The sequence below is a fragment of the Acomys russatus genome, chromosome X, assembly GCF_903995435.1.
Source record: "Acomys russatus chromosome X, mAcoRus1.1, whole genome shotgun sequence".
NCBI lineage: Eukaryota > Metazoa > Chordata > Mammalia > Rodentia > Muridae > Acomys > Acomys russatus.
This window is the reverse complement of record NC_067169.1, coordinates 76,426,280-76,565,901: the sequence shown is the minus strand read 5'-3', so window position 1 is coordinate 76,565,901 and position 139,622 is coordinate 76,426,280. Positions and strand designations below refer to the sequence as shown.

Sequence of the window (139,622 nt, the reverse complement as noted above, 5' to 3'; positions counted from 1 at the left end):
GGAATATGTTTTCAGTTTCATCTTTAACATTTTTCTAAAACATTTTTACGAATTTTCAAGTGAAATAATTTAGTATAAAAATGTCTAAACTCTTTGGTTAAATGTATTTCTTGAAATGTTTTCTTATTGATTTTTATCCTGATTTTAGTCATTTCTATTTCCTTTTTAGATTATTTTTCATTTGTATAGGAACAACTAATTCTTATGTGTTGATTTTATATTCTGCAACTTTGTCTTCTTTGCATGCTTTGATAGTTTTATAGAAAACTGAGCATTTACGAGAAGCCAGCCGTCTTCCATTATTAGTTATTTTGGTTTTATGTTATAATATTTACAGTGTTGATATATCGGGTCATCTTTCTGCAGCAGTAATATTACTTTTTTTCTTTCCAATTCAAATTCTGTTTGTTTCATCATATCTACTTGCCCTGGCAATGCTGAATTTCTTTTATTTAGGAATGCCTCCATTTCTCCCTTATTTTGGAAGAACAGTTTTTTCCAGATGCAGAATTCTCTGCAGACTTTGTATTAGTCTTCTAAATATGTTATTTGAGTCTTTATGAAGCCCATGGTTTTATAGAGAAATCCACTGAATATATTTACTTTTTTTGAAATAAGTTTTACTGTATATCTCTGGCTGGTCTGGAGCTTGCCATGTAGAGTAGGTTGACTTTAAAGTTGTCCTCAGTATGGAGCTACATGTATGCACCCCCCATCCAGGCTTCCACAGATAATCTTATTGAGAGTCTCTTGTATGTGATGGAATTAGTTTTCTTGCTGCTTTCAAGATTCACACTTTGTCTTAGTCCTTTGGTAGATTATAATGTGTTACGGTATCTACCTCTTTCAGTTTACCTTATGTCACTGAAATTCTTGTATTTGTAAGTGAATATCTACCATCATATTTGGGATCTTTTAAGCCATTATTGAATTCAATAATTCTTCTGTCTCATTGTCTTTTCATCTTCTGAGATTTCACTGATGTGTCAACTTGATGGTAATCCCTAAATCTATTAATCTCTGTTTTTCTTAATTCTTTTTTTCCCCCAGATTCAAGGGTTTTGTCTTCAAGTTAAAATCTCTTCCTTCTTCCTGTTTGAGTCTACTGTTGAACCCTTACAGTGAGTTCTCCAATAAAGGTACTAGAATTTCTGTTGCATCCATATTTTAAATTTCTCAATTTTGCTTCCTTTAGATGATTTAAATGTTTTAGTATAGCCATCTATGTCTAATCTTTTGCCTTGGATGCTTGTACCTTGGTGGTGTATTTTTAGTTTTCATAAGCAGTAATAACTTTACCTAGCCAGATATTCAAACTACTGTTTTTTTTCTCCCATATGAGCACTGTAACAGGGAAAACAAAGGCCAGTAGCTAAGGCAGACTCTAAGCAGGTTAGAATACTATGAATAAAGACTACTTTCCTTTCTCCAGAATTCCAGGGAGGAAACTGACAGTTGGTCTGTTGCTTTCCTTAGGTATTCCAAGAGAAAGTGGTGGGACAAAGCAAGTAAATATGTTCTAATTCTCCTATAATCTAGCATGTAGGTTTCTAAAAATTCATTTGACATTTGTATGGCTCTCAAACACCTTTGACTGTTCTCTTGACTTCCTGCCAAGTTATTTGAGCTAGTCTCCAATATTTTGGCAGTTTCTATGGAGGTAAGGGCCTGAGGCTTCCAAATCTATCATCTTGTAAATGCTACTAAAATGGTAACTTATGCAAGGTTATACTGAAGTTTATAGCGTACAGAAGACATTTGATTCTATTTCATTTTTTCTTGGTATTGTGATTTCACATTTTTGGTGTGTTTTAGAGTTATTTTAGATTCAATAAAAATTGCAAAGATGGTACACAGAGTTCCCATATCTGCCTACTCCTGCCCATCTTCTCCATACCATCATAGATTAGTCTGTGTATTTGTTAAACTTAACAAACTATTATTGACACATAATCACAGCTAAACTCTGTACTTTGTTCAAATTTCCTTATTTTTTTATCTAACATATTACTTTTAACTAGGATCAAATCCATGATGTGACATTCTACTTTATTATTGTTATCTTCTGCTCTTCTTTACTTAAATTTTCTTTCAGCTCTTCTTGACTGACTGTACGGGCTTTCCTTGTTTTGATGATGTCAACAGTATTGACAGAAAAGTGCCACACTAGCATAGAATACTGTGGTACACTGTAAAGAGCATATTCTTATTTTGAAACTACAAGATGTAATTGTATACCTTGCCACAGCTATTCCTCTAATAAGCTCTGACAGAGGATGGTTCAAGCCCAGTCTGGGCTACATAGTGAGACCCCCAACTCAAAAACAAATCTTTCAGAACACAAAAGATTCTGTTATGTTGTATTTGAGCCAGTGGCAACCCATTTGGAGGAGTGTCTGAATACACTCATGGTTAATAGAGCAAAAATTAGAGGAAGATGGGAAGGTTCATAATCTTTTTGACTCCTGAATAATAATGGTCAATGATCAGAGACAATTTAAAAGCACAAAGAAAAAGTCAGATATCATAGGATCAAATCCCACTTTGTAGCTGTGTAGTTATGAATCTCATGTTCTTCATCTACAATAGAGGTATAATAACCTGAGGGGTTTGATGTGATGAAACTTAAGTTGAATAGAATACATGTTTGAATAAGTGTATATGCAATTATTGATAGTAGTTTCAATTCTTGTTTAAGCTAGCTACTATACTATAATGTTACTGGCATTGTATGTACTCATTTGTTTTGTTTAATCTTTTCTTTCTCCCTTTCTCTTTTGTTGCTTAGCTGGCTTTTATTACTTTCATTTCCCTAAGTATAGCTTTGATATGATCTGACAATTTTTTCCTTTTGTAGTTATCACTGAGAGGCTGACAGTGACATCATTACTTTATTCTGGAGAAGTACAGGCTGAGGGGCAAAGAGAGGACTCTTCATTGCAGGTTAGATTCTAGAAGTATATTCATTCTCCCTATACTCTCATTTAGATTTAGTACTACTTGAGTCCTTAGTAGTCCTGTTGCTCTAGGCCATAAGCAAATTGTTTTTTTTATTGTAATGTATTCAAATCTGTATTAGGCAGCATTCTCTTGAAGAACAGAAATGTGTGTGTGTGTGTGTGTGTGTGTGTGTGTGTGTGTGTGTGTGTAAAGGGGAAAAGGTAATTTAAAGTTGTTATAGGTTATTTTATAAAACTGTGTTTCTCCTTTTTTCTGTTTTAAATAAATAGAAAACTTTATTTTTTTTAAGCTGACTATTTTTCTTTTTTAAAAAAATTTTATTAATTTATTCATATTACATCTCAATGTTTATCCCATCCCTTGTATCCTCCCATTCTTCCCTCCCTCCCATTTTCCCCTTACTCCTTTCCCCTATGACTGTGACTGAGGGGGATTTCCTCCCCCTGTATATGCTCATAGGGTATCAAATCTCTTTTTGGCAACCTGCCATCCTTCCTCTGAGTGCCACCAGGTCTCCCCCTCCAGGGGACATGGTCAAATATGAGGCACCAGAGTTCGTGTGAAAGTCATACCCCACTCTCCACTCAACTGTGGAGAATGTTCTGTCCATTGGCTAGATCTGGGTAGGTGTTTAACGTTTACTGCCTGTATGTGTTTCTCTTTTAACCTGGTTATCACACAAATAATTGAGACTTTTATATTTGTTTATAAGGCTTTAAAACACAATCTTGAGCAGTTTAAGTCGATTCTTAACCCTCTATGTTATCCTGACTCCATCTTTGTCAAAATCCCCAAGTTACTTGCTTTTTAGTTCTTTCTTTGCTCCAGCTGAATCTTCATCCTCCTGCCCCTCTGCCTGTGGCTGAATTCCCTGGCTGAATCTCCCACTTTCTCTTCTAACTCCTCCTCCCCTGGCAGGCAAGAAGTCCAGCCCTGTTCCCTACCCTGCTCAGCAACTGGCTGTATGCTGCTTTATTGGCATACAAGGGAACACTTGGGGAGCAGAATTTATGCAACATTGAGACAGGAGATTCCCAGAACAAGGATTGCAACCCGATATGGGGGTGGGGCACAGAAATCAACATTTGAATTATGCAATAACTATATGCCCATATCAACAATTAAATTGGGTAAGGGATGGCTGGGCAAGGGAAAGAAGGGACTAAGGGGAAGGATAACTAATGCTAAAGGAACTTTGAAAAATCCATATTGGAACCTGCTATTGTAGAAGCATCCTAAAACATATGCATATACATACAGAAAAAGAGTTTAAATGTTGTTAGTTTAGAGGAAAATACTTCAACTAGATACCACATGCTTCCAAAGAAAAACTCCATTTACAAGGAATGAGTTGCCTTTTGAGTTGTTAGATAATGGAGTCCCATAGAGCTCTAAACAGTACGGGCTACTGCCATTGCTCTTGATCATCCACCAGAACTTTCTGGTAAGACTCTATTGCTAAAGATGCCACACAATTGAGACATAGAACATAGAGAAATCTCCCTGTTAGTCAACTGGAAGCTTTATCGCTACTGGCTTTAAAACAGGAAATGAATAAATCACTCAAAGAAATGCAGGGAAATACAAATGGGAGGGAATTGCCCGCAGCTGTCCTCTGATGTATGCTCCTCAGGACCCACTGGACTTCTTAGGAACCTGGGTGTGGTTCACCAGGGGAAGTCCTGCCGCCCACCTACTGGCTTTCTTGCTACAATGTTAATAAATTCCAGCTGTCCAGACACTGCGGTCAGACATTGTGGTCCTTGAGTGTAGCCATTTTGAAGAACCTGCAAGCTCAGACGTTTGCTTGTTCTACTTGGGGAGACCAATTCACTTTAGAGAGGCAGCTGGGGCTGTTTCAGTGGATCCCAGGCGTCAGGGAGCCCCGAGGTTGGAGCCTAACACCACTATACCTGGAAGGTATCCACCCATGGGACCGTGGGAGTATGTGGGTGGCCAGGCTTTGAGACTGTGCTCTGGAGGAACCTGGAGACGTTTCCAAGGATTAGCTGGGTGACCTGAGGTTGGACCTGCTGTTTCTCTCACTGTGGGCTTCCTTCTCACCGCTGAAGTTTTGGGGTCCATAGCCACAACCTGGGGTTGCTCTGTAATCAGTGCTGTCCCGCTGATCTGATTCCATGTTCGGATTGGCGCTGCCACCTTGGATCCCCCCCCCCCAAATTTTTTAAGTATAAGTGTATACAGCTGTTAATTTTGCTCTTAGCACTGCCTTTATGCAGCTCATCAATTTTGATACATCTTTGTTTTGTCTCAAAATACTGCACAAATATGTGTGAGTGTGTATATGTATAGAAGAGGGACCAGAAACAGAGAACAAGGGGATATAGATAAAAGAGGTAGAGAAGAGGCAGAGAGGAACAGACAGGAAATAGGGATGGAGAAAAACTTAATTTAAGGAAATGAGGCATGAAAGAAGGGAAATTATTACTGATTTTACAGTGAGAAAAAACTATAGGGAAATATTATGAACAAATGTACCCTAGAAAACTAGGGATCCTACATGAAATAGACAAATTCCTAGAAAAGCATGCACTACCAAACCCTACTTTGAACGAAAAGAGAATCTGAGTAGATTTGTAATATTAAAGAGATTGCATTGGTAGTCACCATCCTTTCACAAGGTTCACATGGTTTCCCTGATGAGTTCTGTCAGACACTTAAAGTACTAACATCGATAACATTCCTTTTGATATTAGGAGAAGGAATGCTTCCCAACACATTGTATGAGGCAGTATTACACTAATATCAACACAGAGATATGCAAAAAAAACCAACAACAACAACAACAAAAAAAAACAATGCTGGGCAGTGGTGGCACACACCTTTAATCCCAGCACTGAGGAGGCCAGGCCTGGTCTACAGAGTTCCAAGACAGCTAGAGATACCCTTGTTTGACCCTCCTACCACACAAAGAAAATAAAACTACAGGCTCTTTATGAAGATAGACACAACATTCTACAGCTAAGTACTACCAAATGGAATCTGGTAAATGATTGTATACATAAAAAATGGTGTTATTCTTAGGAATTTGGTTCTATGTTTCACCTACTCTAATGTAATATATTACTAGAAAATTTAGAAGACACATATGATTACTTTACTAGGAAAAGGTATTTCAAAAACACCAGAAACACTATGGTAACAACAACAAACCAGGTACAAGAAAGGAATTTCCTTAATCTGATAAAGAACATGTATGCAAACTCCACGTACAGCAGTGAGCAAGGGAAATCTGTCTGCAAGCAGGAAGAAATAAGGATGTCTGTTTTATGATTTCTATTCAACATTGTGCTGGAAGGTCAAGCCAGGTCAATTAGGCTAGACAAAGAAACAAAAACACCCAGATTGGAAGGAAATCAACACAGCTATCTCTACTTACAGATTTACCCCAATCCCTATTAAAATGCCACATGCCTTCCTAGTCACCCATTTTGACAAAACAACTCTAAATCATATGGAAATTTAAATGAAATAGCCAAAACTACTTTTATAGTAAGACAACAACTCTGTTGTCCTTGTTCCTGATTTAGTTACTCACTAGCAACCTGGAGTAATAAGGCAGTGTGGCACTGAAATGAAGGCAGTCACACAGTGGGGATAGATATATGTCATTCGGAAGAGTGCTTTCCTAACAGTGATGATGACACCCTGAGTTCTGGCCCAACCTCAACAGTTAGGAGGAACAGAAGTTCAAAGTCAACTTCAGTTTTATAGCAAATTCTAGCCAGCTGAAGATACATGAGATCCTGTGTGTGTGTGTGTGTGTGTGTGTGTGTGTGTGTGTGTGAGTGTGAGAGAGAGAGAGACAGACAGAGAGAGACAGAGAGAGAGAGAGACAGAGGGAGAGAGACAGAGACACAGAGACACAGAGACACAGACATACAGAGATAGACAGATACAGAAAGCAGAAACAGACAGAGGTAAATAGATGAGTGAAGTAGAATTGAATATCCAGAAATAAATCCATACACCCATATATCTCTGGCCATTTTATTTTCAACAAAATTGTTAACATAGTTTGTTAAGACAATTCAACGTTAAATATATCAGTCTTGTTAGGAAACCTTTCTGAGATAATTGGTACACCACCTCATTCATACTCAAAATGCAACAAAAGCTTGCATTTAAGAGCTGGTTCTATTAAATTATAAGTTGAAAATACAATTACACACCTCTGTGTATTTGAACCAACCCATGCAAATATAGATGTTTCACCAAAAAGAAAAAAAGCCTCCTGCTTCAAATGACACTGTCAATAAAGTAAAAAAAAAAAAAAAAAAAACCACCCACAGAATGGGAAAAATGCTTGGATTATCTAGTATTTACGGATATAGTATCAAGAAGGAATAATGCTCTCATACATAGAAACAAAAAGATAAATAACTTTATTTGGAGAGGGTCTCCTGTAGATGAGGATGACTGTGACGTCACTATTAGCTCACCCTCCTGCTTTCATCCCATTACAGGTGTGCACCACTACACTCAGCTAAATGAGCCAACTTAAAAGTAAAGGAATTAAGTAAATACTCCTCAAAGAAAAATATGCAGATTGTAAATGACCACTTGACAAGATGCTTAACACCATCAGTTTTTAGAGAAAATCAAAACCATAATGAGATACTATGTGACACACTCCAGGATGACTGCAATAACAATTTTAAAATGATGGTCAGCTGCAAGTGTAAGGGTTGTTAGGATAGGGAGAGACTGCAACCTTCATACATTGTTGCTGGGGATATAAAATGGTGTGGCATTCTTGTAAAATGAAACCATAAAATATTAAACATAAATGTGGTAGAGTAATCTCACTCAAAGCTATATATTCAAAAAATTGAAAGCATGTATTCACATAAACTTGTATGTAAATGTTTATCATAACCTTCATAATAACCCAATAAGATAACCAAAATAACCCCAAAGAGGAAATGACTTAACTGTTTATCAACTGATGATTGAGGAAATGTGATATATCTATACAAAGGAATATTACTTAGATATTAAAAGCAGTGGAGTCCTAATATACAGCATAGATAAATTTATCAACAATATGCTACAAGAAAAAGCCAGCCCTGAGTGTTCATATACCCCGTGTTACCATTTATATGAGACATTCACCACAGACAAATGCTCAGAAAGAGAAAAGATTGCTGGCTGTATAATGCTTGAAGAAAGAATGGGGCAGAAAAAGGAATGATTGCCAGATGGTATGGATTTTCTTTAAGATGTGACAAATTTGTTCTAAAATTGGTTGTGGTGACGACCACATAATTATATTAACCTACCAGTTCACAATGATACACTATAATGTTGGGTGTCTGTAATATATGAATTGTCTCTCAATAAATATATTCCTCTGATTGGAAATACAGGACCACATGGCTTTACAGATGAATTCTAGTAATTATTTAAAGAAGTCTGACTTTCATACAAACTCTGGTGCCTCATTTCTGACCACGTCCCCTTGATGGGGAGGCCTGGTGGGACTCAGAGGAAGGATAACAGGTCATCAAGAAGAGACTCGATACCTTATGAGCATATACAGGGGGAGGAGGGACCCCTCAGTCACAGACATAGGGTAGGGGAGTGGGGGGGGGAAGCAGGAGGGAAGGAGGAATGGGAGGATACAAGGGATGGGCTAACAACTGAGATGTAATATGAATACATTAATAAAAAAATATAAAAAAGAAGGATTGATATCAACTTTACATAAACCCTTGCTAAAAATGAGGAAAAATTTTCTCTTCATTTTATGAGACTAGTATTATTCTAACATCAAAATCATCAAAGAATATGATAAAAATAAGTTATACGAAAATTTTTAATAAAAACATTTTAAAAATCATCAAATACCTTACAAAACAAAGGACCAACATTCATTAGAATATAGATGAAAAATCCTTAACAAAATAATAGTTTCTTTCTCTTCTTAGCTTGTTGACAGTTGTAAAAACCATCTAATAATTGCATAAGTATTAAATTGTCAAATATGTTTCGTGTGAATTGACAGCATGAGAGTGTTTCCATTACTCTGTCAATATAATGGATTACAATGGTTGATTTTCAAATATTGAACTGATCCTTCACACTTAGAAGAAATTTAGCCTATGTAAAATATTGTATGCAGCACTGAATTCAAGTTGTTAGTCTTTCACTGACTGTTGTTTCATATAATTACATGAGACACTGGTACGATTTCTATTTATGTATGTGGTATAATCATAAGATGTAGTATTATTTGGCTATAAAAAGAAGATCTGACACAGAATACAACATATATGGACATAAAAGCATGATGCTAATAAAAGAAACCAGCCAAGAAAATGCATTATATAATTTCAACCATGAAATGGCCTGAAAAGTGAAATTGAATATAGATATGGGACAAATTACTGGTTGTTAGGTGTTGAGAAGATGGTAGTGATAAGAAAGTGAGAACTACATGACACAAGGCTTCTGTTTGAAGTGATGAAAATGCCCCCAAATTGACTGCAGTGTTGGTTGCGCACACACACCATATATATACACACACTGACTTATAACGTTTAAAAGATTAATTGTATGATATTTGAATTACAGAAGAAAACAGCCAGATGTGGTGACACACCTGTAATCCTAACACTTGAGAATGGAGACAGAACTATTAAGTTCACGTGTCTTTGGGTACATAGAAAATCTTAGGTCATTATAGAATATGAAAGACCTGGTACAGGAAGGGGGTCATGGAGGGTGAAGGAGAGGGTAGAAGGGAAAGGAGGCAGGGAGGGAGAGAGGGAGGAAAAAACAGAGAGGGAGGAGGGAGAGAGAGAGAGAGTTCTCTATAGGCATGGAATCAGTAACATGGCAGAATAGGAGACTCCAGGCCCTAGTTTTCCCACGGAGACATTGACTTAATAACAATCAATGGCCCAGTTGCCCTGTGAGAAAGCTGTAAAATAGGTTAAGAGGTTGCTGCCAATGGAAAGACAGATGCATCGAAAGTTGGTAGGAAAGTTTGTAATATTCACCAGAGCCCACCTCTTAGAATAGGAGGTGCACTTGGGAAGGAACTCTCAGTCGCTTAGTTCTATATAAATAGGCAAAGAGACTAGAATATGTATCCAATATTCAAGTTTTCGAAGGAGCTGCCTAAGACAGTGCTTTCTGTCTTGACTAACGTTGAGTGCTAATAAGAGTTCAGTGTCAAGTTGGAGGCTCCTACAGATGGTCACACTATGCTGTACAGTACCACGGATAGTCGCTAGGTGGCACTCCAGTACTGTGTGTTACTAGAGCACAAGGACCGATGTAATACTACAGCCAGACAGGAGGGTCAAATTGTGGGCAGAGAACCTCATAGATTACAAGCCGGAGACCAGGAAACAAACAAACAAATAAACACATGAGAAGGATTGAGAAGTCTTTAATTTCTAGTTAGCTGTCCTGGAGAAAGTGTTTCCCCCGCACGAAACCAGACTGGAAAGATTAGGGGTGGAACTTACTTATTTTTGAATGCCAAAAACCTTAGAAAAATAACAAGACATGCAAAGAAATAGAGCGTGAGCCACCATGAGAACAAGTCAAATCTCTGAAAGTGGAATGTAAAGAAACAAAGAAGCACGAACTTCCAGGTAAACGATTCAAAATTATCGTCATAAACTAAATGGAAAAACTCACTAGAGGCTTCCATCACCAGTCTGCTCTGGGAATAAATAGAGTCAGTGAAGTTGAAGATAGGACATTCTAAATTGTCTAGGCTGAAGAGAAAAGGAGAAGAAAATAAGGAAAAAAGTGAGCCTGAGGGACTAATCATACACCACATGTAAACACATATGCATTCTGTAAGAACCAGAGAGAGAAGAAAAGGAGATGGGAATGGAGAGGCCCTTTGAAGATCTAATAGCTGAAAACCTCTTAAATCTGAACACACACACACACACACACACACACACACACACACACACAGAAATTTAGGTATATCAAGCAATTTCAATTTGCACGTCTACACTGAGACACCATAATCACACCATCAAAACTCATAGAGAATCTTGAAAGCAGCAAGAGAAAAAGGACTCATTATATAGAACTGAGTTCCTATTAGAGCATTAGCAGTTTTTTTCTCGACACTCTTTGCTGTATAGAAGGTAGTAGAAAGATAAGAGGAAAACAGCTGACTAAAACTACTGTATCTGGGGCTACAGATATATCTCAGTACAGAACATTCTCAGTATGTCCCAAGCCCTATACCCAGTACTACAGAAAACAGGGCATGGAGTGCATCTCTGTAATTCTAGCACTCAGCTAAATGGAAACAGGAGGACTAGAAATTCAAGGTCATCCTTAGCAGCACAGAGATTTGAGGCCATTTGGGGTAATGAGACACTGTGTCTCAACAAATAAAATAAAAAATATAGTATCTTGGGAAACTATACTTCAGAAATGAAGGAGAAAATTAAACCCTTTCTAGGTAAACAAAAGTAGAAAGATTTCATAACAGAAGGACGCAGAAGAAAATGCTTCAAGGAGTAAAGTTGATCTCATCACTTCTCAGTAGCACCTAAAGGAGACCAAGCTTCCAACACAGATGATTCTTTTGGGAAAGGGATAATCCATGATCAAACCATGATAAATGATATCTTCTAGGCATCCCAAATAGCAGTGAGATTATAACACCAAGAGGTGACTAATAACTCCAAGGAAACAGCCTTTTTTAAGACACAATAAGGCCGATGCTCATATGAACTCACAGAAACTGCCACAGTTGCTGTGAGCTCCTATGTGCAACTGCCTTGCTGTGTCCAAAAGACTCTGCTTTCTTACACTTAGCCACCACCTCTGGCTCTTATACTCTTCTGTGCCTTCTTCCACGATGATCCCTGAGGCATTGGAGGAGTGGTTTCAGTATAGATGTTTCATTTAAGGCTGGACTTTCTGCAGCTATTCCATGTATTTTATTTTTTAAATTTGAGTTCTTGTACTTGTAACTCCAGAATCTTGTTTTCTGTTTTAAAAACATGGTAACCAGGGCTTCATTGGTTTATTCACCCATGATTACTTTAAAAATTTATAATGGCCACTTCAAACTCTTATGTTGGTAAACACATCATCTGGTCACTCTTTAAGGCTGTTTCTTTTTTAAAAAATTAATTTATTCAGATTACGACTAAATTGTTATCCCATCCCTTGTATCCTCCCATTCCTCCCTCCCTCTCGCTTTAACCCTATTCCCCTCCCCTAGGTCTATGACTGTGACTGAGGAGGACCGCCTCCCCCTGTATATGCTCATAGGGTATCAAGTCTCTTCTTAGTATCCTGCTGTCCTTCCTCTGAGTGCCACCAGGCCTCCCCTTCCAGGGGACGTGGTCAAGTATAGGGCACCAGAGTTCCCATGCCTATAAATTAAAGCACATTCCCAACTTAAATTTTTTTATTTAGTAGAATAGAGGTTTTTAAATGTATGTTCAGATGATTTTTATTTTAAGACAGGGTTTCTCTGTGTAGCCTTGGCTGTCCTGGATTCTCTTTGTAGACCAGGCTGGCCTCAAACTCACAGAGATCCCCCTGCCTCTGTCTCCCAGAGTGCTTGGATTGTAGGCATTAGCCACTGTGCCAGATTTCAGATGATTTTCTTAATTTCATTATTATCTGCTATATTAATCTGCTGTATTAATTTGGGTCTTCTCTCTCTTTTGGTTAATTTGGATTAAGGGTTTAAAAATAATTTTTATCTTTCAAAGAACAAGCTCTCAGTTTTGTTGATTGTTATTACTTTACAGTTGTTTGTTATATTTCATTAATGTATACTTTGATTTCGATCATCTCTTCCCATCTACTATCTTGGTGTTTGGTTTTCCCAAGGCCTTAAGATGTATCATTATTTTATCACTTTGAGATCTCTTAAATTTTTGGGTGTAAGGATTTAGCACTATAAACTATCCTCTTTATTGAATCCCACATATTTGGGCATATTGTGTTTTTATTTTTATTCGACTCTAGGAATTGATATCTAGCCTTTTCTATTGTTGTCAGATGGAATACAGGTTGTGGTTTCAATTTTCCTCTATCTGTTGATACTTGTGTCCTAATAGGAGATCAGTTTTGGAGAAAGCTCCATGGGCCGCTGAGAAGAATGTGTATTTTTAGTTTTTCTGTGGAATATTCTGTGGATGTCTGTTGGGTTCATTTGACTTATGATGTTGTTTAACTCCAATGATTCTCTGTTTAGTTTTTGTCATGATGACCTGTCTGTTGATGAGATTGGCCTACTGAATTCTCCTACTAGCACTGTATTGGAATTAAACTGTGGTTTTAGATCTAGTAGTATTTCTTCTATGAAATTGGGTAACCTATGCTTTGTAAATATTTTGTTTAGACTTGTGATGTTCTCTTTGTGGTTTATTTCTTCAATAAGTATGATGAAGTGACCCTCTTCATTTCTTTTGACCAATTTTGTCAGATACTAGAATAGATATTCCTGCCTGCTTTTTGGTTACATTTGTGTTGGATATATTTTTTCCATCCTTTTACCTTAAAGTGGTACATATGTTTGGTAGCTAGGTATGTTTCTTGCAGGCAGCAGAAATACAGATTCTGTTTGCTAATGCAATCTGCTAGTAAGTGTCTCTTTATTGGATAATTGAGTCTATTACTATTAATAGTTATAATTGAAAATATCTATTAATTTCTGTCATTTGAGAGTATTTTCTTAAATCTTTTTCAATTGTCTTGGCATTGTGTGTTTATTTCATGTGTCTTCTTGAGTGTGTTTATTCTTGTGTTTATATTAAAGTTTTTCTTTCAGTATCCTACGTAGAGCTGGCTTACTGATCATAAATTTCTGTAGTCTGTTTTTAACATGAAAAAAACATTTTTTAATTTCTCCTTCAATTTTAATGGATAACTTTGCTAGGTATAATATTCTGAATTGACAGTTATGGTCTTTCAGAACTTGCAATACATCTATCTAGGCCTTTCTGGCTTTAAACATTTCTGTAAAAAAAATCAGGCTTTCCCCCTTCAGTTAGGCCTGTGTTATAAATTACTTGCTCTTTTTGTCCTGCAACTTCCAATGCCTTTTTAAAAATTAAAAACCAGCTTTTCATGCAATGTATTTTGATCATATTTTTCATCACCCAAGTTCTCCATCCTCTTCTCTTTTCCACCCACTCAACATGTATCGTATATATATATATATATATATATATATATATATATATATATATATATATATATATATTTACTTTTACTGAGTGATTCAATTTCTATGTTTTGTCTTCAGCCCTGACACTGTTTCCACATTCAATTAGTGAGGTTTCCAATTGAGGTGTTTATTTGGCTTATTGAGGTTTTCATTTCCAGTTTCATTTCAGTTTGGCTTTTTTTCAGCAATGCTCTCTTTGTTAAATTCAATTTTCTGCTCGTGGATTGACTTCCTTACTTCATCCATGGTTTTGTGTTTGCTTTCTTGGAGGATAGTCATATCTTCTTCTTTAAGTCATTTGAACACATAATTGTAATCATTCTTCATCTGGAAGTTCTCCCGGGTCATTTTCACTAGGGGATATTACTACGAAATTACTAATATTTGAAGGAGATATGTCCTGTTTTTTCTTCTTGCTTTTGTTTCTGTGCTGAGATTTGCACATCTGGAGTTAGTGTGTTAGCTTTTCTCCCTTCTTCCTTTGTTGTTTAAGTCACCTTTCTTGCTTCAGTGGAGGCTTGTATAATGTTTACAAGTGGACTAACTCATTCAGTCTATGGTTGAGATGGCATTTTCCTCAGTGGCTCTTGTGTTGAGAGCTGTAACCTCTATCTATCCCAAGTCTTTTCTGATTATCAGTTATTGCCTGGTGATTGCAGTGCCTGGAGAAAGTTTCCCCTGGTTGTGTGGGCTGTTTTCTTGCCCATGTGGGGAGCAGCTGAAGGGTTCCTGGTAGAAAGCCAGGAAGGCTTTGCTTGGGGGAGGGGTGTTTACAAACCATGAGGGACTGAGAGAAAAGATATGGGGTCCAGGAAAGGTAGGGGTTGGGGATTTGTGGATTCCTGAGTAGAAGAGACGATGAAAGGAGGAGACATAAGGCCACTCCCTGGGTTGTCAGGTTTTCTGCCTTGTAGGGAAGCAGGAGGGTCCTGGAAGAAGAAGCACAGGGCACCAGAAGCCAGCAGGTGGGACTTTGGGAGATCCCCAGGAGAAATAGGCAGGGAGGAAGAAGCTTAGGAACCTAGAGGGGCAGAGAGTGAAGCTTTGAGGAATCTAGACTACAGAGGAAAAGAGAGAAGAGATTTGGCAGCAAGGCTCTAGGGACTCCCAGAAAGGCTAGGAGAAGGAGGCCTAAGTTACCTATCTGGGTCTTTTCTTTCCTCATCATAGAGAGTTGCAGCTGGAGGGTCTCTGGCAAGTGGTTGGAGTTCCCCATATGGGGCTCTTGACAATGTTGGGCAGCTGGAGGATTCCTGACAGGCAGCTGGTAGGCTTTGGGAAATCACAGTTTAGGTAATAGATTGTAGTAAGTGTAGATACTGGTTTCCCCTCCGTGTGTGTGATTTGTTTTGTTGTTTTCTTATTTATTATGTACTCACTTGGCTGGACAATGTTAGTAGAATGTTTTTTTTTCCCCATGCGCTATGAAGCCTTTGTTGCTGCTGTTTATGATTAGCCTGGAGTATGCTCACTGTCTATAGAATGAGAATGTCTTCAACAGGGTTGTCTTTGGTCTTTCTCATCTGTCTGTTCAACTGTCTATCTCACTTGCTATCACACCCAGATGTTAGGCTCCTTTAATTGCTGGCTAATTGCTCTATTGTTTTAGAGAATACCCTGTGGTTTAAATTGTTTCACAGCTGAATCCAATTAAATCTGAACCTCTTACAGGGATAATTTTGAGGCTCCTATTTGAGGTTTGGTTTGATGCCAGGAGGGTCTTATCTTAGCTTTATAATTTCCCTGGTTCTCTCTTGGAAATTAGTTGGCCTACAATTTAGCTTGGTGCTCTTGTAGAGGTTTTAGCTTGCTACAAATATAACCATTGCTTCTGAGAGTACCCTTAGGATTGAATTTCCCCACAAAAAGGTTTCAAATACTGTTAATTCCTACCGGAGAACTTCGGAGTTCTGTGTTTCTACAAGCTGCCCTTTGCCCTGCAAAAAGATCTCTGGGAGTTTCTCTGACTAGTGGATATGTCTAGTAGCAAGCCTCCATCTCTCCTAACACAGAGCGTTCATTTTTCAAATGACCAAGAGGAAGGCAATTTTAATCTCTAAACATTTGGTCTAACTGTTAAAGTATCTCTGCTCTGGGATCTGGCAGCAGGTGGAAAGCAGGGAGCTGCAACTTAAAAAAAAATAGTATTCACTAAGTGTTTTGTTTCTTCAACATCCAGGGCATGGGAAATGCTGGTGACCTGAATTTCCTAATAAGATACAGTAACCTTGATTTTAAGCTCAGGAGAGACCTTCCTCTGGTCCCTACTCTCTTGGAGTAGATCTTCCCTCACACCAACTGAGGAATGGGCATTGAAGAAATGGATCCTGGCTAAGCCAGCCTAGCTTCTTGCTGTGCTAGGTTTTAATGAGTTTTCTTGAAAACATTTTTTTTCCATCTATTGTTTTCTATTAAAGACATCTTCCAGGGAGCCTAATAGGTGGCTTTAAGTGTATTTTCACCAGCTTGTCCTGTACTTCCCTCTTCTATATGTTGCTGTGTCAAACAGTTTTAATGAATTAATGGATCAGGTAGCATTCAGTTCATGAAACAAACAAGGGCTGTTTGTTAATCTTTGTCTGATGATTAGGTGTTCAAACTCGAACAGTGTTCTGTAGTCAACCAGTAGCCATTTTCTAATAAAGAATAGTTGTCAAAAGATGAAAATATAATCTTTCTCATAAGCCACAGTGATTGTTAGAGTGAATTTCTGCTTTTCTTTTAGGGCTTACCAGTGGTCTGTACTGTTCGCTTTTTCTCCTTAGCATGGCATTTTGTGTGGTATTGGCTCTTCTGAGGTATAGGATCCAAGTGTCACACCGGTTTGTCCTACTGAAGCTTGCTACAAAGATATTGTTTTTAGTGTGGGGTTCCTTCAGAAGTAAAGCCTTACAATTTTCCTGGCAAATAGGCCAAATAGCATTTAGATACTTGTCCTCAAATCACGTGTTAAGGGGCTTTCCTCCTAGGGTAGTGTTGTTGTGAGGTGGTGAGGCCTTTAAAATGTGGGGACTAAGCTCATCCTCTTCTACTTCACTCAGTCCTGATGTGACTAGATGTGTTAGGGTGGGTTGATAGGGGTGGGGCTCCCCTTTTCTGAGGAGAAGGGGAGGGGAGAGGGGGATGGGGTGGGAGGATGGGACCAGAAGGAGATGAAAAGCTGACTAACATGCAGCATAATCAACTATGGTAAATGTTACTGCCAACATCCAAAGACTCTCACTAAGTAGTGTGACTAATTATGTAAATGATACAAGTATGGGGCTTCAGACATGAGCCGGGCCATTGGACCCTTGTACACTTTAGTTTGTTAAGCTCCCTAGCTTTGTCTATTCTCTCACATGCATGCCTTACTAAGATATTTAGGGTGTTTGTTATTTTTTCTATACTGGATTCACTTAACATAATATTATCAGTGTAATAAAATCATGAAGCATTCTTTGCGATATAGAGAAAATAAAGTATTTGCTAGATTCTGACAATGAACAGAGAACTGGCAAGCAGTGAACATATACTGTTATCCTTTTGTCTCCAACCTATGAATTAAAACTGTTTCTGATTTTGTTCATTGATGAAAATGAAAAAAAAGGAATAAATTTTCTGGTTTAATTGTTTCATATAACATATATACCCAGTTATATTTGTATCAATTATTAAGTCTATAATAATTTCTTCAATTTCCCATAATCCATTTGGCTCACAGTAGTCAAGTAGGTGGGGCTTGGTATACATTGCCTCTATACCTATCTCTTAAATCTTAAATTTTAATGACATTAATTTGTACAGTTTCACAAGAAATATGATGTTTCTTTGGGTTAACTATCATGAGGCCAATTTCAACAGCTTCCCCTTAGATTTTACTACTGTAATACTAAGAGTAGTCCATGGGTCAACAAATTAATTTTGGAACTTTGCCTGTTAATAAATGTATCTGTTCCTCTTATAAATTGTGAATATTGGAAAATATCCATTAGATGTGTCCTCAGTTCTACTGTGAGACATAGTCAAGGAAAGGTCCTATTGTATAAACCCCTTAGGACCCCTATTCTCAGTCAAGGGCCTTGGTGTCTCTATTTGATTTATGAATGTGAACTGTCCTAGAGGCCATCCATTATCTGTAGAGTGAGTAGAGGAAGCGCAGTTTATTTGTAGCATACCTATAAATGTTATTCTTATATATGCAGTAAGTAGAGTAAGAGAACAAATGCAATGATGTGTTTGTACAGCTAGCTAGCTAGGGGCATTGAGCTAGGGGATTTATTCCAGGAATTGGCTCACAAGGCTATGGAAGCTAAATAATCACATTATGATAGTCTATTTGTAATCTGAATACTATGGAAAACTTGGCAGTATGGTTCAGTCCCAGTCTAAAGGCCTAAGAAGTTGGAAGAGATACCAGTACAAGAGGCATAGGGGTTGAAGGACTGGTGTGAGGTCAGACTGTGCAGGGATACACAAAGGAAGGCCTGGGAAACCTATCAATCCCCTCTGTCTGAAATAGGGTCCTAGACAGTTCAAACTTGTCTCAAACTTGTTATGTAGCTAAGAATGAACTTGAACTTCTAATCCTTTTAACTCTACCTCCAAATTACTGGGATTACAGGTGTGTACCACCAAACTGTTTTAATGCAATGCTAGGAATTGAAGCCAGTCTCTTGTGCACACTAGGAAATCAGTATACCAATTGAAGTATATTCCTAACCTTGTTTCATTTCTTATTAGGGTGAAGCATGGTAAAATTTTGTGGGACATTTGGAGGGCGAAGCAGGAGCCATCCATTTATCATTTCACACATCAAATTGTTTATTTTCTGACTCACCTTGTTGGTGTAATGTACCATCTGGCCTGCAACCCCTCCATCAGTGCATCCAACTTCTGGCCCAGATATGTTTTCTTTTCCTGTTACTTTGTTTTAAATATAATTTTTAATGTTTAACTTAATTATTCTTTTTAGCTGACACAAGAAAGTTGGACATGTTAATGTGTGTGCTAGTTAATGTTTGCCAACTTGAGACAAGCTAGAGTCACCCGGGAAGAGGGGACATCAATTAAGGAATTACTTCCATCAGGTTGGCCTGTGGATGCGTATATAGAACATTTTCTTTTCCTTTCTTTATTCCTTTTTTTCTTGAGACAGGGTTTCTCTGTGTAGCCCTGGCTGTCCTAAAGGCGTGTGCCATCACACCCAGCCAGAACATTTTCTTTTCTTCATTCATTCATTTGTTCGTTCTTTATTTCTTTCTTGTTCAGTTGGACAAATTTCTAAATTAAAATATAATTACACTATTCCTTTGGGGGCATTTTATTGATTGATATTGATGTGGGAGGGTCTAGGTCACTGTGGATAGTGCCACCCCTGGGAAAGTATCTTGGCTTGTCTAAGAAGGCAATCTGAGCAAACTAAGGAGAAGAAGTCAGTAAGCAACATTCCTCCATGGCCTCTGCTTCGGTTCTGACACCAGCTTTCTGTCTTAGATTCCTTCCTCCAACTTCCCTCAGTAATAGACTCTAAGTTGTGTGATGAACAAAACTCCTTTCATTCACAAGTTGGTTTTGGTCAACCTTTTACAATAGCAATAGAGAAAACTAGCTAGAACAGAAAAAAGCGGGAGGAAGGCAAAATAACAATAGGGATATCTCAAAAGTAATTCAGTGTTTAAGTATACATATATAATCTTAATGAACTTTTCCCATTTGGGTTGACATCGCTCCTTCCAAATCAAACACCATTGAACAAAACAAACACCAGCTCCAGTCACGAGACACCCTCTTTTGAGTTGTTGACCAGGGTTCTTCAAGGGATTCCTAGATCATGTGCCTATTGCTATTGCCTTTTGTTGTCCCCTTAGAGGTGGAAGGCAAGTCCCTATTGCTGAAGACACCACACACTTCAGAAACAAGGCTCAGAGACTCCTGAGCTAGGAATGATCTGAATGTCCCCTCACTGAGGATTAGCCTTCATGGTACCAAAAGCACTATGTAATCTTCCAAAGGAGGAAGGTAATCAACAGTCCTACCAAGCTATGACATCTATGAACAAGAGTGCATTTAGTAGCATGCATACCTTGATGGTAACCAACGAGCTTTCTAATTGGACTTAAGACAAGAGGGGTATCATACCTGGTACTGGAAACCTAGCTAACTACTGACTGCTAGTGATATCATGGTTATTGGAGGAGAATCTATAATCACATCAGAATAGCTAAGAATTGGAAACAGCCTAATTATCAGCTAATAAGTCAAGATAGAACATATATTTTGGCATATCACAAGGCAATTTGTAGAGAAATGTTAATTCAGAACATGGCTGTTCTGGCAATAGATCACATCGAAAGACCTTCTAGGTTTATGTGATCTGGCTGGCAAGTGATCATATCCAAAGATTTTCTAGGTCTGTTTGATCCAACTAGAATACAAACATGCCTTTAATCCAGAAGATGGAGGCAAACAGATCTCAGTTCAAGGCAGGCCTGGTATAGAAAAGCCTAAATCCAGGTGTGTAATACATGTCTTTAATCCCAAATGAAGGTAGAGTTAGTTTGTAGAAGGAAGCATCCATGTTTGAAAGTGATGTCTAATTGAGTGGCATAAGAGGTGATGAATCATATAAGATTTGACAGAATAAGAATATGCCCAACTCTCATGATAAGAGAGAGGAAAGGGAAGCTACTTAAGAGGCAGTTTTTCAGAGAGAGGAGGCAGTTTTTTTTAACCAGGACAGTGATAGAAAGATGTGTTGCAGAGAGAGAATGCAGGTGAAGACAGAACGAGCCAGAAAATGAGAAGAAACCAAAATACTAGGGCAGATCGCCGAGTTAGCTTGAGGCCAAGCAGAGTAATTCTGAGCCCAAAGTGAAGTCAGATTAAATAAGTCAGTTGGGAGAGGAGTTTGAGCTAGAACAGCTGACTTGAATCAGCCAGCCCAGAGTCAGAAAGAACAAGTAAGGGTGAGCTCATTAAGCAGTAAGTCTCAGAGGCTGAAAACATTCTAGGCCTAGATTAGATTGATGGAGACTAGAAGGTTCCAGGACTAGACCTAGGACAGCAAAAGGAGGTAGTGAGCCTCCAAGACAACAATTGAGTCAGGAGAATAAAAGTTGCTTTTACAGGAATTATATTATAATATCAAAATATAATTTATATTTCTGTATTTATGCATATATAAATAAATATGCATATATATATATATAAATTCTAGTATGGGGAGGAAAAGGACTCTTGATGTCCCAACCCTAGCTAAAGTGCTGTTGGCAGTTGATAAGTGCTAGAGGAAAATCATGTCTCAGGAAAATCACAGAAGAGTGATTTTCTGAAAGAGTGTCGAAGAACCAGAGGTCCAGGATGTCTACTGTGAGATAGTGTCATATGGACATGTCAGGGAAACTGTATCCATGGACTCTCAAAAATGACTGCTTTAAACAAGACTTGCAAAATGGCTGCATAGCTCAACGAATGTGCCAATGTGAACGGGGGGAAATTTCACAAGGCCCCAACCCTAGATGAAGACTTTAATCCATGCATGGCTGATAAGAGAGGGAAGAAGTTTTCTTCAGGGAAGCACCCAGGCTAGGATTTCTAATTCTAAGTGTTTGGCCCTAAATACATGTGCATATGAGTAACACTAAAGGACTCAGTAGGTAGAAGAACTTGTGAATTTAAGAAGGGTGACAGGGGAAGAGTTGGAAGGGAGAAAGGAAGGGGTGGAGATTGTGTAACTACAGTACTCATGTGTGAAATTATAAAAAAAAAACTAACAAAGAAAAAATTATGATAGGACATGAAGTAGGGATAGAGCTGTGATTGAGGGTCTTGGGGGAGTAGGATAGGGAACTCAGGGGTGGACATGATTGAGATACTTTGTGTACATGTATGAACATTTCAAAGAATAAATAAAAATTCTAACCAAAATAATTTTAAAGTATTATACATACCATACTTAAAAAAACATACTTTTACACAATGCACAGTAATGGTTTTACTGTAAGTAGGCATTTTGTCCAAGGCTTTCTTGTTTCTTTTGGCAGAGAATGATATTTAGCAATCAAAGTCTAGGTGGTAATTGTGATTGTAATACCAGGAAGCCATTTTTTTCAAGGCCTTCCCAGCACAGAGAGCTAGGACTAGATATATGTATAAGAGTGTGGTTAATTTCTATGTAAATGCACATCTGTACATTAAAACACACTTATTTCTATGCATTACATTCAAATAATGCAATTTCTCTTTGGTTCATCCATGTGATTCTGGTCTAATACCACAAGACTATTTCCTCCTTATTATATCAGTAGCTAGTTCCCTTTTCTGTCACTGAGAGTCCTGTATTCAATTAGCATTAACAATCTCATTATGCTTTTTGTATGTAATTAATAAACATATTGTCTAATACCACTTCACCTATGGAAATACCATTCCAATTTTTTTTGTTTTGGCACATAATGTCAAACCACTTATGCACATGGATGTTCTTGATGACACTCCCCATTCTAGGCTATACTTTGTGGAGATTCCCATTCAGTCCTACTCAGTCTCTGATGATGCTTATGTCTTATCTCCTCCCTACCTCCACTGTGTGGAAAGCTTTGTAACTACACATGGCTTCTGATACTTCCTGCCAGGCCATCACCATGCAGAGATGGCCTCCTAACCTTTCCTTGCTCAGACCCCACAAATGCCAGGCTGCCCTTCTTCTGTGGATTGTTTCTAACACTTGTTGGGCTCTGAAATTTATGCTAGAGAGACTTTCTCTGAGGATCCCCCCACTCTGCTAGGGTGCAAGCATTCTGTCTTGGGGTGTATGAAAGTCATTGTCCTATAGCTGGAGTCATTGCACCCCATACCATAAGTCCTTTTCCCCTTCGCTAGCTCTTTCCTCAGTTTCCTCAGACTTTGACACTCTTTTGTTCCCAATTCTCCCACCATCAGTTCACTCCATCTCTACTCTGCTTAGACTCTGACACCTAGCTAGCTGTGGGTTACTCTTTTGCCTCATGGACACATCCTTCCTCTTGCTCAGAACCTAATACCGGGCATGCTTCTGCTAACCCTTTTAAATCTACTCGGGCTCCTATGCTTTATGTTGGGCTGAATCTGTATGGGAATGCCTTCCTCACATTACACGTCTCTGACTTTATGCTCTAAGTTATTCTCCAGCATGGGATGGTCTTAACTTTACCTTAGGCCTGACAGTCTGTGCTTAAGGTACATATTATGGATGGATACCCTCCTTACTTATTTCATCTGGAAAACCCTTTTACTGCACATACATGTGTTCCACATTATCTTTGGACGCTAATATTACACGCTGAATTACACCTCTTTGAGGGGATTCTTGTCCCTCAGCCTTGGTTGTGAGTCCCCTTGCAGAACTGATTTCTATTATAGATAGCTCTTTTAACACTACTTCATTTCCTGTTATCCATTATCGATCAATCCTCTTCATGAACTCCCTCTTTTCCCTGTTTGGATTTTTGTTATTCCACACTGGCCTGGACTGTTTTATACTCACATGGGTACCATCCATACTCTGTGTAAGCTTCATTACCCTATGCCATATCTTTTTTCCCCCAACATAACATGTTTATTTGTGATCCTGCTGTAGATTGGGGCCATGTTGATGTCTGTGGCCCATGTTACCACTGTATCTTTCTTACTTGATCTAGGCTATAATGCCCTGATCTCCAGGTACTGACCCCTTTTTCTTTTATCAAATGACTTTTAGACTAGCTTTTTTCAGAAATTGCAGTAAGACACTGATGGGTTTTAAAAATGCTTTAGTAAATGTATCCTTTGTGTGTTCCTAGGATGTATTGTTAGAGTGGTAGCTAAGCAGTTTATACATATATCCACTCAATTATATCAATTTCCAGGTACCTTTGGACTTACTCCATAGGATTCTAGAGAAGTTCAGATATATTGACTTCAGTAATTGCAGGCCATCATTGAGTAGAGGTTTTGATTAGCCAGAACATTCAATTCCAAATTATGAATGAGTTCACCCATGTCAATGAGTTTATGGTTACCAGCCCTTATTATCGAGCTTGGGCAATACCCCTATATAATACTTCTGTATGTGCTTCCTATGCTCTTGTCAATAAGACTAATGACATCTTATGATTCTTCTGAGGATATAGGCTCTCTTCTCTGCTCAGGCTTTGTTCTTCTTCAGCTGATGCTTCGGTGGATCTAACTTCCACTGTGGACTTGGGCAGATAGGAATATAGATCATTAGGAGGTTTAATGATAATTAATCTCATAACTAACCACAGGATTGTTTACTAAGAAGATTTTGTGTAGAAGAGAACTGATTATCTGCATGTAAAAGACAGCGATGTAAGAAGGCTACTAACTTCTCAGTATTTAGAAACTTTAATAATGATGAATATTTTATGTTACTGTACTGTTTCTTTTTCTCGTGCTATCCTTTTTAACTTTCTTGATGAATGATCCTGTGGTGGTTACTTTAGGGTCCAGACAGAAATGTAACCAAATTAATACATTATTATTATTATTACTATTATTATTATTATTATTATTTATTAGCTTTTTTTTCATTCCTTGTGAATTTCACATCATGTGTCCCAATCCTACTCATCTCCCCATCCCTTCATATCTGCCCTCTACCCTTGTAATCTCCCCCCCAAAAGAAAACAAACAACCAACAAACAAAATTTCACCATGGAAGCTGTAGTGTGTCACAGTGTGTCCCACAGCATACCCTTGAGCCCACACATCTTTATTTGCAAATGTTCATTATGATGATTCATTGGTCTAGTTCAAGGCCTCTACTACACTAGCAATTCTGGATCCTCACCAGGATTCCTCTGGGATACCCTGCTGTTGCCCTGTGTCATGATGATCCTGCAGCTTCGGATCTACAGGATCTGCTCCTTCACATACCCCAGCAGTTCCACCAGATCTCCTGCACCCATACCACCAAGGCAAGCTCTCACAGTACTGCCCTGGCTAGCTCACTCAAGTGCTACAGGAGTGAGGGGCAAGGACAACTCTCTTGCTATCATGCCCTTGGGGTCAACTCTCTCACCTGCCTCAGGCAGTGAGGGGAGACATCTCTCCTGCTCCCAGGTCACCACAGAGCATGAGCAGCTCTCTCATGCCTACACCACCAGGGGCAGCTCTACAGTGCTACCCAGGTGAGGTACAGGCCCTGCTCCTCCAAGCGCTGCAGCTGGCAAGGGACAGAGTCACCTCTGTTCACCCCTCGGACTTCAGCATGGTCTCAGGCAGCAGCCCAGACCAGGGGATGTCCTCATAGCCTTTGGTGGTAACATGGGCCAGCTGCTGACATTGACACCAACGCCCAGTACTGCAGGATCACAGACCCAGACATGGCCCTCAGTGGCATCGCAGCATTACAGGCCAGAACTTCACCATGATCTTAGGTGGCAGTGCAGGCTACTCACATCAGGCTGTTGTTCCTCACCACCCTTGTATCTCCAGTTCTTTCTTTTTAGTGCTCAAACTATTCTATTTTCCTTTCTCTTCCATCTCTACACCATATTGTAGTGGTGCTCACAGTGGACAGGTCATGCAGTGGGTGGGCTTTTATTATTCTGTGTGGATGATGTATGCACGTGTGTGTGTGTGTGTGTGTGTGTGTGTGTGTGTGTGTGTGTGTGTGTGTAAATGCCAGGGGAGGATGTGGGATGTTAGGTTCTATTAGTCTCTGCCTTATCCCTTTAAAACAGGCATTCTTCCTGAATCTAGAGCTATGCTGGTGGCCAGAAAACCCAAGCAATACTTCTATTTCCTTTCCTTACAGCTCTGGAGATAAAGGCATATATGGTCATACCTGGAATTTTATGTGGGTACTGGGTATTCAAACTTAGGTATTCATGTGTGTGCAGCAAGCACTTTTACTCACAGAATAATTTCCTCAATACCATATTCTTTTGATGTGGTGGCTTATAGAATTTTGTGTATTTTCTCTACTGGGAATCAGAGTTTTCCCCTTGCACAAAGAATAATAATGGCTATTATTCTGTGGTATTAGAGATGGAACCTAGAGGTTCATTTGTTCTTCCTAGGCAAGGATTTTTCATTTTACTACTGAGATGTATCCCCAGAATTAGAAATGACTTTTGAGCCTCAAAAGTGGTATAACCCATGTCTTCAATAAATAGCACCAGAAAATAGCATACCCACATATTAAAAATGTAAATCTACTATTTTATATGCTTCATATGCACACACATATGTATTTCATGAAATGGAGTTTAATTGGAGTTACCTTACACAGGGAATAGTGCTCTTCCAAGAAGCCATAGGTTGCCAAATAAAAAGCCTAGTGCCAGGTATGGGATTCCCTCTTCAAATTGTTGGAAAAGAGTGTCTCAGAGACCTCTCCCAACTATAGACTATTGACTAGCAGTAACAGGTACTAGAAAGGATCTGGAGGACAAGAAACTCTTGCACACTGTTGGGGAGATTGTAAGCTAGTACAGCTATTGTAGAAATCAATACAGGAGATCCTCAAAATTTAAAAACATAAGTACCAGATACTCCTGAAATTGACTTCTAAGGTATATATCTAAAAGAAATAAAATCAGCATCTGGAAGAGATACATACCTGCATCGTCATGTTCACTGATGCATTATTCACAGCAATGAAGAGGTCAAGCAACCTAATTGTCATTATTTAAGCTTACAATAGAAAAAAAAACCCAATGCTGCCATCTACAACACACGACGAACCTGGAGACTATGACACTCAGTTTTAGAATCTAGACAAAGTAAGGTGAACACTACATGGTATCACTTATACAGATTCTAAAATAATTAAACTCATAGAAGCAGAAAGTTCTAACTGGTTTTTGCAAGATTACTTACAGATCTACCATTAACATATTTCCTATTAGAAATACTGCATTTTGTGTTTACATTTTTTGTTGTAAGCATATTTATAAGTGTTCTTATAAAAAATAATAATAAATAACAAGGATAAGAAGAAACTTTTAGTAACGATGGGTAAACTTATAGTTTACAATATCAAGTGAAAAAGTGTTTCCTAGCCAGATATAATATCCATTACCATAAAACAATTAGGTAAATGAGCTACGTATCTTTACATAAAACTGTTTAAACAGGCCAACATTATCCTCCAATCAACCATTGCATGTTTGTCTTCTAATCTTAAGAACTAGCTTCTCTACTTGCAACATTTTATAATCTTTCCACAAAAGGCTTTAGATTCCCAGCAGAAAGCATCACCAAATGACCCTGACCCTCTTGCCAATCTTTATCTTCACTGCTTTGCCCCCAAGAAATTTTAGATCATATTTGTCAATCAGATTTTTTTTTTGCCTTTTGCCTTTTCAAATGCCTCTAAACTGAAGTAAACCTAACAAACTTCTTCCAAGATTATTTTTTTTCTGTTATTTGAGGCAGGGTTTCTCTGTGTAGCCTTGGCTGTCCTGGACTCACTTTGTAGACCAGACTGGCCTTGAACTCACAGCCATCCACCTGCCTCTGCCTCCTGTGTGGCATTAAAGGCGTGCTGGGATTAAAGGCGTGCACCACCATGTCCGGCTTCCAAATTTTTTAATGTTAAGGAGCCAGCATGGGGTCCTGTTGCTCTGCCAAACATCCCGTCATATTGTATTAAAACGCTTTTAGTTTTCATGTTACTCATCTTGTTTCTTTCTTTCTTTTTTTTTGGGAGGGGGTGTTTTCGAGACGTCATCTCAAAATTACCATCCTGCTAGAAGTCCAGCAAATCTTGTGTTTTCTTTCTTAAACTCATTCATACCAGTGCTTTCTTTCTTTGTCTTATTTCTCAACCACTTTAAATTTTCTACTTTCTTAAGATATGAGCCAAGACTCTCCTCTTTGTTTTCCCCTATTTTCTTGTTAATGAACATAGTGCTTTTTGTTTACTTTAATGCAGTGCTGGGGGTCAAATCCAGATTTACTACTGAGCTTCACTTCCAGCACTGCCCATTCTTTTTTATTAGCATTCCTAATACTGTGAGGGAGAAGGTAAGAAAACAAAGTAGATAAGGCTTCCTGGACTTCCTGTTTTGCTGCAGTTATATTGTATGGGGGTGCATACTAAAACCACTGCATTTACCATAACTTGATGGCAGGCAGTCATTTTCCCCCCAGGGCAAACAGACTTCATAGTTGCTTTCTTCCAGGCCACAAGCTGGCTATCCCTTAGAAATAAGGGGTATGTTTGTATTGCGTACAACCATCTGTGATTGTTCCACAGTGAGCTAGGCATCCTGCACCAGCCCAAATGTGTTCTTCTACACTCTCCCTTAAAACCAAAGACCTTGTTCTCATATCAGTTGCTTTTAATAAAAGTCCATTTCAGTAAAATCTCCTTTGGGAGCTAATGCCACTAAATCACAAATTGAGACAATGCTTTCATGCTATACCCTCTACTTTTTAGTGGTTTCTACTTTTGCCCTTCCATGTTAACTATCTTTTTGGTGACCAAATGTCTTCAAGGTATTTTCTGTTGCCATGGCATAATTTTCTTTGTTGAATGGTAGTGAGGCTCGTGGTTTGAACTCTTACACACTACCTCAAAGCCTGATGAGTCACTCTGTTCTACTTTCATTTTAGGTACCACAGATAATGATACCAAGACAATTGTGTGTTTATTCTACCTCTTAGTTTTCATTTCATTAGATATCCAAGAGCTAGTTCCTTGATAGTTGGGTATGCCACTATTTCTGAATTTCACTGGTGATGTATACTTTCTACAACTGAACACAGAGCAGCTATAGTTTCACATTATATGTGACCAAGCATGAAAGATTTATCTCATATCATTTAATTTTTTTCCTTCCCTAATCATGTATTTCTGTGAGCTGGGACTATTCTAGAAAAATTCCATCTCACTGATACTAAGCAAGTAAAACAAACAAACAAACAAACAAACAAAACAAATTCAAATTTGGTGTTTCCTATACTTAGCTAAATAATTTTGAGTGTAACACCTGTGTGTGTGTGTGTGTGTGTGTGTGTGTGTGTGTGTTGTCCATGTTATGGTGTGGGTGTTCTTTGTTTAAAAGTCAAACAATGATGAAACAGCAAATATCAGTTTGGTATTCTCTAATCCAATTTCAGCCTGACACTATCTACCAGAAGAGAACATCAGACCCCATAGACTGGGAGCTCAGTTCTTAAGGGTCATGATTTTAGAATTCAGTTTCAAATCCTAAGGTTATTTCACCTATGCTTCTGACCAACTAGTTATAAACCAGGATTATCAAAATCCTTTTCTGGCATCAGGGTATAGCTTAGTGATAAATTGCTTGCCTAACATGACTAAGGCCCTGAGTTTAGTTCCAAGCACTTAAAGAAAGATAAAAGAAAAAAAATGATTCTCCAATCCCTTCTTTAAGTTTAGTTAATTATGCCCACAGGACTCAGGAAATACTTAGTTTATTTGTTTATTTTAAAGCATATTGTATAGTATACAGATGAGCAGACAGAAGGAAGCAATGTGTAGGATAGGCAAGACGGGAGGGCATGGAACACAGGCTCTCTTTGGGGACAGCACCATCCAATAACCTGTACGTGTTCTTCTCTTTAGAAGCTGCTAGAAGTGCATATGACATACATGGTAGTGTAGATTTTATGGATTATACCTATCTACAAACTCATCTAGTTGTGTGTGTTAAATATATACATAACTTCATATGTCATTATGCCACAATAAAGTGAGTGTTTGTACATATAACAGGAACAGACTGAGTTAGATAATTTTGTTCCATATCCTCATCCATTTCTACTCTTCTTAGTTCCACTATAGGTCCTAGCAGGTTTACCCCTTGTTTTAGTTTCATTTCTACTTCTGAGATAACATATCCTGACAAAATAGAGAGAGAAGAAAGGGTTTATTTTAGCTAACAATTCCAGCTTACAGTCCATTATAGTGAAGTCAAGGCAGGACCTTGATGAAGCTAGTCATATCCATAATCAAGATGAGAGAGAATAAATGGATGCATAGTTACTTATGCTTAGCCATCTCTCTTTACTTACACAGTCTAGCATCCCCTGCCTAGGAAATAGTGCCACTCAGTTGGCTGGTTCTTCACACATCAATTGACAAGAATAACCAAGACAATTTCCTACAGACATATTCACAGTATAATGTGATCTAGACAGTCACTTATTGAGACTCTTTCTCAGGTGATTCTAGATTACATTGTTAACAAAACTAACCATTACACCCCTTATGCAATGTATTGTCTTGGTTCCTTTGTGTGTTGACTTGTAGTTGGCTTTGGTAAAGTAATATAAATAGGATGTTAAGAGATCAGGTCAGTTGGTGGGAGAAGAGAAAAATCAGAGGATTTCCATCTTTGATCATCCCGTGGCAATAGTTGTGTTCCTGTACATTGATAGCATCATCTGAGCAACTGCTCATCCATGGTACTAAGGCTCACTGGACACTGACATTTACATCCTTTTGTTTCCTTGACCTCCTGGCTATAGCAGAAGTAATGTTTTTCCATTCAAACTTCACTATTCCTTGTTTCTTCCTGTAACACTGATCACTTCCTGTAAGTGGTCTTTTCACAAACATTCTGAATGAATTACAGTGAGTAATTGTCCATTTGAGGCATTGTTGATGAAAGTTGTTCCTGTCTCTATCCATTGTGGTGAGCTGTAAACAACAATCATGCTGGGCAGGGAAATAGCCTCACTTGGGCACTTTCCTGTACGTTCTCAGTTGTTCAACAGTGCCTGGAGATAGAATTTTTGGATCTTAAAAGTAATCATGTAGGAAGATCACCTTTCTAAAGGAATTAAAAATACAGGAATAATCTGTGACCATGATAGAAAATTTAGGAAGCTATAAAAAGAAACACAAAAAGCATATCCACGAAATAGCCACCATTTTATGTTTTAATGAATATCATTTTGAAATTGCACATATTTAAGTTGTACACTAATTTTGAATCCCACAGTTCCCGAGGAAGCACCATCTTCAATTCTTGGTCTTTGGTAGTTGTTATTAATTGTCCCTATCCATGGTAATGGTGTGTGTGTGTGTGTGTGTGTGTGTGTGTGTGTGTGTATGTGTGTGTGTGTGCATGTGTGAATTGAAGAAAAAACACAGAAGAGAAACATAACTGGGGTGTTTTCACAGTTCAGTCCCTTTCATAGCCTGACATAGTTGATGCACTAGGTGGACCGCACCCATACTGAGTTCTGCTGCATTGGGCTGGGCTTGTGTGCTCTTTGGGAGGGACTGTGTTCCATGGCTCTCATACTCAGAGCAATCTATGCCAGAAACATGGGTAAATAAGCCATCGTTGCACAGCTGGCTGCCCTGCACCAATCTCCTTTGGAACACATGGAGACCTCTAGAGCCTAAGGCAGCCCAGAGAGAAAAGTTAAGAACCAATTAATTCTCCAGCAGCCCTGAAAAGGTTAATCCCAAATTGACTGCTGAACATAAATGTGTTCCCACAGGGAAGAATCTAATCTTATTGCGGGTAATAACTTCAATCTTTGGAACTGGAGCTTATTTGGTAGATGCCAAGGTCATTTTGTTTTCCCTCAGAATCAGAAGAGCAAAAAATCCCTGCTATTTGATTACTATGTCTCTCAAAAGAAATGGTACTATTAGGTATGTGTGGAACATCTTGTCCTTGGATTCATTTTTTTTCACTGCCCAGTGTTATGCTGACCCCAAATAAGCAATCCTTTTGTCAATAAGTTTATAAATAAGGCTGGTAAAATAGACTGGAGAGAGAGGGAATCAGTACATGCAGAGACATACAGAGAGTGGCGAGCATTCAGTGCTAGCAGATTTGGTGAGAGTGCAGTATTTCCTTGGGGGACGTATATTCTTATCTGACTTTTGGCCTCACTACTACAGAGCAAGTGAAACATCCACTTTCTAACACTTCCCTTCTCTTGGACAGTTAGAAATAGCAACAAAAACATGAAATGTGATAGCATCCTTCTTTGTCCTTTTAAGTATTGTGATTGTATTGACATTTAAGGCCCCAATTTCACTGCAAAAAGATTTTGCTTATAAGTCTGATATGTTAAAGATCTAAATAAAGAGACATCATTGTGAAAATTTTATTATAGACTAACCAAAGGACATAAAGTACAGATGAATCCCCAACTGTGTATTTTGAAAAGAGAAAGAACAATTTTCACTTTAATTCTGCTAGTCAAATTTCTTTGTTTTGCAAATCTTTATATATATATATACATATATATTCATACATTTTTATTTATTGAGTGTGTGAGCATGCTCATGACACGGACTGTGTGGAGGTCAGAGGACAACTCAGGGGATTTGGTTCTTTCCTTCCACAATGAAGGTTTGTGCGAATGAATTCTGATTGTCAAGCTTTGCAACAATTGTCTGAATCCACTGAGCTATCTCTCTGGCACTGTTTTGGAAATCATGTCTTCTCAGAACATGCTAAGTGAGATAGGTATGAGTTTATTGAGCTTCAAGTAGGAATGATTTGGACAGAGCAGACTCTAAATATCCTTGTTTATTTGCTAAAAATGTGTGTCACAATTCAACAAATTGCCTGCAGCTTCCCACAAGCACATCAAATTGAAATGTCTTTTGTCACGCTTCATTCTCACAGACCTTTGGCAATACAGTAAGAAGAGATTCTACATTGTCAAGAGTTCAGGATGAATCATAAGGGGAGTATTAGATGAAGAAAGTGGGATTAAATTAATGTAATTTTTAGGGCTGGGGATAAAATAGTTCAGTATTAGAGTGAGTGCTTGAAACACACACACACACACACACACACACACACACACACACACACACACTGGAGGGGAAGAGGAAGATGTTGGTTGAGATTTTCTTTGTGAGCTCAAAGAGGAAGTTTGAGCTGCTTTATCAAAAATGGAAAGGAAACGGTAAGGAAGGTAAAGAATGTGACCTTGATCCTGGAAGACAAAGCTGGTAATATTAAAGTGGACATAAACAGAGTAGAGGAAACTCTAGCAATGCACGTTGTGGTATAAAACAGTCATAACATTTACTGTCAACACACACACACACACACACACACACACACACACACACACACACACACACACAAAACCTCTTTTCCCTTGGCCAAATGATAATTCACGGAAGCACTGTAAGACACTGACACTCTACTCCAAATGAACACCATTCCTATGACACCTCTATAAGTCATGAGAAAGTAGTCTTCAGTGTGCTTGCAGTAACAGCAGAAATGTATAGTGAATGCTTTCCTGATTCTGGCCCATCTAATGAGTGATTCCCTTTTAGGGAAGCAATCTTATTTTTAAGTACACATGATTTATTGAATGAGTTCATATCTTTTCCTTCCCAAACCACGTATGATCCTATTGGCATGGAGTGTCCCCAGGTAGAAATATATCAAATGAAGATAAGTCTTATAAAATTGTGAAAAACCAAATAAAAGGTTAATGGAACTTAGTGTATGCCAACTTGCTTTTTGTTTGTTTGTTTCCTATGCTGGAGATTAACCCTAGGTCTTCCTATATGTTAAGCAGACACTCTACTCAGCCCGTTTCTTCTTATCTAAGTTTTAAAGCATTGAAAGTATTAAAACATCATTTGCTTTGAGAACTGACTTTGATGTACTTTAAAATTGAGTCATCTTAGCTGGGTGCAATTGACACTGAACTTAAGCCCCCATCTCGTCATCTGGCATTAATGTTTTCTGAACTTCTGTGGGCCATAGTTTTACAGCGTTCATTCTGTAATGCTACTATGAGTATTAAAAGATGATGTGCAAGCCTAGCCTTTAATGGCTGAGCCATCGAAGCTTAGTTGTTTAGGGGTTAAGATATTTTTTAGGTCTAGATAGATGTTTTAAGTTGATAGAGATGAGATATGATAGTGATTTACATTCAGAATTTTAAACTCACCAAGATAAGAAAGATGTTTTCTTCAAGGTTGCCAAATTCAAATAGCTAAAACACTAAGAATGTAACATTTATATAATTCCTGATTGTTTCATGGTTCTTCTTGCTATATGTAGTATATTGTAGTTTTATAATAATATAAATGTATATATGTAAAAAGAAAATTAATAATAAAAATAAATAAATATACAGGACTTTACAAAAATTGATTTGCTGAAATTCCAATGTATGAAAAAGTCATAAGACTTCAGCTTTAAAAAGTTCCAAAAGAGACAGGGTTTTTCTGTTACATAGAGTCCTAGCTGTCCTGGAACTCACTTTGTAGACCAGGCTGGCCTTGAACTCACAGAGATCCGCTTGCCTCTGTCTTCCAAGTGCTGGGATTAAAGGTATGCGCCACCTTGCCCTGGAAGTGTTCAGTACTCAGATTGAACAAGCATGGTCAGGCTCGAACCTGAATGTACTTCAGAGCCAACACTCGAAGGGTGGGAGCGCAACCTATTTGGTAACAAGGTGTACTACACTGTGATATAAAAAAGGCATGGTGAAGTGTACCTTTTACTAAAACTCATGCAAGTCCCTTGGTCCATAACAACTATGTTAGATGTGTGTCTTCTAGCCTAACCTGTACTCCAGCCACGTATCTGTTTCTTGATCATTTAATAAAAACCAACCAAAAAGGTTGTGGCAAAATTTTCTGTCCCTTAAGCATGGAGCCACTAGTACATTACGAATGCAAACTGTAACTTTTATGGCATTTTTAGTGTCTTTCTGGCTCCCGGGACTTCTGAAAGTTTTCACTCTTAAGAATCCTTTGTCGGGAGCGTTGCTTTCCAGCTTTGCTGCTTTCTCTCACTGTTTTCATAGACTGTGCCACTGTAAATGCCACTCTGACCATCTTTAAACTGCCTCCTCCTGGATTTGTCAAGGGGAAGGCCATCTGTAAAACGTGTGGTGGTGCCAGCTTTTTTTTTTGTCTGCCTCAGGCTGTTCTAACAGGTCCTCTTGAGATCAGCTGCAGCCAGTCTCCTCCCCCTTAACGCCCCTCACACCTCCGGTCTGCTTCAGTGATCAGGGCAGAGCTCATTGTGGCCTTACCTCTCTTTGCAGTAACTGTTACCAGCTTTCCTTCAGAGCTGCTTCTATCAAAGCACCACTCCTCAGCTGCGATGGAAGCAGGACACTGCGATCTGTTCAGAGAGACTTAGTGTTTTGTTTCCCAGTGCCCCTGTGCCTTCTGAGGTCCTAGGTTTGGAATTTAGTTAAGAAATAATTAAGTTAACAGAGCAGATGAAACGCTTTTGAAGAACAAACTATTCTTAAGCTTTGTAGCTTAAATTTAAGTTTTCAAGTACATGCTTTTATTAAAATGAACTTTGACTTTTTAAAGTGTTTATATCTTTTAAAAATAGATGGTATGTATATAAGTACTTACATCTGGCTTGTAGCTTCCTTATCTACTTGTGTAGCACTTGCTCTAGTGTTCTTAGTTTGAGTGTTTCCCAAATATGGGGTTTTACATACATTTAAATTTATTTTGCTCATCCAGCAAAACCAAATGAAACCCTAGCCCACAAAAAAAAAAAAAAAAAAAAAAAAAAAAAAAAAAAAAAAAACTATCTTATGACTCCCTTTTCCTCCTCTTCATTATCTTAGACTCCAGAAGACGGGACTGAATTTCAAAGGCAGCTATATAATTCAAAATAAGAAAAGCAAAGCTCAAAAGTATACAGGAGTCGTAGTGTTTTGCTTGCCATCAGATAGTGTTTCATAGCTTCAGTGCTACGGATATTTGGGATTGGAAATTTCTTTGCTGTAGTGAGTTATATAGAGCACTACTCCTGGTCTCTATGAGATATAAGTAGTAATTCTCCGATGAATGTGACAGGCACAAATGTCTCTAGAAAACACAAATAGACCCATGGTAATGGTGACAGCATTATTCCTGTTTGAGAACCATTCCCCTGAGAAACTCATCAGTGAGTTCTTTGACATACAAAACAGAGGCAGACTAAAGTGAAATTTTGATAGTGATTGATCTTTGTTGTTGTTTATTGCTAAGTTTCCTGCTCCTTCAAAATTGCATATATAAAACGCCAGTAAATTTGAGTGTCTGTAGACTTCTTATGATTAAACTAATGTGACATTTATGCTTTTAATATGTAAATAAATATAAATATAAGTATTTATTAGGAGGAGGAAGAACAGGGTTTGAGAATATTAAGAAGCACAAGCAGAAGAGATGGATAAACCTGGAGGCCATGTTGTTGTTTCAAAAGCCATAGAAGAAGAAGCCTAGGTAAGGAATAATTAAGGAACAATGTCAAACATTGGGTGAGATTCAAAGGAAAATTCAAATAAAAAGAAATCATTACATCTGATAACAGAGAAACTCTGTGTTTTCCTTTCATATCTGGGTACATGTTGATTTTCTTTTCTTGAAAGATCCTCTTATTATAATGAATGACCACTCAGAACAAATCTTTGAAAACATATCTTAAAAGTTTTCATCCTGAATTACCAGCTGCCAGAGAACAAATCAATCCAGCACTTACCTAGTCTTGGCCAGAACCACAAAGTACTCATCCTCAATACAATTTGGTACAGGTTTCTCTGACCTGGACACCCTTCTTGAATCAAACAACAAAACCTGCTGTTTATGTCTTCATGCCACTCTCCCTCTTAACACTGTCTTTCTCTTTTCCTCCTGCCTACGTTTAAAACCATAATTACACCATGCAACAACTCTTATAATTCAATAACAAAAGGACAGTTCAATTAAAAGTGGAAAAGTGATGTGAATAGAATCTTTTTCAAAGAAGAAAATGCTAATGGATAATAAGCACATGAAAGATGTTCAATGTTATTGGTTTGTAGGGAAATGCAAATCAAAGCCAGAAGAAGACATGACTTCTCACTGGGATGTCTGTAATAAAAAGACTGACACTAGCAAGTGCTATTAAAGATCTATGGAAATTAGAGTCCTCTGGCCTTGCCCTTGGAAAAGTAAAATGGGGAGGCCACTTTGGAAAGCAACCAGGATTCCTCAAAAGACTGAACTGTGTTTTAATAAGAACCAGCAATTCTATCCATATATATATATATACATATATATTCATTAAAACTTCATATATGGTTGTTTATGTGAGCATTATTCATAATGGACAAAATTGGAAACAATTCAAATGGTATCATTTCCTGAATATATAAAGTATATTAATCTATAAAGAGAATATTATTCAGCTAGAAAAGGAGATGAAGACCAGTGAAACTAGTGGTGTCACCAAAAGCAAAAAATCTTAAAAAACACTCTGAAGTTCTAACTCCTACCCATATGTTGTGAGTTGGATTTTATGTCTTAAAATTGATGTTGAAGTTCTAACCTCCAGCACCTTAGAATGTGTTCTACATTTGATCACTGAAGATGTAATTAGGTACGGTAAATTAATTAGGATGGACCCTAATCTATTATGATTGATGCTTTTATTAGTGTAGCTCTTATCCCTCATAAAGAAGCTTTTTTTTTTTTTTTTTTTAACAGCAGATGGAGATTATTGGAGAGATACACAGCAGGTCAAAACACAAAGAATATGGGATAATGGAGTGCCTCACTCTAAATGATACATCTGCAGTGCAACCCATACACCCAAGGCTTAGGAAAATCACAGATGAGGAAGCAGAAAGATGATAAGAGCCAGAGGCCTGGGGACATCTGCTTTTAGATACTCTTCTCTATACGTGACAGGGGAAATGTACACATGAACTTGCAACAATATGGTTGCCTGAATGAGGCTGGTATGACAAAAGCAGGTGACATGCCAAATTGGATAAGGAAAATTCCACATTGTCGTCACGCCTACATGAAGAGCTGCAGGAGTCAATGTCTGCTGAGAGAGAGTGAATCAGTTTCTGACAGGAATAAACTCCTGGGTAGGATTCCAATCTCAAGTGGTTCGTCCTGAACACACATACATATAAGCATCTCTCTTGGGTGCTCTCTCTCTCTCTCTCTCTTTCTCTCTCTCTCTCCCTCCATCCCTCTTTCCCTCCTCTCTCTCTCCCCCTCCTCTTTCTTTGCCTCCCTCCCTCCCTCCCTCTCTCTGCCTCCTTCCCTCCCTCCCTCTCCCTCCTTTCTCTCTGTATGAAAAGATCATTCATTAATTTGTCACAGGGAGAGTTGGACAAGCAGGGAATGAGTGATGTAGATACAATACAAACTTCTCAAAACATATTTTGAGGGAAAATTGACTGGGACACAGATACACATAGGAAGACCACCACATGAGGGTGAAGATAAAGTTAATTTCTACAAACCAAGAGACCACTAGCTGCCATGATGGAAGTGTTAAACAGTTTTTCTCTCATTACTCAGAAAGAACCAAATCTGCAGACAGCTTGGTTTCAGACTTCTAGTTTTTGGAACTATTAGACAAGATTCTGTTGCCTAGGCCACTCAGTTTGTGATAAGTAGCTATAGCAGCACTCGAAACTCATACACTGTATTTCCCCTATTTTCTATTTACTTTTTCATGTAATGAATTTTGATCATATTCCATCCTTTCCCAACTCCTTTCAAATTATACGCATCTCCCTACTCACCCAAATTCATGTTCTTTCTCTTTCTTTAAAAACACCACAAAAACAAAAAATTAAATGGCAACAACTGATAAGATAAAAAGTGTCAAAATGAAACAAAATGCACACACACATGCACACACACACACATACACACACACACACACACACAGAGAGAGAGAGAGAGAGAGAGAGAGAGAGAGAGAGAGAGAGAGAGAGAGAGAGAGAGAGAGAGAGAGAGAGAGAGAGAACTTCATGGAGTGCATTTTGTGTTGGGCATAGGGCTTGCACTGGAGTGTGGTGGACATATAAAATAAGACTCTATTGGAGAAAATTGATTTTTTTCCTTTCCCAGAATGTTTCAAATAGCTTCTTGGTTAGAGGTGGATTTTGGGTCCATTTCTCCTTCTCCATGGAATTTTGTCTAGTTTTAATCTGTATAGGTCTTATGTGTGCTGTGACTTCATATGTGTATCAGTCTATTGCCAACCATCTTTTTATCCTCAGCCATCATAAATTTTCCTAGTACTTTATGCTGTAACAAAACTACCTTCTTCGCAGTTCCATTGTACATTGCCTAGTATTTATAGCCCTTTTACTTTACTGCATGCTGTTTTTCTCCTGTAATATCTTTCAACCTTCTTGATCTAAATCCTGCTTATGTTTTAAGAGTCAAAGACCCTAACTTTTCCCAGGGATATTGTATTCATTGCTTTTCTATTGCTGTGATAAAACACCATGACTAAGGCAACTTAGAAAGGAACATACTTGTTTGGCCTTATGGTTACAGAGTATTAGAATCCATGATGTAGGCCAGGCGGTGGTGGCTCTCGCCTTTAATCCTAGCACTCGGGAGGCAGAGGCAGGTGGACCTCTGTGAGTTCAAGGCCAACCTGGACTACACAGTGAGTTCCAGGACAGCCAGAGCTGTTACACAGAGAAACCCTGTCTCGAAAAACCAAAAAAAAAAAAAAAAAAAAATGCTGTGATGTAGTAATGAGTCTTTTGAAACCTTAAATCCTACTCCTAAAGACACACCTCCCCCAACACAGCCTCACCTACTAATTCTTCCCAAACACTTATATCCACTGGGGACTAAGTATTCAGACATATGAATCTATAGGGGCCATTTTCTTTTTTTTTCTTTCTTTTTGTTTGTTTGTTTGCTAAATATTTTTTTTTTATTTTCTGACTGGAGAAAGATGAAATCTCAAAGTAGTTTAATATGCATTTCCATGCTGATTAAGGATGTTGAACATTTAAAAAACTATTTCATAGTCACATATATTTCTTCTTTTGAGAACTCTGGTTCCATACCACAGTTTTTAATTGGGTTATTTGTTTTCATCATGCTCAATTTTTTGAGTTATTTATATATTCCATACATCAACCATCAGATGTAAAGTGATGGAGATTGATTTATATTCAGAATTTTAGATACACCAAGATAGGAAAGATGTTTTCTTCAAGGCTGCCATATACAAATAGCCAAAACACTAAGAATGTAACATTTATATAATTCCTGATTGTGTCATGGTTCTTCTTGCTATAGGTAGTTTATTGTATGTATGTGTTATATGATATATTGTATATATGTGTAATATAAACATATATGTAAAAATATGAAAAAATACCTAAGACCAACAGACAAATGGGACCTCATTAAGCTAATTACTTTTTATGGTTTCCTAACTTTTTTTTAGTTACTTAAAAGGTCATAAATCAAGGCATTTTCCAAACATATTGGTAAGAACATCCAATAGACTGCTTATAGCAAACTGGGGGAATCTCCACCTGAAGTTTCAGATGCTATCTGATGACATCTTTCTTTTGTATGTAATATATGTATATATGTGTGTATGTGTGTGTATGTATTTACTTTATATCCTGATTGCAGTCCCCCTCCCTCCTCTCCTCCCAGTCCCCCCCTTACACTTCCCTATTCTTTGAGGAGGAGATGCCCCCCCAGTAGTACCAACCTGCCTTGGCACATTAAATAATAGCAGGACTAGGCACACCCTCTCCCACTGAGGTCAGACAAGGCAGCCCAGCAAGGAGAAAGAGATCCAAAGGCAAGCCACAGTCAGAGACAGCCTTTGGGGGTGGGGGCATTTTAATTCAAACCACTACAGATTCTTCACTAAGCATTCGCAATCAAGATGGTGTACATGGGCTTTTTAGATATTCCTATATCAATCTCCCCAGATTTACATTCTCAGTATTTTATTTATATTTTTAATCCACCTGTATTTCCACACCCTACTTAATAAACTGTTAACTTCCAGAGGAAAGAGTCACTCATATCTCACTGCCTGTCACAGCATGTGTTGCTCAAAGTGCAGTCTCAGTCCATATCTCTGAATGAATGGGCTTCTTTAATATTTGTTTTCTCTTCTGCCTTCCCTCAGCACCTACGGCAATGCTTCATACATAGATGGTACTTTGTATATCATGACTTTCTCAAGTGGGGTCATTTGTGAACATCTGAAGACATTTTTGGTTGGCATAACTTGGGCGAAGTACTACTGGCATTTAGTGGACAGATGTCAGAGGTGCTGTTCAACATCCTACAAAGCAGTCTACCCCACCCCCTAGCAGAGCACTCTTCTGTCCCAAATGGCTGTACTGTGAACACTGAGAAACCCTGAACTTGATTGAGAGACTAAATCTATATTTTCTACCCCATACTCATGGAGTCACTGGTTTGTCAAGATACTAGGTTTTTATTTTGCTTTTACAAAGGGGGTGCGCTGGCAACCATGATTAAAACTTTGACAATTAAACAGTTTTTGGCAGTAGGTGAATACAGACATAAATTGTAGTAGCTTCATGTTTGGGAATGCGATACAGCAGTGAAGATGAAGTGTATCTACAACAAGTATAAAGTTGTATAAGAATACTCCTGAGTGAGGGAAAAACCTTCAGGTGATATATAAAGCTACATACAGACTAATACTATTTATGCAAAATATTAGATATTATTTTAAGATAGACATGTATATAGCAAATGTAGATATTCCTATAATTTATAAAGCTTAAATCTGAGACAGTGAAAACACATGGAGAGAGGAGACTACAGAGTATTTTAACTTTACTGGTAAATAAAATTAATTTTTAATAAAATTATTTTTTAGAATTTTTGTTTGAGGGGCAGACTATTTCCCTATTTATCCTCGACTTGCTTCAGATGCTTGATCTTCCACCTTAGTTTCTCAATGGCAGTGGATTGTCTGTGACACCAACCTGGGCTGTTCATGTATTTTTTGAAACACTTAAAATTTTTAAAGAGAAATTCCAAAATACCAAGGTGTCTTGTCACTTGTAGCTGAGGAAAATGTCTGAAGATTTTAGTAGCCAGAAGCCCCTCAACATGAAAAATTGGTCAATTCATTTAATCCAAACACTCCCTATAAGATAAGAGATTATAGATCAGAACAGGGTTTAAGTAAAAATTCCTGGTTAAATATTTTGTTCTGTTTTCTTTTTAGAGACAAGGTTTCTCTGTGTAGCCTTGGCTGTCCTGGACTCACTTTGTAGACCAGGGAGGCCTTGAACTCACAGAGAACCACCTGCCTCTGCATCCCGAGTGCTGGGATTATAAAGGCCTGTGCTACCATGCTTGGCCTGGCTAAATATTTTTATTTTGTTGTATTTATTGAGGATTTCAGAGAGAGAGAGAGGGGGGGGGGGGGAGGAAGGGAGGGAGAGTTTGCTGAGGCCTCCTAGAGAAGACTGATCCTCCCTCTTTCGGTAGCCATTTAATTGCCTGTAACTCTTCATCAAGGTGTTTGACCTTGTGAGATTTCCCCAATCCATGTTGAAAGGTCAGCTGGTGCTGTCATTGTGCAAATCCTGCTTAGGTGATCATATTGTGGTGCTGCTCCCTGTGATATAGAGAAGACACTATTTCCCAGAAGATGCACTGGTTCTCTGGCTATTACAATCTTTTAATTCTCCCTATACGAGTTGTATTGCAGATACCTCACTTGGCTATGGATACCTCAGAGTTAGTTGTCTATATTTTGGCCAGTTGTGAGTTTCTGTGATGGTTTTTCCTCATGTTACAAAAGAAGAAGCTTCCTTAACAAGTGATAGGAGCTTATTTATCTGTGAATATAAGAGTAAGTGATTATCTTGATTTAAGAAATGACAATAAGCCAGGCATGGTGGCACATGCCTTTAGTCCCAATGGTCAGGGAGGCAGAGGCAGGGGGAATCTGTATAGGTTTGAGGCCAGTCTGGTCTCCAAAGCGAGTCCAGGACAGCCAAGGGTACACAGAGAAACCCTGTCTCAAAAATGAAAAGAAAGAAATTGACAATAAAAGTTCTGCTGGGACAGAGGGGAGGGCATCCTATTGGGACTCTAAATGAGAGACGCATGGGAGAATAGCAAAATAAAAGGATACAGAGGGTCCTAGAAACCTACAAGTAGAACAATATGATAGGCAGGTTTGGGCCCAGGGTTCCCGCTCAAACTAAGGCACCAGCCAAGGACAATACAGGAGGTAAACTTTAAACCCCTTCCCAGATCTAGGCAATGGTCAGAACATTCTCCACAGTTGAGTGGAGAGTATGATATGACTTTCTCACGTACTCTGGTGCCTCACATTTGACCATGTCCCCTGGACGGGGAGACCTGGTGGCACTCAGAGGAAGGACAGCAGGTTGCAAAGAAGAGACTTGATACCCTATGAGAATATACAGGGGGAGGTAATCCCCCTCAGGAACAGTCGTAGGGGAGGGGAATAATGGGAAAATGGGGGCGGGAGGGAGGATTGGGAGGATACAAGGGATGGGATAAACATTGAGATGTAACAAGAATAAATTAATAAAAAGGAAAAAAAAAAGAAAAAAAAAAGTTCTGCTCTATAGTCCCAGACATGAAATTTTCTTTTGAACTGACCTTAAGTTCAACTAAATAGATGATTGTTGGGTTCCTCCAAGATAAAAGTGCCACTATTGCACCAGTGGGGCTATTATGAGAGGCCAGTCATTGCTGACACTTCCTAGGTTTACAATTGGGGAAGATTACTGATTACTTTTCTCCCCTGGTGGCTTACATACAAATTCAGATACAATGAGAGCTAGTCCTTAGGGAGGGAAATCTCCAAATCAATTCTAGCTTAATTCCTCCTAGTCCTGTGTCTGAAGTATGTGGTTTCTTTAGCAGTAAGGTCTTCAAGTTCTGTGCTGCAGTCAAGGGCAGCAGCAGTAGCCTGTTGGAGTCTCTTAGAATCCCCTGACCAACAACTTGAAGGGAGGTTTCCCATGCCTATTAGTAGAGTTTTTATTAGATAGTGTATAACTTTTGAGAGGACTGTCGTCATTCCCCAGCAGCATAATTTCATTCAAACTATTTATATTTGTATTCACATATGCACATGTATATTATTTGTGCATTTATATTAAGTAAACATAAAACAGTAAGTTTTCTTATGGGTTTTTCAGTCGTCCTTAGTGTTTTGTATTTCTCTTCCTCCCTATTGCTCTCCTTTCACCCTCACAAGTTAAAGTCCCCCCATTTCCCCCACTTTTTCCTTCATAGCATCTGTGTCCTACTGCCCTCCCTTTTGGAGCTCCTTCATGCCTGATTACATGTTTTTATTATCTGAATTTGCTTCCATTGTTAGACTCTTCGAAATATTTAGTAGAATTTGAACACGGAAGTATTATAGCAGTCAAGTCGCGTCCAACCAAAAGTGAGAGCAATTTGCAAAGCATAAACTATGTGTAAAAAGGCCAGTTTTGCTTTTGTTTACTGTTCATGCTTGATTCAGTGCATTTACTGCTGGGTAGGTAAAACTGTCTTTGTATGCTTGAAATGAGGTACCTCTTAGTGAGTGAGAAAAGGCATATCTAGAAGTAAAACCTTAAAGTGTTACTGAGCAATGAAGGTGCTGAAATAATTGTCTTCTTAGGTTAATTCTGGTTGAAGATATTTTAATCCCTACTAGGGACCACCTTCCAAAAAAAGGTGTTTGCACAAGTGTGTGTGTGTGTGTGTGTGTGTGTGTGTGTGCATAACACAAAATCCACAGACCCTCCCACTTCAACCTAGAACTTAGTTCAGATTTTATTTTCAAAGGTTTTTCTTCACATGTTAGGGTAGAGGAGGGTATTACAAAGTCATGTTTCACAGCCTGGAAGCTGGATTTTTATTGTTTTGTTTACCAAAATTGGGGTGATTTTCCCCTTTTAAAATTCATTTTAAAAGATTTTTTTTTTAAATCTTAAAAAAAAAAAAAAAACCCAGCAGTACTCCACCAGTACTGGGGCTGGAGAGATGGCTTGGCAGTAAAGAGCACTGGTTGCTCCTCAGGAAACCTGGGGTCACTTTGCAGCAACTACATGATAGCTCATATCCATCTGTAGCTCCAGTTTCAGTGGGTTTGATGCTTTCTTGTGGCTTCTGCAGACACTATATGCTTATGATGAACTCACACACATGCAGGTAAAACTCCTAGACACATAAAATTTAAAACATTAAAAATTAATAAGATAAAAAATTTGTACTATCAAAGCCACATACATTCATAAGAAAGCTGAAAAATAAAGAACAACAAGAAAACAAAAATCCCATCAGTTGTGTTACAAATATTCATTATTATTATTTTTGTTATTTCTAAACATATTCTATTTCCATTTTAATAACCATAATTATCTATTCAATGTACCCTATTTTCAAATAATATTATATATTATATATAATACATTCAAATAATATATATACTACATTATACATAGTATAAGCATTTTCTTGTCATTATAAACTGTATTTATCAGTTTAATTGATCTTAATATTCCATTTGTAAGACTATATAATATTTTACTTAGCATTGAACTATCTTTATCTGTTTTTTAGTTCTAGTTTATATCGAAGGAGAAACTCTGTGTTCATCTTTATTTCCTCAGGATTTATTAATTAACTAGTCCATCATATGATTGTTGCTCAGGACTTACTATGTATCATATACTATTTTAGGTGCCAGGTGCCAGGTGTCCTTTACTAAGAATCCCTGGGGAAAAAAAAGAATAAATTTTAAAGAAAAGCTGATGGGTTCAGCTTTGGTTGTGGTAAATTTGAGGTGCTTGCAGGATATCTGATTGGAGATGCTAAGGAAACAGAGCTCAATGTAGCCATCTGGGAAGAATTATAGAATTACAGTTGTGGTCATATAGATGAAAGATACCATTTAGAGAGAGCATATTTATCTTTGCTCTGAAATTGTCTGACATGACAGCAGAACATGAACCTTACTAAAGAGATGGAAGAGAAAGCAACATACTAGAGGAAAAAGCACAACAATGTGATGTCACAGATAGCACAGGAATCATTTCAGGGATAAGGAAATAGCTATTGGGCTAAATGTAGGGAAGAGGTCAGGCAAGATAAGAACCAGCAATACTTTGTTTATTTCTCAAGGAATTTATTGACACAGAGATCATTGGTTAGGTATCTTGTTTAGCTCAGTTTCAGTGGGGGAAGGAAGCTAGATTGCTAAGAGTTGAGAAGTGAATGAGAAGCGAGGGAGTAAGAAACTGTAAAATACACTTTCAATAAATTGACCTTTAAAGGAGGTGTAGAGAGATCTTGCATACGTGCAGGACACAGATCTTCTTTTAAGATGGTAGAAATTTGAATATGTTTAATTGTTGGTGATAGACGAGATCTGCCCACCTTTCATGGCTGCTGTGAAGCAAGGAGAGGCAGAGAAAAAAATAGAGATGTGGGTAAATGTAAGCATTTTAGTGTGTATTGATAGACACTGACCACTTGCTTGCTTCCTTTTTTGAGACAGGGTTTCTCTGTGTAGCCTTGGCTGTCCTGGACTCGCTGTGTAGACCAGGCTGGCCTTGAACTCATAAAGATCAGCCTGCCTTTGCCTCCCGAGTACTGGGATTAAAGGCAGGTGCCACCAAGCCCGGGACTGCCCACATGCTTTCAGAGAGGGAAGCAGTATACATTCCTGCTAGTAGTTACAAAAGAGTTTACTTGGCGATTATTCGGTCATCATTAAATGCTATTTACAACTCCCAGAACTGTTAGCTAACGAATTCCACTATTGTTCTAATTTGTTCTCTAGTTTCTAATGAGTTGACTATTTTAACCAGTTGTGTCTTTGAATGTGAACGTGTGAACTTAATTTGTATCCTTTCCCTAAAAGATACTTTTAGTTGCTTCAAAACCCAAAAGGTTGGTCAAAATGTGCATACATTAATATTCCCCCAAATAAAATTCAGACTCCTTTTTCATTTTGTACCTCCCGACTAGTACCCTCTCCTGTTCCCCTCCCACTCCCGCTGACCTCCTTTCTTTTCTCATCTAGTCCTTTTTCTATTCTTTTTCAAATTTATTTATTTACTTTTGATGACCCAGTCTATTCCATTAGGGTTGCTTAAGGGTTCTGGGTGATTATTTACAGGACCATGGGCTCCTTACCAGTGCCTATACCACTGAAGAAAAAGTCTTTCCCTCCCAGAGTCAGACTCTTGATTTCTTAGACGTACTTGACAGACAACTTTTGGCTCACTGAACCCAGAGGTAAGTGAACTTTATTCCCCACCCCCACCATCTAAGAGTGTGGACAAAGATAGATGTAAATGACATCTAGTAGGCCCTCAAACTCTACTAACTCAGGAGGAAATTCCTCCAGTGCCTTAAGGCTTTGGTTCCCAGAGCGCTCTACTGTGCCAGTTGGCACTCTGCTAAAATATCCCTGCTCTCTGTGCGGCCCCTTTAAGAGTCCAGCTCCTCCCCGCTCCAGGGAAAGTTGCAGCTTTTTCCGCCTCCTGGGAGGGTGAGTAGGGCTGGCCGCCTGGGTTGTGGTCTTAGTCTGTTTGGAGCTAAAGACCTTTCCAACCATTCAGCACCGGGACGTTTGGTCACCTAGTAGCACCTGTTGCAGGTGACAGGTAGGTGGCAGCTAGTGTTTGAGCGCCTCCTCGCCCTCTGTCTGGGACTTCGCAGACCCCCCCCCCCCAGCACAGTGTCTTGCCCCTCCTCAAGGGCTTGTGTCCTGTTGTACCTTGGGTACGGTCCCTGTCCTCTCTCCCCAGCTGCTACGCTACCCCTCTGCCATGTCCGCGTCTAGGGACCGCACCCCCACGAGGTGCCTCCCGTCTGCTCTGGGCGGTTTCTCCTAGCCACTTTTCCTTCTCTCGGGCTGCTTCTGCTTGGTTCCCTTGGACCGTGTTTTTGGGTGCCTTCTCTCCACAGGTATCGCTGGCCCAGTGTGCCCCAGCTTTTTCCTGCCAGCCTTGGCCCCTCTGGAGAGCTGGCCCCAGCGCAGGCTGCAAGAGGCTTCTAGCGGAGCTGTGCCCTCAGACTTGGCAGCTAGTCACTTTTTTTGGTAACTGCTTCTGGAAGGGTTTGGCTAGTCCCACTCATACTGTGGCCCCTCGCTGTTTTTGAGCTCCAGGCTTCTGTTTTCCTAGCTTCTCCTTGTCTCTCCATCGCAGGTACAGGCTAAAGGCCAGTTGACACTGAGTTCTGCCTCAGTAGACTCCCTTTGGGCTTGGAGCTGGAGACCCAGCTGTGTACTTTGGAGCTCAACTCCTTTATCATGCACTCTTCAAGCAGACTGGGGTCTGCTCCTGGCAGAAGGACACCAGTGTTCCTCCAGCCTGTAACATTGGAGAAGATAGGGGGGAGGGGGAGAAGTTGATGGCAAAATAATTTGGTTAAAAAATTCTGTTGGCTTGAAAAAGTGATATGTTTTGTTTTAACCAAACCTTTCTTCCACTACTGTGTTACAGTTTCAGGGTTACAGGATGTAGCCTTCTAGAATAGTGCTTCTAGCAGGATTGACCCTAGCTAAGGCCTGTATGTCTGGGAGAAATTAGTCTCCTATGTCCCTGGGCAATCCTTACTCCACTTTTCCTCCTTTCCAGTTTTGGTACTTTGAGACAGAGTCTCATTGTAGCTCAGGTTGGTCTGGAATTCATTATGTAGATCGAGCTGGACTCACATTGGCTGGCAGTCCCGCCTCTACCTTCCAAAGTGCTATTGCAGGTGTGCAACATCACATCTGTCCTCTGCTTCTTTTTTTAAAAAAGTGGATACTTTTTTGCTCTCTTATCCCCATTATTCATAAATATGTTGATATTAAGGAGTTAGTGAACTAAAGAATAATCTTACTGTAAAGTAGTGAAAACAATGTTTAGTGCAGAGAGGTCAGGCAGTTTTTTCTTGGTGTGTGTGTGTGTGTGTGTGTGTGTGTGTGTGTGTGTGTGTGTGTAACTACCTTCTGGAAATCCTAGTAGGACAAGCCCCCACAAAACTGGTTTGTGAGGCTCCCTTTGGGTCACACAGATGAACCCTGGTAACATGATTTCAAATGCTGCACGCTAGGTCAGAGCGGTAAATTTGAGCTTGGAGGCCTGCTCTGGGATTACTACTCTGTAAATATATGAAGCATGCTGGTTAGTGTTCTCTGAGCACTTTCCCTTCAAGATTAGAACTCCTATCATGATGGTATAATGAATGGATGAAGTTGGGCATGACGTTAAGTTCTCATAGCATGTCAGACAAGCCACATACGAATTCTACTCAATAGGTACTACAGTTACAGCCATGATATGATGAAAAGGAGACTGAGAGGCTAAGTGGGGTGCCCTAAGTTACACTCTGACAATAGGACAGAGCTTGTGTGAAGCTAAATTTTGGTTCTTGGCTCCATCTTAGATGCTCTGTGGAGGAGGCGAACCACCTCATTCATGTCTTCAAACACAGGGCTGTTGAATGTTGCCATTGTTAAGTACATACCCTTGAATGTGCCCGGATGCCTGACACCTCCAACGCTCACAGCTCAGTGGTAATTGTCTCGAAGTTTGGAGAGTATAAGCCTGGATTTTAGGGGTACGTTCCTGGATTCTAGGGATGGGCACCTGATTTAACTTCTTTCTTTCCTGATGGCCAGGGGAGAAGCAATAGTGTAGCCACTGACAAGTATTTGACAAGAATATGTGTATGCGACCAAGCCACATCAGGTCAACAGAGTGACAGTGCCCTCTTTATTTGTAGCTTAGGCAGAGATATGCAGGAGAATGTCTTCCTCAACCCCACCTCTTGAGCTTTGCTTAAACTATTGTTTTTTTCCCCTTCTGGTAAACTTGCCACTCATATCCCCCCTCCCCATTAATTCTTATTCATCTCCCAGGATTTAGCTTAAAGTCATAGCTTCTGAGACAAGCTCATTGAATGCATACTTCCTTCCCCCAAGCAGAATGACTAATTACACTATCTTTAAGGGCTTTATTTATACTTCAACAAAGGTCCGAATACCACTCTGGTTTTCCCTCTGGAAGGTTGTAATCTCTGTAAATGCAGTAACTGGATCTTGAAGCACAAATATTTGTGCCAGGGATTGGGGATGCCATGTCTTCAAGGGATTGAGATGTGGTGGTGGGGAGGTTGAAATAAGAAGAAACCATCCTGAGGTACTTGTAACCCACAGTAGGGGTTTGTACATAAGTATCGCACCTCTCTTTCAAGGCAGTCACTTGACCAACCCACTTAAAATGGCAAACCTGTGCCTAAGCATTCTTCTTTTTTATTTTTTAAGTTCATTTATTTTTATTTTATGTGCACTGGTGTTTTGCCTGTGTTTATGTCTGAATGAGAGTGTTGGATCCCCTGGAACAGGAGTTACAGACAGTTGTGGGATGCCATGAATGTGCTGGCAGTTGAACCCTGGGACTTCTGGAAGAGTAGCCAGTGTTCCTAACTGTTGAGCCATCTCCCCAGCCCCCTAAACATTCTTCCTGCACCCTTCCTACATTTGTTTTGATTACTGATTGTTATACTTCTACTCCTTAACACTAAGGCCACATGGATAGGAATTGCTGTCTTTTGTATTTAGTGATGGTTGGAGGAAGCAGATTCTGAGGACATCACAGGGGCTATACTGATGCTAAGTGAGGGAATGGATGGCATTGCTGTTCCAGGAGTTGGAACCTTTTTCTACTTTTCTGAGTCTGAAACTAAGCCTTCTCAGTTTGCTACCTTATACTTTTAATGCCGTGCCATGCCCAGGCCTAGCGCTCACACAGCTTCCCTTCTGCTGACTTTTTTTTCTCCCTTTGAGATTCTATTCCTGATAACAACTTTGACCTAGCTATAAATATTTCCTCTTTTTAATTCTAAGTTGTTGGAGATGGAGTCTCATAATGTATCACAGGCTAGCCTATAACTCACTGTATATCCTAGCCAGCCTCGTATTCATGGTGATTATCCTGTCTCAGCCTCCTGAGTGACAGGTTTGAAGATGTGAACAAACACACTGGACTAGAATCTCCTCTTTATGTTTAAGTACATATCTGTGGGTGGAAATATAAAGGCATGTCTCTCCTTGGTTCATCTTAACTGTGGCATCACTGGGAAGGAAGGTGTGACTTATCAGCTGTCCTGAGGTCTTTCTGGCATTTGGAAAGGTCAGTGAGAAGGTACAGAAGGTGACTGCAACAGGGAAGTAAAAGAGCCTGAAAGAATATAAGCTCGGTTTTTAGTCTTGTCACCTATAGCCTTTGTAGGTGTGAGATGGTTATTAGGCAACAGACTCTATGGAGAAGTTCCAACTAAATGGTACTTTTATAACACCCACCTACTTGTATACTGCTTTTATATAGGAGTAGGCAACAATGGTGTAGCAAAATAAAAGTGCTATTTTGCTTAAGGGCAATTTGAAATATTCAGCCTGAAAAAAAGACCAGAATACATTTGATAACATTGGATTTGGAAGGAGTTATGCCCTGGAAAAGGTAGTGCTTGTGTACTTCTCACTTTATATATATATTGTGTGTTAACTTCTTTGAAATCTAAGTTTGCACAAATAATTGCCTAAGCTCTTTAAAATTTACCTCCCCAAACACTGAGCAGTAGGGTGTCTCCCAGCTCAGCCTATAGACTTTTTTCTCCACCCCAAACCTCCTCAGAAGTTCTCTTTCAGCATCATTGCCATAATACCTACCTAGACAGCCATCGTTCGTGTTTCTGTTCTGGGCCTTTCTTCTATGCAGACGCCTCATGTTCTTAATGACCTAATTTGACATTTTTCCGTGTCATCTGACACAGTAGCATGGCCGAATAAGGATTAGTGATTGCCCTAACATCTTTAACCCTTCCCTTTGTCTTCCCATGACTCAGAAAAAAGGCTACCATTATCCATTTAGTTGCTTGAACCAAGACTGTTGGGTCACCAATGATTTCTGTCTTCTACTTAGCCCATCACATTCAGTGTTTGAACCTTTGATTTCACTTTCAAACTGTATCACATATCCTTCCACATATCTCCCTCTTCTCTGTCTGCCACCCTTGTCCAAGCCACCACGAAGCTTCACTGAACACTCTTGCCCATTGGTCAAATATATAACTATTTCTGTGGAACAGCTTTGTATGGGTATGGGATGTATATGTTCATGCATATATGAGCTTGTGGTTGTGTATGCAGAGGTGGAGGAGGGCTTTGTATTGGTGTATGATGCATATGTGCATGCCCACATGAGCTTGTGGTTGTGTACACAGAGGTGGAGGAGGGCTTTAGTTGTTCAGCTCTATTATCATTGCCTTATTCCTTTGAAACTGTGTTCTCACTGAATCTGGAGCTTGCTGTGGTTTGGCTAGGCTGGCAGCCGGTGAGCCTCAGCAATCTTCCTGTTTCTAACCTGCCTGCCTACACCAGGCTTTTTACATGGGTTCTGTAATGAATGAGCTTAGGTCATCATTAGAGATTTTACCCACTGAATCATCTTCCCAGTCCCTGGAAAATCATTGTAGTAAGTGACTTTCTGAGTGAGAGAGGAATTGATCAATGGATAAATAGTTTCATTTCAACTGGATAGATAAGTTTTAGTCATTTATTGTACTGCATGCTGACCACTGCTAATGCATTATTTATTCTTAAAATGTTAAAAAGAATAAAATGAATCTTTCTATAATATATACATAGATCAAAAATTGATTCTATCCCGTAAATATACACAATTATTATCAATGAAAGATAAATATTATATACATATATATATTTAAAATCGAGTAACATCTCAGAGGGTTTATATATCTACTATCAAGAGTATTTTTCACTTATGCCCTTATTAGGGATAGATGATCTTTTAAAAATATCTTTCATTTTTTTCTATTGTGGAGATCAAAACCATGGTCTCATGCATAGTAGGCAAGTAATATACTTTCAGCTAGACCCTCAGTCTGGGACAGTGTGGCATTTACACTAAAGAAGTTTGGTTATGGTGGGAAAGAGACAAGGCTCAGGGGAGATCAGGGTATTAATTTTGTGTTGCTTTAAATACAGGATAGAGAGAAGCCTATTTATGAGTCGATCACATAGATTGAGATGATACAGGGTCCCTAAGGAAGCTGAGGGGTGGTGGTTTAGCATAACAAAAGTGGAAAAAATACTGGACTTAGAAAAAGGGAAATAGATTTTTTTTTCACTAAGACAAGAGAGAGAGGGCAAAACTAATGATGCTGTGGAGGACAGAGCTGTAGAGGGCCAGTATTCTGAGGGTAGTTCTCCTGAAAAGAGTGTTAAAGGGCTCCAGTGCATTTGAGAAAATGAAAAAAGAGGGTGCGCCATCAAGATGATACATATGTGTTTCACAGCCTCACATTTACTGCAAATGTGTCCAACTTTTGTTAGTTATACCTCCATACAGCTGAAAAACAAAAGGGTTTGGTTTATTGTAGTTTGCTTTTATCTCAAGTCACAGAGGCTGGATTCATTTCTTTCCAGCATCACTCTCCAGCCAAGGTCTGGAAGCACTGTGGGCAATCTAGTTTGAGAGATTTGTTAAGATGCCTGTGACAGAAAATGACAAGGTCAAAGATTAGACGGTTCCAGCAACTGAAGAATGGAAATGATAGATCATAGTCAATTTCATGTCTGTGACTTTCTAAAAGTACCTTGAATTCAAGGTCTTTTAAAGAGAAGGAAACACCCTCTGATATCTGAACTATTTAATGTTTGTAGCCTTTTCAGTTTAGGTCCTAGGAGCACCTTAGTGCCTGTGTCTTTAAATTATCGCTAGTGGCATATCTGAAAGTATGGTGAGAGTCCACAGTATGGTTACTGTGAGGATTTGCAATGTTCTAGGAACCCTGCAATTGGGTCTGGCCAACCATACACTTAACTTATAGTGGAGATAGACACTGGTCTTTTTTTCCTGTAAAGCATTTCAGCAGGGAAGGCATGTGTTAAACAATGGATCATAAAATTCATTGCAATTGGAGAAAGTTCTGTAATGTTCACCTGACCTACAGAGTAAACTAAGCTGAGCCTATCAACTAAAGAGCATGCATGGACTGGACCTTGTTTCCTTACACATATGTAGTTTGCTCTTCATGTGGATCCCCTAACAATTAGAGCAGGGACTGTCTCTGAGTCTGTTGCCTGACTTTAGATCCCTTTCATATAGCTGGGCTACCTTGTCTGGCCTCAGTGGGAGAGGATGTGCCTAGTTTTATACCAACTTGATGTGCCAGGGTGGGTTGGTTCCCATGAGGGGGGCCTCTCCTTCTCTGAAGAAAAGGGGATGGGAAGATTGGGGAGGAGGTATGAAGGTGGAACTGGGAAGAGAGGAGGAAGGGGGCCTTGGATCAGGCTATAGAGTGAATTTTTTTAAAAAGAAAGAAAAATTAGCTTGTTTTGAGAGGGTTTTACCAGTTCACATTTATCAAGAACGTGTGGGAGCACCTTTTACATCTTTCTTTTAAAAAGTTGAACATTGAAGTTATAGAGATTACTCAGTGGTTAGGAGAGCTTGCTGCACTTTCAGAGGACCTGTTTCTGGCTCCTAGCATCCACATTAGGCAGAGTACACATGTGGCATACACCAACAAATAAATAAATCTTAAAAAAAGTCAACATTATATTTCTGCAATTTTGCTGAATTGACAACCAAACATTTAAAAAATTATTGCCAGGGTGGGTGGACTTTTTCTTTAGATATCTCTTGACCATTTGGCTTTCCTCCACTAAGAATTATCTGTTTTCATTTTCTGTCTATTGGATATGTTTTCCCTCTTGTTTGATACTACTAAACACTCTTCTTTCCCTCCTCCATAAGATTTGGAGAGCCAACAACACCTTTTCTCAGTATTTACTGTTTATCTCCTTTCAACTTTCTTATATACCTTAGTGTGCTCAGGGATATGAAGATATTTTTATTACTTGACCCAGTAAAAGTTAAAATATAATTTTATTGCCTCTGCTTATCTTAATTCCTAAAGGGAGATTTTTTTGTTTGCCTTTTTCTCCAGACATTGCTTGTGTACCTATATTAGATATTCCTATCTAGTCATCCATCCTTTTCATCTTCCATCATAAAATATATTTTAATTGATATCCTGTGGTAAGCTTTCAGTGTCAGTGCATAGAACTGCTTTTATAAATAGCTGCGTATTTTACCATTACATGTATCACAGCCAATCAATTTCTTATTGATGGAATTTTTTTGCGGCTTTAAGGCATTGTTCATCCCTGAATATCTCACTGTCTTTCTCTGTCTGTTTCTCTCCATCTGTCTGTCTGCCCGACTGTCCATCTATCTGTCTATCTCACCTTGAATGTCAGCTCAGTAGTTTTCTCCAAACGTAATAGCTTGATTAAAAATGGTCAGTTCTGCTATATTAAAAATAATTAGTGATATCCAGGCATGGTGGTGCTTGCCTTTAATCTACGGAGGCAGAGGCAGGCAGATCTCTTTGAGATTGAGGCCAACCTGGTCTACAGAGCAAGTTCTAAGACAGCCTAAGGCCTCACAGAGAAACTCTGTCTTGAAAAACAAAACCAAAGCAAAGCAAAGAAAAACAAAACAAATGCCATTAGTGATAAGGACTAAAAGAAGTCTAGGAAGACAGTTTCCCCATTGGATTTGGAGAGATCTTGACTCTTAACATAGTAGGAGCAATTTCAGAGTGTTACAAGGTGGAAAGATAGACTGATTAGTTAGGAAGTAATTGAGGAGATGAGGAATTGGAGGTACTGAATATGGACAATTCTTAGAGAAATTTTACTCTAATGAGCAGAGAAAGAGTGATAGCAGGAGAGGGTTTGAGATCCAGGGAATTCACTTTTCATTTAGTATCTCTTAAGGCTTATGAGAAGGACAGTATAGTTGATAAAGTAGAATCCTATGCCCCATGGAGGGGGGATCTGGAATTAGGTGGAGGTTCACCATGAGTGGGCAGAGATGAGCATAACTTTATAGATTCAGCAGCAGGAAGTTGTCTGGTGGCATTTATATTTCTGTATGATAAGACAAGAAGCAAGACCATCCGCTTGGGCAGGAGTTGAGGTAGATAAGGTTTGAGTTGAATATTAGAGTCACTCGAGCAATAGATATTGTGGAGAATAGGAGAGCAAGCTAGACCCAGAGAAGCATATTTGTGGTGCCAAGCAGTGTTGAGGCGAGCTTGGTGATGAAGAATTTATGTGGATAATAATCTACCAGGTCCATTCTGGATCCTAGGAGCTCTCATGAAGGAATAAAAGCACAAAAGTAAGCTCAGATAGGCTAATGTTTTTAATCAGATATTTGTAATGAAATTAGGAGTTAATGAGGACACTGTCAAGAGTGTATTTGAAATAATAGAGTTCACACTGTCTAGGAAAAATAGTGAAGACAGAAAGGAGCTGACCAGATGAGAGAGGGTTTAGAGAAGACTGTTCAGTGAGTTCTGTGAGTAGGAATGGCTTGGGAGTGATCACTGATAGGGTTTTAAATTCAGAGAGGAGTATTGAATCAATGATATCAAAGGTGGAGAAGTCTGAGCAATAAACTCTTGGGTGTGGTTGAATGATCAGTGGTATTTTTGATGCCAGCTCATTCATTCAACAAATATTGATTGAGTGCATATTGTAGGCCAAGAAGCATTCTAGACACTACAGGTACAGAGATGAACAAAATAAGGTCCATTTCCTTTCCTCTCCAATAATCTATGAAGTTCATTCTTTTATAAAGTTTACAGTCCAATAAAGGATATTATATATATTAAAATTTTTGACATTTATAAAATAAGGTAAGATAATATCTTCATTGCAGAGAAGATTTCTCTATGTGTAATTCTACTTGGAACTAATAATAGTAATAATAATACTAAGGGTAAATATTTACATATGTGTGGCAAAGAAAGTATATCTAGATGTTTTGACTGCTTTATTTTTTTTTAAATTCTACTTACTTCATTATGAAAATTCACATCTTCCCGCCCTTAGAATTTTTAAAGATACTTTTATGTGTCTTATTAGTCTTGAAAATAAAGAAATGTATGAATGTACTTTTAACATTCTAGTGTTTGTAACTTTTTATTCTTTGTTTTTTTAACTGTTAGAACATTGTTTTCTGCAGTACACCAGATGTTGATAATGCCTGTACTAATCTTACACTAGGGATTTGAAGTAATGTGTCAAGTAATTATGGTTAAACAGTTTAGGAGGCAAGAAAGACTTGCAGTAAGTTAATATATTACATTTATTTCATATTTGGTAATTTCCCTACCTTTTGTGTACACATACTCACATGTGTACTTACAAGCATTTTACTGGAAAGAAATTAATACTTTAAAATGATCCGCCGAAGTTCCAATCAGTTAAAGTTCAAATACAGGTTATTTGGTTGTATTTAAGGTTTCTGTGGCCATAGCTAGCTCACAGAAGCCCTAAAATTAAAAAGAAGCCAAATGCATGAAATCACAGCTAGGTGTGAACATGGGCTGGATTTGTTACCAACCATCATGATTTCTCATTTCAGGGGATGGCATGGGTGCTTTTTAGGTGACGTGGCCTGAAAGAAACAGATGCTGGTTAGAGTTCAGTTTAGAAATCACCACCATCTGTAACCCTGACAAGAGGACAGGGTCTTCTCTGTGGGGGTTCTGCTGTACCAGAGCTTATCTAGTAGGCGATGATAAGGAAGCTACAAGGCGATATGCTTTATTGAGAAGTTACAGCTTTACCATACTTTAAAAATGGTTATAAATGAATTAGATTTTATAATAGTCCTTTATTTGGGAGAGTAGGGGTGGGGTGAGTTGGATCAAAACAAATCCAGGGCTTTGTGAAAGCTACTCAGTGCTCTTCACTGAAATACACCCCTAGCTCTTGGATTTTTAAAACAAGATCTCCTTACATAGGCCAGACCGGCTTCAAACTCACAGTCCTGCTGCCTTGGCTGGTACTTGCTGGGATTCCAGGTATGCACCATTTACTATGCTAGAGAGTTTTGATTTTTCAAGGTTCTTAGGCTCTTTAGTATAGAAACTTTAAGGCTCTTTAAGGACTTCAGTATAAAAGGTTGTGAACTGGTCAGTTTTCTACCACCAACCTCACGGAGCCCTTATAGAGCCTGCATGGTTTACATGAGAGGAGGATTTTTTCTAGTGCAGATTTTGAAAGTTAGAAAATCAAATAGAAATTTCTTAATAGCTATTTCTCCTGTTGTCAGATAGGATGTGAGTTCATTTTTGACCAACAATCTCACTTTTTATGATCTTTAATACTTCTGTGAACCACCCGTCTGGAGGCCTGCCTCTAGGATTTGTGGTGGGTATTGTCCTGAGAAGCAGGTTTTTATGACTGTGAAGGCATGAGGATAAAGCCACAGCCTCATGTTCATGTATGCTGCTCTGTAAGAGCGCTGTGTAGAGTTGGATATCTAGCCTCTCCTTACAACTTACTGTAGAGTTGTATATAATATATGAAGTAGACATTTCCTCAAACCACTTGTGAACATGATTTGACAGTTTTGAAAGTTAACTGTGTAGACACCATCTGGTGGAAACTGTCCCTGCAGATGAGTCTAAGAGCTAACTAAGGAAATTTCATCTTGGTTGCTTTTACCTCCTTCAGTTTGCCCCCAGTGTCCATTAGAAGAGATATCCTAGATGGGGAAAGTGGGTCTTTTCCTGCCTGCAAAGGAGAGGTTAGTGGAATGAGAAAGTAAGCCAGACTGAGGGCCTCTTAAACATTGATCCATTAGTAGGTAATGACTTTAAAAACCTACCTCAAGTTCCTAGGCATAAAATGTCCCCTTTCCCAAATGTCACCATGCAGAGCACTATTTCTAGAGTGGAAAGAGGCGGTACAGTCAAAGGCTAAGACCTTGGACTCTGGAACCTGACTGCCTAGTCAGAAAATCAGACTGTCTCTTCCAGCATATATGTCCTTGGGCACATTATTTGCTCAATCTGTGTCTCACTTTCCTCCTTTGTAAAATGTACACAATATTTTAGTACCTGCCTCATGGCATGATTCAAAGGACTAAACGACTCCATGTGTAGGAAATGCTCAGGAAAGTACCTGATACAAAATACATGCTATAGAAATGTTAGCTGCTGTCACCTTTAACACAGTCGTCCTACTTGATACATATCTTAAAAGGAGCCGAGACTGCAAACGCGATCCCCTTTCATAGAACCCATTAAGAGAAAAAAAATAGTTGAGATCATAAGCCTCAGTGTAGAACTGTGAACTAGCTGTAAATTTTTCACCATTAATGACAAACAGAAGACAACTGTGCTCCTATAAAGCTGTTGACAGTAGCCCCAGAGAGGTCAAGGCCTGGCGCATGTGTGAGAGGAGGTTGTGCTCCATGGATGACTTGCTGCAAGGCTGGGCTGCAGTTGGCTCCAGGTACTGAACTGTGAAGCCTCACTTGCTCTTTTTGATTTAGGAGCCTTGGCTTTGAATCTTGTATTTTGTCTCTATTCCTGTTTTCCATTTTTTCTAATTTTTTGATCCTTACTTTAAAAATTTATGACATTTTTCTATGTTTTATGTATCTTTATAAGTCACTTTAAATCCTGTCTGGAACAGTGTATAAATAATTATCTTTAAAACCGATCATATCTAATTACTAACATTTGCTTAATATTTATGCTTACCAGTCTACATCTATGCAGAGAGGTACGGGCAACTTTCCATCTGGGCAAGCATACTGATTAGATTTCTCAAATTTCATAGAAAGATGTCAAAACAGCCATATGCTCATATATTTTCCAAAGCATATGGTTAATAATAATTAAAACTAAGCAGCTAACAATATTGGGTATTTTATTTTAGGCCAGACACTATGCTATGTCTTTTACTTGTGATGCATATTTGAATTCTCACAGTCCCTGGCAGGAAGTCTCATTATTGCCATTCTTTCAACTGGGAAAACTGAGCCTCAGAGAGCTCAAATAACTTTTGCAAAGTTCATAGAAATGAAATGTCATGAAGATTTCATTTGAACATAGGCAGCCTGCCTTCAGATCCAGTACTTTCAGGTACCGGCCTATGCTATATTTTCGTTAATTAGAAATCTAGTCCATCAGAACTCCAAGTCCTCATAGGAGAGGCTGTTTTTGGTGTTAGAGAACATTCACAGATTTTACTTTAGTGTTACCTTTGCCATTTTCTCCTTTCCCTCTCTACTACTTCTGTGGCCTGAACTTGTTTCTTGTCATGTTGCCCTGGGATTTACGTCACACATGTCTCAAATCAATGTTCTTCACAACTGTTTGAGTGCTCTAAAATGTCCTTGCCTTACCCAAAACACTTCAGTGTGTCCTGATGTCAAACGCAAACTAGCCAAGCATCTGTGCATAATGTGCCAAGCTCCTGGAGACCTTCTGCCCCTTAAGTAGCACCCTCCCTTTCTAATTTGTCAGTCATTATCACGGGAGTGCTTGCTATAGCATGTTGCTTTATGCCTCCATGCTTTTTCCTCTTGATGGAAAGCCCTCACTCTACTGGTAACCCAGCTGCTACCCATTAAAGTTACATTCAGTTCATGTGCTCCTGCTGATAATTCTCTTTCTAGTCTCCTTTCCGCCCCGCTGGGTTAGAGGCTCCAACTTGGGGTGTGTGTGTCTGTGTGTGTGTGTGTGTGTGTGTGTGTGTGTGTGTGTGTGTGTGTGTGATCACTTTTTAGACTTTAGAGACTCTTATTTAATTTCAAAATTGTTGATAATTTTATGTGTATACAATGTGTTGTGATGTTTACCCCATTACTGTCTGTTGTCCCTCTCCCATTCCTCCTAACCCCCTTCTTTTCCCACACTGCTTCCCCTCTGGCTTTCATTTATTATTAAGTTTTGTGCATATCTTGTAACGATAGCTGCAGCTGTTGTGTGTAGATGATGGCAATGATTCTATCGTATCCAGAAGATTAGTTTTCATAACACTCTTCCTAATATTCTGTCTCTTTCAATCTTTTCTATCCCTTCTTCCAGGCCTCGGAGGTAGTGAAAGAGTTGCCCCATTTAAGGCTGAGCACTTAACATTCACTTCTTCTTAGCAATTTAGAAACACATGACTCTCTGCATTAACCATCACCCACTACAAAAAGAAACTTCTCTGATCCAGGGTGAGCATAGCACTAATCCATGGGTATAAACATAAATATTTAGTAAGTGGTTTAGTTACCACATAAAAATTTAACAAAACATCTGTATTACATTCCTCACTAAGGCCTGTGGCCTCTCCCACTATAGGCTTTTGATCAGGTTTACAGTACAAGGCATGTATTTCTTACCATACACCAGGCCTCAACTCTACCTAGAAAGTGGTTGGTTATGCCGTAAATAGCCATGTCACTATTGCACCAGTGGATATATCTTGCCTGGCAAGTCTTACTGAATCACACAGAATTCCCAGCTGGGTAAGATCATTACTGGTTTTTCTCACTCAGCAGCCTGCTTAGCGCATCCCAATATTATTAGTGCTATCTAGTGGAGAGGAAGCTTCTAATGTAGTTCTAGCTTAGTTATTCAAAGTGCATAGTATCTTCAGCAACAGTGTCTTTTCTGATTCTGCTGGATAACCAAGAGCAATGACAATATTTGGGAGAAGCTGTGGGGCTCCCTAGACAACAATTCATGAGTAGTTATCTGGCCTTGGGATTTCATTTAAAAAATACATGGCTTCTAAGAACAGCTTTAATGTACCAACTATGCATACATTTCTTTGCTTACTTTTTAAATGATCGTTCAAGTGTCTGCTTCTCTGACTATGTGATCTTTGTGTTCATGGTTTATGCTTTATTATGTTACCCTTAGTTAGCTTGCATAGTACTTAGAACATAGTCAAGGTAATCAGTGAACACTGATAGAATTGTACACACTATGGAATTCAGAGCACCAAGCCAGGGAGAAAATTAGAAATCATACAAATGTTTAGAGGTAACTATGAGAACAGTAGAGTGGTCTCATGGAAAAGTCCATGAGGCTAGATAAATTTATACTTAGAAATTCAGAAGACTGAAGAGAGTTGAATATTCATAGATATTAATTGTGATAGAGCTTTTGGTTGATCTCCTTCAGGTATTATCATTGCCCTAGTGACAGTGAATGGAATCCACTCTGGAATGCACCCAAAAGAACTTTTAACCATTTGAGATGCCAAATCTAGCAACTTTGCTATTTGAATCTATGCTAAATTTCAGCAGTCTAGACTAGATAGTTAAGACATACTTATTTCCATGAATATATTTATTAAACACTTCTAGGAAGGAAGTCACCCTAAAACGGAAATGAACAGCTGACACAACAACCAACACAGTAAGTATTCCAATGTGGACATTGTATGGCAGCTAGTGCCTTTGAGTGTAGCAGAATCCAGATGGGATTTCTGGAAGCATTGAATCCCTAGAAGCTAGCCTGCTTGTTTTCTCTTTGCCTTCTTTCTATATTACCCCATTTCTCCTGTTCTTTTCCCTATGCATCCTTCTCCTCTTCCCTCCCCCATTCCTTTTCTACTCTCATCTCCACCCTCTCTTCCTTGCCTTACCTTTTCAAGACACAGTCTTGCTGTGTAGCCTGGGTTGTCCTTGAAGTTGTGATTCTTCTGTCTCAGCCTCACGAGTGCCAAGTGAAGGCTTTTTTCTCTACATAATGTGGTTTTGCTTGTTTTGTTTTAAGTTCTAGAGATTGACCAGACCTTCTGGGTTTTTTCCCACTTTATCATGCTCTGAAATCAACTGTTTTACCTTAAGATTGTCACATAAGTAAACCTACATGGATTCTGGGTTTTTCAAAGCCTTAAGAGCTATCCTTCACCCATGTTTTGGAATCTCATAGATATAACACGTATTAGTTGTGACAGTGATTTACAACAATCTGCTTCAAATACTGTCATTTTCTTAGTGACAGTTAAGAGAGTCCACTCTGGCATGTGCCTTAAGACTGTACATGTTTCTGTGCTGCATTATATGCACCAGGATAACTTTATTGTAGACATCAGAATGATAACTATTTCCTAGTTAACATTACCTTGCATGTCTACATACAAGCATATTCAGAAAACATAGGGAAGGTAGTTTCTAAGAATGGGTGCCCTCAATTCTCCTGTAAGCAGCTGTTCAAGGGTTTTGATTCATTACCCTTATTATTTAAATGTTTAGCCTTTAAAATATGTACATTTATTTAGCACTGTACTAACAGCATATTATGAAGAATGTACAAAACGATAAATAAGAATGAAAGATAAATACTGTAAAGAAGGCTTTAGCTCAGCTATTAAAAACAAGGAATTCCTGAAATTTGTGGAAAATGGATTGAACTAGAAATGATCATAATGAGTGAGTCAACTCAGAAGCAGAAAGAGTCAAATGGTGTATACTCACTTATATCTGGACACTAGCCCAAGAGGCATGTCTCATGAAAGTCTTCACTCACCAGGAAAGTAGGACAGAGAGGAGGACATCCTATTGGGGTTCTAGATGAGAAAAACATGGGAGAATGGGGAAACAGAAGGATCCAGAGGGTCCTAGAAACCTACAAGAAGAACATTATGATGGGCAGATCTGGGCCCAGGGGTCCTGCTCAACCTATGGCACCATCCAAGGACGATATGTGCAGTAAACTTCGAACCCCTACCCAGATCTAGCCAATGGACAGGTCATTCTTCACAGTTGAGTGGAGATTTGGGATCTGACTTTCACATGAACTCTAGTGCCCCATATTTGACCACGTCCCCTGGATGGGGAGGCCTGGTGGCACTCAGAAGAAGGATAGACAGGCTACCAAGAAGAGACTTGATACCTTATGAGCATATATAGGGGGAGGAGGTCCCCCTCATTCACAGTCATAGGGGAGAGGAGTAAGAGGAAAATGGGAGGGAGGGGGAATGGGAGGATACAAAGGATGGGATAACAATTGAGATGTAATATGAATAAATTAATAAAATATATTAAAAATGAAGGCTTTAGCAGCTATTAAAAGTGATTCCATTTGTACTGAATGTGATGAAAACAGTGATATTAAATGCTTTTACTATATTAGGATGACGGGATGGGAGAGGGGAAAGGAGAGACAGAGGGAGAAAAGTGTATGTGAGAGTGGGCATGCAAATACCATAGCACATGTAGGGCAACCTTTCAGAGTTAGTTATCTCCGTCTACCTTGTCTCCTTTTTGGTGTTTCTGTTGTGGTACACACTGCCTACTCCAGGCTAACTCTATATTTAGAATTCTGGGCAGTTCCCTAGTCTCTACCTGCCATCTTGCCATTGGAGTGGCAGATATGTACCGCAGCATCTGGATTTTTATATGAGCCCTGGGGGTTGAACTCACGTCATCAGGCTTGTGAGATAGGTGCCTTTACCTAGTGAGCCATCTTATCAGATCCAAGAGCAGTGATTTTAAGCAAAAATTTGGTTTATGATATGGTTTCTTAAAGATAATTCTAACCAATGCTCATTTTATGGTTGATTTTTTACAAAATATATTCATCTACAAATGAAAGAAGTGCCTCGTTGTATTACTAACTAAATAATAGTGCTCACAATTCCACATATTCATTGCTTAAAATGTTTTGTTATTATTTCACCTTCTATGCTCTGATCATGCTGTGGGGTATGTGTATGTGTGTGTGTATATATATATAAACACACACACAAATTGTTAAAGACTTCTTGAAAGTCTTTATTTAGGGGAGCATGGGAGGGAGGGGAAATGATATAATTATAGACCAATTACAAATTGTACAAATGTGGTACAAGGCTGGAAATTATATAAAGAAATATGTTAAACCTAGTTCATATTGTTCTAATTTTTTAAAGCCTTGAAATAAAATGAATTTATAAGTTAAAAATAAATAAAGAAGCATCTCCTTACTCTATATTAAACTATTTTCAACACTAAAAGAAATAAAACTAAAACCTATTTAACATTTACAAAAAAACTCAGATGTGTAAATTCAGTTACAGATATATAAATTTATTTTATAAATAAAGAAGGCACTAATGAAGTTTAACAGTTTACCCAGAGTCACATAGTAAATGACAGAGTTGAGATTCAAATTCAGCCTGGCTCTATAGTTGTAGAGCTTAAGCCCAGAACCACACTGCATCAGAAAAACAACTTTTTTTTCCTTCTCTCAGCTCCATTACCACATTTCAGTTTTTGTGGATCTAAATCTAAATGCATAAATACAAATAGATTTCTCAGTGATGACACTGAAATCATACTTTGTGTCAGGTACTGTTCTAAACCTCTGGGTGTGTGAGTCCATACCCAAGAATTTCTTTTAAGGACATCACATGTGGCAGAAGTTTGTAGTTTGAATATTGCCATTTTCACATTTATAAATACACTCCATGTTTGAGAGAGATTGGGGGGGATTGGTATATTTAACAGTTGTAACACATAATCAAATCTATTGTGTTTTCTAATTCGCATCACTTTTCATCTTTAGAACACCAGTATTGATTTTTAATTTGAGTACTATTTATGGAGATGTATATATCTAAATGACTTTCTAGGGTATTTCCAAAGGTCAGATAGCTAATAAATAGAGCCAGAGTTTGCATCCAACACTGTCTAACACCAGTATTTTCATGCTTTCTTTTTTTCATTTAAAAAACTATCTTTAGAATTTAACATACTTTAAGATAGCTCCTTCCTATGAGGATTTATATTTAGTCTTATTGTAACTTGTTATGCCATGTTTGGTTGATATCCCTGGGAGGCCTGCTCTTTCCTGAAGGAAAATGGAGGTGGAGTAGATTTAGAGCAAGAAGGGATGTTGGGGGAGGGGAATGAGAAGAGAGAAGTGAGGGGAAACTGTGGTTGGTATGTAATATATGAGACTGTAATATATGAGAAGAATTAAGAAAAATATAAAAGACAGCCCCTTTCTTCCCTTTGTAAAATCCAGCTTTGTTGGAGTTAGCAGTTAGCATTATGGTTCATATATTATTATTTCTTTTATTTATTTATTTATTTTGAGAAAGGGTTTCTCTGTATAGCCTTGGCCGTCCTGGACTCACTTTGTAGACTAGGCTGGCCTTGAACTCACAGAGATCAGTGTGCCTCTGCCTCCCTGAGTGCTGGGATTACAGGTGTGATCCTCTACGCTTGGCTAAATTATTACTAATTAATCTATAGGATCACAGTGCAGATTATGTAGAATTATAAATATGTCTACTAAATCAAACTTATTGTTCAGCTTGCCATGTATTTCTTAATTTTTTTCTGCTAGAACTATTATTAATTGAAACATATGTCAACACTCTGTCCTGAAATTTAGTTTCTTCCCTTGCTTTGGTATTTGCATGGAATATTATCCTCACCTTCAGCAATAAATAGATGCAATTTCTTACTAAAGAAGTTGCCTATTCTAGAATATCTGGTTCTGGGCCTAGGCCCTTCCAAATGCTAAATCAATGAAAACTGACACTACATAACTGCACAGAACAAACAAATGGTCCACCAGAGCTCAAGTTTTGACAAGTGATCTTAGCTATGACTTGGCCCTTTTGAATATACACTTAGAATAGAACAGAAGTGAAGTGGCATAGCAAGTCCTCTTAGGCTTTGATGTCACTATTATGAGGGTCTAGTCCATAAATTGAGAGTATCTGAACGGCTGCAGCTTTTTATATAATGTTGTGTTTGTCTATCTTTCTGATTATGTTTATGGCTCTATTGTTTTTCTTTACTCTGGTTTTTAAAATGTGATATTATCATTTGCCTTAAAATGATATAAATCTAATTTATTGCATAGGAAATCATTATTTTTTATTCAATACATTACTTTTTCAATTTCCAGAGAATATTGTATCCCATAGTATGCAGACAGCCATTGTGGCAGAGGTGAGGCAAAAGGCATGTTTATTTGCTCAGATATTAATGACATGCTTAGTCCGTTATGAGTTCTTCTTTGACCTATGAGTTAATTAGAAGTATCTTGTAAATGTTCAGACAGTACTGAGATTAGAATTATCTTTTAAAATTAACTTCTTATTTAATTTCCTTGCAGTCAAAGATTGTGGTTTGTATGAAAAATACATTTTTTAATTTATTGAGAGTTATATAACAGTCTAGTGCATGATCATTTCTTGGGGTAAATATTCCAAGTATGCTTGAAAAGAATACTTATAATTGGACATATAGTTTTTATGTGACATTTAAATCAAGTTTCTTTTGTTGCTCAACTTGTTTATACCTTTACTAATTATTTTGGTTTCAGTTTTTTGAAATAGGCTCTCATGTAAACTAGGCTGGCCTCAAACTTCCTATGTAGCAAAGAACACCCTGAACGTTCTGTTCTTCCCGTCTGTGCCTCCAGAATGTTGGGGTTACAGGTGTAAGCCACCATACTTTGTTGATAAACTGGTAGGCTTGAACTCAGGTCTTTATGCATGCTAGGAAAGCGCTCTCTCTCTCTCTCTCTCTCTCTCTCTCTCAGTTGAGAGCCATGAGCATATCATGTTCTAACAAAAAGCATTACCAAAGATGCTTGATGGATTTCTACTGTGAATGTAATGACTTATAAACTTCTTCATTGTCAAGAATATTTAAGAGGCATGTAAGCTGGCTCCAACCCATGTTTCCTCTCATTCTCTTTAACAACAAAAATACTCATAGGGCTAGAGAGATGGCTCAGTGAATAATAATGCATATTACTCTTACAGAGTTATGTTTTCAACACCCGTGTGGAATGGCTTACAACTGCCTATAACTCCACCTCTATGAGATCCGATGCCCTCTTCTGGTTTCACACACACACACACACACACACACACACACACACACACACACACACACACACACATTAAAATCAGTTATTTCAATAAGGCAAAAAAATCTACTTTCTCTGTAAAAATTTTTACATGTAAATAGCATTATATTTGTTTGTCTCTTTCTTCCTTTACCCAATCCCCTGTCTATGTAAGACAGAATTAGGTATTTCTGTAAGTTTCCATAGATTTGACTTATAATTCCTTGATAGCATTTAGCACAAATACTGTGTTCATGTCTGTAAATTTCTGAAATGCAGAGACCATGGTTTACTTATTTCTTTATCTCCAGTGCTTTGCAAAATACTCCACAGTGTGGTGCTCAACAAATGTTCATGAAATGGGAGAAACTGCTCTCAAGTGCAGGGCCAGTGAAAGCTATTTGGGAAGTAGCGGGTGTGGTAGAGTCTATTGAAGCATTATTAGGAAGCTGACTAAATTCCAGGAACATTGGAGCCAGTCACGAATGGAGAATTAAGCCTAAACTGGTAGCCCCCTTCAATACAGAGACTACCTGCCTGCTTGTTTGGGTTAATAGAATTGGGAGTAAAGAACCCTTGAAACAATAAAAGTTGGATGATTGAGGACCTCCTTCATGGAGGGAGAGTTTGACTCAGCTGTACTGTGATCTTTCCTGACTAAGATGGTTATTCTGAATGACCCAGCCACTTCCCAGAGTCATGAGTGATTTCTTGAAAACTCATTGTAGGCCATGGTTCAAGTGTGAAAAGTAGAAATAGTGAATAACAGATTCTTTTACTTTTCCTCTTTAGCTTGACTGAAGGTGAAGGTAGCCTGGAGAAAGGCTCTAGGGCTCTGTAGTGATTTTAGACTTAATCATCTTCGCGGAATCAGTTGCTCTTTTATTTTAGACAACTCTGGTCATTCGCCTTGCCAGGTTGCTTTAAAGGAAGGAGAGTGGAAGACTAAAGACATCATGTCGGAGATACTAGACCTCTCTTTTCTGTCCGAGATGGAAAGAGATTTGATTCTCGGTGTTCTGCAGAGAGACGAAGAACTCAGAAAAGCAGATGAGAAAAGGATTAGGTAAGAGTCCCAGAAGTAATATGCACTTCCAGGTTTTCAACCAAGGATATCCAAGCTTTGCAGTTGCTTATTTACTCACCATCAGAGTTTTTATTGTTTTAAAGCTTAGTGGGTCTAGTTGGGATCTTAGTTTTTGCTCTTGCAGAACCCAGTAGCCTTCCTGTCATCACCTCAACTTGTGTAGCCCCTGAATCTACTCGTGCTTCTCTTTTGGGCCTTGGCAGGCGACTGAAGAATGAGCTACTGGAGATAAAAAGGAAAGGTGCCAAAAGAGGCAGCCAACACTACAGTGATCGGACCTGTGCCAGGTGCCAGGAGGGCCTGGGCCGCTTGATTCCCAAGAGCAACACTTGTGTGGGTTGCAATCATTTAGTGTGCCGAGAATGCCGCATTCTGGAAAGCAATGGTTCCTGGAGGTGCAAGGTGTGCGCCAAGGAAATGTGAGTGTCACTTAATTGTATAGTAAAGAGGAGAGATGAGTTGGGCTGTCCTGTGAATTTTTCTCATCAACCTCGTTAGTTGAATGGAAAGAGTCATTATTTGTACATGTTTCAGTTAGGGTTTCTATTGCTATGACAAAACACCATGATCAAAAACTAAATTGATGAGGAAAGGGTTTGTTTGGATTATACTTCTGTATCGCTGTTTATTATTGAAGGAAGTCAGGACAGGAACTCAAACAGGGCAGGAACCTGGAGTTAGGAGCTAATGCAGAGGCCATCAAGGGGTGCTGCCTATCGGCTTGTTTCACATGGTTTGCTCAGTCAGCTTTCTTATAAAACCCAGGACCACCAGTCCATGGATGGCACCACCCATAATGCACTAGGCCCTCCCTCATTGATCACTGCCAGAGCCCGCTCTGGACAATATCGAACAGACCCTAGACCAGAGAGTAAGGCTGAGAAATAAAAGATCAGAAATAAGACACTGGGGCAAGAAATAGTCAGAAACACAGAATAGACTCGCAAGGGCCTGCAGTCAATACCACATGACATCTCAGCTTTATTCACCAGTTCAATTTATACACATCTCAGGCATGGGGAATCAAAGCAGAAGGTCACTCTCAGGAGATAATGCAGACATTCTCACGGGAAAGGTGGTGTAATCTCAACTGACTCTCAGCCTTGAGGCCACAGTGTACTTTTTCTGATAGTCTGAAGACCTTGAGTGTATACACTTGGCAGAACATCTTGCTTAATCACAGTCTTAGCAATCTATGTGATTCTTATGCTGGAACAGAGAACAGGAAAGCAATGCATATGGACAAAGGGCCTTTACAAAGGGCTCCCGATAGATCACTAATTTAGAAAATGTCCTACAGCTGGATTTCATGGAGACATTTCCTCAATTGAAGCCCCCTCCTTTCCGATGGCTCTAGCTTGTGTCAAATTGACACACAAAATCAGCCTGCACAATGCATCTGACATTTTCTTTTCTTTTTTTTTTTCCCCCTAGAGAGCTGAAGAAAGCAACTGGAGATTGGTTTTATGACCAGAAAGTAAACCGCTTTGCTTACCGAACAGGCAGTGAGATAATTAAGATGTCCCTGCGCCGTAAACCTGCAGGTATTGTTCCTAGCTAGAGGCTGTTTGAGGGATGTAGCCTCAGGGATAGCTAGGCTGCTGTGGAATCCAGCTGTGTTCTGGCGGTGGTGAGGTAACTGCAGGGACTCAGCTGGTTTGTGGTACTCTAAAAGGTTGTATCTGTCCCATCTGCAAGTGTGTGTTTGGGGGGAGAGGCTTTGAAAGTTGTTTTCTTCCTTGCCCTCATTATTACTACCCTGTCATGCCTTTGTTTTGAAGCGAATAAAAGAGAGCTAGTGGGGCAGTCCCTTCTTCAGCAGCCTCAGATGGGTGATGTCTGGCCCGGAAGAAAGATCATTCAGGAACAGCAGAAGGAACCCAGGTGAGAGCCAGGGAATTGGTATTGTTTAATCCTTCCATTGCTTTTACTTCATTTTCTAAAATAGTAGGCATTGTTAGGAGGAAATTGGAAAGCACAGATAAAACAGAAGAAAAAGAAGAAGAAGAAGAAGAAGAAGAAGAAGAAGAAGAAGAAGAAGAAGAAGAAGAAGAAGAAGAAGAAGTAGTAGTAGTAGTAGAAGAAGAAGAAGAAGATACATCCCATTAGCCCTATGAAAATATCAGCATTTTGGCAAATTTACTTTGTTCTTATGCCTCACTCTGGTGTGAAAAAGGCTATTAGCTCTTAACACAGATTTATTTACTTAAAAACTTATGTGTCTGTTCGCAGGTATGTGCACAAGTGTGCAGGTGCCTACAGAGGCCAGAAGATTGTTAGATACCCTGGAGTTGGACTCAGAGGCAGGTTTGAGCCACCTGACATGGGTTCTGGGAACCGAACTTGGGTCCTCTGCCAGAGCGATATGCATCCTTAACAGTGGAGCTGCTTCTTCTCCCCAGTCCCATATTGCTTTTCTCCACACCTTTCTATTCTTTTCTTGTATTCTCTGTGTTTGATATTAAAATTAATTTTCAGGCTTTGTGATACTTTCTTTCTGTTATGCAATCATAAATCAACAGACTTTAAGACTCGGTTAGTTTTAGTTTCATATTTATATGTATTGTTTGCTACTCTTGAATTCTTTATTTTGGCTTTATTTCTTGATTGTCTAGGTTTCATCATTGGGAAGTTCCTTCAAGAAGGGTCTGTGGTGTTTGTTGCATTATTTCATGTTCAGAATGCCTGTTAACTATCTTTGCATGTCCATAGCATCTTATCTCAGTATTACAGACTTGAGTCATGTTTCCTTTCTTTTGGACTATTGTAGATGTTGCTCTGTTATCTTCTGTCTTTGAATCTAACTATGAAAGAGGTCAGCTTGACCTTTTTACCCTTGTAGGTAATTTTGTGTGTGTGCATACATTAGTGTGCATGGGTATGAGAATTGGTGTTGATATAGTTGGATTTACTGGAATTTTTAATAGTAATAATTAAAGAATATAAGTCAATGATGATTATTCTGAACTTTTTTGATATATATTATACTCTTGATCATATTTTTCTTCATTGTTGGAATTTTTTTCTGTACCATGTCCTTAAACTTTTTTCCTGTTCTGCTGGTTAGGGGTATACCTCAGGACTATTGGAGTCCATAATCCTCTATTTCTGAAATGTTTTGAAAGCTGTATGATGCAAAAGCAAAAGAGGAAGATGTGAGCAATTAGACATGGAGAGCCCAACTTATTCTTTCCCTTCATGCTATTTGGGTTTGGGCCATTCTTTTGTCTTTCTTCATCTCCCTTCTGTCCCTTCCTCTCTGCTTGCTGACTTTAATTTAATGGTATGAAAGAATTATCTTGTTTGATTTAGTTTTTATTTTCTTCAGTTGTTTTTTTAAATCAATTTTTGTTTTATCATCTTGTTTTTGAGTTCCTGCACTTTATCAAGTCTACATTTTGCTTGTGCAAACAGATAAAATATATTTATGCAAACTAAGATGGTGGTGACATTGTTATGTGATGCAAATTTGTGGGTGCACCATCATATGTAGACACCCTCTTTGAGTGAAGTATTGTTTTGTATCACACAGTTTGTTTTAAATTAATTTTTAAAAGGTTTTAAAGTTTTATTTTGGAGCTAAAGACCGAACCCAGGGCCTTATGCTGCTAGGCAAGTGCTCTACCACTGAGCTAAAATTTCAACTCAAGATTTAAAAGTTTTAACTGATACACACAAAAAATGTACATACTTATGGGATAACATATGGTATTTCAGTAAATGCATAATCATGTAATGCTTAAAGTAAGTAGAGATACTTTTCATAATTCTCACCTCTTATGGTAAAAACATTCAAAACTATTTATTTTCTTTAAAGATATAGTACATATTATCTTGTATAGTCATATAAATGGAGGGTTGAGCACTAAAACATCTTACACTGATCTATAACTTAGTGCCTTCCCATTCTCTCTTCTTTTGACAAGCACCGTTTTACTCTTATGTGTATGGATGTTTTGTCTGCTTGTATGTATTATACCACATCCAGTCCTTGTTCCTGCAGAGGCTAACAGAGGATATTAGATCCCCTAGGATTAGAGTTACAGATGGTTGTGAACTTCCATTTTGAGGCCATTTTGAGCTGTGTAGTAAAAGCAAAGATTAAAAAGTTAAGTCCTCCAGCAACCTAATCTTATTTGTTTAATCATTGCTAATGGTCATTGATAATTTTGGCATGTGAACTACCAAGATCTTCATACACACCCATGTGACTTAAACTCCTGCATTTTAATTGTTTTAAAAGATTATATTATGGCCAGGGTAAGTTTAAAAATTAAAGAAAAAGAAATTTGAAAACATTACTACAATCCCATAGAAAAGGAACAAAAGATCTGAACAGATATTTCATTAAAAATACTATGCAGATGTCAAATAATGATGTTCAACATTATCAATCACTAGACTACAAATAAAATAACAATGAGACACCATATGTCAACCAGGGTGGCTATTATTTCAAAAGCTTGACTGTACCAAGTTCTGGATGCAGAACGACAGGAATACCCATTCACTTCTGTGGAGAAATGTACCAGTTATCTGCTCTGGAAAAGTGTAGTCTTTTAAAAGGTCACTGTATACCTACTGTGTGATTCAGATGTTTCATAGATAGTTAACATAAGAGAAGGCAAGGTGTATGTCCATCCAAACACACACACACACACACACACACACACACACACACACACACACACATTCATATTCATAGAAGTTTCATTTATTTTTAAGACAAGAAGGAATTATTTTATTGGATTTTGGCTAGTGCTAGGAATTGAGTTTAGGGCCTCACATATGCCAGGTAAGTGTTCTCCTATTGAATTATATTCCCAGACCTAGAATTAAAAGATATTTTAATATATGGACCTGGAGAGATAGCTTAGTTGGTAAAGTGCTTGCTGTTGTACTACAGTTTAGGTCCCCCAAACCCACTTAATAGTTGGTTTGGTGTGGCAGTTGGGGAGGCTTTTACAAAGGATCCCATAGCAAGATGATGGATGGTTTGCATGTCACCCAGATACCATGCCTCAATATATGAGAAAGAGGGATCAAGGAGAACACCCAAATGCCAATCTTGAACACACACACACACACACACACACACACACACACGTGCCTGCACATTTATACACCTATGTATACACACACACATTTTAAATTATATTTTATCACAGAATTAATTAAAATTATTTTGCATGCATAAAACACTGGAAAACTACAATTAAAGCAATTATAAATTGTATTTTCCAGTGTATATGATGACCTCCAACTTTAACATTAACTTTTAACTTTTCCAGTTAAAATATAGAGTTTGAAGCCCAAGTCTGCTGCACAAGATGTGCGTTGGAAGAGGGGTAGTCTTATATGGCAAGTGTATTCCAAACTCTATATTTTAACTGTTAAAGTTAAAGTAGTTGGGGGTCATCTTATATGCTGGGAAATAATACGAGAGAGAGAGAGAGAGAGAGAGAGAGAGAGAGAGAGAGAGAGAGAGAGAGAGAGAGAGAGAGAGAAACTAAATAAATATATAATCTATAAAACCAAACGATGGCATACTAATATACTAATAGTAATAATACAAGTTTGACAGGCTAAATTATACTATACCAGTAAAGCTACTTCTCTGCTTGCATTTTATCTTCTTTTCTTTCTTTTGTCTGTAGACATTATCTTGTACAGATAATCATAGCTGCAGTGAGTTTATGAGTGGAGCAGTAGGCACGCCATGTCCCCAACACAGCCTTTAATGGTACTCATCCTCAGCCTCCGGCTACTCTTAAATTCTATCCACCATTCTGTGATGTTCCCTGAGCTTTGCCAGAGGATGGGAGGACAGTTGCTATAGATATTGTATTTAGGGCTAAACACTCAATAGGCACTTATTCTCTGTGCTTTGATGGATTATAATTCTTTGTATTAACTGCTGACTACTGCAGAGAGAAACTTATTTGGCCCAAGTTGAAGGCAGCATTAATTTATGGGTGTAAGTATAAATGCCTAGAAAGCACTTTAACAACATGCCAAAACATCAATAGTAGGCTTTTTCCTAGGACATAGGTTCTCAATCATCCTAGTACTGTCACCTTTTAATATAGCTCCTCACGTTGTGCTGACCCTCCCAACCATAAAATTATTTTTGTTCATACTTCACAACTGTAATTTTGCTACTATTATGAATTGTAAAGTAAATATCTGATATTCAGGATGGTCTTAGATGACCCCTATGAAAAAGTTGAGCACCGCTGTTCTAGGGCCTCTGACCTGCTGAGCCATGAGCTTTTAATCAGGTTTACACTACTAGGCCTGAATTCTTTCTGTGAAACAGTTTGTTATCCTCATAAACTTCATGCCACTATTGCACCAGTAGGTGCATCTTGCCTGGAAGGTCAGTACTGTAGCATGTAGTGGTTTTTTTTTCTCCCAGTGGCCAATGTAGCACCTTTCAGTACCATGAAAGCTTATCAGAAGGAATGAAGTAGTTGTATGGCCTTATCCTGGATTCTAGTTCATTGGCATATGAGTCTGTTTTTATGACAGTACCATGTGGTTTTATTACTATGGCTCCATAGTTTAACTTGAAAGTAGGTATGGTCATACCTTCTGCAGTATTCTTTTTGCTCAGGATTGGCTGCTGGGGTCTCTTGTGCTTTCAGGTGAATTTTAAGATTTTTTTCCCTTTTATTTCTATGAAAAAGGTCACTGGGATTTGGTAGGGATTATTTGAATCTGTAAATTGCTTTTAGTAAAATAGCCATTTTCACAATATCGATTTTTCCAATTCATAAACCTGAGAGGTCTTTCCATCATCTGGCATCTTCCTCAATTAATTTTCTTCAGTGTGTTAAGGTTTTTATCGCGGAAATCTTTCACATCCTCAGTTAGGTTTATTCCAGGGTACTTTTAGGCTACTAAAACTGAAACTGTTTACTTTTTCAGTTTGCTTGAGATTTATATATAAAATGACTGGTGAATTTTGTGTATTAATTTTATATCTTGCCATTTTGCTGAATGTGGTTATCAATTTTAAATGACTTCTGGTGATGTCTTTAGAGTCTATTATGTATACAATAGCTTCATTCATGATAACTAAAACCTGGAAACAATTCAAATGCTCACCAACAGGTAAATGGATAAACTCTGGTTTGTTTATGCCACAGAACATTGATCTGTTAACGAAAGGAACAAACTGTTGATAATGCAGTGTCATGAATGGACCTCAGAATACGTATGCTGAGTGAAAAGTGCTACACAAAAATGTACCTGAGTTCTGAGTGTGGTGGTACAAATCTTAAGTCCTAGCAGTTAGGAGGCAGAGGCAGAGGCAGAGGCAGAGGCAGAGGCAGAGGCAGAGGCAGAGGCAGAGGCAGAGGCAGAGGCAGAGGCAGAGGCAGGTGGATCTCTGTGAGTTTAAGGCCAGCCTAATCTACATAGCAAATTCCAGGTTGACCAGAACTACACAGTATAAAATAAAAAAGAGTACCTACTCTATGTGTCTGTATGATTCTGTTATATAAATTTCCAGAAAATACAAACTAATTTTTTTAGTGATAGACTAGATCAACATTTGCCTCGTAACAGGGCATTAGAAGGAAAAGAAGGGATTGCCAACGGGCATGTAGACACTTTGAGAGAGTGATTAATATGTTCCTTAACTAAACTGTAGCAGTAGCGTTTGAAGTGCATATCTATTACCAGAAATCATCAGCCTGCGTAATTAAGCACGTACAGCTTGTTTGTGTCAATTAGTTAAAAACAGCAGAAAACTGCAGCACAGACACTTTTCCAACGCCAGAGCACTTTGTTCATTTTTATGTTTGTGTGCTGCTTGACTGTATATATGTACTGTGATTTTATCAGATAGCCTTGGGTGTATGAGTCATCTGTTCCAGGTGATGAGGCCCCCTTATTCCTTTGTAGTTAAGGTTAAAAATGGCTTTTATTTGCTGAACTTGATTAACACATCTGACATCACTGGTCAGAATGTAATTTCTGAAATCTATGGCTTCTGGCTGTCTGCGACCTCTTGTCTCATTGGATTGAGAAGCCCCTTATTTATTATACACATGAAAACAGATTGAGTGAGTATAAGTGATTTTTACATACAATTATGGAGCCTCAGAGATAATTCAATTCAACCCTTTTATTTTTATAGAAAAGAAAACAGGCTAAATGATTTACCTGAGATCACACAGATAAAGACCAGGACTCCTCTCTGAGTTTGTTTTTACTGCACAGATGTCAAATAATTGCTTTTTTGCCCTACGGTTGTTTGCATCAGCTCAGGATCAGAACGTATTCATCTTTAGGGGGAAAAAAGAAATACAAGCACCAAACACTCCATGGGCTATTGCTGAACAGTGTCTCTAGTGGAATGATTCTGTTTGAGGTTCTTTCCTCCTTCTCAGTGAAGGTGACAAAAATGATGTTAAAGTAAAGTAAAGAAAACCAAGCACCTTGCTGTGTTTCATATGATAGAGCTGGTACATTTGTTAAGAACAACCTCTGTTTCACCTCCTGTATATGCTGATTTCAACTCAGCTCCTTCTGTTTGCACAGACCTATCTCAAACATCACCTGACAATCTGGAAAGTTTTTTTCTCTACTGGCTGCGACATTGTAGATTTGGTTACTTGTTCATTTGTTTGTTAAATGTATGTGAAAGCTTTACTATGTGCCAGATATTGTTTTATGCACTGGGATACTATTGTAGATACAAAAGGGCCCCTTGTTTGCAGATTATAGATTTGGGGGTAGGGAGCACATACAGCAAAGAAAAAGCAAATAATCAAATATATGTAGTCTGTCAGATATTGACAACCTAGATGGAGAAAATGCACTAGAGTGAAGGGATAGGGGATGCCAGGAGCACACACGTGTGTGTGCTGTTTTCCTTAGGATACTTAGGGCAAGCCTAAATTGTAAGGTGATATTTGAAAAAAAAAATGTAGGGGCAAATGTGGAGAATTTTTGGAGGGGATGAGCATTGTAGACAGAAAACTTAGTAGGTAAAATGGAGAGATGGCTCAGAGGTTAAGAGCACTGGCTATTCCTCCAGAGGTCCTGAGTTCAATTCCTAACAACCACATGGTGCTTCACAATCATCCATAATGTGATCTGGTGCCCTCTTCTGGCCTGCAGGTATACATGCAGACAGAACACTGTATACATAATAAATAAATAAATAAAATAACTCAGAATGAGTTTGACACACGTGTTATCTGGAGTTGAGTTGGGGGTAGCTGTGCAAGGAAATAAGTACAGAAATGGATGGGAAGCCAGTTGCATAAGAATTTGTTAACCTCTGTAAAGACCATAACTTATTTTGAGATAGAGAAGGATGTTAGAACCAATGTTATGATGACTGCTTCTTCATGTTGTTGTTTTAAAATTGAGATAAAATTCACTTAGCATTAGACTATTTTGAACTTTGTGAAGTTCACTTCTATGCGTGTTAGAACTTTTAGGATGTTGCACAACCGTCACAGTTATTGATTGTCAGAACATCCCTACTACTCCAAAAGGAAACCTTGTACCTTAAGTAGCCACTGCTGTTTCTCCCAGCCCTTAATATACATTCTACCTCTCTATATTTCATACCTTGCACTTATCATCTGAATTGACTCAGACCAATTGTGGACATTCTGATGGGTTTATTTCAGTTAACTTAAAGTTTTCAATATCCATCCCTGTTGCCGCAGACATTCGAGCTTTATGCTCTTTTGTAGATGGACAATATTCTTTTGTATTGTATTTGTATTTGTATTGTATTTTGGTTATCCCATCATCTGTAGATGAGCCTTTGGATTCTTTCTACCTTTGGGGTAATAAAAATAATTCTAAGTGAAGCGGAGGAGATGGCTTAGCCGTTAAGAGCACTTGTTCCTCGTATAGAGGACTTGGGGTTAGCTTCCAGCACCCTCTTGGTGGTGATTCATAACCATGTAACTGCAGTTCCAGGGGATCCTGTGCCCTTGTACTGACTTCCATGGGCACCAGGCATGCATATGTCACACAGACCTACACATAGTCTGAAACATTATTACACGTAAAATAAATAAATGAACAAATCCTAAAAAAAAAAAAATCATGGAAAGGGAGTATAATGTTACTGCCAGGCCTGTAATCATAGCATTCTGGAAGCATAGGCTGATGGAGCTCTGTGAGTTCAAGGCCAGCTGGGTCTGCATATAAAAAAGGACAGGCTTAGGATATTTACAAAGTAGGAGATCTTAGTTTTCTGAAATGTGGAGTGTGAAGAGGAGTGAAGGATAAAAGGTGAACCTGGAGGCATAAGAAGGGGTACATCATTAGAAGTTTCATGTTATGCTAAGGAGTTGAACTCCTTCTCCACGGGTATGGGGAATGACTTAAGTGCTTGCTAAGTCTGTTCACAGGGCTGGGGATGCACCTCAGTGGTAGAGTCTTTGTTTAGCACCTGTGAAGCCCACAATTGTAAAATTTACTCACATTGCTGTTCAAATTATCAGTGAGTTTACTACTGTGGATCAGTTGGAAAGATATCTATCCAGAGGCAAGAGAGCTCACTTCCTGTAAAACACTGAATCTTGGTTTTTGTTCTAGTGTGCCGTTTGAGGTGCCAAAGCTGAAAAGTGGAAAGAGCACGCTGGAGGCTGAGAGCGAGAGCCTGGATAGCTACACAGCCGACTCTGATAGCACTTCCAGGTGGAGGTCCCCCAATGAAGTCACTTCTACCCATGTTTAGCTCTCATATTGTTCTCAAACACCAAGATGCAGGTTTCTTCTACCTTGAGTAGTCCTTGTTTAAGTCCTTGGCCTATTGAATGAATCTTTTCTCTGACTTCACCAGAAGTCTCTCTTTAGGACTTCTATTGATTTGGCTTTGAGCACAGCATCCTGGAGTGAGCGAACTTCCCTGGATGTGCACTGTGGAGGAGTCTGCTTCTGTTCCGTAGGAAAGGGTGTGTGTGTGTGTGTGTGTGTGTACATGCATGCACACACACACAATTGTTTGCCTGATGTTCTGCACTCCTTCAAGGTGACTTGGATGCAAAATGGGTCTTCTCCGTTTGGTTGCTATGGCTATGTCAGTGACTCTCCTTCCTTGCTAGAGCTTTGGGGGGTGCAGGCTAGAAGACAAAGGGGAACACACATGATCTAGTTCGAACTTCTGATAATTCTAGGAGAGATTCTCTGGATAGGTCTGGACTCTTCCCAGAATGGAAGAAGATGTCTGCTCCCAAATCGCAAGTTGAAAAGGTAAACTGAAGGCCATTGCTTTTGCTTTTCTTCCTTTTCCTCCCTCCCACTTCTTTCCTTCCCTCCTTCCCTCCCTCCCTCCCTCTTTCTCTCTTTCTGCCCCTGTCTTTATATCTCATCAGAAATTCAACTAAAATTTTACCTAGAATTCATTTGGAATCATCTCAAAGGTCTTGGCTCAAATACGCATGACCATGGCTTCTCTATCAATCTCTCCTTTAAGTTTGTCATTGTCATAGTCACCTTAAACTCTGACCCTGAAGCTGCTTGTGCATGTCCTTTGCTTGCTCCTTTTGTCTACCTGCAGGTCTTTTGCCATGTCCTTGACCTTATTCCCTTTTAGGACATTCAGCCAGGGAGCCCAAACGCAGTCTCTGTTGACGAGGGTGCCATGATCTTCAAGAAGAACACCAGAAAAGTCCTGAGGCCTCCAGGTAGCCTTCCCCTCATGGATTCACAGGGTTCATGCTCTAAGTGCTTGGCTCTCAGTGTGGAGTACAACAGGTTTCTTTTTTCTTAAAAATTTGGTCTTTCATGCAGAATACACGAAGTCTGTGATAGACCTTCGTCCAGAAGATGTGGCACAAGAAGGTGGTATCTTGGGAGACAGAAGCAAATCTGTACCAGGCCTCAGTGTGGATTTGGTAAGTACTCTTACATTTTTACTTGATCACTGTATTAACATTTTAAATTTAGAGTTAACTTTAGTACCGAATTCTCTCATCCAAATTGTTAAATTCTTTAGGAAAGGTGAAATGACCCATAGTCCCCTTGATTTCTGAAGTAGTCCTAGCTCCTGGTTTGCTTCAAGTACTGTCTTTGTTGTTGTTTACTGTTTGTCACATATTTAAGAGTATATTTGGCTACTCAAATACTTATTTTGACTAAAATGCAAAGACAGAGCCAGTGAGCTGACTGATGGGGCAGCAGCAGTTGCTGTAAAACCCTGACAGTGTGGGTTCAATCCCCAGAGCCCACATTAAGGTGGAAGGTGATAACTGATTTCCTAAAATTGTCTTTAGACCTCCTCATGCATGCCATCGCACATGCATGGTTGAACACACACATTCAAACAATAATAATAATAATAATAATACCAGAAAATACATACAATAATAACAACAACCATGACAACAATAAGAGTAAATTTTCAAACATACAAAGAGATGACTAGAGTGGGGTATTCAAATGGGAGAGTTACAAAACTCCCATGAAAATATTAAATGCTTATATTCTTTTGAGATGAAATATTTTTTAAAAAGATATGTGCATATATACTCACGTGAGATCTCAGAGCTTTTGCAGCCCTCTTTGGTCCTCATGGAAGGAAAGACAATTGGTTTTTGAACTTTACTCTTATTAACTCTCAAGTCTCCATTGTTCCAGGAAGAAGAGGAAGAGGAAGAAGAGGACATTGACCACCTGGTGAAGTTGCATCGCCAGAAACTGGCCAGAGGCAGCACTCAGAGTGGCTCCTCCATGGTATGTTCATGGCCTTATAGACACATGGGGTGCCCAGAAGGAAAAAGGAGCTAGCCTCCCTAGGGCAGCCTCAGACCTGGGGAAACTGTCCCAGTCACTCTTCCTAGGGAAGGGGCACACATTTGTTTCTTTGTTTCTGTCCTCACATTAGGGCTTAGGTGCTCAGTGTAACTTCTAGGTGACAGCCTGAACCGGTCATCTGCAGAGTCTCCAAGAGGTAGCAAAGACTCTGGCCATTCTTTCATTATAGCTTTGTGAAAAGTAACTGTAACTCCTGTAAGAGAATAGCCAGGCCATGAAGTAAACAAGAACAGACCTCTTCATCTTAAGCTGCTCCCTGTTCTTACACTAGATGCATCGTGAGAAAGATCTTTGCCAGATTGACATCAAGGTGTGGATAGGGATCAATATAAAACAGCCTCGGGAACACTTACTAATCAGGGCCTATATCTACCATAAGTACAAAGGCTGCTATTTAGACGAACAGATTTGGCAAGTAGAGTAATTAAATTTTCACACTCCCACTGGAAGAAACTGTAGGGCTCCCCTCACATACCTGACTGCTACCAGGGAGGAGGGCGCCTTTATATTTGCAGTGGTCGCTTTCTGGCTGCTCTCAGTTCTGCCTCAATCTTTTTTTCCCTCTAGATACTGCTAGATAGAAAGTAGAGCATTAAAGCCCCCTTTAAAACTGGGGATTCACACCTTCTAGCCAATGTTGCAACACACATAACACATACCATCGATGGACTTAGCTGTAGCAGAACTCTTTACTCCTCTTCAGCATTCTACAGATTGGGAAAATTATCAGTAGACTGTGTAAGATGAGGGAGGAAGAGCCACCGATAGTCTATATGAGCCAGGAGAACTACTAACCCAAACATGTATGGATGTGCTAGTGGCGCCGACTTACCCTCTGGGTAGAGGACTATTGGCAGTACTGGCTCCTTGTAGGCCTTTCTGAGGCTTTTGGCTTTAGCATGAAGGAAGATGAGAGCAACGAAGGATGTAGAGTGTGTCTTTCTTAGACCTCTGTAACTGCTCTCCCCTCAGAGTACCATTGGCAGCATGATGAGCATCTATAGTGAGGCTGGTGATTTTGGGAACATCTCTGTGACTGGCAAGATTGCCTTTTCACTGAAGTTTGAGCAGAAAACGCAGACTCTGGTCATCCATGTAAAGGAGTGCCACCAGCTGGCCTATGCTGATGAAGCGAAGAAGCGTTCCAACCCGTGAGTGCCTCTGGGACCTGGCTAATACCCTGACAGGAGAAAGTAGACCTTGGAATCTGTCTGGGTCCTCTTGAGTCAAAATGATCCCTTCTTTAGGGGAAGGATAGTGAGATGTGCTGTAATAAAGGGCCTAGGACTTAGAAAATGCAAAAATGACATTTATGACATAGTAGTTCATTATATGCCAAGCAGGAAAGTAAAAAAAAAAAAGGGGGGGGGATGAGGGTGTGGGGAACTTGAGAAAGGCTAGCAAATAATTTAGTGTGGCTCTTGGTTTCTAGATATGTGAAGACTTATTTGCTGCCTGACAAATCCCGCCAAGGAAAGAGAAAGACGAGCATCAAGCGGGACACCATCAATCCACTATATGATGAGACCTTTAGGGTATGTATCTGACCCGAGAGGGGACAAGGTTTTATGTCTTGTATAGCTTTGCTTCCTCAACATGGCTGGAAGACCGTGCCTGTGCCCAAGGAGTCATGGATGGCATGTGGTCCATATCCTCACCTCTTGGGGACAAGAACAAAGGTGAATTAGACTTCCTTAGATTTTTGTAAAGTTGGACATTCACATGATCACAAGGCTCAGTATAAAAACACACTTGAGGACCTGGAGACATGAGTCAGCAGTTAAGAGCACTGGCTGCTCTTGTAGAGAATCTGAGTTCAGTTCCCAGCACCTACATGGTGGCTCACAGCTGTCTGGAACTCCAGTTCCAGGGGATCCCATGTCATATTCTTACCTTGGTGTGCATCTATACCCAGGTACACATTCACATCAAATAACAAAAATACAATCTTTTAAAAAAGAAGTTATTTGAGGGACAGCAAGGTGACCCACATGGTATAAAGAGACTGGTGAATCCTGCAAACTGTCCTCTGATCTCTACAGTCATGCCATGACATGCTCGTGCATACACACATACACACGGCATTTATGTACTCACATACATGCATGCTTGCACACACACACACACACACACACATACACACACACACACACACACACACACACACACACACAAATAAGGAAAATGTAATTTAAAAAAGTAAAAGTAATTTGTGATAACGAGTTTACTCGACAACTAAAACCATCTGGTACGCTGAAGTACAGATCATGGGGACAGGTTGCTTTGGGTTTGGAAGAGTTCATTGTGGAGGAATAACTCCTAACTGGCCACCATGGGCTGCTTCCTTTCCATTCACAGTATGAGATTTCAGAATCTCTTCTGGCTCAGCGGACTTTGCAGTTTTCCGTTTGGCATCATGGTCGTTTCGGCAGAAACACTTTCCTTGGAGAAGCGGAGGTCCACATGGACTCTTGGAAGCTGGATAAGAAGCTGGACCATTGTCTCCCTTTACATGGAAAGGTAGTCCGCTTCAAAGCTCTTCACAGCTTGGTTCCCAGGTGGATTGTCTGCAGTGACCTCTGCTGGTCTGTGTCGGAAGTGGCTTTGCATGGAGCTGTCTGTAGAGTTCTGCCGCACCCTTCTGGCCTTTCTGAGTTTGGCAGCAATTTCAGAGGTTCTTGCACCTGGTAAGCAGGAGCAATTTCTTCTGTGTAAACCAGGCAAAGCAGGAAGCTACAGCATGCCAAGCTTTTTCTGCTAACCTTCCAGTGCCTGACTGTATCCTGACGTCCTAACTTGCACTTCCTCTCAAGTCTAACCTTTGGGGTGTTTCCTAATCTATACGTCTTCTTAAGCCAAACTTCTAGTTTTTCAAGCAAGAGGCAAAACATGGCTGTCCTCTTGGTCCTGTGCACAGGGCAGGGGACTTTTGCCTTAGAGATGGGACCTCAGATGGTTGTGTAGTAAGGTGGCATCATAGTGATAGGTAGCTTAATGCAGATGAGGACTAGAATCTTGCTTCTGTGACTTACTGGTAATGCAGCGAATTCACCTATCATCTGTGAGCGTCAGTTTAGCCTTCTACAAAATGATACAGCAGTGCTACTCCCTGATATGGGACTGAAGGAAGTCATCCTTTAGTGTGTAGCGCATAATCACCATTCCATCCATAGCTTATTACCATTCTGGTTAAATAGCTACATCAGAGACCTTTAGGCAGCAACTTCCTGTTTATCACAACAAATCGAAGACAAACCCCTTTAAAAGCTATAATAACATTTTGAATGTTTAAAACAAAGCACAGCACATAGAATATATTTGCAAGGATGGTCAAGAAGCTCAGAATAGGGCTGCCTCTAGGAAGAGGGCCTGATGTAGAAGAGAGATTCTCTTCTAACTGTTCCATTTTATTATTGTCTTTTAGGGTTTTTGTTTGTTTGTTTGTTTTAAACTTTTGAACTTTTACCCTGTTAAGAATATTAAGTGCAAAGTGATCTATCTATCTATCTATCTATCTATCTATCTATCTATCTATCTATCTAGTTCCAAGTTAAAACAATCAAAAATATCTTTTAAAAAAAGGGGAGGGGGCTGGAGAGATGGCTCAGTGGTTAAGAGCACTGACTGCTCTTTCAGAGGTCCTTAGTTCAATTCCCAGCAATCATATTGTGGCTCACAACCATCTATAATGTGATCTGATGCATACTGTATACATAATAAATAAATCTTAAAAAAATAAAACAACCAAAAATATGTAAAAAGAAAGTAAATCTCATTACTTAGAAATAGCCATTCTTAAGTATTTAAGTATACTTCTAGAATTTTTGTACTAAGCAGTACAGATGTTAACTTGCCATCTATCTATTATCTATACATACACATACATATGGTATTCTTTTTTGACCCAAGTGACTTCATATAAACCTTGTTGTTCATATATACATATGTATTATATATATACATATATATTCTAACACATATATTAACAATTTATCATAGGTATCCTTTTATGCCTTTACTTACAGATTTATTTCATTTTACTTGCTACATAATATTCTCTCACATTTTTATATTATAAATTGATTTACTAAACCCCTACTAGTGGGTACTTAAATTGTTATGTTTTAAAACTATGTTGTCCTATATTTTTTCCTTTTTGTTTGTTTGTTTTCAGTACTGGTGATCCAACCTAGAGTTTCACATATGCTAAACAAGTGCTGTGCTGATGGCTGATGAGCCATATCCTGACCCTTATCTTTCCTTCTTTGGGGAAAGTAGTTGTCACAGGAAGCCCTAGGGCCAAATAGCTGAGTAGTTTATGCCTCTAGTCATTTAATGCCTGTGGCCTTCCAGAAAACCTTGGTGACATTACATTTTTTCCACTTTAAATAGTCATAAAAGCAGGAAAGCAATTACTATCATGCTTATTAGAGCCTTAGAATTTCTTAAGAATTTGTCATGCAAATCATTCTTCCAGTGGCTTGGAGTTAGTACAATTATATTGCAAATGGCATTGTAAACCACCATGAATTGCCACCCAAAAATCTCTTCCATTAAAAGGAAAGTATGTGCTCTTTTGAAATATTTTCAGAAGACTGAAAATGTGCTGTGGAAACAAGCCTGCCAGCTTCTAATTAATACTAAACTCTGGATTTTTAAGAGTTCACTATAGTCAACACTCTAGGAATTAATAAATTGTATGGCTTATGAAACAAAATACTATTTTATCTTCCTCTATAAAGTTTAATACCTTGAAAATTTTTCCCTATATCTTATATTTAAAACTATCAAATCATTATTACTATAGTGTTATTTAATATGTAAACTGTATGTGCTATACATAAAATAAGGGTTTTAAAAACTAATTTTTTAGCTAAAAAGTTTAAAAATCATGTATTTCCTTTTAATATAAAAGACTCTATATTTAATGTTTCTGACCCCACCTCCAACAATCCATGTGTTGGCATTTTGTTTTCTCCTGATGACAACTCTTTCCCACTTCTTTTCTATCTTCCCCACAGACTAGCTTGTTTATTCTGGATATGCAGTCTGCCTGTTGAAACATAGGAGATTATGCCTTCCAGCATCAGCATGCTCAGTGGGGAGGATGTAGCTCTGCCCAGTCTCAAGAAACATGGGTAGATGAAAGGGCACATCTGCTTGTGCTGGGGAAAACTGGAGCATAAGGAAAGCAATACCCTGTGAGCTAAGAGAGTGAAGCACTTCAGCGGCCCAGAGCTACTTGCTCTGTGTCCTTGACTCTTGTGTTCACTCACTGTTATACCCATTCAGTCAAGCAGGTACTATGCTAACTGTTGGCCTTTCTAAAAGGAACAAAAGGAAACTTGACTCCTGTCCTTTTGGCCCAAGGATTCTAGAGGTAGAGAGATGTTCCCAAAAATATGTGAGTCAGAGCTGAGGACATATCTCAGAGGCAGATTATATGCTTAGCAGGTGTGAGGCCCTGGGCTTGATACCTGACACTGAAGCAAACAAGCAAACTGTCAAATGTTAAAATCTGTGTAGCAGCCTTTTACCTCACCCTAAAACCAGCACAACCCCCCTGCCCCTTTGAAAGTACCTTTATTTTAAAGAAGTGGTTGTATGTCTTTTTCACAAACAGGATACTATTGATGATGTTATAAAGTAAAGAAAGGTCGCTTTGATTTTTTTCCAGTCTGTTCTCCCTATTGTTGGATTCTTCTGTATCTTCTTGGGTTGTTTTCTTTGGTCTAATGGGAAAAAGCATGGACTCTGGAACCAGGGTATCTGAATCTGAATCCTGGGTCTGCTAATTATTGGTTGTGTGTTATGGGAAAATGACTCAACCTCTCTGTTTCTTTATTCATTAGCCCAAAAATGAGGGTAATACCTATATCATAGAGATTACTTTAGGAATTAATGATATATTTATGCCTCTAATAATACTGTCTGGAAAATAGTAAGTGCTATATTAGAGACAGTGATACAAAGGATTACACAATGCAGTTCACATGTATATTTTTAGTATATTTTATGTTTATACTTAATATGAGATTTTCTTCTAATTCTTGCTTTATTAACTTACTAGGAAGTATATCTGTTATATTTTCCCTTTTCAGAAAGTACAAATTGGATATAGTCTTATTTTAGGATATAAATGAAAACATAGATTTAGGTTTATTTTACCCAACATGTACAAGATAGATTTTTATAGGTATATGACTAAGTATGTGTTATATTCAACCAGGATTTGAATAAAAAATCATTTCTAGGAACAGTTGATACATGGCCAGGATAGGTAGCATGGCTGGAGTCGTCTAGGTTCTGTTTTATCTAGCTGGATTTTAAGAGGAAGATCATGTTCATGCTATGACTGAGGAGAGGAAAGCCAGCTGGTTTCTTTTCTGCAGTGATCTGTCTTTACTTGCACGTGGGCTTTCAGAGATAGCTTGTGTTCTTTCTGAGAACCTCATGCCACATGTCACATGAAGGCATTAAAGTCACTCTTAACCCTGCCTGCATTCACTGATACTTAGATTGCTTCCACTTTGTGGCTGTTACTAACAATTCTGGTAGCAAGATTCTCAATCATATATCATTCGCTCCTTTGTGATTTTTATGGCCATCTTGTTGGCATATCTTTGGGATTATTTGGAATCTAGTAATCATATCCCCAGAGTGCACAGTAGTGTTCCTCACTTCTTCTGGATCTCCTCCCGAAGAGACTGCCAAAGAAAACCGTAGCTGCTGTGGGATTGTAGCCATAAAAAAGGGACTGTCTTGTGCCACGAGCCTGTGCTTAGGATAATGGTATCTATTTACTTTCTTTATTTTTGAGATAGAGTCTGGCTGTGTGTTCCAGGTTGGCCTCAAATCTGTGGTCCTTTCACTTCTGCCTCCCCAGTGCTAGGACTACAGAGGCGAACCACCACACTGTCCTATGGGAACAAGTTTATAATCCTCCCAGGGTGAGAGGTCCCAGTGCTCCCTGAGAGGGCTGATTTCACTGGTTGGGTTTCCCTATGTTTCAGATCAGTGCCGAGTCCCTGGCTGGCTTGCCAGCACACAAAGGCGAATTGGTGGTTTCCTTGAAATACATCCCAGCCTCCAAACCCCCTGTTGGAGGTGACCGGAAAAAGAGTGAGTTTTCTTTGGGGCCTTGGATCCAGCTTGTAGGCTTCTATACAGGGTCTATGAGAGATTGGTTGCTGGCACTGTTGGCTAGGGCAGACTGGGGTGTTTCCTGGATCTTGTAGGCAGGAGTCCCTTCCTAAGGAAGCCTTTACCAAGCTTAAGTGGAAGGAAATACCAAAGTGCTGGCATTCCTTTTAGATGACTTTTAGGCGGTTGATGTGATTTGGTCTTAGTCCATCATTGTCAAGCTACTAAGAAGGCAGAAGAGAATAGGAGCTTTGTGTCCGAGAAAGGTGCTTGGAAGGAGTGGTAAAGTATGAAGACTAGGAAGGGCATGGCTAAGTCACTCAATATGGCCAACACGGTACTGGTGACTGTGGATGCTTAGAGAAGAGAAGCATAGTATTTGTCTTCCAAGGACACATTTTTTAAGAAAAGTCATCATGTGTCCAAACTAGCCACCTATGAGGGTGTTGGAGAGTGCTTTGCCAAGGAAGTGATATTGAAACTGGACCTTGAGATTATACCAGGCACAAAGGAACAAAGATAAAAGAGAGGAGCAGTTTTGGAAGAAGGGACGGAGCTTGAACAGGTTCTTAAAGAGCTTGGTAGTTGGGGCAAAGTAGTGGGTTCCTATAGTCCCAGCACTTGGGAGGCTGAGGCAGGAGGATTAAAGTGAATTTTCAAGCTGGATAGGTTATACACTGAGTTATAGGCCAGACTTGGCTATAGAGTAAGACCTTATCTTAAAAAAAAAAAGAAAAGCTAAAACAAAAGAAAAATAATTATAAAGATTGTAAGTAGGAGATGCAATTTAGTTCATATAGTGCATGCATAGCACATATAAAGACCTCTGTTGTATGCACAGAGCACTTAATAAGCTGACACTTGCGAGGTGGAGGCAGAATGATCAGAAGGTGATTAGCTACATAGTAAATTTGAGGCAAGCCTGGGCTACATGAGACTCTGTTTTGAAAAAAAAAAAAAGCTCAGCCTATATATACCTAATAAATGTGGGGTTGTGAAGTCGTAGGTCAGTGATCCTCAGTTATGGTGGAGCTGGAGTTACGATGTGAATGGGTATGTATATGAGTACAGCTGGGATCGGAAGTGAGTCTGGAGCCAACTAAAAAAGAAAAAGGGGCTTGAATGAAGAGTTCAACTTGATCTGCTGGCAATGGTAAACCAAAGTGGAGATTTGAGGAAGCACTACGTCCCAAAGAGTGTGGCGTGTGTGGAGAATGACTAGAAGAGAAGCGAAGACAGAACCTTTGGGCACAGCACCATTTAAAGCGTAGAAGAGATGGAAAATGTCAATGAGGGAGAGGGTTATCAGGACACGGAAAGAAAGGCTATCAGGGAGTTTGAAGAGGAGGTGACCAGGAGCTGCCAACACTCTCCAGACACTCTAAGCAGCCAGGCCAGAGGAGGACTGAGAAGATAACAGCTTGTTACAATTAGGTTGGAAGGTATGGATGGAATCTGATTTTCACAAGAAACTAGGCTGAGTGGATGAGGCAAAGAAGCAGAGGTGATGTGCGTGGTCAATTCTTTGCCGGTGTAATTAGTGATCCTGAAAGGAAAGAAAGGCACAGAGAACAGCTTCAAAAGGATTAGATCGAAGGGAGGGAGGTTTTATTTTAAAATGGATATTAAAAAAAAAAGAAAGAAACATTAAGTTCAGCATGTGTTTAGACTGAGGGCAAGAGAACAGTCTGGGGAAAGGATATTCAGAATGGTAGGTGGAGGGTGGAAATTGGTGGTGCTCTGGTGAGTCCTGTGCAGTAAGGGGTGAGGCCAAGGACTCAGCAGAGGAATTCCTGCTTTAATTGGTTTGCAAATGACAGGCAACTCTGCTTCTTTTAGCCTCAGTTGACTCATGTATAAAATGAGGACAATCAATAGTGTGTATCTCATAGGACTAAATGGAGAAATTAAATGCTTAAGGTGGCATGTGGTTCATAGCAAGCTTTTAATGAGCATTTGTTGCTATCGGGTTTATTAATTGAGTTCCTACTGCTTATGCTTGGGCACTGTGCTAGGAACAAAGGATGCAGGCATGATTCAGTTAAGGAGTTTGCTGTATCCCAAAGCAAGGAGAGGAAATGCTATATAGTTAAAGCTCAGGATACACCTGGTGGCATGGCGTTCACTTGCAATGGCCGACATCCCTTACAGGTAAAGGTGGGGAAGGGGGAGAACTCCAGGTGTGGATCAAAGAAGCCAAGAACCTGACGGCTGCCAAATCAGGAGGGACTTCAGACAGCTTTGTCAAGGGGTGAGTCCCTGGACCAGCATCAAACTAACCAGTTATAGAACAATCAAGTTAGTGGGGAACTCAATGTAATTCTCCACAGTAGATCCTACCCTCATCAGTAGCTTTGTTTCTGAAATTAGGTAATGGTACAATCTCTACCACTGCCTTTGCACTGGTCTGAGATCAGTTTGGTCTCAACTCTGGGGCTAGCTTTCAAAGGGGAGGGTGATAGACAGGTTCTGACTTTCTCAGACTATACCTCTTCCTTAATCCTAGATGGAAATTCCATGTCCTATGACTGTCTAGATTTGGGGTTCAGGGCTCTGTTGTCCATAATTTTGAAGCACTCTAAGTTTCCTCTGTATCATGTACTGACTTCAGCTCCCTAAGAAGTCCTATTGCACTAAACATGCATACTTCGTAATGGTTTCATTTACTTTGAGTGAGAAATGTGGAAGCACATATTTAAACTCTTCCTTGCTAGAGCATCGGCCACAGCATGACTAACATTCTCACTTTCTCTCCAGGTTTAAAGGAAGTAGATGATCTAGTGCAAGTAGTGGGAAGTGTGGCTCAGCAGATTCAAAGCAGGGTTGTGAACTTGGACCTGGGTGCTGGCTTACCATCCTGGGCTAAGCCTGTGGTAGGGTCAAGGGAACTGAGATATCTTGCCAGCTTGAGTAGGTGTTGATGATTCCCCACCCTCTGCCAGATACCTCCTTCCCATGAGGAACAAGGCCAGTAAGCGTAAAACTCCTGTGCTGAAGAAGACTCTGAATCCCCACTACAACCATACATTTGTCTACAATGGTGTGAGGCTGGAAGATCTGCAACACATGTGCCTGGAGCTGACTGTATGGGACCGGGAGCCCCTGGCCAGCAATGACTTCCTGGGAGGGGTCAGACTGGGTGTTGGCACTGGTGAGACTCTCTCTTCCCCATCTGATTACCACTTGTCTTAAAGGCCTCTTGTCTCTCCTACTCTTCCCACCTCTTGCCCATCTCAAGGTACAAAGCTCTTTTTTGACAGAAATTTTCTCCCTTTATAGAAACATCCAACAAGTGTCTCTCTTTTCTTTCCACCTCTCGCTCACAACAATGTATAAAGCTCTTTTCTGACAAAATTTTTCTTCCTTTATATAAACATACAACATGCACTTATTGAATGCCTGCTACCTGCTAGGACACTTGAATTCATACAGTGTTCTATGTACAGAAAGGGGACCCTGAAAGCCAGGAACTTCATCCTCCTCCTACAAAAGAACATTCAAAACTACCTAAATACCTGAATTGTGATGTCTGTATTCTATCTTGCTATAGCGAGAAGGGTCCTTGCCAGCAAACCTTCATTCTTCAAGGATTCTTGGTTACCTACTGCTTCTCAAGGGTTCTGCTTCTACAATAACTGTGATCGTCTGTGTGATCAATGCCATTTGATTTGATTATTGAAGGTGAATGTATATCTTCTCTGGCGATACCAATCTCTTTGTTCATGTCTTTCTTTGTTTTGAGACAGGATCTCATATAGCCCAGATTGGCCTTGAACTCCTGATACTCCTCCCTTTACCTCTCTAGTGCTAAGATAATAGACATATACTAACCTGTTCAGGCCTACTTTGATTAGGGAAGAAGTAAATCTTCCATTGGCCATATGTCCCACTCACTCTAAAAAGAATGCCCTCTATTTCCTGGCCTTTCCTTAAATTCTTAGTCCATGTGATATAACTCCCATTCTTCTGCTCTTCTGAGTTCATGCCAAAAATGAGGTGATTATTTCACTAAATAGAGCAGATCGCTCCCTTTTCTTGAAATGCTTACCACTTATTGCCTTCTTCAACTCCCTTTGATTCCATTGTATACCACTTCTCAATCTCCTTCTTCGGTTCTTCATTTTGTACTCAGATTTGAAATGATGGTACTTTCTGGGCTCAGTCTGGAATGCTCATTTTTCCTCTTTTTATAGTCTTGATTACATCTATCCAAACTTTTGACATTGTGATATAATGACATTTGCTTTGTTTGTTTGTTTTGTTGGGTTTTTTTGTTTTGTTTTGTTTTTTCAAGACAGGGTTCCTCTGTGTAGCCTTGCCTGTCCTGGACTCACTTTGTAGACCAGGCTGGCCTCGAACTCACAGAGATCCACCTGTGTCCCTAAATGCTGGGATTATAGGCGTGTGCCACCGCACCTGATTATGACATTTTCAAGTATAGTGTTCACACTCAAGAACTGTGCAATTGAGTTACAAAAGAATCATAAAAAGTAAACAAACAAAAACTTCATTGTTTTAATTAGTTATGATCTTGTGTTGGACCACATTCATAACTATCCTTAGCTCCATGCAGTTCTGGTTGGACATATCTGCTTGATTCTTAAGGCCTTGAATACTACTCGTATATGAATAACTAACAGAAAGCATCTACAATGATATTTTTTCAATGTAAGCTTCTTTATGTTGGTTCCCTGTTTAAAGCCTTTCAGTGTCTTTTTCTCATATGTAGAAATTCTTCCCAAGTCTACAGACTCCTTGTTATCTGGACTCTTCCTTTTTTATCCTTCCTGTATCATTTCCCTGCTCACTCATTGCGTTCCAACTGTTATAACTTTTACTCTGCTCTCCAAATATATCAAGTTACTTCCTACTTTGGGACTTTGTACTCATTGTCTTTTCTATTCACATGTGTGCTGCTCAGGGTAGAGACATTCTTTGTGTGTTCATCATATTTCCAAACTGGCATATAATAGGCACTCAGGACATGTTCATTGAATTAATTAATTACTATTCAATAGAATAGGATTAAGAGCACATAATCCTAACTTTAGGCCGAGAATTTACAGCTGTAGAAAAAGGCGTTCAGAGGTTTGGCATGGTTGTGCATGCCCATGATGTCAGCACTTTGTGGACAGAGTCAGAAGATTGCCACAAGTTCAAGGCCAACAATGGTTTCAGCATGAAATCCTGTCTTCAACAATAAAAACAAAAATGATAAGGTGTTCAAATTTCTAAAAATGTTAAGTCAAGGTCCCATGTGTAGATTAATACTCTAGTTATTAGCCAGCCCACTATCTTCTTACAATATATGCAATTAACTGTAATTAAAAAACAAACCAAAAACTCAAGTTGCCAGTGACAGAAGGGTAGCACTTCTGGTATGGGATGTCAGACACCAGAGCTCTGAACAGGCCAATAAGCAACAAACCTCCATTGACATAATGTCATTTCAAGTCCTATATCATCAGCCTGTACCTACCCAATTGTCTCGGGAGCACAAGTATTTGTAGACTCAGCTTGCCAGCTTGCTGTCCCCAGCAGTTTATCTTCACTATACAATGTCTTTTCTGGGCTGGATTCCTTTGCTATATAATCCATCCTCCCTGATGAGCTCAGTGGGAGGACTATGTTCAGTCTCCTCTGATGTTTTTCCTCAGGGATCAGTAATGGCGAAGTGGTGGACTGGATGGATTCGACTGGTGAGGAAGTGAGCCTGTGGCAGAAGATGCGACAGTACCCAGGGTCTTGGGCAGAAGGAACTCTGCAGCTACGTTCTTCAATGGTCAAACAGAAGCTGGGTGTATGAGTCCCTGTCCTCATCTACAGGTGCAGCCCTGGGTAGTCCAAGTCAAAAGAAGCAACGCAACCACAAGGAATGATTACTAATTTAATGTGTATGTGTATGTGTGTGTGTTTGTATAAACATATATTTCTGCAGATCTTATTTTACTAGCTAGTGTGACACAGGCATGTTCCTCCTGTGAAATCAGCCCAAGAATATAAGGGTCTTTTCAAATGGTTTTTATTTATCTCTAGTCTAGTATATTTGCTGAGTACATAGTTGCCTTTATCTTTCTATGGTTTAACTACCTTTAAAAACCTTTTACAACAAGTCCCTACCTTCTATCTTGTTATTCTTATTCCTACATCCCCTAGACATGTTTTTGACATTAGTTCGAGTTTTGGGGTCTAGGTGAGCCTGATTGAAGGTGAAGGCTCTTGGAAGCTGGGTTTCATTATGAAAGATAGTAGACTACAGGAATGGCCTATAAAAGTAGTCCTTCCCCTCTCGTTTGTATTTCATCTCATTATCTACATTAATATACTTCTAGAACCTGCCTTTTAACTTTTTTGTTTTTAAGTAATTTTCACCATGCTTGAGTATAGTGGTTTTCTTTGAAATGCAACGAAAATTCCCCAGTTCCTTCCTAGGCCTTTGGGGAGCCTTATAATGGAGTCACTTTAGAAAAATCACTTTAATTAGATAATGGCTTTTTCACTGAGACACTAACATGCCCTGTGAGACCTCCTAGCCGATCCCAGATGATCTAAGTGATTCTTAATGAAGTTTTCACAGCCCATGCTGAATTCCCTGTTTTACACTGTTACAGAAATTATTAGAGAGAAATGTCCTTATTTCCCTCATGGAAGATGACACATCTTTACTCTCATGTACTATAGTTTTCTTCAAGTTTGTGTCTGGGATATTCTGCAACCTAGAACACAGTCTGTATACCTCTGTCTCAGCCAGAAGAGCCAAAGACTGTCTAAACCAACACAGTGCTACCCCAGGCTGGGGACTATTACCACCCCATGAAAATGTAGATGGACCCAGACAGCTATTCTAACTTTTGACTTAATATATTTTCCGTTCCCGTTTTTTATTGTTTCCTAAATTTGACCTAGGTATAACATGGGAATAGTGTGTCAAAACTTACAAGAGGGTTCTAGTGAGCTTTCATTTCCTGCTACTCACTTTTCTAAACTGGACTTTTCATTCATATCAGTCTGTCTATCTATACAAAGGTGTATGTGGAAGGTGTCTATACCAGAGAAGAAATCCCTGTCAATGGAGCCAGCTGTAAGTTTACTTTCCTGTAAGGTCACTAGACTGCAGGCAGCTAGAGTGGTTAACATTGTAGGTATGAATTGCATAGAATGTTCTTTGAAGATCCCTTCAATATGGATTGCTACTGTAATGGAAGCCTAACTCAAGAGCCCAGGCACATTCTTGTTCTTTGGTATTCCACCTCAACATGCATGTGTGTGTTTCAATAAAGCTTTCTCACTTGAGTGTTTACATTTGTTTACATCAGACTTCTTTTGTCTCGGATGTCCTGACTTATTGCCATCACTTTCACTCATAGCTTGAAGGTCAGAACCAGAGAAAGAAATGCATCTTGTATACTAGAAGAAAATAGGCCTTTTCCCACATTGCTGCCTGATATTTGGCTGAGCCTGGATTCCTTGTCCCATGTGTTTAGAATCTTAGGGTAGCATCACTTTTCTCTCTCTCAGGTACCAATAGCTGTTGGCTTTGTAGATTGACCCTTGCTGGAGAAAGAAGAGAGATGATGTTCCTACAGGCATGAGGGGACACATTCCTTACTACCAGTACTTCTTTCTAGATTATTCAGTTCCTCGGGGAGGTACAGATTTTTTCCTCATCTCTCCATTATTTAGATTTGAGAGCTAAATCACAGATGCCAGACAACTCACCTTTGAAATTGAAGGCTCTGAGTTTCTAGCTAAAGCTCCAGTGATTCTTGACCTCTGCAAAAGTGTGTTTGGAAAAGAAACATGTATCTTGTACAAAACGTTTTACATAATATTGCCTGACTGTTTCCAACACCTTACGAAGCAGGAGCCTTCCCTTCTTGCAGCTGAAGAAACACGAGCTCTTTATCAGTGGCAGAATCGAACTTTGAATCTGGGTCTGACTCTACCCTTGCCTCCTGTGAGAAAGGTGTCTGTTAAGGGCAAAGCCTCAATCAAAAGGGTGGTTCATCTCTTCTAGAAAACCTTAGAGAAATGGAAATAATTTACAAAGGAAGACAATAAGAATGCCTTGGATATCACCAAGCCATCTGAGTGGCAACATAGCTTGTCCTTGTGTGTGTGTATGTATGAGAGAGATACAGGAGGGAGAAGGAGGCAGGGAGGGAGGAGGAAAAGAGTGGTAGAAAGGGAGAGAGGGACGGAGAAGAGAGCAGGAGGAGAAGGGAAGAGGAAAGGGAGCTGCAGAGGAAGGAATTAAGTGACTCTCATCATGCCAGCCCCTTTGTGTCTGACTGCTTGTGGCCCTGATTCTTAATCCCTGTCTTTTCCCCCCACTTGGATTTCTTAAGTCATATTCTATAAAGGACTACAAAGGAGGTTCCTACAGAAGTCAAGATTGATTTGATGACTCAAAATGAAAACAAAAGCCCCTAAAGTTGTTCTAAGGCCCAGTTCCTTGAAACATTGCCATGCAAGGGTCAGGCCCAGCTGGGTACTTTAGGCCAGAGGCAGTGGGGCCCTGTGTTATCTTCAGTCCCTTTGACCTGCTAGCATGCCCTGGCTTGCCCCTTGACGTGTAAAGAGAAGGAGAACACTCATCTTTTCCAATGCTCTGTCTTTGCCTTTGGAAACAGAGACCATGTGGGACCAGAAATTTCCTACATGTGCTTATTGTTTTTCACCTTCTGCCTATGATTTGCCTTCTGCCTTTCAAAGCTCTGGTATCCCTTGCAAGGGAAAATGAAGAAAGGGGTTTCCCCCCTCTTCCCTGTCTGATAATTGCTTCCATGTTCCCCTCCATTGAGCAACTGGCTGACTTCCTGTTTTGCCTTTGAAAACTGGGATTTCCACTAAAACCCCAGGTGAAATGGCTTCTGTCTGATTCAGTGCTACCTCCCAGCCATTGTGGGCTTGTGATTTATGTCTTACCACTCTGCTTTAAAGAGGAATTTTCCTGGGCTGAGAGCCTTTTGTTTTGTTCCTTCCTCCTGGGCCCACTGTGAATATTGTATCCATAGAAGATAGGACCTTTCCCCTTAGAGTGTTCAATTATATTTTAATGGGAAGTAGAACAAGAGGAGGTCAAATAGCATAGTGGAGCCTGGCTGCTGCTCATTATGCCTGACTTACTAGTTGTCGGGCCTTAGCATTTTGCCTAGTCTCTCTGGGATTCAATTCCTTCATCAGTAAATGGGACCTAATAACAGCATCTTACTGTCTAGGGCTCTTCTGAAGGTTTTTGCATCAATCAATGGTGTGTTTATAATGACACCTGACACATAGTAGGTACTAGAGCATTGGTATCTCTTTCTTCCCACTCAGCCTGCTTTCTGTCTCCAGTTGCCCAATGATGGTGCCCAGGATAAAGCTGAAGAAATAGGGCATCCGAGTCTTGACTATAACTGTGGCTTCTATCACTGTATAAAAGACAGGACTCAGAAGCAAGGGAAGAATATGTTGCTTCAAACACTGGTGAAACACTCCCAGTGACACAAGTCAGAGCAGAAACCCGCAGCTGGAGATGCATCTCAGCAGTAGGCATGTGGATGCCCAGCATGGAAAGGCAAAGAATGTGGGAAACAAAGGATACAAGATAAAGGAAGAAAGAAGAAAGGAAGAGTAGGGAATCTGTGTGTGGCTCCATTTCCCCAAAGTCAAAACCTCAAGTTTACTTTCTGGCCTTGTTTCTAACCTTGACCTACTGTAGCTACCTGCTCTGTGTTCCTCTTAAAAGTGGGCACCTGAGGAAGTTAATGCATGAGGTAATCCATTTTGGCTTTTTGTTGTTTTCTGTTTGGTGGTGGTGGTGGTGGTGGTAGTGGTGTGTGTGTATGTATATGTGTATGTGTGTGTGTGTCTCTGTGTGTGTGTTTGTGTGCGCGTGTGTGCATGCATGCACATGTGTGCACATGTGTGTGGAGATCAGAGGTCAGCCTTGGGTTTTGTTCTTCATGCCCCATTTATGATTTTTCCTGAGATAGAGTTTCTTGCTTGGCCTAGTACTCACCATTAGACTGGACTTGCTGACCAGTGATTCCCACACATCTGCTTAAGTCTACATCTTTGCTGGGATTCCAAGTGCACGCCACCACATCTGGAGACTTTACATAGTGTCTGGGGATCAAACTCAGGTCTAAATGCTTGCATGGCAAGCATTTTACCAGCTGTGCAACTCCCCCAATTCCTTAAGGTAATCTACTTCACAGACTGGGGGATCCTGTAATGAAGGGCCATCATCAGGGCACTGAAGACCTCAGTAGGCAGAAATTGTTGCCCATAAGCTAGCTGGAGCATCTAGGAGGAAACATCCTGCTATGGCTGAATTTCCTGCTATGGCTGAGCGCTGCTTCCCAAGCTCCCACTGGAGAAAATGTTTTTCAATCTCCTGATGAAACAATGGTTCAAGCAACATTTTTTTTTTAGCCCAGTGTCCTGGAAGGGAAAACAACAAATAGCTTCAAGAATGCTTTGTTGCAGAGCCTAGTTACCACTCTCCTGCTCCTAATACAATTAATTAGCTGTAAGGAAAACCTATTTATACTTATTTAAAGTGTCCTGCTCATCTGTTGCAATGCTGCCCTCTGCTGTCACCATAGGGTACAGGAATCATTTACAACACAGTAAAGGAGTGAATTTGGGATTTACTTTTATGAAAGACTTTGGAAAGCGACGCAGAGGCTCCAGTCAGGTGAAGAAGACCTTGTACCCCAACCCACTGCCCAGGGCCTGTCCTCAGTCTCTACCTACTTTTATATGCTCCTCCAGTACTACCTGAAGTGGAGACTTGCTTAGGAAAGTAAATATTCTTTCTGCCTTAAATGATGCCTGGAACTGTCCTAGATTTGGCAAACCCTACCCCACCTGAGTCCTGCTCCCAACAGTTTAAACTACCTAGGACAATTGCCTCAGCCACACCCTGGCTCAGGGTCACTCGCAAACATCCCTTTGCTCCTGTCGCTGTGCCAGTTCCTGGTTGCTCAGCAGGTAGTCATCGATGAATGTGAAGATTTCCTCAGGGGTGACAGGTTCCATGTAGCGTTCCCGGTCAATACCCTGCTTGTCAATTAACACCATGTTGAAGTAGGAACGAGTGAGGCGCTGGAATTGCCTAGACAGAGAAGTCAAGAGAGGTGTGAGACCTTGGTCCAAGTTCCACAAGATTGAATCACTTACCCCCTGTGTGCCCCACCCCATCTCAAATCCTTTTTGCTTATTTTGTGCTGAGTTCCTAGTCTTGGTAGCCTTACATGTCTAGCTTTCCTTCCTTTCCTAGCCTGTTATTTCTGTACCATTTTTTCCACTTGAAGCAAGACTATTGCAGACTGCATGGAACAACTCCAGGAGGCACATATTGCAGACACTGACTTGTGTGCACATCATACCTAGCAGCCATGAGGTTGATAGGAAAATCCTGCTTAGCTCTTCTGTCTATAGCTGCAAGTCTGCTGTCTGCATCCTCAGAGTGTTTCCTAGTCTCTTTAACTGCCCTGGATCCTTCTGTCTCCATTGAAACTGAATCCTAGAGGTAGGTACAATTTCTCAGAGAACACTGATGGCTTTATTGGACCTGAGTATAATTGGGGAACAGTAAGGCTGATAATGGATAGATAATGAGAAAGATCAACTTCTACCACCTGTTACCTATAACCTTCTCTTTCATGAGGGACAGATAGATGTGATTCAGATTTCAGCGACCAAAGATGCCTTTTTCTCCTTTGGAGACTGGAAGTAAACAGAGGAGCTCATAGGCAATGAGCTGCGATGCTTCCTAATGATTGAGTCTTGAGCGGAATCCTCTGTGTTGCTCTCACTTGTGGCTCTACAAAGTCATCTGAGGTGCCTTTATGAGGAGCCCAGAGATGTGGCTTGTGGTAGAGCACGGTTATGTGTATTTTAAGCCTCTGTTTAATTGTCATGTTCCTTTAGAGCTGGGACTCACTGTCCTTCCTTCGTGCAGTTAAAGAGTTCAAGCACAAGAAATGCCTCCAAGAGACAAATTCATGTCTGCTGGTTCAGCCCCTGCTCTTGGTTGCTAGTGTCCTGTATTAAGTTCTTGCCCACTGCTGCCCTGCGGCCACCAAGCCTGCACCTGAGCTCCTCAATGATGCCGGCTGATAGTTGTTGCTCCCGGATTCGGCCCACCTCCTGAGGTGGCTGCCCCACCAGCTCAATAATGGTCACATGCCGCAGGTCCAGCCCACAGGTGGATTGCTGGGAGAGAAAGAACATTAAATAGAGCAGCCTTTTGTACTTCCATTCTTAGGGGCCTTGGTGGACTCCTGTTGTGACCCCATTAAGGCAACACGGGAAAGGAAGGGTTTCTGCAATGATCACACAATCTCATACTCCAAGGGTCACAGTTCTATGAGGTCTGTGCAGCCTCTTCCCTCTCATTCTTGAAGTACTGGCTACACAAGAACATTAAGTGTCTGAACCTGATTGTACAATGTGGCATAGAAAAGAGAAACAAGTCTTCACAGCCACCCAGACTGATCTTTTTATCAGTCTTCTACCTACCTATCTCTTCCACACATCTCTTAAAATCACCATGCAACTTCCTTGCTTTTCTTTGCGATACCCTGGCACCTTTTGTTTGTTTGTTTAACTGATGATGATAGACACCACAGACCTGGAGCTAGAGAGCTTGGGATTAGTCCCAGCTCTACCACTTACTAGCTAGTGATCTTGGGCAAGTCACTGACTCTGTCTCAGTTTCCTCAAGTCTTCAGTGGGACACTGATTAGTCCCTACATCATAGGGGATGTTGTGAGAACTAGTTGTGTAGGTGTAAAAGCAAGTCAGTCGTTACATGACACTTCCTCAGCTCTTACTATACAAGTATCATTTCTTGAAAACACACATGTTGTTTATTCTTAACACTTACATTTGATCATAGTAGGTTTACAAACTTCTCCACATTCCTTTCCCAGCCTACACCCAGTTCCTTGCAAGATACATCTGCCATTCCACACTTGCTGACTTTTCCATATATACCATACTTACCGACTTTTCCACAAAAATAACACTTGTAAAAATGTGACCTAATGTACCTACTTGTAAAACTAATCAAATGCTACCCATAAAAATAGGAATATATACATTTTGTGTTGACAGAGTAAACATTTTGCTATGCCATCCCTGGGCATTCGGTCTCACCTGCAGCATAGAGATCTGCATTTTGTAGTATCGATTGGAGGGATCAGGAGCTGAGACTATGAGGAGTCGCTGTCTTTCATAGAACTGATCCAGGAGGCCAGCGGCTGAGTTGACATTGACATTAATCTTCATAGCTAGGGCAAAAGCAGATTGTCAGTCAGTACATGCCCATCTTCCTAACCCTTCAAGGCATTCCCGTCTCGTATAGCCTTGTCCTCCCTTCCCCAGGATGAATTCCAGAAGGAAGCCTGAATATTTTATACCATCCTTCCTGAAGTCTAAGTATTCTCTGGGAAATGTTGGCCCTTAAAATAAACCCATTTAGGAATCTCCACTCTTACATCACACACATTGATGTTAACCCTTTGGACCATGGAAGAAGTTCTTCCAAAGTGACCCCGAGGCTCAGGCCTATTCACTCATTTCCTAGTTTCACTCACGAGTACAGATAGGTGCTGGTCCTGACCACTGTCGACTTGACTGGCAGACTCGGGATGGGGTGCCCTGGCGGTCATAACCACCATCACAGTGGTATTCACAGGTGGCACCGTAGTTGTTCCCCGCTGAGGTGCAGGTGAGGTAGCCATGCTGTGGTGGTTTCAGAATGGGACAGCGTCTCACTGTCAGGGAGAAGCTCAAGTTAGGGGTTATGATGCCTGTCGTAGGCGGGAAAGGCTAAAGGACCCACTCCAGGATTTCTAGGACATAAGGACTTGAGATTATACAAATGAATGGATTTTCTATATTTTCAGTAGCCAGGGAGGGAGGTACAATTTCCTTTCCTAAAGAATTAAATTTGAAATGCAAACACAGATTCCTAGTCTTTAGAAACAAACAAACAAACAAACAAACACACACACACACACACACACACACACACACACACGCATGCACATATAATCATCAGATGATAAATATATAAAAGAAAATACTGTCATCTGTATTTATAGACTTTTATTTCTACACAGTGTAAATATGGCCAACTTGCAGAATGACTTTCTTTTTCTTGAGACCTGGTCTCACAATCAATATAGCATAGGCTGACATGGATTCTCTGTGAGGCTAACAAGGTCTCAAACTCACTATCTGTCTGCCTTAGCTCCCCAAGCACTGATATTACAGGCGTGTGCCACCACACTCGGTCAGACTTACTTTTAATAGCATGTAAGTTAGATGAGTCCATGACTGAGAGAATGTTTAAACCAATCATGTTACAATCTTAGAATAGAATTATTATGTTGTGCTTCAAAATATTTCTGAAAACAATATCAAAGAATATGGGAAAATTACTTGTGTTTTTATGGAAAGTGGAAAGGGGGATCTTAAATTACATATGTATAGAGAAAAGAGCAGAAGGAAAATACTAAGATGTTATCAACAGTGACCCCTGGAAGATAGATATAATAAATTATTCTGCTTATGTATTGCTTTAGTTTTGTTTTTGTGACAGCATCCTGCTATTTAGCCCAGGCTGACCTTGAACCTGCTATCCTTCAGTCTGTGCCTCACATGCTGGACTTACAGGCACGTGCTATTATGCCTTGCTATTTCCTTCTTATGAGCACGAACTATCTTACTGATGAGAAAAACGAAGTGAAACAATGGAACAGGAAGCAAAGATGAAAATATAAGGCAGGCAACATTATTATTTTGGTAGATGTGAATGGGAGCAAAGGCTGATTAGACTTGATCATTTTGAGGGCCAAGAAAAGAAATGGATATAGACTATCTGCGAATTTTATTGAGATTTAGATGAATAATAAAATCTTTTTGGAGAGTCAAGGTTTCTGGAACAATTTTGTGCCCATGTAGTGTAGGTTTTCATAATAAGTCTGTTTGATGAAGTTGGCTTTTCCCCAAAATAAATGAGAGGATTATTGTGGGTTTCTGAAGATCAGGGCAGAGGAGGAATAGTGAACAGTGTGTACAATGAAGAACGTTTTCTACCTTGTACTTTTACAATGAACTTGCAGCTGGCCCGGTTGTAGGCTCGGTCATAGGCAGTATAGCGAATCACATGCTCTCCTTCAGGGAAGTGAGAACCAGGCTCTGGGCCCCGAAGTGTCACCCTGCATGAGACAGAGTAAAGGAGCTACTGAGCTACTAAGGGAAAGACCGTTAGGATTGAGATCTGAGACACATTCTCTCTTCAGGTTCAGCCTGTATTGTCTGACTGTGAGCACACTGGGGGACCAAGAGAAGCTATTGGGGACCCAAGAAGCATGTATGACTCAAGCTCACCTGGTGATGGTACCATCAGCAGAATCTTTCACTAAGGGTGGGTCCCAGTGTACTCGAGCAGTTAGTTTCTCTGGCTCTGCCATCTTCTCACGTGAGTGAGGACAACGAATCTTGGGTGGATCTATGTCTGCCAATGTCAAAAATCAAGTGTGGATTTATAGATCCCCCACCTTCCCTTGTGGAAGTAATATTACACACCATTGGGTAGGTAAAAGGACAAAATTTCACCTTTATGTATGAAAGAGGGAAAAGGAGCCTGGCTCTACAGGCAACAATGCTATGACCATTCTGTATTCTCAGTGTGAAAAATAAGGCCTTCGGTGGCTAAAACTCCACATCTCTGAGGATAATGCCAGGTTGCCCTTTGTAACAGAAAAACTGGAGCTATCAGTATTTACCTACACATACAGGCTCGCCTCCACTCCACTGCCCATTTTCCATGCAGACACGGCTGCGATCGCCTTCTAGGTGGTAGCCACTAGAACAGCTATAGTCACAGCGGGAATCAAGCAGCACCCCATTTGTGCAGGTGTAGGTGCCGCTAGTGATGAATTGCAGGACATGGCATCTCATCTCTAAGAGAGAACCAAACAGCAAGCTCAGCACCACAGGGGGAAGAGTGTTATATTCAATAGAGAATATAGAAACCTCACCCAGGCTGCCCTTAACATTTTCTATGGAAATGCCTTTCCCTCAAATTGCCTTTTAATTTTCATATTGCAGAGTAAAGGAGCAATCTTAGTGGGATGGAGAGTGGGGACTAAAAGAGGTAAATCAGTGTCTGAGTGCATGATTATCAAAATAAGACCTTGGTTTGCAGACTAACTTCGCCTCTTGTTCTGGTGACTTACAGACATTGCATCATTTCTCTGAGCCTCACTTTTAAAAAAAAAAATCAGTAAATATATATTTACCTCACAGGATAATTTAAGTAAAGCCTTAGCAATGGCTACTTTTGTTTCTTATTCCTTAGATACTATGTCTTCTTCAAATGTGACATGTCCTATAGCATGCTCAAAGCTTCTTGGCTGCACACACCATTCAGCCAAGGCTCACTTCCATGCCACAGTCAGCTGGCTTTCTGTCCATGTGAGCCAGGCCAAGCCACTGTCTGGAGGGTGTGGCGATATTTAATAAAGGCAGAATCTGTCCTTCAAAGACTGTTAATATAGAATAGTTGGGAGCATGTCATTAGTCATGTTTGGGATACTTCCTTGAGAGATGTAAGCCATGCACATTTCTTTAACTTGTCTAAGTTATAATCCTACATAAAGTCTTTTAAGAAATTCCATATTGACTCTGTTCACTGTTCTTGACTAAGAAAGTTATTACTTTACTTTCCCCTGCATTTGTTATATAAAAATCACACACACACACACACACACACACACACATCCAAAAAATGCCCCCTTTGAAATCAGAGCCAAGGAGAAACACTAGTCTCATCAGATGAATTCACTTACTCTGTACTATATGATAGTGAAAACAATAGATGAAGCCATGAGGAAGTTCAAAGCTAAATGTAGGACTCATCTACAATATCTGCCTAATGGAAATGGCCACATCCCTATGCTGTTGATTAGTTTAATGCTTATAATTTATAGCCTTATATCTTCCAGATCAATTCAAGGTCACTTGAATTTAAGGTTTAATTCCTAAAGCAACTTACTTATCATCACTGCAGTGACTCCTTTCTGGCCATCTACCTTCTCTTCTCCATAGTTTCTTTCCCCACCAAGGTCATTTATCTCTGAATTCCCAGGACTTATGCATACAGGTGTACAACACGCATGCGCACACATTTGAGTCTACATCCCATCAGCCTATGAGCCTCCAAAGGTAATTGAGGATCTCTGTGAATTCCTGAAGTAGCCCTGTGCATATGGATGTACTGCAAATGGCATTTGCTGACCACATATGGAAAGATGAATCTATGCTGCCAAAAGGCTGAAGAGTCTGAAATGTCCCCTGGAAAGGGAGGCCTGGTGGCACTCAGAGGAAGGATAGCAGGCTACCAAGAAGAGACTTGATACCCTATGAGCATATAAAGGGGGAGGAGGTCCCCCTCAAACACAGTCATAGGGGAGGGGAGTAAGGTGAAAATGGGAGGGAGGGAGGAATGGGAGGATACAAGGGATGGGATAACCATTGAGATGTAACAAGAATAAATTAATAAAAAATTAAAAAGAAAAAAAAAGAGGTAGGTGTTTGGGAGATGAAGTGACATAGGATTTAAGGTATGTGTGTATTTGGATGCCCACAACATTCCATTGAGGAGTCTTCTAGTTTAAGAAGAAAATGAAGACTAGCAGATGTCCTACTAGCTTTACTGGCAAGACCCTTCTGAGGCTGTAGGCTAGGAAGGATGACACTTGACCACAAGTAGAAAAGAGTCTGGAACACATCCTTGGAAGCTTGGAGAGTTGGTCCAGGCCCACATCAGTTTCTCATGGCCAAGTCTTGTCCTCCTCCACACATTCCTGGGTTTTATGAGTCATAGTGGCTGGCTGTGACTTAAATGCCTGTATTACTTGAACAGTAACTACCACATACAGAGAAAAAAAACCCTACAACTTCAGGATGAGGAAAGTCTCCGTTGGAGGCCTATGGAAAATTCCCACTTTCACAGAGTAAAGCTTCCAGCTATATACCTTCTGTGGCCAGCAGGCTGACTTCTCTCTCATACACACAGCAATATATGCTCACATCCAACTTACGCCTGCAGTAAGCAGTTCCAGACCAACGCCGGTTTGGCAAGCACTGCACCGACCTCCGTCCAATCAATCGGAAGCCTCTGTCACAGGAGAGCTCACAACGTGTGCCTAGGCTGCTGTGATAATTTCCTCCTCTTGGTGAGTAGCATGTGGCTTCTCCATCCTGGATATTCAGTGTATAACACCATCGGGGGACTGTAGTAGCAGAAGAAAAGTAAGCTAGAAGTACAGTAATTGGCCTTATACAAAGGTAACTGAGTAAAGATGGGAGTGGAAAAGGTGGCGCTCCCCAGGGAAGAGCACGCTGATTTGTTGTCCAGTGCTTTAATGATTAGCCCTAAAAACATATATAAAAGTAACATTGTATGGACTAAAATAGCTTACATTTAGGAACACACACACATATATGTATATATATATGTATATATATATGCGTGTACATATATATGTATACATGTGTGTATGTATTATATATACATGACTAAAGTGCATATATGCATACAATAGCAACTGATAATAGATTAAGAGGCCATAAATTTGAAGGAGCATGAGGAGTGGGTATATGGAAAGGGAAGAGAGAAATGTGATTAAAACACAACCTCAAAAAAACAAAACAAAACAGCAGTAGCAGCAAAACAGTGTGGTGGTGTCAAAGGAGAAGGCACAGAACTCACTGGAACAGAATAGATCCTAGAAATAGGCTTAAGTAGGTCAACATGATTTTGAACAAAGGTGCAAAAACAATCCAATGGAGAAAAGACAGCTTTTCCAAACGGTGCCAGAGAAACTGGAGTTTCATGTGCAAAAATGATGCAGAAGAAGAAAAGAAATAGAACCCAAGTTTCACACCTTACACAAAAGAAGTCAACCAACGTGGACATTACATTTACATTGAAAACAAAAAGTAAAAACACTTATGGAAAATTAGAAAATCTCTAGGATTCAAAGATAAGCAAAGGACTCTTATGCATGACACCAAAAGCATAAATCATTAAAGAAATCAATAAACAGGACCTTTTCAAGAGTAAAAACTTTTGCCCTATAAATGAATTCAAAGAAAATGAAAAAAGTAGGAGAAAGTATTTGCAAACCACATATTACGTACACAGCAAAAGACTATAGAAATAACTTTTAAAACTCAACAGTAAAGATGATACACTCCAAACAATGTAGTTACAATGTGGACAAAAGTCACATAGAGACATGTTATTAAAGAGGATCTATAAATGGTTAATAAACATATGAAGAGATGTTGTGCATCATTAGTCATTAAATAAATGCAAACTAAAACCTCAGAGCAATGTTATTAATTAAACTCCTTGGGATATCTAATGTCTGGAATGACAATACAAAGTGCTGAAGAAGATGGAAAGAAACCAGAACTCTTTTTTTTTTTTTAACGGTTGAACTTTTATTTTTTTAATTAATTTATTCTTGTTACATCTCAATGGTTATCCCATCCCTTGTATCCTCCCATTCTTCCCTCCCTCCCATTTTCCCCTTACTCCCCTCCCCTATGACTGTTCCTGAGGGGGACTTCCTCCCCCTTTATATGCTCATAGGGTATCAAGTCTCTTCTTGGAAACCAGAACTCTTATAAATTGCTTGGGGAAATATAAAAACAGTGTCACACTGGAAAATTGTAGTTTATAGAAAAGGAATATACTTTCTTTGTAAAGAAAAGATTGCTTACCATTTCACTGTGCAACTTTATTTTGAGGTGTTTACTCAACAGAAATGAAAGCATGGGTTCACACACAATCTTACACAGTAATGTTTGAAGTACCTCTAGTTGTATTTGTCAAAAATTGGTTCTATGTGTGAACAGCAGAGCTAATGGGTTTATCTCAGTATAAGAATGATGTGACAATAGATACATTCTAAGAGTATTTTAGGAAGCTAGAGAAACAACACTTCATTATATGACCAATATATGGGCAAATATACTGGCAATACCACAGGCATAGAGTATGGGCCAGAACTTGCCATATGCCAGAGGTAAAGACAGAGGAGAAGCACAAAATGACAGCATGGCACACATTTCTGAGGTGATGAAACTGTTTTTCTTCTGTGGTAGCAATCATCTTACTCTATATATTTGTCAAAATTCATAGACCTGTACACCAGAAGGTGCATTCTGCTGCATGTAAATTTAAAACAACCTTTAAAAAGACATGAAAAATGTCCATTAAAGAGAGAACAGGAGGATGACTTCAAAGCAGATTGCTGAGGACTGAAAGTCCAATTCCAGTTCAGTACTGAGCATACAAGTTTACAGGGTGGTTATATCATAAAGACACTTTACTGATAACAAAATAAATGACTCTACTACTGGTTCCATAGTTTTGTTTGTATTTTGTGATAAAGTCTGCTACATAGTCCATGCTGGCCTCAAACTCACGATTCTCTGCCTTAATCTCCAGAGTGCTGGGATTACACGTGTACACCAGTACTCCTTGTTCCACGTGGTTAAGATTTCAGAGGGACACAAAGAAACAAATGGATGGTGGCCTGCACAAGTTTACTCACAGAGCATGGCACAGATCTGTTTGCCTAGGATTTGGAAGGCAAAAGGACCGTATAAGCTTATTTGGTTTTCAAATCCCAGACACAAAGATACGGGGAACTTTTACCAAAAGCACATTTCGCCAGGAGGTCAAGGAACAATGAATGGCTAGGACCTCTCTTTGTATGCAACTGGAGATAAAGATAGATGACAGGCTGGAAACTATTCCTCAGCCAGTGTCATGCTTGGGGCTTCCAGTATTAGTTGAAGTCAGTGGCCGTGGCATGGCTGCCATCTGGAGACACCATCTCTACATTACATACTGCTTCTTAAGTGCTAGATTTGTGCAGAGCTGGTGATTACAGAGTCACAGCACATATCACAAAGACTTACATGGGAGCCTGGGACCTCAAAAGCACCTCTGTTCTATTTGTCTTCCATGTTCTGTCAAGGAAAATACACACCAGATTGAAGCTGGTAGGGGAAACGAGAATGGGAGAGAGAAGCTCAGCCTCAATGTAAGAACAACGATAGGAGCCCAGCTCCGACTGTAAATATGCTCAAGTTTCCTGGGCTAATCTCAGAAAGACAAATATCACATATGTTTTCACATTTGTTGTTTCTAGACTTATATACAGATGTAGAAAACCATGGCCTGAATGTACAAATGGAACTGTCTAAAAGGAACAAAGGGGACTAATGGATGCAGTGAGGGCTGAGAAATGGGAGGGTATAGAGGTAGGGAGGGACTCATTCGACACACAGCATATATTTGTATGATTTTTTAAAAAATGCTATCGCAGAGAAATTGCGACATAGGAACAGAATGTTGGAAGACAGGAAAGGGGCAAAACCACAAACTCAGCTTTCAAATAAAAGAGAAGAAGGTAATCTCTAGGACATATAGTCTGGTTGCACTGGTGGGACTGATAGCACAGTGTTCTAGAATATTTCAAGGTGAGGCTTATGAGCTGGCAGGAGGACTCAAGAACAAGTCATTCCAGACAGATCTCATTTCCTTCTTGGGCAGGGCCCACCAGACTGGTAGAGCAGGGATGATGATACATGCTCTACGTGGAAGTCAGTGAGGCGTAGGAGAGACAATGCTTTCCATGCCGGTGGTGTGGATAAGATGAAAGAATAGAGGAGAGATGACAATGCAGGTAAAGAGAGTTGTGACTGGTTGAACTGTACACAAAAACTGCTAGTAGGAACTGAAACTAAGACTATAGTCAAATAGTGCACGGTAAAATGCCTGATGGGAAATGTAATACTGAGACCTGTGTTTAAATGCCAGACTTCCCTTTTTATGTCCATTTCATATAGTTCTCCCAATAGCTCTATGAGCTATGCAGTCTCTATCCTTATTTTGTAGATGAAGAAGTAACTTTCCCATAGTTTCTTGGGAAGTAGGGTCAGGGTCCTGATGGAATCCAAGCTTTGTCTAGTCTTAAAAATATGTTTTTCTAAGTATAAAGCCTGTCACTACAGCTGCTATTTTGAAGTTGCTATTGATCTATCCATGTTTCATGATCCCAAGGTATAATTAGCTACAAAGTAAAATGTCTCCTCTCAGTTCTTCTCATAGTCCTATGCTCATTTTTACCACTTCCAAAGGACCCATGTTAACAGGTTTTTTATAGATACAATGCAAACCTTTGTATAGCTTCTTATTATTTATTTTTTTACCCATACAGTAGCATATTGTGTTCACTGTTCCCACCTCTGCTTTATATTTTGTGGTTCTTTGCTTCAAACCCAGGACCTTATGATGCATGCTGGACAAATGCTCTATCACTCACCTATAGGCCCACTTCAAACTACTATTTTTGAAGTGAATAATATATTTCAGAGATATTTGCACATGACAACATAGCAAGTGTGTCCTGTACTTAATGGAATAACATTTTTAGAACACTTAGTAGTATGAGTGGCACATAATAACAGCTTTCTAGAGCTAAGAAACTAGAAGGGCTCTCTTTTTTTTTAAGGGCATACAAGGAAGAGAAATACAGACAACAAAGAAAAGACCTTCTCTGTGGTAAACTTGAAGTAATGAAGCCAGTGACTAGTTAGTTTACTCAGGACTGAGACAAGGCAGCTGCTTAGCCACCCATCAGACTAAGCCAGCCCTTCCCATGCATCATGAAAAACCTCAGTTAGTTAGTTAGGTTTTTTTTTTTTTTTGGCCTGGAAACTAAGTTCCAAAGTGACCAACTGGACACTAGACACCAAGGTCAATGCTACTGTGTAGCATTCAAGTTTCTAAAGGGCTTTTTGATCATTTAAACCTAACCAATGAGGCAGGTAAGTAGTAACCATGGGGATGGAGGACCCTTCCAAAATAGTTCTGGGGCAGGAGGCATGGCTTGGTGGTGGGACACATGCACGAAGCCCTGGGTTGAACTCGCAGTACCACATAAAGAAATACCTTTTGCATTTGGTGCATTTTGGTATCTTATTCTTCCTTTCTTGGTCCCCAGGGGGCTGGCTAACAGTCAGCACCTACTTTTCATATGCTTCTGTGGGAGTGATATAGATGGTTTCTTTTGTTAAATAAATATTCTGTTCAGAGCAATAAACAGCACATGATGAAGGCCAGATGAGTGAGTGGTCTTGGCAAACACATAAATGAAGCAAACATTAACTTCAGAAGAGGCACATAGTAGATAATTAAATAATGAGGGCCAGCAAGATGGCTGCTGAGTGGGTAAATGCACTTGCAAACAGGTCAAGCAGCCTGCGTTTGAGCCACAGGAGCCACATGGTAGAAGGAGAGAATAAACTCCCTGGCACATTGCCCTCTGACATCTACACATGAGCTGTGGTGCACCACCGCCAAACAAATTAATAAATCAAATGGAAAATAAGAAGTAATGGATGAGGGAAGGCCCAGTGTCTACTAAATCAATTTGCAGGGAGCAGTACACCACCCTATCTACAGCACTAATTTCATGTGGGGAAATGAGTAAAAAGTGATCATACAGGGACCTAAGGCCTGACTTTAGATTAAAATGTGTTTCCTAGTTCAGTACATTGGGGGAGTGCAGAAACTTGAGCCAGGGAATCTAATTTGGAAACAATAGCCTTTGTCCATGTATGGAATAATAATAATTCTAATCCCATGTATTAAAGAAATGATGGGTCTTGGTGAATGACTAGTAAGAAAGAGGGAGTTAATTAAATGTGATGGTATTATTAGAAAGGACACTAGGGTACTTCAAAGTCTGAGTCACTAAGAGGATGGTGGTAGTATTATCAGGATGTAGAGGTAGAACAGTCAGGTTACTGTAGAAAATTTTTTTAGAGCATGGGGTAAAATCAGGGCTGCCCCAAATTCAGATCCTAGGCTTCTTCTCTCTATGGTCACTACCATAAACTCCATTTCCTATGTTGGCTTCAACTATAATCAGAATATGGAAAGGACCATGGAATCCAAGGAAGGTGAGCCAAGAAGAAAAGGATGTGCTTACTACTGCTTGAGAAACCGAAACTGAGAAGACTGAAGCTCAAGGCCATATGATTTGGAGATCCAGAGAGAACTGTATCATTTCAAGATGTGTCATGTCAGCTGGAGATATGTGCATAGATGGGGAAACAGGCTACAGGAAATTTACAGTCAGAGGTAGTGGTTATGCACAATGCGTAAAAAGAAGACAAAAAAGAATAAAAAAAGAAGACAATAAAGAAGCATAGAAGAGCCCTAAGCTTGGATCACTTCTCTACTGGAACTGCTTTCCCAAAGGGCACCATTAACTGCTGTCCTTCAGTTTGAAATAACTTACTCTTTGTAGTATTTGATATAGATGAGGCCATACCCATTCCATATTTGTAAATTTTCATCTGTAGTTTTTGTAATATTCTTGATAGAAGATCTTCCTCCACATTGACTACTAACTGTCTTTCATTTGATGATGGATCTTTTTCTCTACTCATATCTAAAAATTTCTTATAAGCCTTGACCTTGGCTCTCTCTTCAGAGAGTCCTTTCATTTAAGGCATGGAGACTCACAGACGCTTCTCTTTCTTTTTCAACTGTTTACCCAACAATCTTCCAAATTAGTTTTTGTTTCTTCTTGTTTCCTTATGGTGTGTGTGTGTGTGTGTGCGCGTGCGTGCGTGTGTGTGTGTGTGTGTGTGTGTGTGTGTGTGCATGCACACACACATGTGTTCACATATGTGTTGGGTCTGTATGTCATTATCCCACGTGGTGCCAGGGATTAAACTCAGATTGTCAATTTTTGGCAGCAGGCTCTTTTTACCAGTTGAGCCATCTTGATGGCCCCTAGTTTACTTTTTAAACCTTATCTTTCTGAAAGGGTTTTTATAGTTCTCCTTGGTATTCACATTGGATTGTTCCAGGCATTAGTTTCTTGACCCCTTAGTACAACAAATCTTCACTCAGTCTTATCATCTCCTTTGAAGCCTCTCTGGAATGCATCCTGTTAGTGGGGTGCTGGGACTGAAACACAGGAGAGACTTCTACATTCCATGCGTTCACTGCCATTGAGCTACAACTCTAGCCTCTCTTGGGTCCATCCTTATTCTGCATTTATTTGTCCCAGACTCAAAATATTTCTACCTAGTATTGCTGTAATTGTTTCCTGGAGCGTCTCCCCAACTCAAGATCTACTTCTAACCCTATTTTCCAAAGGAAAAAAAAACCTAGTTAGTGTTCTGAAATACCTTTTACAGTGTCACTTGCTGGTTTAAAAAAATCACATGGCCATGTTTTAGAGCTCCTAGGATAACTGTCAAACTCTTCTGTGTGCCCAGGAAACCATGAGCAGAGAGATTCAGCAAGTGAAGTTACATTAGACATTGCCTGACCTAACTTGCTATCCAACACAGGAATTGCTATTCAGCATTCTTTCTGCCTCTCCTTAGAAGGACCCTTAGGTCATGGGAGCTTTCCTAATTCACTCTTTATATTCAGCGCTATTCTCTGAGACTCCACCCATATTCCTTCCTTTCAAGTCAGTGTCAGATTTCTTCTTAGTCCTTTAGTGCAATGCATTTGGTTTTACCTTAACATTTTTGGCCTCCTGCTTTGGTAAACATTTCCCTATCACCTTTTCCAGCTCATAAGAAGTTTCCCATTTCCAAGGACTATCTTGTATGTCACCTTTCATGCATGACCTTTTTTCCTGAATTCTTCATTTTAAACTCCTAGTTCATTTATGGCTAACACAGGGTGTCACACTCATTTGCTTTACATATGTTAATTTCATCCTCATTTCACAACCAACAGAGCACAAGCTCCTTGGGGGAGGGGGGAAACTCCTGTTGTGGCCCTTGTGTTTCCCACAGGCTTGTCTTGCACAGGAATAGGCATAACACAGACACTCAGCCCACGCTTAATGACTCCTTCAGGCTAGGGAGGTAAAATCACACAGCAACCAAATTGGTAATTAGAAATCTTAGCACCCCTGCTGAGTATGGAGGGGCACACCCATAACCCCAGCACTAAAGAGTCTGAGGCAGAAGGATGTTGAGCTCAGAGCTGTCCAGGCATATATAGTGAGACACTGTCTCAAGGAAGAAAGGAACAAAATGAGAAGGCTTAGGCTCAGTGCTGGAGTGCATACCCACAACAAGACAAAAACACAAACACAAACACACTAAAAACAACCGCAAAGAAAATCCTAGCACGTGATGATTGTCTGAGCTCAATTTTGACACATGTGAGCTAAACATGGGTGAAGATGTTTCTGGGAAGGCCCAGCTCTTAGGCAAGAAAACATCCTTCCTGAGCTTAAGAAACAATGAAAAATACCTCCGTAGTCCAGAGCACGGGTAGCCGGGACCTCTTCTGCATATACTTCATTATAGCTTTCATCTGGATAGTTGCCTGAGCCTAGAATGAGGAAAACAATAAAGAAGAATATTCATTTCTCCCTCATGTACTTCCCAGTACCCTCATCCCTGTCTTCTTCTGAAGACCTGGCACTTCACCACAGAGGGCCCAAGTGATTTGTAAAGCTGCATAACTACAGTGCATGAGCCTGATCCTGTGAGGTGCCCAGAGAGCACCCTCAGGGGGGTGAGGTGTGGTGGAGCTCCCCGACTATACTAGAAGACTTGTAGAACAACAGTAACTGAACATCTTAGCTACCTATCAATTCTGCCAATCTAGACTGTAAATGACCCTTGCTGCAGCTCACTAGTCTTGGTGAGACACCGATAACTAAGCTCTGGGGATGGGATTGTTGTCCCAGCTCTGGGGAGATAATAGCACCCAAGTGTCTTCTCCAGTGACAGACATTGCACACAGTTTTCACAAGGAAAGAATATTTCAAGCTCTCACTAGCCTCCAGGGCATGTTAAGCACCTGATTGTCACTGGTGCCGTGGCATGCGAAGACAGATGGATGGCTTAAAGGGCGAAAGGGAATGAAAACACTTTCATAAGCATCTTATTCTGGCTTGGAGGAAAAAGAGGAGCCAGAGTAAGGTTTTTGTTGTTGTTGTTGGTTTTGCTTTGCTTTGCTTTGTTTTCCCTCCCCAGTGCTCGGGATTGAACCTAGGGCCTAGCACATGTACTGCAATGAATAATTTCCTTTCCTTCTTGTCAGGAGCAGCTTTAGCAGTGAGCAGCTAAACTAGAAACATTCCCAGTCGATGTACTTCCATCCAGTTAAGTGGCACAGTCGCTGCTGGTGGCAGGTCTGCGGCTGCCTGGGAGACTAAACAGTATTTTCCACCAGATGCAGGAAATCGGTCATGAATATGAGCTAATTGGAAAACAATTTAGTTCTTTCCATAGCAAAGTTTCCGGAGGACTTTCCCTAAAGCCCGAGCTCTAATGCATGTGCACGAGGAGGGCAGTCGCTGTGTTGGAGTCTGAAGACAAATCTTCACTTCCAGGAGAGGGTGTGCTTCCAGGACAGGGCTGGGCTTTAGAGCTGGAGCCCTTATGACCTAAGGAAACCCACAGAACATCAGCTTATGGCCTTTTCTTGGGTAGAGGCACAGGACCTCCTGCAGTAAAGAGTGGAGCAGAGGGCAAAATGACGCTCCCCAGGGCCCAGGCTAGGAGTCTGTGTGTGTGTGTGTGTGTGTGTGTGTGTGTGTTTTGGGAGGTGGGTGTGAGTGTCTGTCCAACTCGGTAAACATGGAGATGAGTCAAATTGAAAACTTGCCTTATGAAATCATGTCCTCGTTGGTTTACCTTCATTCCAAAAGAAAGGGTTCACTTTTCCTCTTCAGTTTTGCTCTGTTACATTTCACTTTGAGTTTTCTTTGTTTCTCCTTAGGTCCCCTCTTCTCTTTCCCATGCGGGAGGTTTGTTTGTACAGCATGGAATCCTTGTCAGCTGTTTCAGTTTAGTGTTAGCCCCAATCCCTCACAGCTCTTGTAAACAAGACACCAGATGTGCTTGGTTCCCTAAAGTATTAGGTTTCCCCATTCTTATTGCAGAGCTAGCTTGTGAAGAAATGCTCATCAGGGAACAAACAGCTGCTCACCAGAAGAGAAAGAAGGGTGGTATAGGCCTATGCCTGGATAAAGTAATGACGATGACAACTTAGCTCTTAATCTGAACAGCATATGCTAGCTCATTATGTTGCCATAACATCTCAACTGCGTACACACCATTAATGTTCACCATTAATGTACATAGCATTAACGTATAGACACAGGAGCTGACTCAGAGGCCGCCCCTAGATAGTACATTGCAGAGTAGACCTCCCAGTCCAGGTCTCTTTGAACCCTATGGACACAGATACTAAAAGTCAAATGGTAATAGAGGAGGTGTTATAACTGTATCCAGAAGGAATAAAGAATAAAAATCTGCCTTGTACTCTAGCATTTCTTTACTGTGGCAATGAGGTAGGGAGACTGTAGACCACGATGCATTTTATACGATTCCAGAATTACAGGGGATGTGGGAAAACTGAGAGGAAGACTCAATCACATAATTATAATCTCCACCAGAGTGTGGAGGTAGCTAAACCAGTGTTAGGTTTCCCCTGTACCAGGAATGGGTTTGGGCTACTTAACCATTTCACTTTTTCCATGGCTCCTAGTTGTCTACTTTTGGATATGTTATGCACATGGTGAGGGCCTGAGATGGTTTATAAGAATGAAACTATACAGAAGAATGCAAACTCTGTATCGTGCCATTTGCCTGAACACTATTTCTCAGTTCCTTTGCATCAAGTGGTGCTTCCTTACTGTGTGCTCTGTACTGGGCTGCTTCAAATTCCACAGCCGAATGGAACCCTCTAAGTCCAGCCTTTCAAGGATGTATGATTGGGTAGATATTTGATAATTGAAGATGATGTTAATGCCTGCCTTCTGATGACAAATACAGTGGGACTCCCTGAAATATGCAGATACTCTAGTGCATATTTTTAACCCACTCAGCTTTATGTATATCCCCTAACACTTTCCACTCTGTTGATTATTCCAGGACATGTTTTCTCACATGCCCTGAGTCCGCACTTAGCTGCTTTCTTTCAGCTATTTCCATTTGAGAACAAAGGCAAACAAAAGAACAAAATAGTCCTTGGGGTATATAGGCAACATTCAACATTTAGTTGTTGAATGAACAAATGAGTGAATGGGCAAGTGGACACAAACCCAGTGGGTAAGCTAGCATTGAAGGGGAGAATCATTCAATCTCCAAATATCTCCTATCCTGTAGCCTTCTATGAAGGCCTGCAGGCTGCCAGAGACCTTAGCAGTCTGGTTTCCTCCCAAGCAGCGTTGACCCTGGTGATTCATGTAGAACTGGGGAGTATCTGATTTGCACGCAGCCTTCTGAGAACCTCACATGAAGTCAAGCGTTTTGAATGCCTTGTCTGAAAAACTGTAACATCTCAGGCTTTAATAAGTTCCATACAGGTATTCAAAACTAAGGTTTGAACCTCAGATCTCCACTGCCTTAGTTCTGTGGTCTTTTGAATGGAGTTTGGTCTTTGGTACTTGAATTAAAGCCAGTGGGTATTTGGGGGGAGCAGCTGCATATTTATCTCCAGAAGACTTGAGGCTCTTTTAACCCCAAACAGTGTGAGCTCTGCCAAGGGCTTCATTTGAATTTCTTCAGCTGAATGTTAGCCCTTGTGCTTTACCCCCTACAAAGCCAGGTTAAGCCAAAGTGGGGGGTGGGGGGGGGGAGAAGCTTGCATACTTGCTTGAAAGCTGGATGCAGCTGTTCCAGACAAACAGAGCTGCTGCCAAAGGCCTCTACCAGGAGCTGGGGGTATGTGGAAAATTTCAGTGGCAGTGACTGTGGCTGTGATGGTTGCAGTCTGTTATTTACCCATCTCTGGATAGTTTCCTAACCCCCTTGGTTGGGACTGTCTCATTCCCCCACTCTCTCCAGCCTTTATGAGGGCAGACACTGCTAACCACAGAATATTCTTAGCACTTGAAATGCCTCTGGAACCCAATCAAAAAATCTCTGTATGGTGGTTCAGTATCCTTTCCTTGTCCTCCCCCCCACCCCTGTGCATTCTACCGCCTCTTCTCCTGAGTTCATTCTTTTTGGTTTGCTATGTCCCCAAGGGGCAAGGAGTGAATCATCTAGGACTCCAGAAAGCTGCATCCTTTCTGAAATAAGGAACACGCTAGAAGAGACAGGGGCTTCCTAATTCAGAGAATGTGATCTGTATTGTCATTGCTCCTGTTGGCCAAAAAGGGCTATACAAATCCTATAGCTAAACTCTGGGAGAAAGAGAGAAAGAAATGGCAAAGGCTGGTGATTTTTGTTCTCTCTTAGTAGTCTGCCTATTTCTTATTTTTTTCCAAAAGAGATACATGGTCTATTTTGTAGTTTTGACAATTATATTTGACTCAGGAAAGAATTAATATTAATAAAGCTTTGATTTATTAAAAACATCTTAGAAAAAAGTTTTCAGTGGGCTGTGGGTAGAGTTTAGTGGTAGAGTACTTGCCTCACATTTGTGAGACTCTTAAGTTCAATTCCCTGCATAGAAAGCAAAATATATAACGAAACAACCAAACACACAGCCAAACCTAGAAACCCCATTGTTGTCAGGAAGTTAAGTGACAGGGGAAACTGGAAAAAAAATAAAAAGAAGAGACTTGGAAGCATAGCCTCAAAGGCCACCCTGTCTCATTTTTCTGATGCAGTCTATTACCAAGTAGCTCTTGCTAGGATGCCCCATGGGCCTTGGTTGGCAGCCCTTTTTAAAATATGGTCATTTTTATTGCCACCTAACCGTTTTTTTCTGGGTCTATGTTAGGGATCTCTCACTGTAGTCTCATTCTTCCCTCTTCTAAATCTTGTACTCCTTGGCCTCCCTTGAAGGAATGTACAACAGCTCACAGAACTTACCTGCATACCATGTTGGCATCACTGCTGGTGTTAGGAAGAGCAGCAGTGAGAAAGCACCTCTTTGAGTCAGTTGACCAGCCATCCTTAACAGCGAACCTTCAGAAGACAGGAATAGGGCTAGGGCCGGAAGTATCAGGGTAAGGGGAAATGACTTTCAGAGCTGAGCCAGCTATGAACTTCCCAAAGTGAGAGGAAGTAGAAATATGGGATCTGTGAGGAAAACAATGTTAACATTAATCAATTCCAGTTGTGCAATCTGGCTCATAAACCTTTCCTACTTCGAAGGATAATAAGACTTCTTCGGATTTATGGTTCCCCTTTCTCCCAGCAGGAAGAGACAGGCATTAAGCAACTGGTGCCATCAAGTGAAAATATTGCATGGTCCAAGTCTAGGGAGGGACATTGGAGTTCCAAGACCAGGAAAATACTAAACATAAAGTCACATGGAACTAGGAGGGAATCTGGAATCCAAAGGCTAGTTAAGGATTGTGTCCACTCAGTGTTTCTTAACCACAAATCTGGGGAAACAACAAAATTCATGGCCTAAGCCCTTCAGCACTGGAATGAGGCAGTTCTGGTTCTGAATCCAGTTCTGTCACCAACTAGCATATTAGACAACTTTTCTAGGCCTTTGTTTCCTCACCTATAAAACGACAACAAAGAATAGTACCTGTCTCATGGACTGTATTATTTCCTGCCACAGAAGGAAAAAAAATCAACGTGTCCTGACATTATTATTACTAACTTCATATTAGATGAGACAGGGCGTTTCCTTTCTCTAGCCTCCCAGGCAGTAACTAGAGCTCTGCTCTCTTCTTAGCTTTGGGTTTTGAGGCTTAGTGGTTTGAGGTCATCACTTGTGGCTTTCAAGTCCAGGCTACCCATACAGTTTTGCCCTGCTGAGCTAGCAGGAAGGCAGCGAGGTTTGAGAGTCTACAATGAGCGTATGACTAAGCTCCTATTACTATCTCATTTTCCCTTTGAGATGAGATGAGATGAGATGAGAGAATTCCATGGTATTCTGGACAAGGATACCCCAAGTAGCAGTGCTAAAACTTGCTGCCCATCCATATAAAATAGGCACTGGATCTTTCAGCAAGCATGCATCACCCACATGTTTTCCAGGCAACACCATACTGAAGAGAACGAGTGAGTCTCAGAAATAGAGAGACAAAAAAGCAATGGTAGGTTCTGGGCCGAGTCCTTAAAGGACCATCTAATAAATCAAAAATTCATTTTCTAAGTCATTACTCCTTGACTCTAGACCCACAATGTGTATGAAGCAGGATAGAGGAGAGGATAGTGAGAGGAAAGAATGTAGAAAAACAAAGTGCTGTGGTAAGAATGCTGTCAGGGAAAGGAAAGAAAGCCTGCTGGAGATAAGGGAAATAGGTGGACTAAAGCACCAAGTAGCAACAGAAAGAGTTTAAAAAGAGCCAGGGAAATGAGCTCATCACTGACCCTTCTCCCATATCCACTCTCAAACTGATTCCTTTGCAGTGACATAAAGGTTTCCTTGTGTCAGCCCCCATACTCTTTTTGAGCCTATGACACACTCTCTCTCTCTCTCTCTCTCTCTCTCTCTCTCTCTCTCTCTCTCTCTCTCTCTCTCTCTCCTGCCCACCTCTTCCCCACTCTCAGACTGAAAAACTGGACTCACCGGAGGGAGCCATCCTTCTGGAAGCTGAGGCGAGAGCAGGAACATACATCTGCAGCCAGCACAAATGAAAACAGCATATGATCCAATTTCATTTTTTAAAAGTTTTTTTGCCCCTCCACCTCCAGCCATATCACCTAAATCCCGGTTCTTTTGACCTTTCCACATCTGTCAAATGGGGCTGTTCAGTGGGAGGGATTGAGTGCAGTACTTACCTTTTTTATTTTACTTTTTGTGGTCTCATTCTCTCTCCTCTTTCTCCTTGCTCTCTGCTCCTCTCATCAGTCTGGGAGAAAAACCCTTCTATTTTAACATTCCTAGAACCAGTGACTCCTGGTCTGTCAGGGCCTCCGGGATTCTGGTAACATTGCCCAGATGTTAGGATGTTTGCATCTGCCAAAAGTTGTCTTAAAGCTATATTATCCCCAAAGCTATAGTTGGTACTCCCCAAGAAAAGAGTTTTAGAGAGGTGGAGGGAAGAAACAAGAGGGTTAGAGGAGCTGGGGCTGTCTGCTGCAGAGTAAGGGAAGTGTGAAAGAAACTGGCCTCAAGCTCTGAGTGTAGTGATGAGTAACAAAGGACTTCCAGAGATGTGTTCTGAGAAACACTACATTTTATGACTCAGCATGACATCAGGGGTGAATGAAAAGGAATTTCACTGACTCCAGAGGAGGGACACATGTAGCTGACTTTAGCCTTTCCCTAGGGATTTTTCCCTATACTTCCTTCCTTCTCTCAAATCCACAATTGCTTTGTCACATGTACAACACGGGGTCAGACACACTTTGAAACCTTCCTGTTAATGACTTAACTTTTTTGTTTTGTTCTTTTAGAATTCCCCTCCCCCCCACAATACATCATGATCATGTTTTTCCCTTCCCTGATTCCTCCCATATCCTCCCCACTTTCCAACCCACCCAACTTCTTTTCCTCTCTCTCTGTGAAAAACAGATTACTTCTTTTGTCATAAGTTTCTGATTAGATTATGTTTACTAAAAAATCGTGTGTTTGTGTGTGTGTGTGTGTGTGTGTGTGTGTGTGTGTGTGTGTGTTGCAGGACTTCGAACCTGGGGCTTTTTGCATGGCACACGAGCACTCTACCACTGAAGCATACCCCTTCCTTATAAAGCAGTTGTCTGCAGGATCAAGAAGAATTTCCCACACTATAAATGGAAGGAAAGTATGCCTAGTGAGGCTTTTCTGGAAGGCTCTTTAAGTAAATCTAAATAATCTATGCGTGGCAAAGGGGTACCTAATGCTAAGCTGTTTTTTAGTGGTCTTGGATGGAGGACTATTCATTTCTTCACTGAGCAAACTTTCCTTTTGTCTGACAATGGCATTCATACATAGTATACACCACCTTATACCCTTTACCTACTCATAGTTAATTAACATTTCCATCTCTTGAAAAATCAATTCAGTTGGGTCTGGTGCTACAGATCTAAAATGCCAGCACTTGAGAGGCTAAAGCGGGGCAATTGTGAGTTCCTAATTAGATGCAAAGAAAATTTGAGGATAGCCAGGGATAGATAGGTTAGATTATGTCTCAGAAAAGTAAAATCAGTAATTTCTGTGAAATGATCTCTTTTGGATGGGACTTTGCTATTGTACTCAGGACTCAACAGCAGCAGTGGCTATGTGCAGAAGACCTGCATGAGAGTGGGCCATTGACTTCTCATCATGGATAGGGAAGTGGGTTGTTAGGTCCCATCCCTCCTCCCAAAGAGGTGGTTGGTTAATGTTTGCTGCGGGGAGGAAGGCATATTCTTCAGTGTTGCAGTCACTGGTAAGCTGCGCTCATTTGTAGACAACTGCCCATTCATGTTCATGCAGGCAACCACAGTTTAAATGTGCTGAGTCACAAAAAGACATGACAGTGTAGTGGGGACTTGTTGAGAACACAAAAGGATTTGGTGTAGGGGAGTAGGTGAGGTGATGGGGTGGGGAGATGATCAAATTCCATTCTTTACCTTTAAAACACTTAGTTTTCCTTTGCGAGAATTTCATAGGAGAGCTGTTTTTACATCATTTCCACTTCTCCTTTCCCTCTCATGAACTCCTTTCATCCCCTCACAACTCCCTCTCAAATTCGTAACTTCTCATCCAATGCTACATTCAGCCCTAAATATATGCACATAAGAGCAGCATTAAATAAGCTCTGTAGATTGCATGTAAATAATATATATGTGTAACAAAGTACATTTTTAGATATGTATAAAATTGTGAAAAATCATGTTTTTTGTTGTTTACTTTTTTTTTAATACAAGGCTTCTCTGTGTGGCCTTGGCTGTTCGAAAACTTGATTTAGAGACCAGGTTAGCCTTGACTCACAGATCTGCCTGCCTCTGTCTTCTGAGTGCTGGGATTCAAGGTGTGCTCTACCACATCTGGCTAAGAATCAGTATTCTTTCACAAAGAAAAAAAATCAGTAGTTGTAGATGAAAAAATTGCTCTCTGTGTATAAGTACATTGGTAACATCTTGATCATCAAGGAAAGAACTGGATCTGTAGTTGTACAAAGCTCAATAGTAAGCCTGAAATGTATTTCACTTCCAAACCACCAGTTACATTTATGTATTGACTATCTACCATGGCTTCAAAAGTGTGGCACAATATAAAACAGTAAACGCATAATTTTGCCTCATTATTTAATAAAAATTTCAAGTATCTACCATGAATGGGTAGTGGGCAGAAATGTGGATAAAACAGACAAAATCCCTGATACACTGATATTCATTTATAATTAGTTTGACAAATATATATTGAGATCTATTTTGTGCCACATATTGTTCTAGACACTTGAACAACTTTAGTGAAAAAAAAATAGAAAGCAATCACATCAAACGAAAAAATGTGTTCAGGGAATCTTTTTTTAATTAATTAATTAATTTATCCACTTTATATCCTGACCATAGCCTCCTTCCTTCTCTCCTCCTGGTTCCACCCTCCCTTCCTTTTTCCCCATCCCTGCTTCCTTATTGCCCAGAAAAGGGTCATATGGGATGTGTAAGGAATGTGTGATATGGAATGCAGCAAGGAGTATGTGTGTGCACGTGTGTGTGTTTTATCTTTTATTGCTTTCTTTCAGTTCCCAGAGAATTTTTGTGAGTTTAGGAGAGAAGGATGGATCAGACAATTAGAAAACAATACATTACCAAAAGCAATAAAGGACCAAAAACTATAGTGTAGTCTCTGTGGCGTCTACGAGGAGGCCAGAGAAATCAGGGAGGAAGTGGAGAGAATTAGCCTTTGGTCTATTCTCAGGCAGAGAAAATGACACAAACTAGGGTTCACTGTTAGGTGGGAGAGGGTTGGTGGGTAGAATGGTTCAAGGGATTCATAGTAAACAAAGTTGAATACAAAGGCCAGGGCTAGAAAATCCATAAAAAGTGGATATTCTCTCTCTCTCTTTCTCTCCCCCCCCCTCTCTCTGAGGGTATAGGGATGTGGGGAATGCAAAATAATAATTTTAATATTGTTTGCTTCTTAAAATAGCTCCTTCACTAGCACTCATTCTGCCTCTGAATTGGCAAAGGGAACTGTCTGAGCTCCCAGGCATAACCTGACATGCTGTACTCTCTGTCCCTTTATAAGCAAGCCCACATCTGTCTTAGCTTAGTTTGGGGCGTTCATCTCATTACTCTTCATTTCACTGAGTTTTGGCCCCTTCCATTAACATTTTAATGGTTTTGCACACACAAAAATCCCTCCTTTTTTCTTCACCCACTGAAGACCATATCTCCAGAAAAGTTCCAGCTCAGCCAGCCAGAGGGAGTTTACTTTGCTTCCTTTTCCTCCCACATCCTAATCTGCATACATCTCAATTACTGCATACATATCACAGTTCTTGCCATTGTTCTTGACTTATGTCTGACTCCTAATAGACTGTGAGGGCCTAGTGGGCCAGGTTCTTATCTCCACTCTTCTTTATACTTCCAGAACCAAACAGAGAGCCTGGCACAGACTAGGATGAGGAAGTTCCAGAAGGCCTCATAAAAGTAAGGGCATATGTGAGAGGACAGCATTCCTGTGAAGGACAAGGATGAGTATTATGCCTCACTCAGCACAGCTGGGGTTAAACACACACACACACACACACACACACACACACACACACACACACACACACACCTGCAGCTCCTACTTTGTGCAGAAAATACTGTGCCAGATACTTTGGACTATACACTTAAATCAAACCCCTTTTGTTGTGTTTCGTTAAAAAGATGAGAATACAGATAAAATACATGCTAAATTTATTAAAGTCCAGGGTCATTTTCAACTTAAGAATATTAGTCTGGAGCCTCTAAATAGTCAATAAATGTTATACTCTTAAAATGTTAGATAAACTTACTTGAAATCTCAATAAGGCTCAAGGAGGTGCATATATGCATGGTAAACACTCACACATATAAAAGGTAAGTAAGTCTAAGAGTGGTGGCACATGCTATTGATCCCAGCACTCAAAAGGCAGAGGCAGACAGATCTCCATGAGTTTGAAGCCATTCTATTCTCCATAGTGGGCCATCCAGGGCTACATAGTGGACCCTGTCTCAATAAGTAACAACCAAATAGAAAAAACAGACATAGAACAGATAATTAAAGAAGAAATAGTGGGAACATGCAAGAGATAATAGGGAATAAAAAGATATAACCATTCAGGAAAGTAAGCTTTAACAATGTGTAAGTTGATCAACTGATAAAATTATAATGTATAAGATGCTATAACATCCAATATTAAATTTTAAGAAAATAACTGGGAGCTGCTTTTAAATTGTATTTCATAGACAATATATATTCTTTCCCATATATATATATATATGAAAGTAAAAATATGTTAGAAAAAGGATCAAAAACTCAAGTGACAGCACATGCTGGCAAGAATGTGAAGAAAAGGGAATGCTCCATTGCTGTGGGAGTGAAAACATGTACAACCACTTTGGAAATCAATCTGGCGCTTTCTCAGAAAATTGAGAATAGCTCTATCTCAAGACCAGGGTATACCACTGCTGGGCATATACCTGAAAGATGCTCCACCATACAACAAGGACATTTGCTCAACTATGTTCATAGCAGCCTTATTTATAATAGCCAGAAACTGAAAACAACCCAGATGTCCCTCCACCTAAGAATGGATAAAGAAACTGTGGTACATTTATACAATGGAATACTATTCAGCTATAAAAAGCAAAAAAATTCTTGAAATTTGCAGGCAAATGGATAGAACTAGAAATAATCATCCCAAGTGACGTAACCCAGACCCAGAAAGACACACATGGTATGTACTCACCTATCAGTGGATATTAGCCCAACATGGATGTCCTCTTAGAGACTCCACCCAGTGGGGCATTGGGACAGATGCTGGGACTCAATGCTGGACTTCTGGTGGAGCTCTGAGAGTGGTATGGAAGAGTTGGAGGGAAGGGAGGAGCCAGAGGGTTCAGAAGCCCTATAAAGAGACCATCAAGGCCTGTGGATCTGGACCCAAGGGGGCATGTACAAACTGCTGAACCAACCAAGAACAATGCATGCAGTAATCCTAGACCCCTTATTCATATCTAGCCAATGGACTGCATATTCTCCACAATTGTTGGGAGAATGGGGACTGCCTCTGACATGGACTCTGGTGCCCCTGATTTGATCACATCCCCTTGGTGGGGAGGCTTGGAGGCACACAGAGGAAGGGGATGCAGGCTATCTGATAAGACCTGATAAGCTGTGGTCATAGGGTAGGGGAGGAGATCCTTTCTGTCACAGGCCTAGGGGGTGGGGAATAGGGTAGAAGAGGGAGGGAGGGTGGGAATGGGAAGATATAAACTAGGAGATAACATTCAGGACGTAATCTGAATAAGTTATACATTAAAATTGAAAAATTAAAAAAGAAAAAGGATAAGGAAGTAAAAATGCTAAGGTTATTATGTGAATACAAGGTAAAATTTACTCTGACTTTTTCTGGTTTCAAAGACAGAATATGAATGCTTGAAGACATTATGTAGCAGCTCAAATTAATTCCCCTGTTTGTGACAGTGTAATACTGGGATGATTTAGACTGTATTTTATTTAACTTAAATAGCCAGTCCTTGAATAACTAATATGCTGTTACTTCTAGACCAGCCATGCACTGAGTGAGCCATGTGCTCAACAGGGATTGGCTGAAAACTAGATGAGGTCATCAATTAAGCATTATGCCCTATGTGCTCAGAGGGTTTAAAAGGAGGTGCAGTGGCCCTGTACCACAAGCTCTCCTGTAATTTTTGAACATGTAGGCAGCAGGATGTAGAGTAGGTGAGTAGACACTACAGTAAGCGACTAACGGTCTGGGCTAAGTGAATTATCTGAATTCTCAGAGTGTGGTCAGACTACAAGTACTAATCTTAGAGGGCTGGGATGTGGGAGGAGAACATTGTCACTGAGATGGGGTGAAGGTGGACTTTGAAAACAGGAAATAAGCTGTGATGTTCAAAGGTTGGCAGGGAATAGGGAACAAGCATTGTTTAGAAGATAATCTTGGCTTGGTGTGAAGTAGATGATTGATTAAATAAATAGAATGAACTGGCGACGAAGCTATAATATAAATATAGGTTTATTGGAAGCGACATGGGAGGGGGAAGGGAAGGGGGAGCGAGTGCGGGGGTGGGGGGGGGGGGAGGGAAGGAGAGAGGGTATGGAGGTGGGAAAAAAAGGGGCCCTGGAACCAAAATGCCTGGTTTATATAGTCAGTCTCTGGGAGAAGGGAAGCCCCACACCTAGGTAGAGGGCAGGCCATGCCAGCCACACCCTGCAGCAGGACCTAACAGTAGACTTGGTGTGAAGTAGATGATTGATTAAATAAATAGAATGAACTAATTGGCGACGAAGCTATAATATAAATATAGGTTTACTGAAAGCAACAGGGGAGGGGGACGGGAATGGGGAGCGAGTGTGGGGGTGGGGTGGGGTCTGGGAAGGGAAGGAGAGAGGGTTGGGAGGTGGGGAAAAGGGGGGCCCTGGAACCAAAATGTCTGGTTTATGTAGTCAGTCTCTGGGAGAGGGGAAGCCCCACCCCTAGGTAGAGGGCAGGCCATGCCATCCACATCCTCCAACAGGACTTAACAGTAGACTTGACATTGGTAAGGCAGTGGGGGTTGAGGGTTTAATAGAGGTTGGGGGTTGGGAATTGGGGATTGGGGATTGCGGTGCCACAAAAGAGATCTGACTGAAAAGCAAACTCTTGTTTCTGATGCTTCCATGCCTGATGTCTGCCAAAGAAAACCATTCAGCCCTAATCTTGAAACTTGCAGGAATTTGATAGGAAGGAGACAGAAATCCCTATTAAATGTTGAATGTAACACAAGTAGCAAAATATTTTCTTACATTTTTGGCATCAAGTATACTCTTGTCCAAAATGCAGAGAAAATAACAGATTGAACTAGAAAAAAGAAAAAGATTGGCTTCTCTGCCTCACCGCTCAGAGACAGTGCTACTCTCTGGGTGATTGGATTGAGGGAGCAAAGGCAAAAGCAAGGGGGAACTGGGGACAGCAGGCCCGCCCTTTTGGGGCTCTGCAGAGTACCTATTTGTGATTCAGTGTCTGAACGGCAACAGCCTTGGTTCTATCTGAGTCAAGATAGCTGTTTGTTTTTATATTAGTTATGTCTTATTTCAGAGACTGCCTCGAGTCTGATGACAGAAACTGAGTTATGCTCAGTTTAGTCTTAGGCAAGCTATTGCGCCTCTTTGAACCTTGTTTTCCATCTGTAACATGAGGAGAGTAGTCGATTTGAACTCATAACAGGAGTTTTGTGATGTAGGTAGGAGGGAGGAGGTATCAAGGGCTTAGCCACAGTGCTTGGTACATGGTGCTCAGAATTGCAGTCATTATTAATACTTTAAAGAGTAAATTTATCTTATGGCCTAGAGAATCATGTTAAATTCCTTTAGATTGTATTGGTTTGAGATCCAGACACAAGCCTACGTTTTAGCTAAACTGGACTTTTGGATTTGGTGGTATGGCAGGGGAAAAGCTGCTGAACCAAGGTAGAAGGCAGTTGTACAAGGTGTTGTGGCCATAGAAATGTTAATTTCCATGTTGGCTTTCGGTTTACTTTGGCACTGACTGTCCTTCAAACAAAGCAGTGTTGTGAGTGGCAGAGGAAGAGAGAGAAGGTAAGTCAACACATTCTTGGAAATAAGATCTGTCTTTTAGCTTTAGCAGTTTTGTTTTTGCTTCAGCCACAGCAATATTACTTTGCTCTCAGGCTTAGTGTGAAAATCCCTCCCAGGCCATGGAACAAATCTCAACTTCAGGGGAAACTTTCTGTTCAGGATGACAAGAAGTTAGCCAGACTTCTCTTGATGTTTGTTGTTTTCAATACAGGAATCCTCAGATAGGCTCAGTTAGCTTCAGAATGGAACTTTTCATATACTCACAGCCCATTTACCCCAGGAGCCCTACTGTAGCTACGGAAAGCATATTTTTAAAAGCTGATTGCTCCTGATAATTTTACTTCAAAGTATTTATAGGAGTGTGTTTTCTGCCTCCTCCCCCAACAGAGAGAGAGGGAGGGAGGAAGGGAGAGGGAGGGGGAAGGGAGGGAGGGAGGGAGGAGGGAAGGAGGGAAGGAAGGGAGGAGAGAAGGGAGGGAGGAGGGAAGGAGGGAGGAGGGAAGGAGAGAAGGGAGGGAGGGGAGAAGGGAGGGAGGAGGGAAGGAGGGAAGGAAGGGAGGAGGGAAGGAGGGAAGGAAAGGAGGAGGGAGGAGGAAGGGAGGGGGGAAGGGAGGGAGGAGGGAAGGAGGGAGGGAAGGGAGGAGGGAGGGAGGAGGGAGGAGGGGAGGAGGGGATGAGGGGGAGGGAGGAGAGATGGGAGGGAGGAGAGAAGGAGGGAAGGAAGGGAGGAGGGAGGGAGGGAGGGAGGAGAGAAGGAAGGGAGGGGGAAGGAGGGAAGGAAGGGAGGAAAGAAGGGAGAGAGGAGGGAAGGAGGGAAGGAAGGGAGGAGAGGAGGGAGGGAGGAGGGAAGGAGGAGGGGGGGGGGAAGGAGGGGAGGGGGGGAGGGAGGGAGAGGGGGGGAGGGGGGAGGGAAGGGAGGGAGGAGGGAAGGAGGGAAGGAAGGGAGGAGGGAGGGAGGGAGGGAGGAAGGAGAGAAGGGAGAGAGGAGGGAAGGAGGGAGGAGGGAAGGAGGGAGGAGGGAAGGAGGAGGGAAGGGAAGGAGGGGAGAAGGGAGGGAGGAGGGAAGGAGGGAAGGAAGGGAGGAGGGAAGGAGGGAAGGAAGGGAGGAGGGAAGGAGGGAAGGAAGGGAGGAGAGAAGGGAGGGAGGAGGGAAGGGAGGAGAGAAGGGAGGGAGGAGGGAAGAAGGGCAGGAAGGGAGGAGAGAAGGGAGGGAGGAGGGAAGGGAGGAGAGAAGGGAGGGAGGAGAGAAGGGAGGGAGGAGGGAAGGAGGGAAGGAAGGGAGGAGAGAAGGAGAGAAGGAAGGGAGGAAAGAAGGGAGGGAGGAGGGAAGGGAGGAGAGAAGGGAGGGAGGAGAGAAGAAGGGCAGGAAGGGAGGAGAGAAGGAGAGAAGGGGGAGGGAGGGAGGGAGGAGGAGAAGGGAGGGAGGAGAGAAGGGAGGGAGGAGGGAAGGAAGGGAGGAGGAGGAAGGAGGGAAGGAAGGAAGAGGAATGGGAGGGAGGAGGGAGGGAGGAGGAGAGGGAGGAGAGAAGGGAGGGAGGAGGGAAGAAGGGCAGGAAGGGAGGAGAGAAGGGAGGGAGGAGGGAAGGGAGGAGAGAAGGGAGGGAGGAGAGAAGGGAGGGAGGAGGGAAGGAGGGAGGAGGGAAGGAGGGAGGAGGGAAGGAAGGGAGGGGAAAGGAGCAAGGAGGGAAAGAAGGATGGGAGGGGAAGAAAGTGAGGAGGGAGGGAGGAGGGAAGGAAGGGAGGGGAAGGGAGGGTGGAGGAAAAGAAGAACAGGAGGGGAGGGGAAGGGAGGGAGGAGGGATGGAGAGAGAAGGAAGGAGGGGAGGGGAAGGAAGGGAGGAGGGAGAGAAAGAGAAGGGAGAGAAGGAGGGAGGGGAGAGGGAAGGAAGAGGGAAAGAGGGAGGAGAGAAGGAGGGGAGGGGAAGGAACTGAGGGAGAAAGGAGGAAGGGAGGAAGAAAAGAATGGAGGGGAAGGGGAAGGAATGGAGGGGGAAGAGAGGGAGAAGGGAGGGAGGAGGGAAAGAGGGGAGAGGAAGGAACTGAGGGGGAAAGAAGAGAGGGAGAGGGGAAGGAATGGAGGGGGAAAAGAGGGAGGGGGAGGGAGGGAGGAGGAGGGAGACTGGAAGGAGGGGGAATGGAAGGGGAAGGAAAGGGGGGAGAGGGAAGGGAGAGAGAGAGAAGGAAGGGAGGGAGAGGGAGAGAGGGAGACTGGAAGGAGGGGAAATGGAAGGGGAAAGGAGGGAGGGAGGGGGAAGGGAGAGAGAGGGAAGGAAGGGAGGGAGAGGAAGGGAGGGAGAGGGAGGGAGGGAGGGAAGGAGAGGAGGGTGGGATGGAAGAGGGAGGGAGGAGGGAAGGAGGAGGGGCAGAGGAGGGGAAGGAATGGAGGGGGAAGAAAGGGAGGGGAGGGAGGGAGGGAGAGGGGGAATGGAAGGAGTGGGAATGGAGGGAAGGGGAAGGAAGGGAGGGAGGGAGGGGGAGGGAGAGAAGGAGGGAGAGAGGGGAGAGAGAAGGAAGGGGAGGGAGAGAGAGAGAGAGAGAGAGAGAGAGAGAGAGAGAGAGAGAGAGAGAGAGAGAGAGAGAGAGAGAGAGAGAGAGAGATTCTTTAGTTTCCATACTTTTCTTTTTTTTTTTTTTTTTTTTTTTTTTTGGTATTGCATCTTTGTACTTTTGGAATAAAATGTAGTATAAAGCCTGGCAATGAAGTAACTCATTTTCCAAGTGTTTCCTTGACTACAGACTTCTGGTTGGATGTTATAGGAACTGGTCCTAGGTCAATATTTAAAGCACAGGAAAGCTCTGCATGGTGAAGCCAATGGAACTTTCCTGTCCTCTGTTTCTGTAGAAGCATATGTTTCAAGTAGAAATTTTTTTCAAGTAGAAAAATTTGGGCATTCATTTGTCTTCTGTGAATATATAATGGCCATTAAGTCTGTATTGAGTATGCATTAGATTGGTTAGGGACTGGTATTGCCTTCTATCCCTGGAGCAATGTCACATACTTAAGCATCTCAGCTCTCAAAGAGCTTGCATTTTATTTAAGAAACAAGACCTCAATATGTGTTCTGTGATGTAACAGAGATCAAAATGTTCATAACAGCTAATACCAAAGCAAATACCTACACACATGATTCAGCAGGAGAAAAGTAGCATATTTCATTCTCACATTTTAAATGTCTGTACTCCAAGGAGTGAGATAGCTGGGTCTTGAGGAAGCCCTATTCCCAGTTTTCTGAGAAAGCGCCAGATAGCTTTCCAAAGTGGCTGTACTAGTTTGCATTCCCACCAGCAATGAAGGACTGTTCCTCTCTCCCCACATCCTCGCCAACATGTGGTGTCATTTGAGGTTTTGATCTTAGCCATTCTGATAGGTGTAAGATGGAATCTCAGTGTTGTTTTGATTTGCATTTCTCTGATGACTAACGAGGACGAGCATTTCTTTAAGTGTTTCTTGGCCATTTGATATTCCTCTGCTGAGAATTCTCTGTTAAGTTCCAAGCCCCATTTTGCAATTGGGTTGTTTGGTTTTGTGGTGTTTAAGACCCAGCTATCCCACTCCTTGGAATATACCCAGAAAATGCCCTATCATACAACAGGGACATATGCTCAACCATGTTTATAGCTGCTTTATACATAATAGCCAGAACATGGAAACAGCCTAAGTGTCCCTCAGTAGAAGAATGGACTAAGAAACTGCGGTACATTTACACCATGGAATACTACTCAGCCATTAAAAACAAGGAATTCCCGAAATTTGTGGACAAATGGATTGATCTAGAAATTATTATAATGAGTTCACCCAGAAGCAAAAAGAGACAAATGGTATATACTCACTTATATCAAAACACTAGTCCAAGGGATACATACCATAAATGTCTGTACATCCAATTATAAAATTTCACTGCTATGTATCGCTGTATAGACAAAGGAACATTAAATTTGAGGGAATGGTGCTCATTTTAACTCAGATTTCCCAGAGATTACCATTTTTTAAATGAAGGAATTGGGAACATATATCAATTAATATATTGACATTGAGTCTTTTCACCCAATAATAGTTTCCTTTTTTTCCTTCCTTGATTTCTCTTCTCCATTTCTAGAACGAAACACTAAGGAATAAACTAATGCATCACAGTTAAATGAGAGACCAGGGTGCTTACATAACTTTAATTCATTTGTATTTATGTACATTTTATATAAGTATTATGAATCTGATTAAAGACAATATCTCTATCCTGTTGTTCCCATGAGAAGCAAAAAACAAACAAACAAACAAACAAACAAACAAAAAAACCGTATCCAAGTGGAGGCCAATCTGACTTTTGCTTTTATTCTTTTCTTTTAGGGCACTAGGGACCTGGGAGGCGGGACCTTCCATCACTGCGGGCAGTGATAGACAACTTAAGATGAAGTAAAAGAAGACTCAGGGGAGAGGGGTAGGTTAGAGGCAGGAAAGATTCCACAGGAGGAACAACAAAAAAGAAGCAACTTCTATATATAGTTTTCACCTTATATGTAGTTTTCAGTAACATTCAGCAGGGGGCGCTCCGAAATTGTCGTAACTTTCCGGACAGCTTCGTAGACTTGGCCCTCTAGAAAATCATATCGTGTTTCCGGCTCTTCTCAGTTGCAGAGACTCGTAAGTTTTCGGTAGTTTCCGGGGAAACTCGGGAACTCCCGTGCCTGACTGGCTCGAGCAGATCGCCTGGTGCGGAGGCGAAGGGTCTCGGGCTAGTCATGGCGTCCCCATCTCGGAGGCTGCAGACGAAACCAGTCATTACTTGTTTCAAAAGCGTTCTCTTGATCTACACTTTCATCTTTTGGGTGAGACACGGGAACGGCTGGGGAACCCAGGCTTAGGTGGTGGGTGTGACCCGGAGCAGAGAACCTCAGGTCTGGGAGTAGGGTGAGGTTTGGGCGGTTGTGAGTCGAGACCCCAGCACTGGCGACGAGTTGGCCTAGGCCTCAGTGCCGGGGTCCCTGAGATTGGAGCTGGGGTGGTCATCGTAATGTTGGCGCTGGGGTCTTGATGTGAGATACCTGGTTGAAGTGGGACCCAGATGTCTCAGGAGATCGAAGTTGGAGCAGCGGGAGATAAAGATTTTAAGGCCCTAGAGCACACAATGTGTCCCCGAACCTTTGGAGAGGAGAGGCTTGTCTCCTTCCCTTTGAGGGGTCTTTTGCATAATAGTGTCTCTCTTTTCATTGCTTCATAAGAGGGGAGTTTTTCACAGGTAAGTATGGTGTACCTCTATTCCTGCCAGCCTATCCTCGGATTTTCTTCTGTGCACTATACCTTTGTATCCTATATCCATCCCTAATTTTGGGATGATGGGGGATTCAAGAAGTTTCTGGAATCCAGAAATGCTTTTGACCCTCCCCTTTACAATATGGTTTTCTTTCTCACACTGGAGTAAATTCCTTGAGGAGATTTTGATCTCTAGACACGTATGCCGTGAGGTATATGTTTTACACAGTAAAGCAGATGAGTTTATGCAATTTTGAGACTCTGATGCCTTGTCCACAACCTTCCTTTATTTGCAGAACCCTTTCCTGCCTCTTCCACACCTGCCCCCACCCTGCAAATATCCTAGCCACCATGCTGTGGCAACCAGACTGCTAAGTTAATTCTCACTCGCATTGTGTCTTAGACACTTCCTGGCTTTGTGAGAGATGATTCAAGCTTGTATGGTACCTAATTGTTTCTTTCTCTGATTTCTCACATAGATCACTGGTGTTATCCTTCTTGCCGTTGGCATTTGGGGCAAGGTGAGCCTGGAAAATTATTTTTCCCTCTTAAATGAGAAGGCCACCAATGTGCCTTTTGTGCTCATTGGCACGGGCACTGTCATTATTCTCTTGGGCACCTTTGGTTGTTTTGCTACCTGTCGAGCCTCTGCATGGATGCTGAAACTGGTGAGTCCTTGATTTCTTTAGACTACTCTTGGCTTTCCCTAGAAAAGGCTTCCATGTTCTAGCCTTACCTCTTTGTTTCTCAGAACTGGCCATGGCTGTTTACACTTTTTCCTGTTCCTTATGAACAAAACAAAACAAAACAAAACAAAACAGAAAAAACTAACAGTTCCGCTGCCAGCCTCCATATTTAAATAGACATTTTGATAATGCTTCCTTTGATCTTTTCAATAAAATATGTTGAATTGATTGCTCAGAATTCCAGCCACCTCCCCCTTCTGTCATGTGTCTTATTTGTACTAATGAATTTTTTTTTTTAACAATTTTTACCCCACAGTATGCAATGTTTCTGACACTCATTTTTCTGGTCGAACTAGTTGCCGCCATCGTAGGATTTGTTTTCAGACACGAGGTAAGCCTGAATTAGACAATCATAATATGTTAAATTTTATCCTTTTATCTTAGATAAAGTAGCATAGTTCGGCAGCTTTCAATATTTTTAGAAAACACTTCAAGCTGTAATTCAAGCCAGACTTAACCTGCATCTGATAAGAGTGGCTTTCTAGTAGAAAATTTTACATACTTTTAATGTAATCACCATAATCATACTAGTCTCTAGACATAATTTGGTGTTTAATCACTTCTTAAAGTGGGGTTTTATAACTTTACTAACAGGAAAGGAAAATACAAAGTTCATAACAGGAAATTAATACCTTCCCGTAAGTCATATTTTGAAAGGATATAATTAATGCAAATCATCATTTAATATTCATATATTAAAATCAAGTAAACATGACACTGTTTAGAAGCCATTCATCAAGTAGGGAAGGTGTATTCAAGTGCCATTTGAACTGTTAGTGCGGATCAGTTCTATAGGCATCTGACTGGTATGTGAAGAGAGATTTAGGCTGAAGGGTGGAAGAGCGGCGCACAGCTGCCATTTGGCTAAGTACATGCTCTCATAGCACCTGGTAGGTATTATATTATATTATATTGTTTTTGCTCAATAGTCCTTTCAGCTAAACTATTTTACTTGGTAGAGAGTTGGACCATGGAAGTTAATTTACCACACATCAAAGATATAACCATTGGCCAGAAATGAGAATTTCTGATTTGATACAGGAACCCAAAGTATTTTCTAGAATATTTGTTGATTGGCATTTTATTTTTCGGATACAGATTAAGAACAGCTTTAAAAATAACTATGAAAACGCTTTGAAGGATTACAACGCTACAAGGGACTACAGAAGTGAAGCTGTAGACAAGATCCAAAGTACAGTAAGTGGTTAGAGCTGGTGCATATTGGCGAGGGAAACACTTGCCTTAAGGGATATAGTTAGGCTGCTGGGTGTTTCCCATTTGTATGGCAAAGTAGTGTGAGGTGATACCAACATAGCTCTCTGATATTCTTCTACCCATGTGTCCTTGTTCTCTTCCTTTTCACTTTCATCATGGACAAATACTGGTAGGGCCAACTATGACAGGGCCGTAAAGACAGTCTAAAACCTTTATGCTCATTGTTAGCATCAAGTGCCAGTCTCTTGAATCAATCAAGAAGGAAGATCACTGAGTATAGTGTGTATTGTTTTGAGCACATATTATAATAAAAGGTGATGATAGGCTAAATGTTTGCCTGCAAACAACAAACGCTTTTTACATTTTTTTTCTCAGTTGCATTGTTGCGGTGTCACCAATTATAGAGATTGGAAAGGTACTAATTATTACTCAGAAACAGGATTTCCGAAGAGTTGCTGTAAACTGGAGGGTTGTTCTCCACAGAGAGATGCAGATAAAGTCAACGAAGAGGTAAGGACCCTTTCAGGACTTTTTCTTTGATATCATATGATTTATTTAATGGAATAAAAAAAAAAACGGACTCAATTTTTACTCACAAGAATATACATAATCTGGAGTTTACGGAAGCCAATACTTCATTTCATACAAGTAGCAAGTGTCTTTCTATGGCATAATCCAAAAGGTGAAAGTAGCTGAGCCTGAGGGTGTATGGGCAGGCTAGATCTCAGTGGAATGAAAATCAAAGGCTCATAGTAGCTCAAGACAGGCTTCTGTGGACAGCTGAACGATCAAAGTGCTTATTACCATGAAGGCAAGCACAGCTCTCTTTGTGCTTATTGTCTTTTCCTCTGCCCTTAGGGTTGTTTCATAAAGGTAATGGCCATTATTGAGTCTGAAATGGGAGTCGTTGCTGGAATTTCTTTTGGAGTTGCTTGCTTCCAGGTAGGTTTTCTTTGTTCTTTGAGAAATGTCTTATTCCTGTAGGTATAGGAGACATTTTTTGTATTGTTTTCTGGCGTGGAACTTACTATGTAGGCCAGGCTGTCCTAGAACTCAAGAAGATCTAGCTGCCTCTGCTACTCCAGTGATGCCATTAAAGGCATGTGCCACCCACCACTCCCATTTGGGCTTCACTTTTCCAACGTGAAGGTTTTGCTCCATGGAACTGGGTAGTGAAGAGAATGTAAGAAAAGTCTTAATTTTCACAAAGCAGTCAATTAGCCATCGCAGCACGGGTTTTCTTATGGTGAAGTCATGGGACTTACTTTGCATGTGTATTTTTTTTGTTTGTAATTGACTCATTGTTCAGCTTTATTTATTTTTTCTTTAAGTGAAGAATTTCCTGAATCCTGTGTTTTATACAACTACAAATAACTGTATTTACCCAGGTGGTGGTGGCATGTGCCATTGATCTTAGCACTCAGAAGGCAAACTCAGGAAGATTTCTGAGTTCAAGGCTAGCCTGGTCTACTGAACAAGTTCCAGAAGAGGCAGGACTATACAAGAAAACCCTGTCTCAAAAAAAAAAAAAAATCCCATTGTCATAGCCGTGCTTTGAGTCTATAAAAGACTTAGAATTTAATCCTAGCAGTAAGCACATAGCATACATACACAGTGTGTGTGTGTGTGTGTGTGTGTGTGTGTGTGTGTGTGTATCTTGAACCAAGACCTTACAAATAGTATGCAAGCACTCTACCACTGAGCCGTGTCCCAGACTTGGTACAACTTTTCTGAAAGCGATTAGTTACCTGTGGGAAGACAATACTCTCATGACTGATCAAAATGTGACTTGATAGGAATCCTGTTTTTTCTTTGTGATCAGTCAAGGTTCTAAAACTTATTAGTCTTTCCTGGGCTACAACTGCCTGGTGGATTGTTTATAGAACATACAAGCCTCCATTTCATGTGTGCCTATTATTTTGTTATTTTATAAAATGAGTTTTTAATGAGTTGTGCCGATCACTGTAGCATGAAAAGTTTGGTACTGTGATTTGGAGTGAAATTTTAAAGTGTTTTTAAAAAAAAAATACCTTTAGCATTATTTAAGTAAGACTAATGCAAGGCTAGTCCTAATATATTTATAAAGTAGCATGTCTTACTATCTAAGTCCACACCAATGTAACGCCCATTAGTCTTTTTCGTTCTAATAGGCAAACTTTAAACTGCAGTGGTTCTAACTACATTTAAGTTAGTTCTCAGTAGCCCAAAAGGCTGTTGTATTGGACACCTCATGGACATCCAAGAAATTGCTTGTGCAAATTGGTTGGGGTGTTACTTGATAAGATGCTTATTGTAAAAAATATGTGTAATTTTCGTTTTGGTAGCTGAGGGTTTCTCTAAATCCCATGACACCTAAATTCTTCCTTAGTGTTGGTTGTGAAGTCCTGCGTCATGGTTGCTAGTAAAGCTTTTTAGAGTGTTTGAATGTGACCTAGGCACTGCAGAAGTAGCCAACATAATCATGTAGAAAAAACCCAAGCAAGGAAATTACCGGTGACATAAACGAGAATATAGGCATAGCCTGAGCTCTTCAATTTCTCCACATGAATTGTGTTTGTGTGTTTAGTTTTGTTCATATTTTCTCTTCAGCTAATTGGAATCTTTCTCGCCTACTGCCTCTCTCGTGCAATAACAAATAATCAATATGAGATAGTATAACCAGTATACATACATGGCCTTATTATTCTCCAACCTTAAGGTATGTTCATTTTCGTTCTTATGCTGTTCATATTGCTATGCACATATGAATTATGAATTAAGTTTCCCAAGATTTTCTCCTTGTTGGTGTTTAGGCACTTGTATCTGCAAGGCTGCCCTGAAACTATTCCTGTAGGTTATCTGTGCTTGCTTTTTCAAACATTGTGAAATAAAAGAACATTTCTGGATCTAACTGTTCACCTACACATGTCAACCTAAAGATCATAAGAGGTCTCTTTTTTCATGTATTTTGACTTAGAATGAAGAGAAATAGAGAGTCTAACCATGACCTTTTATTCATGAAGTGTTAAGGAAAATCCGTCCTGCTCTTAACTAATGTTGTTGGCATTTTCCCTAATTA

At 40.3% G+C, this 139,622-nt stretch overlaps 3 protein-coding genes across 6 annotated transcripts in view; 2 read left to right on the top strand and 1 right to left on the bottom strand.

Annotated features, from left to right (window-relative positions):
• Positions 1–47,396: 47,396 nt before the first annotated feature.
• Sytl4 (synaptotagmin like 4) lies at positions 47,397–94,874 on the top strand. 4 transcript variants are annotated; one of them, XM_051141421.1, is made up of 17 exons: positions 47,397–47,533; positions 68,508–68,682; positions 68,907–69,122; positions 70,138–70,247; positions 70,485–70,587; positions 79,279–79,380; positions 79,860–79,935; positions 80,279–80,369; positions 80,476–80,579; positions 81,322–81,417; positions 82,471–82,649; positions 82,931–83,033; positions 83,857–84,018; positions 88,512–88,620; positions 90,793–90,892; positions 91,584–91,792; positions 94,299–94,874. In XM_051141421.1, exons 2-17 carry the CDS (start codon positions 68,573–68,575, stop codon positions 94,445–94,447), a joined length of 2,019 nt encoding a protein of 672 aa, XP_050997378.1. In that variant the 5' UTR covers positions 47,397–47,533; positions 68,508–68,572; the 3' UTR covers positions 94,448–94,874. The 4 variants fall into 4 exon arrangements, with proteins under 4 accessions (XP_050997378.1, XP_050997380.1, XP_050997379.1 ...); XM_051141423.1 differs by lacking the exon at positions 91,584–91,792 and having other exon boundaries at positions 94,299–94,441; XM_051141422.1 differs by lacking the exons at positions 90,793–90,892; positions 91,584–91,792.
• A 3,653-nt stretch (positions 94,875–98,527) lies between these two features.
• On the bottom strand, positions 98,528–120,155 carry Srpx2 (sushi repeat containing protein X-linked 2). Its single transcript, XM_051141563.1, has 10 exons — positions 119,560–120,155; positions 115,034–115,114; positions 106,755–106,946; positions 104,436–104,612; positions 104,038–104,164; positions 103,744–103,865; positions 102,237–102,416; positions 101,797–101,930; positions 100,730–100,851; positions 98,528–99,748 (listed from the first exon to the last, which is right to left on the bottom strand). The coding sequence occupies exons 1-10, from the start codon at positions 119,639–119,641 to the stop codon at positions 99,568–99,570; spliced, it is 1,398 nt and encodes a 465-aa protein (XP_050997520.1). The 5' UTR covers positions 119,642–120,155; the 3' UTR covers positions 98,528–99,567.
• Positions 120,156–133,972: 13,817 nt separating this feature from the next.
• The window catches only part of Tspan6 (tetraspanin 6), a 6,055-nt gene continuing 405 nt past the window's right edge, over positions 133,973–139,622 (top strand). Inside the window, exons 1-7 of the mRNA XM_051141710.1 lie at positions 133,973–134,179; positions 135,083–135,271; positions 135,606–135,680; positions 136,448–136,546; positions 136,940–137,074; positions 137,423–137,506; positions 139,154–139,262. Coding sequence (XP_050997667.1) covers positions 134,093–134,179; positions 135,083–135,271; positions 135,606–135,680; positions 136,448–136,546; positions 136,940–137,074; positions 137,423–137,506; positions 139,154–139,222 — 738 coding nt within the window. The 5' untranslated portion in view covers positions 133,973–134,092 and the 3' untranslated portion in view covers positions 139,223–139,262. The remainder of the gene's footprint in view (positions 134,180–135,082; positions 135,272–135,605; positions 135,681–136,447; positions 136,547–136,939; positions 137,075–137,422; positions 137,507–139,153; positions 139,263–139,622) is intronic.

What these genes read in the sequence shown, in the direction of transcription:
- Srpx2 (XM_051141563.1), bottom strand. Translation starts at nt 119,641, where the DNA reads ATGGCTGGTCAACTGACTCAAAGAGGTGCTTTCTCACTGCTGCTCTTC. An exon ending in GATGCCAACATGGTATGCAG is followed by an intron (nt 115,115 to 119,559) that starts GTAAGTTCTGTG and finishes TCCTCATTCTAG; the next exon opens with GCTCAGGCAACTATCCAGAT. An exon ending in TGCAGATCTCTATGCTGCAG is followed by an intron (nt 100,852 to 101,796) that starts GTGAGACCGAAT and finishes TTTCTCTCCCAG; the next exon opens with CAATCCACCTGTGGGCTGGA.
- Sytl4 (XM_051141421.1), top strand. Translation starts at nt 68,573, where the DNA reads ATGTCGGAGATACTAGACCTCTCTTTTCTGTCCGAGATGGAAAGAGAT. An exon ending in AAAAGTCCTGAGGCCTCCAG is followed by an intron (nt 80,370 to 80,475) that starts GTAGCCTTCCCC and finishes TCTTTCATGCAG; the next exon opens with AATACACGAAGTCTGTGATA. An exon ending in CTCAGAGTGGCTCCTCCATG is followed by an intron (nt 81,418 to 82,470) that starts GTATGTTCATGG and finishes CTCTCCCCTCAG; the next exon opens with AGTACCATTGGCAGCATGAT.